The sequence below is a fragment of the Hydra viridissima genome, unplaced genomic scaffold, assembly GCF_058129835.1.
Source record: "Hydra viridissima isolate aposymbiotic clone 2 unplaced genomic scaffold, HvirCarnegie_v1 scaffold_17, whole genome shotgun sequence".
Lineage (NCBI taxonomy): Eukaryota > Metazoa > Cnidaria > Hydrozoa > Anthoathecata > Hydridae > Hydra > Hydra viridissima.
In genome coordinates, this window is record NW_028324316.1 from 1,801,310 (window position 1) to 1,945,488 (window position 144,179).

Sequence of the window (144,179 nt, forward strand, 5' to 3'; positions counted from 1 at the left end):
GATTGCAACAGTTGGTGTATTCTGTTTAGGAGTATTTTTAAATGTAAGCAAGGTTTTAACAGATTCTTTGAATAGCCGTGGAAATATAAAATTGCTCAATTCAATCTAGCATCTGATATAGTAAAAAAAATTACAACAGAAATATAAAAACAGAATTAAACAATAAAACATTACTCAACAGAAAAAAGCATAAAAATCTTTGGCAATAGTTTATTGGAAAACGGAAAGCTCTTGTAATAAACAAAATTTAATAGCTCTCTTGGTGCTTTCATTAATTTCACACTCGGTTTCAGTAAAAATTTTAGATATGAAATAATGTCTTTACACTTTATTTTAACTAAGCTTAAGACTTTATCTTCCATGCTCTTCATCCATTGATAAAGTTCTTTATCGAGATCATTACCAAATCTCATTTTCATTTCGCTAAAAAGCTTCAGCATCATTAAGATTTAACTTAAAAGTAATCATTTCATAAAGATTACTTTTAAGTTGGAAACACAAAAAAATGAGCATGGGTAATTTGCTTTTAGATCAACTGTGCAAAGACGTCCATCGAAATCATTTTCTCGCATAAACCAACTACGTTGCTGACGATCAATCAGCATTTTCATATCTTGACGAAGTTTACGGTATTCAATTATCACATCTTAATGATGTTTTGCTACAGTTGCATCATTCTTAGCAATAGGTAAAGAATGTTGCCAAAAAAAAATTATTTTTCAATAACTATTTCAAAGTTTTTAAAATTTTCTTATCCCAAAACTGATCATCTTAATTTTTACCAAGTCTCTATGTGTCCTACTACAAGCTTGGTCATTCTCAAAACAATCTTCTGTGCGCTTGCGTCCTCTTCCTGAATTCCCAAAATTACTTTTATAGATAGCAACAATCTCAACATTAATTAAAGCTCTTTCCTTCTTGAACTTATTTTCTAGACTTTCCAATAGCGTAGGCTACCAATATTTATTTGACATCAGCATTAAGATTATTATACATATATTATATACATTAAAAGTGTGCGAAATTCGAACTTTCAAATTTGATTTTGAATTCGAATTCAATTCGACTTAAACAGTTAACCTCGACACTTTCGAACTTTGAAGCATTTACACATAGGTCAGAATCGGCTTCCGTTTCTAAGCTATTGGAAAATTTTTCCTACGAGTGCCAAAATGGCAGAAAGTAAGCGAAAAAATTTAATTTGGGAAGGTTGCACAAAACAGAAAACAGGTGATGGGATAGTAGGAGTTTTTAAATTGGTAACCGTAAGCAGGCACTTAAGTCTCCAACGGGTGCTTGTCTACAACGGGTGCTAACGAACCAACGGAGTAGTTTGCATACATATTTACGAAGTGTGCACAGCAAGAACAACATATTTATGAAACGTAGTACCAGAGTTGTATCGAAACTTGAGGCAAAAAACCTTGCATGAAATTAACGGTGATCTCATTGATTGCCAATCATTTTTGTTTACTGCAGATCTATGGACTTCGCGTACTAATAATCCATTTAACTCTTTTTGCCTGTGTCACGTCAATGCTGATTTTTACTTGAAATGCATTGCTTTGGAAAATAAATATTTTCCAGGGGAACAAACTGATGAGGCTATTCTTGATGCGCTAGATAAAATTCCGTTCCCAATCCCTAAAAGAACTAAACTACGCAGTTTTTTAAAAGAGAAAAAATAAAAACAAACAAAGAGCTTACCTTTTTTAACGTTCCTTCGCCGCCATATAAATGTTGTAGGTTGAAAATTTAAGCATATAAATGTTGTAGGTTGAAAATTTAACTTCCGTGTCCTTTCTCAATTAGGGACTTTCAGCAACTGAAAGATTTTTCAATTATGCAGGTACTTATAACTAAATAGTTTCCAACCCCCAATAATGCTCATTTTAGAAGGAGGGCGAAAATAAGTGGAAAAATAAAACGAACAAGGAGCTTACCTTTTTAAGCATTCCTTCACCGCCATTTTAAAGGTTGTAGGTTGAAAATTTGGGTAGAGCTTCCGCCTGTAAAACGTGTGGCCTTCCCGGCCAAAATGACTGAGAAAGTGTGCATCGCTATTCATACCTTTTTAAAAATCGACGGCCTTTAAGTAAACAAAAGGGTGTATTTTGCAGAACAGATGAAAATGGATCATTCAGATTGCGGAGAAAAGTAAACAAAAAAAAAAACCGACCAATCAGATTGCGGAGAAAGGTAAACAAAAAATAAAAAAAAGAAATTGACCAATTAGAAACGAGCATGTGTAAACAAATGTTTTTAAAATAAGAAAAACCAGGGGTAAACACCCAAACATAAAGTTAATAGAATAAAAGTCCGCATTAAAAGACGGGGTGAAAAATAAAAAAAGACGTATTTCGAAATGAAAAAAGGAACGGTTTTATTATTGAAAATCGTGTAATGTTTTAATTCTTTTTCCATCGAGTATCATAGATAGAATTTTTCCATCGAATAATATAAGGACTCCTTTTTTCAGTTTTTAATCAGCAGTTTTAGATTTTGAAAATTTTTCCAACAACGTGTCGTATTTGTATTCCAAATATATATCCAAAGCGACTTTTTTTCTTCCGATGTAATCTTCGATTTCGAATATCTCGTTAATCATTTTAAAAGCACCAAAAACTTCATCCCGTTTCCACACATTTTTGCATTGTATCGATTTAAAAGAATCGTTTGATAGATCGGCAAATTCGCAGAAATGGTTTAACGAATGTTTCCTCAATTTACTTTCGTTTCTTCCAATGTAGGATGATTGGCATAAAATTCCTCAGGCGTCCTGCTGCCAAAATATACAGCACCAAATTATTGGTCAAAATTTTTTCTCTCAATACATCTTTTTCTAATTCCATTTGTACGTCAAATTCAGACGGAATAAAATTGTTACAGCAAAGGTCTTGATTTTTTGTCAGTTTTTTTTATTTAATCAAAAGAATTAGATTTTAAACAACCTAATTCTTTTGATTAAATAAAATATATAATCTTTGCGCAAGCAAAATTTCTTCATCAAAGCTTCCTCGGCTTGTCCAGCCATCATGTTGACAGGTGTGTTTTTGTTTACATTTTTTTAATATCCGCAGTTTAAAAGCCAAGCACATGACGCTCAACTTAATGTGCTCCACCACTTCCCATTCAAAACGCAACTTCATATCACGATTCGTGTCGCTGTTGGGAAAAATCACTCGCGTCGTCGCCTTAATCATTTATTCTTAAACTCCGCTCTTGTTAAATCTATACCATTTTTCACTCAATCTTTCCTGCCATTTTTTCGACAGGTTTCCCGATAAAGCTTGTTTCAACAAATCTCCTTTTTCTTTAGCGCTTACTAAACTCTCATTGAGGGTTGCAGGATTTTCATTGGGACTGTATCGATCCTCCAAGTTTCTCTTTCGCAACTTCTATCGCCTCATAAATAGGCTTATTTTTTTCGTTTTATATTATTCTAACAATTTGCATACTGTAAATCTGACAAATCTCGTCATGCTGAGAGGATCTTTTAAAAGGCGATTTGCAGTTCACTTTAAATCTGTTCGAATAAGCTTTGATGTGACTCATTTTTAACGTTTCGATCGCATTCGATGTTAAATACCGGATCGGGATTTTCGTCTTCGAAAAGTAACGGTTCGTTGAGCGAATTTAAAAAAGTGCTTTTAATTCTTTGGAACGATGTAATTTGATTAAAACCAAACCTTCTGATTGCTCCTTCGCTTTGCGGTTGAAAATTTAACAAACTCACGTGCAAGAGTCCGTTTCCTTCTCTCTCTTTTAACTCGTTCAAATCGAAAGAGCACACCAATCTTTCGACCGATTTGTTGTTCAAAAAAGCCATTCGACAGTAGCGTTTCCAAATTGAACATGAACCGCACACTCGTTTCCATTAGGAAAGTTTGAAACATTGCTTGTCATAAACAAAATCTCGTTAGTTATTCAAACATTCTTCAATTGATTCATCTTCCACTTTTACGGTAATCGGATTTTTTTTCGTTCGTTCCTTTCGTCCTATCTTTGTGCAAAACAAACGTGTTTTTAAAAAATACGGCGTCCAATGTAACATAAATATGGGATTTCTTTTTTCCAATGTCCCAAACGCACTAAAGCCAGCTTCACCGACGAAGAATAACTTTCTTTTACCTGATTAGAATACACCCACACTTCCTAAATCGTTTTCTTATTGTTCATGTAAGGTTTAAATTTCACTGCTTTAAAATTACAGTTCATGAACTCTGTAAACTCCTCACTATATTTCAAAATGTATTTGAAGTTTTTCTTGGGGTCTTTCAAAAAACCTAATACATTTAAAACTAAGCTTTTATCCACTGTTTCGTATGAAAAAATCATCATAGAGAGGTGGACTCCATATTAAAATATTTGTTGCAATCCAATTCGGAGTCCATTTGTCTTTGCAAACGATTTTTGATAAATTTTCTTCTTATAATCTTCAAAACTCAATCCAATATATTTTTCCCATCACTAACGCGCAGATTGGTGGTTTGGCAAACGTGGAATTCTACCTTGGTGGTGAAGAAAACGACGGTTTTTTTTCTACATCGAATGTGGACAATTTTGTGTCGGCATTTAACACTGAAAACTACACCCATCGGCATTTGACACTGAAAACGTGGATGATTAATTTGATTCCATAATCAATTACGACCAGCCTTTGGTGTTAGACAAGACGAGCAATTATAACACGGTTCAAAATGCTCCGCCACAAACCATGACAGGAAGCAGCGCGTTTAGAATCACGCTCAAATTTAAAGAAAACTTCAAGACAAGTACTTGCAGGACAAGTAGAAGTGGGTGTTTACGCGCCGACAGAATATATTCAAAACGGAAAGGGCGTAAACGAAGAAATAACATACTCGCCAAATTCGTTAAAAGCCAATTAAAAACTTTATCATTTTGCTTATATAAACGGAAGAAAAAAATTGTTTTTTATAAAAAATTGTTTATCGAAAAAGACATAAAAAATATCGTAGAAGAAAAAGCAAAAAGTCAAAAGGATCATCGCAGCCATTGCAGCCATTGCAGCCATTGCAGCCATTGCAGCCATTGCAGCCATTGCAGCCATTGCAGCCATTGCAGCCATTGCAGCCATTGCAGCGGTTACTAGAAAAGCGGCAGCAGCTGCTGCTGTTGCAACAAAGCAGCGTTAGCAGCAAAAGCAGTAGCGATCGCTGCAGGTACTGCAAAAGCAGCACCATCGGGTGCCATTAGCGCAGGTGTTGTACAAGGAGTCATAACTTTGATCGAAAGAAAAACATGAAAAAAATCTTCGAAAGTAATTCTAAAAAAATAATCGTGAAATTAAAAAATATATAAAGACTGTTTTTTTTCTTTTTTGCTTTCTTCTTGAACTCGATTCCGATACGGACGATAGCACCTCATCATTTTTTATGGAAAAAAAATATGAATGAAAATTGAAAAACGTTTGTTGATCTTTTGAAAAATTTCTATTTCTTAGCAACCGATGAATAAAATCGAGATAGTGGCGTTCCTTTTCCAAAGTTTGATTAGGGTTTTGTTCTCATCTTTCCAAAAGCATTTCTATAAACCTTTTGCCTTTTAGATTTGATTCAATAACTTTTCAAGTTATGGCTCTCGTTGTAAGCGCAAAGCTCTTTTCCATTCTTTCGGTTTTTATCTCCGAATTTAACTTTATCGTGATAAAATTGTTTAGAATAGGCATCTCGTGTTCGATTTCGTGATTCGATTATTTCCAGAAGAGAGGTGTAACACAAAAGAGTCTTTTTTTTTTCGAATGGCGAATGAAAAAATGAAGTTTAAAGTTTTAATTTATCACTTTCAAAACAATAAAGCAGGTGAGTAAATAGATCGTTGATGTTAAAAAGGGAATAACAAAAAGCATGTAAAAGTAATGAAACAGGTGGTTCAATAAAGCAAGTGTTATTGACGAGGAACAAACAAAATGTGTGCAAAACAAAAAGCAGGTGATTCGATGTCAATGATAAAAAGCACACAAAAACAAAAGAAGCAGATGAATCAATATAACGAGTGCTGATTACAAAAACTAAAGCACGCAATAACAAAAAGCAGCTGAACCAATCGAAAAAGTGCTAATTACGTGGAACAAAAAAAATCGTGTAAAACAAAAAATAAAACAGGTGAACAAATCAAAGTGGTGTTAATGACGAGTAACAAATAAAAAGCGTGAAAAACAAAAAACAGGTGGTTAGTTTAAAGTGGTGTTATTGACAAAGAACAAATAAAAAACGCGCAAATCAAAGCACTTGAATAAATCAAAGGAGTGTTACTGACAAGGAGCAAACAAAAAGCGTGCAAAGCAAAAACCAGGTGATCAAACAAAAGTGTTGTTATTGCCAAGGAACAAACAAAAAACATGCAAAAATCGTTTTACCTGCGCAATGATAAAGAAACCGAAAAACAAAAGACGACAGCTGATAAAACTCATGAAAAGATATAAAAACAATGGCGAAAGCGGTGTTGGGGTATTGATAAGGCAAATACTTATAAGAAACAGTAAAGTTTTACACGTTGTTTTTGCGTGAAGTAATAAAATTGCGTGTTTCGTTTCAAGTTTTTTTTCAAATCTTGCATGGGGGTATAGATTTTTTTCTAATTGAGCAACGAAGTATCAAGTAACGAGTTTGTGCTGATCAGACTAGCTTTTTTAAAAAATGACGTTGCAAATCAAAAACCAAATAGGGATTTGTTCGTCGAAGCTTTGTTTGCCAAAACTGTCAAAACAAAACAACTGATCTTTATCGATTCTCATCAGCAAACGCCAATGTTCACCCTGTTTGTATGACAGATCGCTGTTTTAAACAAAGAAGCATCCTTTTTCTTTGAATTGCTCTGTCAAGCATGAATTATCGAATACGTTTTCGATTCGATCGAAGGGAAAAACGCCCAAGTAATAACCTTGGAAAACAGATTCTGAAAAGAAAAACAAAGGTCTTTTCACGATCAACCGATCGATGAGTTGGAAAAATTTTTTTGTTCGACGACGGGTGTGTTTAAAACTCGCGAAGTTTTTGACGCAAAAGTTTATCGAAAAAATGTGATGACCTTTTTCGAAATCAAGGAAGAAGTACAAACGCAAGCGTTAAGAATATGGTGAAGAAATATCAGAAACAATCGACGATTCGTTAACCTTTCTCAAATTTGGAAAAGTAAGATATTCCGCGAAAAAAAGCAGTTGTTAAAATCTTTTTATTATTATTCACAAGAAAAAATTTTCTTTTTTTTTTACATTTTGGACTAGTTTTTTTTGTAAATGTACCTTCCAAATAACGCTCCACCGACCAGAGGTATAACTGGTAATCCGCCTCGCCGTATTTTTTTTTTTTTTTGCATTTTTTCAATTCGTCGTTAATGACACGATGAATGATTTGTCAAATCTTTTTCTTTTTTCCTATTCCTCGATATTCTCTCAAACAGCTTCTGATGCCGTTTCCACCGCGATAAGAACGAAACAAGTCTCCATCACCTTTGTAAGTCAACACTCTTCCGCTAATTTTTTTTTTTGCGTGAAAGCGTGATGTGATTTAATTAGCTTTTTTGATAATCGTTGTAATTGTCAAAAAAATGGTCTTTGTCGTTCAATGTAACAGGATACAAATCTTTTCTGCGAGCGTGGAATACTTTTTTGTTGATAGTATGCTCAACAAAAAAGCAAACAAAGTATAAGGCTTATCAGGATTAGCCATCATCAGAAAAGTTTTTTCTACAACCTACGTAGGATTTATTTTATGATTTAACATAAACAAACACGGATCTTCCATTTTTAATCCAACGTTAGCCAAACTTCCAATTTGTGCATCAGTAATGGGAAAAATATGTTCTAACAATTTATCATATTTATTTTCAAAATATAACTCCAAAGCAAATTTCTTTCTCCCAAAATAATCTTCTATTTCAAATATTTCATTAAACAACTTTAAAGGAATAAGAAAGTTTAAACCATTCCCACAAGCTTTCTTATTATATCTATTACTCAAAATAGTTTGATAATTAAGAGCAACACCAGTAATCACACGTATATTAGCACCTGTTGCGGTACTTTCTTCCAAAGTCGGATGTTTTGCATAAAAATCTTTAGGCGACTTATCACCAAAACTTTTACTTCCCATTTGTTGATCTAAATTCCTTTCTCAATACGTTTTCTTACAATTTTTCTTATACGTCAGTGCTCTCATACGTGATAAAAATTCGGACGGAACAAAGTTATTACTGCAGTGTTCTTGATTTTTCGCTAAAAACAATTTAATTCTTTTTATCCAATAAAATATAAAATCTTCTCGCACGCAAAACTTTTTCATTAACGCATCATCAGGATGACCATCTGCCATATTAAAAAAGAGCTATCATTCATATTTTTTAATATTCGCAATTTAAAAGCAAGACATATTTCACTCAATTTTATATGATCAACAGCTTCCCATTCAAAACGAAGTTTTATATCTCGAGTAGTATTGTTATTGGGATACACCACTTGCGTAGTAGACTTAATTATCTCTTCTTGCACTCCTGTTGTATTAAAACCAGTCCGTTTTTCACTTAACCTTTCTTGCCACTCTTTAGATAATTTTCCCGAGAGAGCTTGTTTCAATAAATCTCATTCTTCTTTCGTGTTAATTAAACTCTCTTCAAGTGTGGCAGGATTATCGTGAGGACTATAACGATCTTCTAAATTCTTTTTTCGTAACTTACTTTCCGTAGGTTCATAAGCAGGCATTTTTTTTTTTAACATCAATACAACATTTTAAGTCTTTATATATTAATTCACAACAATATATACATCAATTAGAATCGCTTTCAGATTCACTTTTAAACTCGTCTTTTTTTTGTTTTTTATCGTCTTTCAACGCTTTCTTATACCCTTTTTGTAACCATTCTTTTTTTCGATTTTTATTTTCAGGTCTTTTACATACAACAGTTCTTAAAGCACACGCTCGACACATACCTTCAACGTTCACCGCTTCGACATTTTCTAAACACACATTACGCAATATATTTTTTCGATTTCTCTTTCTTTCTTTTCGCACTTCTTCCTCACTTTCTTCTTCATTCTCTTCTTCACTTATAACTGCATTTTTTCGTTTTTCGTTTCGTGACTTCGTTTTTCTTTTTTTTATTTTCATATTTTCTTCTTCTTCGTTTACAAACTTCTCTTTCTCTTTCTTTAACAGTTCAAGTTTCTCATTCATTTCTTCCATTTCTTTTATTCTTTCATTCGTTTCTTTTTTACTTTTTTCTTTAATTTGTTGTAAATAAACATTTATTTGTTTCAATTTTTGATTATTTATCTCACCTAACATATGTCGAACCTCATCATAAGATTTCTTTGATTTATTTATATTAAATCTATTTGCATACGCTTTAATATGACTCATTCTTGTTAACGTTTCACTTGAACTTCAACAATAAACAGCGGATTAAATTTATCATCTTAAAAAACTAACGGTTCCTTATTCGAATTTAAAAACGTACATTTCATTTTCTCTAACAATGTTATTCGATTTAAAACAAACGTTCTCACCACTCCATAAATTTGAAGTTCTCTATTATTTACTGCTACATGAATATAACCATCTCTTCCACTTCGTTCATAATCATTCATATCAAAAGAACAAACAACATTTTCCACAAACTTATTATTTAGAAATACTATTTGGGCTAACGCATTTTCAAGCTGAACATGCACCATTTTATCATCTTCGTGAGGAAAATTCAAAACATTAGTCGACATAAAGAATATTTGTCTGACAACACATTTTACATTATTCTCACCATATCTTCGTAAACATTCATCTATAGATTCCGTTTCCACTTCTAATAATAGAGGATTATTTTCTTCTACTCTATTTTCATTTACTTTTTTCCATTTCCAATTTTTATGTAAAATAAAAATATCTTTTAAAACACCGGCATCCCTTGTAAAACAAATATTGGATCGATGACGTAGTTAAATAATTTTTCATTTTTCGAATTCAATAGCGTACAACTAAATATAGAAAAATCAACCGTATCTTTAACCTGAAAGTAACGCATTTGTCCTTCTAAAAGAGGTTGATGATTATTTAATAACGAAATGTTTGTTCTTTTATCTTCTTTAATCGAATAACGATTTAAATCAAACGAAGCCACCACATGTTCAACTTTTATATTGTTTAAATATACATCACATTTCTCCGCCATATTAAATGCGATATGCACCCATCGATCTTCTTCAGAAGGAAAATTAAGAGCTTCCTTTGGAAAGAAATAAATATTAGTTAATACACAACGATAATATTTTTTATTTATGTTTCTTTGTTGAATTTCATTGACTACTGAATTCGATAATCTTAATGTAAAAGGGTTACTTTCATATTTTAAACTATTATCATCGCGATGAATAATCATGGTTTCAAACATATTCGTCAGTTTTTTATTCTTATTTCTGTCATCTCTAGGCTGATATAATATTAAGTGAACCCCTCTAATAGGATAACTTTCTTTCCAATTATCAATAATAGTGCCATCATACCTTCTTCGAACAAGCGGTTGTTGATATATATCTGTACAATAAAATGTGAGCTGTTGAATTGCATCATCAGTTAATAAATTTTTTTGTCCTTGACACCAACAAAAATAGTTCGTTTTATTTTTACTAGGAATTTCTTTTCTCCACAAACCTAAACACACCAAAGGCAATTTTACAGAGGAAGAATAACTTTCTTTCACTTGTTCGCATTATAACCACACTTCCAAATTATTCTTTCTATCATTCATATACGGTTTAAATTTAACTGATATAAAATCTCCATTTAATAACGAAACATATTCATCATTATATTTTAGTGAATATTTAAAATTTCCCACAGGATTTTGAATAAATTGGATAACATTATACACAACACTTTTATCAATCACTTCCAAAGAAATATTATCATCTAACGGAGGACACCATTTTAAATTATCTTTTTCACTCTATTGCGGATTCCATAGTTCTTTACACATCACTTTCAAATATATATTATTCTTATAATTTTCAAAACTTAAACCATTTAACACCATATTCGTTTTTCCACCCATTGTTAAACCTTGTTTAAAATAATCTAATGTTTGAGGAGATCGAATACAAAATATATTCTGTTCTGTTTGAAACCATGGAATAGTTAAATGAGATACAATAGTATCTTTATTCGCCGACACTTCTAAATACGAATAATCAGCTTTGTTCACAACTCTATTATTCTTCAATCTTATACACGACATTCCAAATAAAAAAATCTTGTATACGAGGAGGAAAGCAAGGCATATATTTCCTATACTTCTTATCCGGATACAACAAATGTTGCCACTCTTGTATTAATGACTCTGTTTCAACATGTTTATCTTTAATTCGATCGTTATCTTCATCGTATAAATATTCATACATCGTTTCAATAGACAAACATTCGTTAGGTGTTCCGCTGTTATGTCCTTCTCGAATAATATTATTTCCATACCAATACGTCATCTCGGTTAAATGTTTATTTTTGTTAAACTTATAATAATATTTTACACCAGTCGGATATATAGATCTTTGAATAATTTCTTCAAAAAAACTCGCAAACGGCGTCGGAACAAATATTGGATATGAATATCCAAACACATGACCAATATTAGAAACACAAACAGTGATTTTAATTTTATTTACATCACCGCTTTTATTATATTTATCAGAATCTCGAGGTTCAAATCTTATCGAAAACAGATAAGTAAATTTCCTTCGCGCAGGATCAATCGTATCTAAAACGTTATTGTCTTTCGGATTTTTATCATGTTCCACAAAAAACAAAAATGGTAAATTGTGATATTCAGATGGATCTCTTAAAACATATTCCCCATTCACATACTTTTCATAACCTTGTCGAGCGAAATTATGAAGATTATCATACATACTTAGTTTATCATTATATTGAAAATCAACATATTGCTGAAACGGAAATACTTTATAAATAGCAGCCTGAGAATGAGTGGGAATAAAACCAAAATTCATCACGCTTTTTACAACTTCAGGTGTCGTAGTCAGCAAAGGAATCGGAAGAGGAAAATAATATTGATTATGAATATATGTTTGCTTCACATCATATTTATCACTTTCCGGTTCGCTAACTATTTGCACATCTTTCGCCTTTGGTATTAGATCATACCAAAAGAAATTTTGAGGTCTTAATCCTCGCATTTTAAAATTAATCTCTGCTCGGTTTTTATCCGTCACCATCTCGCAAAAATTTCTTTCTCTCGAAATGTAACTTTCATTTCTCAACGGACTGGCAGATATTCCACTACAAAACGAACCATTCCAAAATTGAAACGGTAAATACGGATTCGGAATCAACGGAAAGTTCATGTTCCACCAATTATTATCAATATCACTTCGTAAATCATTCCACTTCAGCCACTTCGTGCCATCATTCATAAATGTTCTTTTCATAAACACATAATCATCATCATTCCTTTTCAAATATTCGTCATTTACCAACTGCACAATACTATGATATATATTAGGTTTTCTCCGCAAATCTTCTCGAAAATCGATAACTTTTAAATCCCATCCATGCACAATACACACTTTTTCTGTAATCCAATATAATATAACCGGTTCTTCATTTAATCCAATTCGTGAAAAAAATTCACAATTATTATTATTATAATATTCTTTAACCTTTTGAATCCACGAATCATTGGTTCTATCTTCTTCCTTTTCCATCAAAGACAAATTAGAGGAAATCGACAATAGAATCTCTCTTCAACATATTTCGACTAACACTTTTTCTGAAATCAACAAAAGGTAAAGTAAACTCATTTGTCACATTAAAAAGATTTTTCGTCGACGAAGGATCGCCACGAATTTCGGAATAATAATAATGCGTGGCTTCATATAACGAATCATCCAACACTTCTTCCCACAACATAATTAAATATTATTTCAAAACACTTTTTTTTTAAAAAAAAAAAGTCTTTTATAACAATAAACGTTATATTTAATAACTTCTTTTTATAATATTTCCCACTGTATTTTAGTTAGTTACACCCGTCTTATTTATATTTTACCTCTGTTTATTGGTGAGTTTATTCATAGTTGTGTCATATCTGATTGGTCGATTGGCTTTTTTGTTTTCTTTTCTCTGCAATCTGATTGGTCGGTTGGTTTACCCCCCCCCCCCGCAAGGGTTTGTTTACTTAAGGGTCGTCGTTTGTTTACTTAAGGGTCGTCGTTTGTTTACTTAAGGGCCGTCAAAGCTATATATACCTGTGCACTGTTGAAACCTTCATTTGGGCAAAAGCCCCAATGGAGAACGGACGCGGAAGCCCTGCTCAAATTTTTAACATACAACATTCAAAATGGCGGCGAAGGAAGGTAACCTTCTTGTTTGCTTTATTATTTTTATATTTCTAAATTGCGCGACTTAGTTCGTTTAGGACTGGAAACTAGTTACATAATTTGTTCATTTTATTACGGTGTTTTCTACGGTTTTTTTACGTTTTAAAACGGTGCTTTTTTTCGTTTTTGTACTAACGCGTCCGCATATATATTTTATATATAACGTTGTCTAATATTTATTTTATTTGTTTAATGGATGCTGTTTCAGATGCACATTTTTTTTATTTCAGCATTTGCTTCGATGTTTGCAGAGTACCACAAAAGTTGTTCCGCTGTCCGGTTAGTTTAAATCACGTGACGACGTTAGATAATTTTTCGTTCCAATCGCGTTATCGATGACGTTCTTCTGATGTCATGATCACGTTTTGAAGCTGTGATTGCACAGCGAAACAGCGTGATCATGACATATCATCAGGTTACAGCACACAGTCAGAATTTCGTTGAGAAGTGCCATTTTGCAGCGGACAAAACAAGTGCAACTTTTTTGGTTTGTTTCATTTTCTTAAGTCTGGTCCGTGTCAACGTCACGGAAGTTTTTTAATAGTTAAAGGAAATATCCAGAAGTTTCCAGAAGCATGCAGAAGCTTCCAGAAATTTCCAGAAGAAACATCTGGAAGCATCCAGTAGCATCCAAAAATGTTTATTATTTTTATGACTTCAAGTGCAAAAATGGCTCCATGGATATCATCAGTCGAGATACAAAAGCAATTAGGGCTACCTGTATCGGACCGAACAATCAGACGATGTGCTATTGAAGCCGGATTGTTTTCTCGACGCCCTGCAAAGAAACCGCTGATTTCACTAAAAAACCAGAAGAAAAGACTCCTGTTTGCTACATCTCATATTGACTGGAATGTGCAGAAAAGGCGAACTGTCCTGTTCAGTGATGAATCGAAGTTCAACATCATTGGAAGCGATGGCATTTGCCGTATACGTCGACCGGCCGGAAAACGCCTCGATTTACGTTATTGCCATAAGACCGTGAAGCATGGTGGAGGCAATGTAATGGTCTGGGGGTGTTTTTCTGCTAACGATCTAGGTCCAATACATCGAAGCGATGGAATAATGGACCGTTTCATGTATAAAAATATCCTGAAAGATGTTATATTACCTCATGCTGAATGGAATATGCCAATAGACAACAATCCGAAACACACTGCAAAAGTAGTCAAGCAGTGGTTTCAAGACAACTACCTATCGGTGATGGATTGGCCGCCTCAATCTCCGGATCTCAACCCTATCGAGAACCTGTGGGAGATCGTCAACTGCAGAATTAATCGTGAAGGTGTTCGTAATAAGGATCAACTGTTTGAACAAATCCAAAAGGCCTGGGCAGCGATTCCATAAAGTTTCATTGATCACCTGATCGAATCTATGCCTCGAAGATGCAAGGCTGTGATCGACAACAAAGGACTCGCCACGAAATATTGCTAGCAAAATACAGCTTGGTCAACATTTTGTCGAGTTGCAATTGTTTTGTCCAAAACGAAATCAACCTTTTTTAATACTTTTGATTAATTTATTAATTTTCGTGTACAAATAATGATCTTTGTGATGAATAAAGCTTGAAGAACTTTGTCTCTAAACAGTTACATAGTAATTTCTCTAAATTGAAAAAATGCAGCACTTTTATATAAAGAAACTAAATTAGCATTATTTGGTTGCAAATGTTTTGTCCAATACTGTATATATATATATATATATATATATATAGTATTGTAGAAATTATGTTATTATTTCCTGTTACAGTGCTCAATACAGCGTAGAATAAGTAGAGCAAATATACTATTATTCTTATTACATAAAACTAAATAATTAGCTTGGTTTATTAAAGTTTTTTATTAAAAACTTATTTTCATGGCGGCACTTTAATGTTAGTTTGCTCTAACATCAAAGTGCCGCCATGAAAATAAATTTTTAATAAAAAACTTTATTTAGGGAGTTTAGGCAATTTTTATAGCCAATGTAAATCTTTCTTATTTAAAATCCGTGGGATTCCTTATTATATTTTATTTTCAAAATGGTTTTAACCACTTTTGTAACTTATTTAGTTCCAGAGATATTTGTGTTTTAATAATTTCAATTCATATACATTTTATGAAATATTTCCTTAAAGTATCTCGTTAAACTTTTGGCGCCGAAAAAAAAACTTTTTTATCTTTTTTTTTTCTTGCGTAAAAAGTTGCGTTAACAATAAAATATTTAAAGACGGGGTAAATTTATAAAATCTCCTCTTAGAAAACAAAAAACCCACCCTATTAGACTATCAAAAAAAAACAAAAAAAAACTGATTGACATAATAAATAAATAGTTGCAGAATCTTTTGTTTATATACAAGTAAATTAAGCTGATTCTTTCGTCCCTATTTTTATGTAGGGACGAAAGAATCAGCTTAATTTACTTGTATATAAACAAAACTGAAACATTTAAAGTTGAATAACTTTATCAATTCTAAAACAAAACGACGTCCCCAAAAATATTATTATAGTGCAACCTTTTCTTAAAAAAAAAACATCTATATATACGTATATATTATTTATTTTCATGGGTGGGTTTTTATTCTTTGACACCTACATAAAATCATTTGTTGCGTTTTTTGGACGAAATTTTTCAAAAACGTACGATTTATTTTTTCCGCAATAAAATGTCACGTGACAAAACTCTCTACTTTAATGCTATCATAGCAGACACTCCATAGCACTTTTTTCGTATTTTTTTTGTCGTTACGTATTTTTACGGTTTATAACATCTGACGATCGCTATTGCGTGAAACTTTAAGTAATGTAATATAAACAAAGCTAATTATTTAGTTTATATAATAACAATAATAGTATATATATATATATATATATATATATATATATATATATATATATATATATATATATATATATATATATATATATATATATATATATATATATATATGGGCAATTCCATTTTTAACTTACGTTACACGCGCAACAACTTTATCAAATATTCGCATATTTAAACTTTAAATTAAATTTTTAGCTGATTTTTATGAAAGCTGTCAGTCTAAAGAATAAAACAAGCTAAAAAGTTTTGAGTCTGGCTAAAAGAGGGCGAATTTATTACCGAAAATGCCACTCAACTTACGTTACGCAGAAAACAAGGTAAAAAAAGTGTTGCAACTTTTAGGTCGAATATTTGCGAACCATTAATCCGGATCGTGTTAGAAATTTTTACAAGATGTTGAGAATTCAATACTAATTACAATAGTAAAAAAAAATTATCAGAGGTAACCGGCTATGAAAGATATACTTGTTTTCTTGATACTAGGTTTTTAACTTACGTTACATCACTTACGTTACCTTGCGATTATTTTCGTGGAATTTTTATATCTATTATTTCGTGATAGATTTTTTAGAGCTATGTAACAAAAGAACGGCAGTTGTATTAAAACTCATTCATTCAAAGTAATTAACAAAAGTAATTTTTAAAATTTTTTGTTTTTTTCAAACCCCTTGGGAGTTGCGATGAAAAACGTTTTGTTTGTGTTAAAAAACTTTACGAAAAAAGCGCTAAAACTTTTGTAAATAAATGTAGTTTTAACTTACGTTACACAAATTCAAAATGAAAATGTGCCTTAACTAAGCATCGTTATTCAAAAATCTTAATGTATAAATATAAGATTTAATATTCTTTCACGTATAATATTACAAAATTTAAGTTTTCAAATTAAATTTTAGAAAAAACAGAACTTGATCATGTTTTTGTTAACTTACGTTACATGAAAATTGCAAAAGTTATTTTATTATTTTTTTGAACTATATTTATTTTTTAAAGAAAAAAATCTGACCAACAAGAAATTGAACATCTTAGCTCCAAGATCACTTTAAAAAATTTCGGAATATACAAAACAAATCATGGGTAAAATAACATTTTACAGTGGTACTTTTTTAACATGCATCAATGAGAAAAACCGTAACTTTCGGAACCAAAAAAATGACTTAAATACATTTATTTCAGAACTAAAGTTATATTCTAAATAAACTTTCATGTGTCTACATCAATATTCATTTGTTAAAAACTGACAAAAAAGAGTTTAAAATTTGACCACTTTTTCAGTTTCCGCCGTGGAATTGCCCATATATATATATATATATATATATATATATATTAGGGTGTCCCGTTTTCAGGATTACATTTTGTTTTGACTGCTCCTAGCATTTTTCTGCTGCGTATATGTGAGAAAATGAGATCTGTAAAGTTTTAGAGCTCTAACTTTATTTTTGTGACTACACAAGCCACCTTAAGTTTCAAAAATCATGGTTTTTGGGTGAAAAAAGCCTATTTTTGCAGTGCTTGTGTAGTCACAGTTTGAAAGATACAGGCTAATCTTATGTTGAACCATGTACTATTAACCCTCATTAGTTAGAAGAAAATTGGGAGCAGTTTGAATAAAACCGTTTGTTAGGTTTGAAGTGAGTTCAAAGATACGCAGTAGACACAATTTACCCATTTTTATGCGGTTTGACGCGGTTGACAAAATCAAAGAAAATACTGATCTAATCATTGTCAAATGGGTTTAAATCGACTTCCGAACCCTTTTCACACCTAATTAGACCAACAAAAATCCAAAATCGGTTGAAAAGTACTAATTATATGTTAAATATTATATATATACTATACAAGACATTTTAACCACTAATTCTACAACATATTAACATTTTCTTTTCTTTCAACCACTCCCTTGGGGTCTTCCAGCATTGGTCCACTGCTAGGAGAAGATCTTGCCTCAGCTCTTCATCATAGCTTCCATTAACAAGGTCCTGTATTAGCTAAACATTTCTCTCTGCAGCATCATTAGTTACAGGAACGTTGGAGATAAAATCTTTGAACTTTGTGTAGCCAAACAATCTGTTCCACATACTAGGTGATATCTTCATCCATTCAACCTGCTGGCTATCCATTTTTAAGATGTTAAATATCAAAATGGATTCTGAATCAACAAACTCAGACAACCTGGGCCTCTCTCCTTCTTTGTCAATGAAACCTGATACATTAACCTTCTTATACATAAATGACAGAGGATCCTTTTCCTTTGAATCACTTATCATCAGGATTCTTTCAGCAATTTCAGTCTTTTCCTCATCTGACACTCCAGGATCCAGTAAACTAAATGGGATCAAAGTTGGATGAAGATACCATTTATGGTGTGCAATGCTATTGAGACATTTGGCTGCAACATTAGGTCTGCTCTTCATGTATGACTTCATCTCCCAAATTGCTTCTATGTCATGTCTTAGAGAAATTACAGTCTGAGACGAGGTTAAGAACCACTTTGCATAGTACAATGCTACATACTCAGAGATGGCCTCAACTTCTCTTTTTGTAGAAGCTGTGGAAACAATACTGTCATTTGGCTCAGAATTTGTAGCTTCATGTAATATATTGCCTGTGCCATAAACCTTGCATGATGAATTGCTCCAGGTTGTCGAACTGTCAGTTGACCAATCTCTGGGGATAAATAGAATTGAACAATTACTGCAAGCTCCCAATAATCACCTCTGGGTATTTTGTCTTCATCCAACAACTTTGTGATGACTACTAGGGATACTCTAGCAGCATTGTCAAGTTGTTGACTTACTCCATATTTGAATTTTCAAAGTTTATTTTGATCAATCTAAATAAGAGAAAACTCATCCAACAATTTCTTGAAGAGTTGATTATCTGGACCTGAGTTTGTCCTGAAGTGCTTTGCAACATTCTTAATATGACACTCATAGACATGATGTCTGCAAGCAAGATGCATAACAGGTCTTCCAAGATAGATGTTTAACCTGTATTTGACGCAGTGGTGTCAAATACTAGACCTTTAAACTCTTTCAGTGAGTTTTTTTCTAAAATCTCAATATTCTTCTCAGTATGACAAGCTTCAGTAGAATCAGTGACAGGAGGTACTCCAAGCAAAAAATGTTTTCCATCACAAGTTACACTCAATGCTAAGCGCTCTCTTTTGAGTTTCTTTCCATCAGTATACTCTTTGATTAGCTTTCCATCATAATGAAGAATCATGTTTGATCCAGCTTTTGCTCTTAAAGCTTCCCTTGCTTCCTCTGCTGTTTCCTGTATGACCTTTCTACCAATTCTGTGTATATTGAATTTTGACATACCTTTACTGGAAAGTCCACTTGTATCAGCCACCTGCTTTAAAGTATCGGATTGAGCTCTGATGCTTACATACTTAACCTTCGAAATAAGAGCAGTATCTCCTACTATGCCAGCAGATGTAGATGGTTGTGGATCTATCTGATCTTTACTCAAGTCTGTAGAACTAGAGGTGTCTGTTTCCTCTGAAGATAATTCTGTTTTACTTGAAGATGAAACCTGCAGCTCAGACTGATAACTCTGGTCATGATCTGCTCCAGACATTCTTACTCTTGCCTGTTGAGATCTTTGAGCAGAATAAATGTATCTTATCTTTTTTCCCAATGTACATTTTCCTGCAATTTCTTTGATCATTTATGAAAATGATATCTTCTGCCTTGTCCACCTAAGATCTTTTCTTATCCTTCTCTAATATTTGTATCACATCACTGGGCAAAACATCAAAAAAAAAACAGGCAAAATATTGACTTTGAAAATTATTCTCTTTTCTACTTCTTTAGTGTTTTGTCTTTTTTGAAGAGAATTCAATTTTTTGTGTTTGGCTAGCAATTCACTCATTTTCTTCTGTACTTTGTCCACTCTGGATGTCGGAATTCCAGCTTTTCCATAAATAGCAGTGACCTTTTTAACCAAACACTGACAATTTTCCTCACAAACGAGGTTGAAATCATGAGAGAATCCACAGCAGAGAAGGGTGTTATCTTTGATCTTAGGATTTTCAGACTTTAAAAAATAATAATGCTCCAAAATGTCTTTGTTAGAAGGGAGTTGATTGTCATTCAACTTGTCACTTATACTCTTAAGAAGAAATATTTCTTTCTTTTTTCTGGTTTTAGCCATTTTGTTCAATTAAGTTTACCCTCTGCACTGGAGTCAAAAAACAACTATAATAGACAGAAGTTTATAAAAGTGTCCTATCACTTACAGAATTATAAAGTGTTCTTTCACTTAAAAAGATAAAGTTTCTCAAAGTTCCAATAATAGTGTTCTATCACTACTTTAAAGCACTTTTGGTAATCCTTCAGTTAAGCGGCATAAAATAAAGTAATTATTTTGCTTTTAAAATGTTTCAGACGTTTTTGAGACAATGCAAGAAAGCAAAATAACTTATAACTTTAACATTTTTCAACCTATTTTGGATTTTTGTTGGTCTAATTAGGTGTGAAAAGGGTTCGGAAGTCGATTTAAACCCATTTGACAATGATTAGATCAGTATTTTCTTTGATTTTGTCAACCGCGTCAAACCGCATAAAAATGGGTAAATTGTGTCTACTGCGTATCTTTGAACTCACTTCAAACCTAACAAACGGTTTTATTCAAACTGCTCCCAATTTTCTTCTAACTAATGAGGGTTAATAGTACATGGTTCAACATAAGATTAGCCTGTATCTTTCAAACTGTGACTACACAAGCACTGCAATAATAGGCTTTTTTCACCCAAAAACCATGATTTTTGAAACTTAAGGTGGCTTGTGTAGTCACAAAAATAAAGTTAGAGCTCTAAAACTTTACAGATCTCATTTTCTCACATATACGCAGCTGAAAAATGCTAGGAGCAGTCAAAACAAAATGTGACCCTGAAAACGGGATACCCTAATATATATATATATATATATATATATATATATATATATATATATATATATATATATATATATATATATATATATATATATATATATATATATATATACACACACACACATATATATTCGATATACCCGTATAGTACACATTAATACGCATAAGAAAAGTCAACTTTATGTAATTCGAAAATATCTCTAATTTGAACTTTTATTTTTCCCCATAAAATTTGAATTAGAGAGATTGTGCGGTATTTATATGAAAGTATTAATTAATCATTAATTACTTGAAAAATAATAATTGATGGATTTTTACACTTTTTCAAAAATGGGACACACCAAGAATGTTTACGAAAAAATGGGACAATCAATAAATACATAAAAAGGGAATCTCCTGGCAAAAACTGGACATAATGTCAGCTTGTGTCTGTGCTAATAGTATAGCGAGGTTTTAATTGAACTTCTGTAATTGAATTGCGCGGGAGTAATCATATAAAGCAGTGAAAAAAAATGACGTTACACCCAGCAGGCAAAAAGATATCTAAAATGCATCTAATATACATCTGAGAACTGGTCTAAAAGATGTCTGAAATCACGTCGTGAATGAACGCTAAATAGACGTCTATCTTATAGACGTCTTTTAGATGCATTTTATTCGATAAAAAATTAATAAAATAGACGTATATTGCACATCTTTTATGCATCTAAAAGACATCTATAAGATAGACATCTATTTAGCCTTCATTCACGACGTGAATTCAGACATCTTTTAGACTAGTTTCCAGATACATATTAGATGCAGTTTAGATATCTTTTTGCCGACTGAGTTAGGATAAAAAAGTCTTTAAAAAATAACAAAAGTAAATAAACAATTAGGTTTAAGTTGTTGAAATTTATTTACCAAGATTAGAAGTTGGAGATCAAAAGCGACGCACAGTGGGCCAGAATGGCCAATTTTGAGACAGAATTAATAACTAATTTAATATTAGTGCTACATTCACTATTTTTGGCATGAGTACCAATATATATGGTTTGAGCTTCTTTTGAAGGCGTTGTTTTTTATTTGGTTGCCTAGTTTTTGCATGGCAACGACCTACTTTTCGTAATTGCAGACTTGTTATGGTGGATATGCTGTTTTCTGATCTTATCAAACTATGTATGCCTTGTTACAAGCTGTTTATATTTCTTGCCACTTTCATTAATATGTCTTCGAGAGGGTCGCGAAGCTTTCGAGCGAGAAGGAAAATAGCAATAAATGTTGTTGGTAAAAATTAAACGAAAATTACAAGAAAGTGGTATGCTTCAAACAGTTTTCAAAGTCAAGTTGGTGAAGTTGACGGTATTTCTTTTTTTTAAAACCATACAAAAAGTTGAGTAAAAATAGGGTCATTAAAAAAGGATCTTTATAAATCTGCTTTAAAACTAAATCTTTTGAAGTCTTGTGGTAATGGCCTAAATCATATGATTTTAATCATTTTTTAGGAAAACAAGAAATTATTTACAAAACGCTTTCTCTCTATTTTTTTAAAAATACTTTGAAATGTTTTCTATTGAATTTTTTTTCAAGAAGTTCAGACAGTTTATCTTATACACTAGTCCCTTAGTTTTAAAGGATGTTGTTAGCAAAGAAATTTATAATCATTTTCTAATATTGCATGTTGCAATGGTGATTGTCTTAAATGAAGACAGTGAGTTTAGAAAACATTATTTTGCTTTTGCTAGAGAACTAATTAATTATTTTGTTATCAATTCAAAACATTTATATACAAATTCACTTTGTGTTTACAATTTTTGCTGCTTACTTCATATTTGTGATGATGTTATTAAAATTGACTGTTCACTATATGACATATCTTGTTTTCCCTTTAAAAATATATGCAGACATTAAAGAAAGCAGTAAAAAACTCAAAGAGTCCTGTTGTTCAAATAGCCAAGCATTATCAAAGTATAAAATCTTTGTTAAATACAAAATCTCGAATACTAAAAGTTTCAGTGAAGCTGAATAATTCATGTTTTTACATAGGGGAAAATAAGTTTTGTCTTGTTGAAGAGAAATTATCATCTGGATTTTTTAAATGTAGAATATGTAGACTTGATTTACAAAATGATTTATATGCAAAACCTATTCAGTCTAAAACCTTTCAAATTTTCTTCATACCAAGTATTGATGAAATTAGAGTAACAGTGGCTGAGTTAAAAATGGAAAGTCTTTGCCGAAAGGTTGTTGTTCTACCTTGGAAGAAAGGTCTTGCATGCTTTCCTTTATTGCATGAAATAGAACATTAATTGAAAGGTTTTTAATTAATTTGTCTGATTAATTATTAACCATATGGTTTTTTTTGTTCCTTTTGATTCCTTTATAAGTTTTTTAAATTAAAAGATAGCTGTCTTTTGTTATTGCTACTTATTTCTGTTATTAAAACTTAATATAAGGCTTTTGTTGGTATTTTAATTATTTTTTTTTCATGATTTAGTTTTACATCATGATTTGGGCAAGAGCTGTTTGGATAGAGAACTTTGAGGAAATAGAAGATTTGTGCCTAGAAGGTGGATAGATACAGATAAAAAAATATTATTCTGGTCTGCAGGTGTATCTTTTCATAGAGCTGTTAAAGATGAATTGGATGTGGATGAAACATGGGACAAATATAACTTGTTAAATGAGTGGTTTTGTAAATTAATATGTTTGTATAAATACTAAAAGAAAAATAAATAATAAAACTATTATGTTTTAGAGTTACCTGATTTTCCTTTGCCTCTGCCAGTTTTTAAATCTGTTTTGAAAAAACCATTAAAAAGAACTTTTGACTCTAATTTGTCTTCTGGATCTACTTTCAAACAATCTAATCTATGCTCTGGTACACTTTTTCTCTTAATTTTCAATTTTTTCAAAATTAAAATTTATATATTTTTAATCTACACTATTACCAAATTCTTATTTTTAGCTGACACTTTTTTACCTCTGCATTCAACTACAGAGGAACAATCACCTTCATATTCTTGTGCACTATGTATGTATTACTTTTGAATTTTCTACTATATTTTTTGTTCATTAAAGTTGCAATATTCTTTTATTGTTAACTTATTCTTTGCCTCACTTATTTTTACCTTCACAATCAACTGAAATGGAACAATCACTTTTTTTGTTTTATGGACTCTGAACTAAAAAATTGAAAGTTCCCCCCTCCTCTTACCCCTCAACTTTTGTGGTCTCGAGGAGCTAAAGCCTCAGCCTTGGAAAGGCATTCAAATAAGAAAAAAATGCATTAATAATAACAAAGAACCAAAAGTTTTTAAAACAGATTTGTTGCAGATTAAAAAAATAATTTTTTATTATTTATATAATTTTTTTTTTTGCTTTAGTTATACCTCATACATCAGAACCAAACAAAAAGCTTCAGAAAACAGGCATGCAAGAAAAGTGTGAAGAATGTTTGTACTCACATTTGGATTTTTTTTAGGTATAAGAATAATAGTTGTAGATAATTTTGAAAATGTATTAATTAATGTTTTGCATTCTATATATTTCTTTTTTCATCTTCTTCATATAATTTAGAAAACCAGCACATGATGTTCAAGATGGTTTCAAAGGTTCTTGAAAACCAGGAGCTCATTTAAGCTATAAACAAACAACCCCATAGTAATTTTGCAATCGAGAAATTAGACACTATTGCAGAGTATGAGGAATTTATCAAAAGTTTAGAGGATGACTTTGTTCGACTTGATTTGGTAAATCTTTATCCATATAAAAAACTTTATAATCCATATAAATTAAAAGCAAAAATAGTTATTTTTATGTAATTATTTTGCCAAACTTTTATTTAGGTTAAACAGCTTAGTTTTTTAGGTGCAGAAGATTTTAAACAACTGACAAGATTGGTCATGAAACAATATAAATTGTTTAATATTTTTCATAAATTTTATTATTTATTCGATATGTTTTTTAGATTATTTAAAAATAACCTGTTGACACAGTTCAACTTAAGGGGCAACTACCCTCAAAATTTTTCAAAAATTGGATTTTTTTTTCTCTAATAATTGTTGACCAAAATTTTATGTAGATTTTGAATCTGCAAAAAAAATTATAGATTTCTTAATAAGTTTTTGTTTAATTTATGTTTTTGTGAACTCAAGTGAAAAATATTTGCATAGCAACGCGTTGCTATGGGGGTGAATATTTTGTTGGTGAACTTATCCTGGAGAACTGTTTCAAATATATGTTTTGATTTAAATCATCTTTGCTAAATAATATTCTGTTCCTTATTATATTCAAACATAGGCTATTTACAATTACGATTTTATCAAGTTATTAAAGCTAATTTATCCAACAGCAGAAACACATAAAAATGAGTGATAGAGTAAAGCAGAGAACAAAATACCACAAAAAAAGAAGAGTATTTAATGTGCAGAAAAATAAAAATGCATGTAATGTAAGTGGATGTGAGTTAAATCACAGTAATATTTTAGGCGCATCTGCTAAGAAAGTTAAATTCATTACAAATGTACCAAGTAAAAACATTAAAAAAATTAGTGGTTACAGAATTATAGACACTGAAATTTTATCTAAAGTTCTTTCATTGTTAATGTGTCCTCAATGTGAAAACTGTGCACTGTACCTAGGTGATCACCATGAAAAAAAGAAAGGTCTAGCATCGTTTCTTTATTTGAAGTGTACTACACCATCTTGTGATTATAAACATGAATTTTACACATCAGATAATTGTGATAAAGGGTTTGATATTAACTACAGGACAATTTATGCAATGAGAGTATTAGGACATGGTCATACTGGAATTGAAAAATTTACTCAGCTCATGAATATGCCTAAACCCATGACACCCAAAAACTATACAAATATAACAACAAAAATAAAAAACGTTGTGAAAAGTGTTGCAAACGAGACAATGTCAGATACTGCAACTGAAATAAAAGGAAAAGCAACTGGTGAGGATATTGTTGATGTTGGTGTATCATGCAATGGATCGTGGCAGAAAAGAGGATATCAGTCAATGAATGGTGTTTTTACCGCAATTTTAATAGATAGTGGAAAAGTAATCGATGTTGAACCTATGAATAAGTCATGTAAAGCATGCTGTATGAAGGAAAAATTAAGAAAATCAAATCCTGATGCATATGCTAATTGGAAAAACAAACATATTTGCTTGTACAATTATCAAGGTACAGCTGGTGGTATGGAATCTGTTGGTGCAGTGAGAGTTTTTAAACGTTCCATTGAAAAGCACAAGTTAAGATATACCGAATTTCTTGGTGATGGGGATAGTAAATCCCATCTTTCTATCAAAGATATATACCCAAACATGGAGGTAAAAAAGTTGGAGTGTGTAGGACATTACCAAAAACGAGTTGGTACTCGCTTACGCAAGTTAAAAAAAAGTGTTAAGGGTCTAGGTGGTCATGGTCGACTAACCAATGCAGTTATTGATCGCTTGCAAAATTTTTTTGGTGTAGCTATCCGGAGCAATATAAATGATTTAAATAAAATGAAAAAAGCAGTATTAGCTAGCCTTTTCCATGTAGCTTCTTCTAAGGAAAATAACTATCACATTTACTGCCCAACTGGAGGCGACAGTTGGTGCAAATTCAACATTGATAAAGCTAAGTCTTCTTCCGTATACAAACCTGGACCAGGAGTTCCTGTTGATATTATTCACAAAATCAAGCCAATATATGCTGATTTAAGTAAAGATTCTGAATTAGTAAAGTGTCTGCATGGAAAAACCCAGAATTGCAATGAGAGTTTTAATAATTTAATATGGAAAAGATTACCAAAAAGTAATTATGTTGGTTTAGCCAGTTTAGAGTTCGGAGTGTATGATGCTGTTGCAAATTATAACATTGGTATGAAGTCTGTTATTTTGATTTATGAAAAACTAAATATGAAACCAGGACATTTTACTTTAGCTGGTTGCAGACTCATAAACAAAAAACGAATAAATCTATCATCATTTAAATCGAGTGAAAGTTTTAAGATTAAACGAAAGTTGTTACGTTGTCAACGATTTTCAAAGAATGATTACCAAAATTCAATGGAAAAGTCCAGGGAATATTATGAATCTGGTAGTTTTTAAAATATTCTTTTAAAAAGTAAGTTTTTAAAAGGTAAATTTATGAAATGAACAATAATTTATGATTTTATTTTTTGTTTTGCGTTTTCTGAGAATTTGCTTTTTAAACACGCCGGTAAAAAAATCTTGAAAAGTATACATGCTATCATGATGAATTTTTCAGGAATTGTTCATTTTGCCAATATTTATGATATGATCGGAGTAGAATTTCTTATATGACTTAAGATTTTGAGTTATTAAGTTTTTTTCTTTGCATTTTGACCTTTTTTTGAAAAACCTAATTTGTCTGTAGCCTTTTATGGAAAAAAAAAATTTATTCAAAAATCTGCTTCGTTCATATCACAAATTTAGATATTTAGAACAGTTCTGCAAAACTTCATTGACACTCCTTTATTACAAGTCTTTATTTTCTTTACGGCGTAAACACAGTTTTTGTGGTATTTTCAGCTGTTTTTTTGGCTACCATAGCAACGAGCTACCATTTTATTTTATTTTTGGTATTTTTAATGTCAGTATAATATTTCCTATGTGACTAAAGAGAAAGTTACTTTATATGTGTAGTTTTGAAATTTGAGGGTAGTTGCCCCTTAAAAGGTTCTGGTGGAAAGATTGGTTTATTATCAATGAAACTGTATGACTTAATAGAAGGTAATCTAAAATAAGTTTAAATTATTCAGCTTTAAATTTAGTGAAAAAAATCTATGTTAAGTTAAATTTATTTCCAATATGTTTGATAAATATATCCTACATGATGCTTTATTTGATAAATATATCCTACATGATGCTTTATTTGATGAATATATCCTACATGATGCTTTATTTGATTTTTAGAAGTTGTATAAAGAAGATTTGAAAAGGTTTCAAATGTTGACATTAAAAAAAATTGGACGGTATTGTAAAAATGCTTCTTCACGGAAAAAAACAAACTAAAAAGAAATATTCTTTTTTATTGTGTATATTGTATATATAACTATATGTTGTATAAATTGTTTAATAAAAAGATACTTGGTCAATACTTGCTTAATGGTCTTTTTAATGTTGTCAATCCATTATAATTGGTAGTAGCAACTTAAATATACCATTAATACTACACAGTTTTCTTAAAATATAATGAAATAAATCTTTAGGCCGTCTTCAGTAAGGCGTCTGTAAACAATGTTGTGTAAGACGTCTTTTCGACGGACAACGGAGACCTTTTTAAGACATCTTTAAGACGTCTTTTTCCATCTTGAAAAGACTTCTTTAAGACGACTTAAAGACGTCTTCTTGTTTGCTGGGTTAAGTCAATTTAATATTTGGGAGATAATAGTCTATTTTAGTAAGAGCCATGAGCAGCATTTTCATTTACTCATTTTTATTGCCGAAATGCAGAACAAAAAAAAAAATATTAAAACATTATTTGACAGATATTTTTAAAACGTTTTAATTAACTTGCATAGTTTTGGAGTCGCTTAATATAAATAGTCTGCCTTACAAAAAAACAACTAGCGATATCAATACTTTATACAATAAAGATGTAAAAGTGATTAGATAAACCCAAATGATTAGCTGTTTATACTGTAAATCCGTCTTAACAGTGTGGATCATTATGATCGGAAAAAGATCATTTTATGCTATTAAATGATCTTTTTCCGTTCAGAAAAAACATTCTGACATCTTTCCATCATGACTTCTTTGTTCTAACTTCTTTTCATCCTAAGAATATTTAATTACTTCCTGACTTGTTTCTCATTCCAACATTTCTCCATTCTAACATTTTACGATCATGATTTTTTGTTGTAGCAATCCGACCTCAGAATTAAATCTTCAAATGAGTAGCTTTTTTAAAAGGGGTAGAAGAAAAAAAAAAAGAAAAGGGAGTATTATTAAATACTTGAGAACCCAAAAGTGAAAACTATGCGTTAATTTAAAAGTGATCAGAAGCTCCTTTGGAAGTTCTTATTGTTCATTTTTAGTTACATTTTTGTTTAGCATGTTTATTTTGTGAATCAATAACTATTCAGTCTTATTTAGAATAACATATATCATTTTAAAAGATCTTACCTGTGTTTTGTATGCTTGATTGACAGAGTAAATTAAACTTAAGGCATGAAGTGATGATTGTTAGCAACTAGTGATGTATGTTACGGCAAGAAGAGTTAAAGACACATATTAAAACTTGCAAAATAATGCACATAAAAGTAACCAAGTATTAAATATAATTACTCAACTTTACTTGTTGGCTGATCTTGCAAATCCAAATGTGACAAAAAAAATAAAAGTTTTAAAGGAACAAAAGATTTAACATTAGTTTTTCCGTTTCACATAACCAGAAAATGAAGAAATTAAAACTTCTATACCTGCATTGTAACAAACTGAATTTACAATAAAATATATGTGTAGACAGCTTTATTACATTACTTCAAAAATTTTGCTATAGCACCTATGCATATCTTCTGTAAGATTGGTCAGCGAAACGTTTTTGCTTCCTGGTTTCTTTTAATTTTCTTTACATTTTTTTACACCAATTTTAATTATGTATTTTTAGCGAGGTTATTGAGAATTTTATAATATTTTCTTCTTTTGCATTTCCAAAGAATTACAATTGTCATTCTTAATACGTTCAAAAATACATTTAAATTCTAAATATATTTAGAATTTAAATGTATTTTTACCATAATATTTATTTGCTACAAACTTAATGAATTAAAGTTTACACCTCAAAGACTTTCATCTTAAACCTTTGACAATATTTGCCAATTTACCAAAAATGGCGTAGTAGGTTCAGATACCGGAGCAATGTTGTTGTTGAAACCTCCTCTGAAAAGGTATAAATTATTTAAGTTTGTAGAGGTTTTGTAAGAAAAAATCTTTGAAAAAAGTTCCAGAAAATTTGGCGTCTTAAAAGACTTCTGATCATGCTCCTTTAAAGCAAATCTTCATAAATGCCATTAATTTACTTAGAGAACGCCGGTCATTAAAGAATGCTTTCTCTGTTGCAAAGATGCACAAAATAGAAGCCAAAGATGTATTAAAACGTGCTGCACATTATACCACGCTAACATAAACAGCTTTTTAAGTCACTAAGGAAGTCTAAAATATAAGGCAGTCTAAGTTTTAATAAAAATGACTGTTGCAACTTGTTTTTTTGAAGAAGTCGTTTTTATTTATGATATGTTTATTTGAGCTTTCGGCTTCCAAACAAAAGCGAAATAATTCAAAGTTGTAGCAATTTTACTAAAAACAATTCTAACGTATGTTGGAATGGAAAAGAAAAAGAGTTTGAAATTGAAATTTAAAGTATTGTAACAAAATTTTACGTGATATTATCAAACGTTTTGTCAATACCTTCTTAAAAACTTTGAAAACGTTCTCAAATATAGATTGTACACAAAGTGAAAAGTACTAACCCTTAAACAATGTCTTAACCCTAATGTTAAAAAAAGTAATATGTTTAGGTTGTTAAACTGGTCGTTACTTAAAGGAAGTTACTTTAAAATGTCAAGTAAGCTATCAGCTGCACTCTTAAACACGTCGTCACGGTAATGAAGCGAATCGTATGCCCCCCCTGGATATGATCCAGCCATCCAAAATACATCCAACACAGGCATGTTTACTTGACAGGACTTTTGAATACAATAACTGTTCCAGTGAAGAACCCTCTAAATAATAAAGATTCTGTGTATAACAATTCTCTGTTAAAAATTTCATTTAAAGCATAAGTTTTTTTAAGTAGTGGGACGAAGATGAAATGGCTATCAACTTTTACATTTTGAAAAGTGAAAAAGAAAGTTTTTATTTAACACTGTCTAAGAATCAACCACATTTAAAAACATATTAAAGATAACGGTTTTAATTAAAATGATAAGTAAAAAAAATCCTGCAGTTAAATTAAGAAAAAGGTTTTAGTAAGCTGCTGAAACTTAACAATTTGTTTTGATTTCAAGAAAGCATGAGTTTGCAAAATATCTAGTCCCGCTTATTTCACAAAACAGTCCTCGTATTTTGTTTTGTTTTTATAATTTCAAGAAATTAAAATAACTCAGCCTTTTAATTTTTTACAACTAAGACAACAAAAGCAAATTCATATTAAAATAAAATACACAATCGAGTCATTAACCAAAGAAATTGCAATTACTTCGATCTATTTATTAGGCATGGCATGGATTCCAAACGTTGTTTTTAAAAGTGAAAGAAAACATTCGGTCAAAAAAAAACACCCAAGCCAAGTATAATCTTTGGTTTTTTAACTTCAAACAGTCGAAATGTTAAAAGTAACAAGAAATTTTTCTTCAATTGTATGTTGTTCGCTGCAAGTAAGATCTTTTTAGAGAAAACTTTGTTCTAATGAAGGATTGGGCACCTTGTATGTAGCGAACTTGGTCCAAAACTAACTTCGTTAGTTTTGGACCAAGTTCGCTTTATACAAGTTGCCCAATACCTTGTTTTATCGGTAAGACGATATATTCCGTCAAGCACCTAGAAAAAAAGACTATTGCTGAAATAGAAAAGTGCCTAGAAATACCTATGCCAGATAATTCTAGGCACTAGGTAGGCACTTTTGTAATTCAGATAATATCAACGTTCACCATAAAATGGAATAATCTCAAAAAAACTTAAGCCATTTATCCATTTAACATTAACGATGTTTGTAAAACAATTAATACTTAATAATTCTCATTTTAAACTAATCTGACATCTCCTATTAGTCCTCTTCTCCATCAGCAATCCCAAAAAGGAATTTATTAATACGGCATTTTCTGTCGTCTAGCTGAATTTTTAAAAAGTTTGCCAAGGAATTAAAAATTGTGTCAAGATCAAACAAGTTAAAATTTACATCTAAAGTGCAAAGCTTAAAGTTAAGTTTTAAAGCAAATCTTTTAGTTGTTCAATAATTAGCTTTTTTAAAGCAATTTAAAAAAACTTCCAGTACCTGCCTGCTTTTGGATGCGACTTTTGGTGCTCACTTTTCATATTTACTAAATCATTATTCAACTTTTTACTTAGTTTTTTAAAGTTAGATTAATTTTTACGGTCCTTAACACACCGATGTGTTTTGGCAACGAAGCACATGAGATTTTTACCAGTGTTAAATGTCGCCTGACAAAAGTGAATATACCATGTACCGCCGGTACCTGGGTGTACGATTATTCATATCTCATCTGTTCCACTAACAACTCCTGTTTTGTTTTTGACTGTTGCTTCACCCTTTCCAATCGGGGGCATGTCATTCTCTATTTCAACAGCTGCAACAAGTCAAAGTGTCCATCAGCACTGTTAGATTATTAGCTCAACAGCGCCTTAAAATTGATTTCGGGTAAAATTTTTATCCTCCTTACCCTTTGAGTCCCAAGATACATTGGCCTTAGTTGCCTTAGTTACTAGTTGCGCCACGTAGAGGCTGTTTAATAAAGATTTACTTTAGTAAATTCGAGAAGCGAAATACTACCTTTCACAAAACCGTAGCAACCGAAACCAGTGTTACTGACCCCATGTTTCAATTTTGCAATTAAGCAATATTTTTTTAAGTATTAATGAATCATTAGTTACTAAAAAAAACAATAATTGATGGGATTTTATACTTTTTAAAAAAAGGGACAAACCTAGAATATTTGCGAAAAAAATAGTACAATCATTATATACAAAAAAACTGGTGTTGTTACGACTTTGAAATTATTCGACTGTCGACTATACTGATTAATGTATTTTTAAGCTAACCAAAATCGACTAATACATTATTAAAATCAACAAAGTCGACCAAAAGTTGATTTAGTCGAAATATTTGAATAAATATTTTCATTCAAATATTTCGACTAAAAATTGTCAAGCAACATTAAAGTATATGATTATAATATTTGAATATTATAACCATATACTTTAATGTTGCTTGACAATTTATTTTTTAGATGCTATGAAACAAATAGAACTTTAAGAGAGTTGACAAAAAAATTAGGTGGTATACAATACTGTTATAATAGCACATGCTGTTGTTTTATCAAGAGCATTTCCTTTGTTCAATTTTAATTCATCTAATTAATAGATGAACTAAAATTGAATAAACAAACAAAGTAAAACGGAAATTACTACCACTAAGTAAAGAAAAAAAAACATGAATGGGCATTTTATATCATTTTTTACAACAGTTAAAGCATAAAATTAACAAAAAATTTAATAAAAAGCGGTCGCGTAGATAGGTTGGGGCAGATAAGGTGGCTAAACTTTTTCTAGGGTAGCAGATTTGTAAAATTTTTTCGCATCCTTAACTAAGTACCATTAAAAATTACTTAACATCTTGTTTTAAAAAGCATCAACTGGTAACTAAAACGAGAGAAAGGAAACAGATTAATGAAGTGGTGGTACATACAGTAAGCTAAGAGTTAAGTTAATGTGATACAGCAAATTAGGTTCAGTCATTAGATATTTTGGTTGAATTAAAAAAACAGCTACAAATGATATTCTTACGCATGGCTCAGTCTTTACAAATAACTTATCTTTACAAGATAAACTACTTACAAAGATATCTCTTTACTAATTGATCAGTATCATAACAATATTAGAGATTGATAAAATTAAATCAAGTGAAAAAATTGATATAAGGATTTTAGGATGATTACCCGACTAAATTGACTTTCAGTCGATTAGTAGGAAACCCACAGTCGATTAAATCGACTATTCAAATTTTCAAATTCGACTAATTTCGACTTTCGACTAGTAGACTTTTAGTCGATTTATTCGAAGACAATAATAACACTAAAAAAAACAGGATTGTCCTGGCAAAGACGGGTCATACGGTTAGAATACTGCTAAACCTCGCTATACTGTTAGCACATGTCTGTGCTAACAGTTTAGTGAGTTATAGCAGTATTCTGTAAATCAGTAAATCTAATTGAAACAACTGTTTTCTTTTCAAATAATTAGAATATTAAAAAAGGATAAAATTTTTTTTACAACCTCTTTTAATATTCTAATTGTTTGAACACTCTCACATTGAAATATTTCATTATTTTATTAGATTTAAATTTCTATAAACCATTACAGTTAGATATCATATCAAATTGAAATTGATAAATATTTGACATTTAAGTCGAATCGGCCATCTAGTTCTATGAACCACAGGGATATATCAAACCAGCCTGATAGTGAAATGAGCAAAAAAAGTGAAGTGAAGATGATAATGCTTGACATCTCAAGCTAGGGTGATGTCAAGCATTATCATCTCCTACGCAAGTTTTCCTATAATAGCAATGTAAGACCTAAAACTCCCAGCCAGAAAAGCAGCCAGCAGGCTTACCGCAGGTAACATAGTCAACCTGTCCATCATGCCACCACCCTGAATCTGTGAGTATATTTCATTTTACTTTGCTTCAACCCAAAAAAAGATGGCTTGGAGGTGCTTAGGAAAGTTGGGTAGTAAGGATTGTGACAAGGAGATCAAGTGCTCTGCAACTTCACTTAGTCACCATTAGGTCCACAACAAAGTCCAGCACGATCTGAAGGTTCCTGATTTCGTAACTGCTCTATATACCCAGCAAGCACACAACGTTGATACAACATTGAAATAACGTTGATTAACGTTGATCAAAGTTATTTCAACGTTGTTTCAACGTTGTGTGCTTGCAGGGTACTGGCTCTAAGCGTGGCAGACAATCATCTGGTATCAGGTAATTACTAATTCTAACTACTTAGTCAACCAGCCTTTCAACTCATATTCTGCATGGATCGTTGAAAATTTTGTATCTTGTAGTATTCTATATCCATAAGTTTTTGGCTTCCAGTATCTTCCCTTTTTTATGACAAAATAGCAAAATCTAAGTAACTTTTTCTGAAAAATGAGCTGAATTTGACCTTTAATGAAATTTTTTTTTTTGCTGTGAGACATCAGAAGTTTACCCCTACAAGAAACAGAGCAGCATCGAGTCTGTCTTAAGAGAAAAATTTGACGAGAAGAAGATGTTAGGCTATACTATACCTTCATCATCATAAAGATGAAGGATAGTATAGCCTAACATGTTCTACTCTCCTGCCATAAAGAAATTCCTGAAACCCTTGAATCCAAACTTTAAGGTCTCCTCGAGAGGAAAGTTGTCCATAAACATTGACCAGCTGAAAGACGAGGCCAAAGCTATCCTCATCAGCAGCATAGACATAGTCAACCATGTGGCCATCACTGCAGACAGCTGGTCCGCACACAACAGAAGCTTTCTCGGCATGACTATTGACTAATGTGATTGCAAAACCCTCAAAAGGGAAAAAGCTGTACCCGGATAAAAGAGATTCTTATCCAGCAGACAGGTGGTTATCTAGTCAAAGCCATGCTGGATCTGCTCAATAGGTTTGCCCTCTCCAACAAAACTGTGTTCATAACAATGGAAAATGGTGCAAACTGCGTTGGTGTCTTCAAGATCAAATTTTCTAGTGTTTTGGAGGATGAGCAGGTAGGTTAGTTGGTTAATCCTGAAAGCTCAATTTGTCTTCTTGTTTAGTTTAAAATGATATGCTTCTTGAATAATGTTATTGAAAAATTGAAATAACTCTGATACCCTTTGATTAGAATAAAAAAAGTTGACTAAAACATGATTTTAGAGTCGTATGGATGTCAGAGAATAATAACAATATCTATTCAAATAAAACAAGTTAGAACTTACGAAATACAGCAAAACTCAAAAATAAAACTCAAAAATATGAATTACAATGCAGTAGTAAAAAGTGAAATTTTAATCACTTTAAAAATTTATTTTTTAACATTAATTTTTTGTTCTATTTAGTATTGTGTGCTTTCTTATACAAAAATAAGAATTATCAGAACCCTAGTTTAAATTAGAAGTTTAGGTTTTTAAGTGTTAAATTTTGAATAGTTAAATAGCAGGAAAATGCCAGAAAAGAAAAAGGGGATGGAGAAGAATATATTTTCTTTTCTTTTAAAATGCTAAATCATTAGTAACAAATCAATAAGTAGTTAAATTATTTTTTTTTAAGTTAGAGAATATGTTTAAAGTTAAAAGGATTGTTTTCTACTAATAGATAATGAATTTATCTGAACGCAATTTTTATATTTCCTTTTATTTTGTTAGACTTTAAATAGTAAAAAATTTTTTTTATTGCCGAGGTACCTAACCTGTACTAAATTTCTTTTCTTGTATTATAATATTTTTAGGATTCTGATAGTGAAACTGACAATCGTGTTGAGGAGATTAGCGGGATCGAAGTTATAACAATGATGTAAGAAACGATGATATAATGGCCATTCAGGACCGCTTGAAAGAGGACATAGAAAAAACCTTTGATGGATGGAACAGGGTTAGAGGCAGCACCTGGACTTACGTCACATTTGACCAGCTCCCGCTACTCCACAGAGGTGTCTGTTTGGACATGTTCATAAAATACAATACCCGTTTGCCCTCTCTTGCAGCCGTGGAGAGGCTTTTTAGTATGGGATCTGACATTTTAAACCCAAAAAGATCCTTCTTGATGGCTGATAACTTTGAGAAACTAGTGTTCCTCAAAGGAAGCCTCCACCTGCTGGATAAGAGGTGGTTTGGAGGGCGGACGGTTGATTGTATAGCTTACTTTTTTTTTTATGTCAAAAAAAGAAATTCTACTAAAGTCATTCTTTCAATTTTGAAAAACTAAGCAAAAAGTGCATTTTTTTCAAAATGGGTGAAAAAAATCAAAAGAAGCTATTAAATTTATTTAAGATACCGAACTAATGAAATAGCGATTATCAGACGGGCAAATTAGGAAAATTATCGGACTATCGGTAGCGGATTAGGAACACAAACTATTGGACTATCGAATATCGGCCTTAAGAAATATTAGCGGTTGCCTAGCTCTGGATATATTACAATAGTGCAACGTTGAAAATTTGTCACCTACTAAAATTCATTAATAATTAGGAAATTAGGATTACAATAGGCCATGCGCTGGAGCATTCATATTCATAATGAATTGAAATGCAATCAAGATAAAAAACAAAGGTTAGTGAAAAAGAAGAAAAAAAAAAAAATACTGGACACGAGTTTTAAGAAAGGAAAATAAATTTTAAAGACATTTTGTTAAGATTTTTATTGAGATTGTATATTTTTTAATTCTAAAAATAGTATATCATTTTTATTTGCATTTTTTTTATTGTTAAAGCTTTGCATTAATCTTAAGTTAAGTCAACGAGCTCACTATTACATAAAACATGCACGAACTATTTTCAAATCATACACTAGCAATTCACAAACTGTACGCAAACATCTTTCAACAAAACTTTTCCAACATTCTTTCTATTTCAACATTTGTGTAATCACAAGTATTGGAATAGAAAGAGAAATTCATTATTTAATTGAAGAAAGGTTTGAGCATGTTTTAAAATTGAAGACCTTAGTGCTAAAAGTACTTAGGTGACATTTTGCCAAAATTGAGTTAATTAGTAATTTTTTCTAACACGGTTAAGCTCTTTGTACTGGATAAATTGCCACATTTAAAAATGCACCTATGCCCCTCTTTCACACATACCAAAAATAAGAATTATACAATTTTATGGACAAAACATGGTGATCTTTCGTATTTAGATTTTCCTAATATCCGTGGATCTGGAAATTACCAAATAGTGAAACAACTCCATGTAACCTATTTAAAATGTTTTATACAATGCGAATTCACCTAACTTAGTAAACAAAAACTTGTGCATTTTACAGTCAGAACGTTGTTCTTTTGTTTTCAAAAAAAAAAATGTTGTTTTGAGTAAGCCATGCAAATAAATTCACTTTTAAGATTATCGACGTTCGGGGGTAGATTACCGACGTTCGGGGGCATTTAAAAAAACACCCATTGGAACAAAGGAACTTTGATTTTTTTTTTGACAATTAGGAAAAATAAGACCTGTTTTATTAAGAAAAGTAAAGAGAGAAAGGTTTGTTATTTTTGTTATGTAGAATTTACTATTTAAAAAATCAGTCTTTTTTTAGAACTTTTAACCGAATACGTCACGAGATTCCAGGTATGCAAAATTATTTAACTTTTAAGAAATAATTGCGTGTCTGTATTTTGTTCAAATAAATAAAGAAATAATTTCTTTCTGTATTTTGTTTCGCTATAAAAAACTTAGTGTTTTTACTATGAACCAGTACCTAAGTTTTCAATATATATAACTTTAGAAGATTCTGGAGATATTTATTTTCTTTTTTAAACAAAGGAATTATTAAATATTATTCTCAACTGGAGAATGCTGTTAGTTATGTTATTAATAATGAAACAGATTCTAAGCGAGCAAGTTATATCAGGCATCAAGTCACCAAAACCAATCGAACGACAAAATTATGGATTAGTTCTCAAAGTTTTTTGTGATGAAACAGTTGCAGCATTACGTGTAAAAATTCCGGAAGCTAAAGATACTACACTTTTTATTGAAACAGTTGTCAAGTGATGGCTTATTGTCAGCAGTAAAGCAAAAGGTCTATATATTAGATTAAATGATATTCGAAGAAAGCCTATTACTTCAGTCAATGATTAGCAAATAGATTTCTTAGAGAACTATATTTCTAATTTTGCTGAAAATTTGAAATGCGTAAATTCAAAATTAAGAGAGAAAGAGTTAACAAAGGATACTGTGAGTACTTTGTAAAAAATTTTTAAAAGATTAGCAAGCTGTGCAAAGTGTTTGTTGAACTGCGGTGTATCTTATGTATTGCTAGGACAAATGCAATCAGATGCACTAGAAGAACAGTTTAGGAAATATCAGCAAGGGTTAGGTGGCACATATCTGATTACTGTGCAAAAATGTTATTCAAAAATTTAGAATCAATAAAACTTGTAATTTGATATAGATGAGCAAGCAGATTTTACAATATTTCCTCCTGCTCACCACCACTGTGATAACTGTGAACTTGATGTGTAGTTTGATATGTCAGTATGTGAAAATTGTGAGGTTCAATTGCCAAATGACTGCAAACAAGGGCTTTTATATATTTCAGATTTTATTGCTCACAAACTTCTGGAAATACATTCAATTTTAGAAGAAATAGACACCTTTGATATGTTTTAAGAATATGGAACTTTGATTAGTTCTTTGAATAGAGGAAGACTAAGAGAACCTTCTGACAATTTAGTGTACTTTGTTATTTATTGTTTTTTTATATTTGAAGAGACACTTGTGAATAAAGTTTCACCATTGCTGTGCAAGAGAGGAATAATTGACATTTTTATTAACTGCAATAGTAATTTTTAATTGCTTGTTTGAAGTGTTAAAAAAGATTGCTGCATTTTAGCAAACATTTCTTTAAACAATTATTGTAAAAACACTCTGAAGATTTTGGGAAGGAATGTTTAATAAAACAAGCAAAACTTTCAACTTCAAAATAAAGTACTTTGAGTTAAAAAAAGTCAAAATAATTTTAATAAAATAAAGTTAAAATATTTGTTTGTTTTTATCAAAAAATTTATTATTTGTATTACAAGTGTTAAACAGCTAAAATAAACATATAGTTATAAAAATGAGATTTAGTCATTTTTAGCTTAACTCTTAAAATTTTTATTGTAATTAACTTATTTATAAACGAAAAAAAAATTTCTACAATATTTGTTTCCGAAATTTAATCAAAATGTTTTGTCCTAATAAAGCTCTTTATTTGTTTCTGAAGTTTGTTTACAAAAGCAAGGATAAAAAATAATTTTAACCGTAAAAAAGTCGGCTTTCGCTAATTTTACGGAAAATGAGCTATTGTGGCCTGTTTGAGAAGGCCTTGAAATTAAGGAATGAAGAGTCTTATAAAAATAAGACCGAATGATAAAACACGGACGATTTCGAAAAATTTACTTAACATGTCAAATAAAACATCGCCGTGAAAAGAACTCTTAAGTCCTAAATTTCGGTGCTAAAGGTTCTTAACTTAGCTTTTCCCGCCAAGCGGCTGGTAGAAATTAGTTCATAACCTTAAAAAAATGGCGGAGGACGAGGCAAACGCTATCTTACCCAATATAAAATCCAAAGCCAAAAAAAGAAGACTAACACCATCCAAATGGAAAAGAAATGGTGTTAAGCTGGCTTAAGTCAGAGGTAACAGTATATATATATATATATATATATATATATATATATATATATATATATATATATATATATATATATATATATATATATATTATATTGATATTTAAACTTGTTTAGTACTAGTTATGTTATATATATAATACAAATATATGTTAGGCGCAACTGCAGTTTCTCGCGCCCCCCCCCCCCCTTTTTTTATGATTGATTCTGATAGAGAATTTTATGCTGATTCAGAAAAATATAAAAACATAGACCTGAAAATTAACGGAAAGTGCTCTAATTCGAAGTCAAAATTGTAAAAAATCCCACTAAAAACCCATATATTCGCCATTTTTTTTCAAAACGCTTTGATTTTTAACAAAAACTAATTACCGTTACATTGCGCAATGAACAGACCTGGTTTCCATCAGCCTTTGAATTACTGTTTTAAATTATTATAACGAAATTGTTACAAAGAAATGAAATTAATGGAAGATTTTAAATAAAGGTTGAACGTAGAATTTGAGAATGCAGACAAACTGATAAATAATTATCATTGTATCCTACGCTGGTTTTTTTATTAAAAAAAAATGGTTTGAAAGTTACTATTTCTAAATTTTACATGTGATAAACAACAATGAACTAAGTTTCTAAAGTTCTTCTTTTAGGAAACAAAACTGTTAAACTCTTTTTTAAAATTTATTACAAAAGTACATTACTTACATTATAGTTTATTCTATAATAAATCAAAAAACGACTATTTTCATTGCCACAAAAAATTGCGCTAGATAAACATACTTTTACGACTTTTTTAACGTAAAAACCATGCTATTAATGTATTGCTTTTGTCAGCAAAAAGATCATTAATTTATTATTTTCAAAATGGCGAATATTAGGGTTTTTAGTGGGATTTTTTACAACTTTGACTTCGAAATAGAGCACTTTCCGTTGATTTTCAGGTCCATGTTTTTATATTTTTCTGAATCAGCATAAAATTCTCTATCATATTCAAAAATAAAAAAAGGGGGGGGGGGGGAGAAACTGCAGTAGCGCCTATATGTTATATGCACTTGTTATTATTTCTAATGTTATTTTTAAAGGCAAGCCCAGATCTTATACCTAATGATTGTAAATACTGGCTTTACCTTGACATATTTAACTTTGAATTTAATATTAAATTTAGATTTCCAAGGAGTGACATATGCAATAAATGTGAAAAATTCCAGGCACAAATAAAAGCAGCTGAGTCTATTAATGATGCCATTTTTGTAAACAAACTGAAATTTCAACATGAGCTTCACATAAAGAAAGCTGATGTGTTTAATGTGCGAATCAACAAAGCCACAAAAGCTGCAAAACTAAGCAAAGGCGCTGCAATGATCTGTTTGGACTTTGAAAAAAATTTACCGCTTCCTCTAACTGGCATTGGAGAAGAATATTATATGCGTCAACTTTGGATTCACAACCTGTGTTTTCATGACAATGTAAATGATTCTGCTCACATGTATCTGTATGCTGAGCATTTTGCAGCTAAGAGCCCAAATGAAGCCATTTCATGTTTGGATCATTACATTTCTGGTCTTACATCTACAACTACAAAGATTGAGATTTTCATGGATAACTGTTTTTCACAGAATAAAAACCGTTACATCTTTGCTTATCTACAAAGATTGGTTAACAAGAATGTCTCTATAACACAAGCTTATGTAAAGTATCCCCTTCCAGGACATAGCCGAATGCCTTGTGATTGTTATTTTGGGCGCATTGAAAAAAGGAGTAGAAAGAAGGACAGGGTAATTCTACCTTCACAGTGGGTATCGCTTGTAAAGAATACAGATACCAGAAAACCATTTAATGTTGTTTACGTGGAACATCCTCTTACAGACAACATGATCCAAGATGGAACCCCAGTTGTTAAAGTACTGGACTTTAAAAGGGCTTATGATCCTTTTATAAAACCAGTAACTGGAATTAGCAAGTTTAGAGGGGCAAAATTTGAACGAGGCAATGTACCACTAACTAGAATTTCAATGACCGGAGAATGTCTTAAAAACTTTTAAATGTGGTAAAAAACTTTCAACTCTCCTTTCACTCAAACCTAATAGAGCATAAGTAATTTTTTTGTCTGTTAAAACTGCAAAATTTCATGACATTTGTCATCTCCTAACCCATGTCAATCTTCCCGAAGGAGTTACTTTTTATAGCAATATTCATGGCATAGATGGAGACACGAGTGACATTTAAGATATAAAATAGACTTATTTCTTTATTGTAATAATATGTTGAAAAATTACATTAGTTCTGTGTGTTTTTTTTGGTGCAAAAAGTACCTAACTCTCCTAATAGGACAAAAAGTACTTTAGTCCAAAAAATAAATTAAACATATCTTCTAAAAGATTAGGGCGTAAGGCTTTAAAATAAGCAGGTTTATTCATTATAATAATGCAAATGTATAGGAGTTATTAGAAATTCATTAGCATGTCTTGTCTGATTTCAGGGTCAGTTTAAATATTCAAACTCCATTTTCTCAGAATGACTAAAGTCTTCAATTTAGTTTAACCTCCTGTATCCAAATCAAAAACCGTTTAAACATATTGTAAATAATTTGAATGTAAAACAAGATATAACAAGTTTGTTGAACCTATTTCCAAGCATTTACTTCTTGACCTAAAGCATTTTGATAATACTCAAGTAATACTGTAATTGAAATAAGCATTGAAAGTTTTAAGTTAGATAACTTACCTGTTTTACGATCATTCTTTTAATTATAGTACCAATGATATAGGGCGGTGTAGTTGTTTTCCATATAACTTTTGGAAATCCATTTGCTGAATAAAGCATTTTCAAGCTGCTAACCAAATCAATAAATCCATCAAATAAACTCTCTGCTTCACTCATATTTAAATTTTTCATAGTGTGAATCCCGAAGTTTATTAAAAAAACGCTGTCTTTATTTCTCATTGATTTTGATAAGAGGATATTTTTAATAAAGTTTAGAAACTCGGTATGGTTAAAGTCTTTATTATTAAAAACAAAATTTTCTTTTGCATTTACATCATTTCTCGGAAACGGATACATCCAAGAGTAGGTGTTTTCACAGATATAGAGTGAACATAATAGAGAGCTTCTTACTAAGTATTGAAAAAAATACCGTTGAAAGGAATCACCCATAACCCAAAGTGTCGGTTTTTCTTGATTTAACGTAAGATTATCTTTCATTAAACTTTCCAGAACATTTCTATGTTTGACGTCGCTGTCAATCATACCCTGTACTGTTACATAGCTGTTATTAATCCAATAACCATGAGGATTATTAATTATACAAAATGGTTGATCATACCAGCTTTTATTAAAGTTTAGAGCAAGATTACTATCACAACTACGGGTTGATACTTCAAATTGGAATTTTTTTTCAGCCATTACGTAATCATTTTTAAAAGGAAACTGAGATGAATTTTGATTTACACCTTGGTAGTTACCTAAATAAAAAAGATTAGGTTAATATTAACTTCACTATAACAATTATTTTGTTAAAAATACTAAAGTTTGAAGCTGTTCGTTATGGAAAGTAGTTTGCAATAACTAATGTAATAAAAAAAGTTATTAAAGTAAAAAAATATGTAATTGGTTTTACAAAACTAAATTTTGAAAATAGAGTAAAGTTTGCTCTTGGAAATAAAAAAAGTGTTCATTCTCAACTAAAAAAAGCGCACTTACCAAGTTCGGCGGTTTATTTTTCCGTTAATAACAATTAACAACAAGAAAAAGTACAAATTTTTATAAGTCTTTTGAAAGATTTTTAATTTTATATAATTTTATACTTCGTCATGTAAAGTTTTAACATTTCGGTAAAAAATTAACGATACCTAACATTATTTTCTTTGCACCTTTTTCCACCACATATTTTTATTCAAATAAACCCTTTTAATTGATTTCAAAAACAAAAAAATTTATATATAAATACAAATTTATCAGTCCAAAGACGCATAAAAAGTTACATTTATTAACTAATTATCTGGCAAACTTTTATTTGTAATTCCTTGCGTAATTTTTTATTAAAAATGAAATACTTTAATATTCCGTTTACTTTAACTTTATGCTACTTAACTATACATCAATGAATGAGTAACTAGTAAGCGTCTGCTTCTCGTTTTTTTTTTTATTCGAGACGTGACGATCCTAATAGCTTTGTCCCGATTAGCGATAAATATCGAGACAATTTTCAATTTTCACTCGAAATCCGGGACGATACCGAGACGAGATGTCCCGGAATATATAGGCAAAAGGCGGTTCTGGGACATGAGCATGAACACCGATGCAAAACGCAAAATAAACGCTTCAATTTTTTATGTAAATAATGTCTCAAACGCCGATTTTTCAGTATTCAAGGATGATATTGATTGTTTTCACTTTTAAAAAGCGTGTATCCTTTTAAAAAATGGTTTCTTTAAAATTTAAAGCCTTGTTCTTCTGTGTCTTTTATCATCTTTTGAGCTGAGTGTTATCACAAGCTTGTTTTGTAGTGACCGATGGCAAGTGTGTGAATTCCGTCATCTAAGATAATTCTTTTGTCATCGTTAGCGCTGAGTGCGACTTTGTTAATTTCTTCAGTGCACTGTTAAAAATTTCCGTTAAAAAACGGAAAAATATTCTGTTACCTGCACGGAAAGTATCCGTATATCCATGTATGGGATGTACAGATACATTATGTACGGAAATTTTCCGTATCTGCGGCTAAATTTTCAAATACGGAAGTTTCCGTTGTGTTAATAACTGCAGTTATAATTAACATGTTAAACCGCCATAAGTGATGATTTTTCAAACTTATATTTGGGTACACATTTAGCTTCAAAAAGAAATAGAAATATTTATAAAAGTTGACAATTGCATCTTCTTCTTCTTCGATTATTTACTGAAAAATTTGTAATGCTTTTATCAAAAGTTGGATTTCACTATAGATATATTTATAACATAATTTTTTATAAAATATAATAATATTATATATTAATTTATATAAATATTATAATATATATATATATATGTATATATATATATATATATATATATATATATATATATATATATATACATATATATATATATATATATATATATATATATATATATATATATATATATATATATATATATATATATATATATATATATATATATATATATATATATATACTAATGTATTATCAACTCCAGGGATATTAAATTAATTATTTTTAATTATTTTGTGTTTAGCAAAAATATTAGTAATAAAGAGAGATATAGTGATTTTGTAACAATTTTTAGCTTAAGCAAGAAAAAGTTAATTTTCAAACATTCTTAGAATAATGAAATGTTATTTCATAAATTTAGTTTTTTTTTTAGCGATGATTAAGGACCAGATGGGTTAAAGTTATTAATTTTCTATTATAAAATATTCATTTTTCACTATATTATAATATATAACAATGGTATATAAAATTAGTAAAATAACTTAGTATAAAAAATTTAAAATTTTATTTTTTAAATGGTTTTATAATAAATCAAAATAAATTTTTATTAAAGATTAGAAAAGAAAATTTAGATTGTTAAAATGTTTATTAGAATGAATATTTGTTTTTAGAGTTAAAATAGAGTTTTAAACTTTTTCTTAATTTATCTGCTGCTCAAAAAATCATTGTATTATTTGGTAGGTAAATTTAGTAATTGATTATTAGAATTTGATTTCAAAGGAGTTCTAAAGATTTTTATTTACTTAATAATATAAAAAAATCTAATTTTCTAATTTTAATTTAAATCTAATTTAGTACTGGCACCAACAATGGTAAAAAATTGGCCTTCGCTAAATCAGTCATATAGAGTAACAACTTTAAAGTAATCAATCATTGCACACAATGAGTTTTTTTTTAAATTTATTACTTTATTAAATATTAAAATGTTTCCTTACTCAAAAACTTATGCATTTTTATTTTTAGTTGATTCGAAATGGATAAGAAAGGAAATACTATATTTTTTTGCATTTGAGTTGATTTATTTATATTTTACGAAACTAATATATATATATTAGATAAAAATAAATTTTTATGTACTGTGGGGTGCAAAAAAAAGCCACGCTGATATTTTTTCTTGATTTCAAGTATAAATTGTATAATCAAGCAAAACAAAAAAAATTGGATGTGGCAGTGAAAAATTCAGGAAAGAAGAGGTATGCATATATATAAACTAATATTTATATAACAAAAATCATTAAAGATACAGAATAATATGGGCACATTTATTATTTTAGAAAACAGCGAACGGATATAGAAATTGGACGAATTATTGAAGCTGCTGACCGAGGAGAGTCTCATAGAAGCTATGTAGAGCGTTTTAAACTCCACTATTAGCAGATTGGTGAAGAAATATAAACAAAATGGTACAACTGAAAGCTCTATTGGATCAGGGATAAAACCTAAAACTTCAAAAAAGGAAGATCGCTACATTCTTAATGTTGTCAAAAAAGATTGTAAAATCACATGTAGTGAGATAAAACTAGATTTGAACCTTACTAATATGTCAAAGTGGATAATATCTCATCGAATAAAAGTATCAGGTGAATTTTTTTCTGGAAAGCAAATAAAAAAACCATTTGTTAGTGAAATCAATCGCAAAGAAAGATTAAAGTGGTGCATTGAGCACAAAGATTGGACATGTGAACAATAGGCTAAAGTTATTTGGAGCGACGGGTCTCCTTTCATCTTGTTTTATAATGGTCGACCTCACTGTTGGAAATTAATTGGGGAAAAATTCAACCCCCAAACATGAAACGCAACCATTAAACATGACAAAAAGGTCAATGTGTGGGGTTGTTTTAGTGCACACAAAGTTGGACAACTTTACCGGGTGAAAGACACCATGGACCAGCATTTGTATCACAAAATCTTAGTTAATCAACTTGGACCAAGTATAAAAGAATTTTTTCCTAATGGTGACTACATCTTTCAACAGGATAACGATCCCAAACATACAGCACGGTTGAATAAGAGATATCTAGAATCTAAATTGATACCAGTTATGTCTTGGCCAGCACAGTCTCCTGATTTAAATCCAATTGAAAACCTATGGTCTATATTGGATAAAAAGTTGAAAGATCCTAGGGCAACAAATGTAGATGAACTGTTCCAAACTCTTCTTGTTGGTTGGAATGCTTTGCCAAATGACTTATTAAAAAGGCATGTAGATAGTATGCTTTCTAGATGCGCAGAAGTCATAAAAAACAAAGTGTGGCCAATTAAGTACTTATACAACTTAAACTTGAAAAATACTTCACAAATCCTAATTTCTTTTTATTATATGTAATATAGAATAATATCAAAAGCATTTCTATCAAAATTGTCTTATATCACTTTTATTATATGAGTTTAAGACATTTTTTATTGCTTTTTTTTTATTAAAAAATTGAGTGTGGCTTTTTTTTTGCACCATACTGTAAATTTATATAGGATTATGTAATATAATTATATTATTATGTGCTAATACTTTATTAAAATTTTTTTTTTTTTTATTTGAAGTTGTTTATTTACAAATTGATTATTTAATCACGGAAAATTTAATATTTTATTGTAAATCAAAAATGATTTGTTTTAGATAATATTTTCGATAACATTCAATCTATTTTACATTTAAAATGTTCACTTTTTAAATTTTCATATGAACAACATTCCTTTCATTTACGAAAACTATACAGCAGTTGAGTTGCCACAACCTTTCTGTTGTTTAACGGGGAGAACGCATTGATTTTCAACGGAAATTTCAGTTTATATGCGGAAAATTTCCGGCAGCTACGATGACAAAACCTCCCGTTATTTAACGGAAATAAACGGAAAAAACCCATTGTATTTAAACGGAAATATCCGTTTATTTAAAGAAACTTCCGTTTACATGTGATGGGTTTTTCCGTAAAATAACGGGAAGTTTTGTCATCGTAGCTGCCGGAAATTTTTCGTAGAAAACGCGATATTTTTTTAACAGTGTGTAGATGTCGTGAAGATGAGATCGGAAAACGTTCATGGTTGCAAGCTTTTCATTCTTATACTTCAAGCAATGGTAGTAGTCTTGGTGAGTGAGATGATTTTTAACCACGTTTTTTTTCATCCCTTTGCATTTTTTGTGTTCTTGATCTTCTTTTCTTTGTAGTGTCCAATGGCTAAGATGCCTGCCTGCCTGCCTGCCTGCCTGCTTTCATGTTTATCCATTTTTGCTTGGGTTTAGGCGTGGTTTAGGCGTGGTTTTTGTTGTTAGTTTGTTGTTATTTTGTTGGTTTGTTATTCTTAAAACTTTATTTTTAAGAATGTTACCACAAGGTGTTAATAATGCTTTGAAAGTCAAGGCCTTCATTCAATTTTTTCAAGACGTAAAGACACAAGTGACCGCAATAAGAGGTATTACCAAACTGCACTCTTTCGCTGTTGTAATAAACAGGGCTCTTCAAGTATTGAGCCAATTCAAAAAGAGGAGGTTGAGCATAAGAATCAAAGCTGTATTTTTTATTACCGTCTTTGTACCAGCACACCCAATGAAACCCTCCAGTGCTTGAATCACCTGTGTTTGCAATACCGCATTCTTTTCTCGGTTTTTTTGGTAACTCGTCTCTTACAAGAACCCCTCTAAAGTTCTCTAATTCTAACTGTTCAGCAGCCTTTATCAGTTGAAAGTTGGTTAAAGCCTCGTTGGGTAAAACAATTCCTTCTACGTCGATCATTTTTTTAAAAATTTATTAAAAAGTTTAAATTAGAGAATGAAGCCTAAAATGGGTATGCTATTGAAGGGTGAATTAGGACCGAGAAGTAAACCAGAACCAGAAATAAGAGTGCTTGCAAGCGTACCGAGCAAGGGGAGTAGAGCACCGATGAAACCTCCTGTTATTTCATGTCCTTTTCCAGTTTTAGCAAAGAGTCCTTTTCCAGTTTTAACAAAGAGCCCATCACCTTGAGTATTTCCAGTCCAAGGTTTTAAGAATAAGCCAGAGCCAAATTTGGTTATTTTTATTCCTTTTCCATCTTTGCTCAAGTAAAATGTTTTGGGTTTATTATGATGAACACCTCGTCCAGCGATAGAATCAACCATGGCAGAACTGGCAGATGAAGCAAGTCCACCTAATAAGCCTTTTGCAAGTACTGGAGCTGCACGGGATGCAAGCGTTCCTAGTAAAGGTAAAAGAGCACCGATGAATCCTCCTTCGACTTTTGCGTTGTGCATGAGTTGTTTTTTGCTGAGTTTAAGGGTGACACCTTTTCCACTGATGTATGCTTTTCTAATTTGGTCAAGTTGCGCGTTAGTGACAGCAAGAACATGTTCACCGTTCAAGTCTTGATGAGTGAGTTTTATGCTGGTTGCAGTTTTATCATGCATCGCTTTTTTAATTTTGTCGGATTGACCTTGCGAGATGTTGAGTTTAATGTTTTGATACATTTTATAGAGTTAAGAAATTTATTTATTTCACTTCTCGAATATGATATCGTATTGTAACATCCTCTCCACGAAAATCAACCAAATCTCCATTGTTATCAATGATGTGAGTAACCATTGTTGAAATTTCAGGCACTTGAACAGGAGATAAATCAAATGCATAGATCTTTCGATGATTTTATAACCGGGGTCAACTTGCGGGTAAAAGGAGTAGATGCAGTTTAGTTGCTTACCATTAACGTAGGATGATTTGATGACGTTATTAACAATTCTAATGGTGTTGATGCTTAAAATTTTAAGTCAACAACCTGGTTCCTAATTTAAACCATAAAAAAAATTACGTCATTCATCATGAAAACCTAAAACTTTATGAACGACTTGGTCTTATCATCACCAAAATTCATCGTGGAATCACCTTTGAAGAAGAACCTTTCATGAAATCATACATCGATGGCAACACCCAAAAGAGAACAAAAGCTCAAAACGACTTTGAAAAAGAATTTTTTAAACTTATGAACAGCTCTGTCTTTGGAAAAACCATGGAAAACATTTTAAAGCATGTTGATATTAAACTTGTCACCACAAGAAAAGAAATCTTAAAATTATCCAAAAAACCAAGCTATAATCGATGCACCATTTTTGATGAAAACCTTACTGCGATTCACATGAAGAAAACACAAGTCACTTACGATAAACCTGTTTACTTAGGAATGAGCATCCTTGACATTAGCAAGACTCTCATGTTTGAACACCATTACGACTACATGAAACCCAAATACGGTGATCGAGCAAAACTTCTCATGACTGACACCGACTCGCTCATTTATGAAATCGAAACAGAAGATTTTTACAAAGACATTGCTGACGATGTTGAAACCAAATTTGACACGAGCGACTTTCCTAAAGACCATCCCGCCATTCAAAACGTTGGATTCAAAGTAGGAAAAAATAAAAAGATTATCGGAATGTTCAAAGACGAAACCGGTGGTAAACAAATCACACAATTTGTTGGGCTTCGACCTAAGCTCTACTCTTACTACATCCCTGAAGAAGTTGAAAAAGAAGATCAAGAACATAAAAAATGTAAAGGAGTCAAAAAGAGCGTGGTTAAAAATCATCTCACTCACCAAGACTACTACCATTGCTTGAAGTATAAGAATGAAAAGCTTGCAACCATGAACGTTTTCCGATCTCATCTTCACGACATCTACACTGAAGAAATTAACAAAGTCGCACTCAGCGCTAACGATGACAAAAGAATTATCTTAGATGACGGAATTCACACACTTGCCATCGGTCACTACAAAACAAGCTTGTGATAACACTCAGCTCAAAAGATGATAAAAGACACAGAAGAACAAGGCTTTAAATTTTAAAGAAACCATTTTTTAAAAGGATACACGCTTTTTAAAAGTGAAAACAATCAATATCATCCTTGAATACTGAAAAATCGGCGTTTGAGACATTATTTACATAAAAAATTGAAGCGTTTATTTTGCGTTTTGCATCGGTGTTCATGCTCATGTCCCAGAACCGCCTTTTGCCTATATATCCCGGACAAAATAGGAGCTTTACGATTTCCTGGAATTTACATCTTTTTAAAGGGACATAACGAGACATAACGAGACATACTAGTTAATCCTTAATGTGAAATTTAAATAATGAATTTCTGGCACAATTACCATTACTTATTTCAGCTGTTATTATTGATATTGTTATACCATCTATATAAACACAGCTTTATAAAAATTAATGGTAGCAACTGAAATCAGGGGATAAAAAATGTTTTTGGGATTGTATTTAACTCTTTCCACTAAAATATAATGGAAGAAGGGGATAAATATGTGTCCAAGGGCTAATCTTCGGATCATTTAATATTTTTTACCGCTGAGGTCAGTATTCACTTCTAATGCAAGAGTTTGTTTTAAACTCATATTTAAGGGAAAGGTTTTATCCAAAGTGTCTTTAACTTTTTTGATCTATAACACATTTGACTTTTTTTAAAAAGAGTAATTCTTGCAGAGATTAACAATAGAGCATGATGTTCAATACCTAGTTCCTTTATTTTTTTCTCTTTTCCTTTGCTCTCCAAGGACCATCCATTGTTTATGGGGTTCTACAGAACCAAAATGGCTACTTTTATTGATCATAAGATTTTCTTGAAGCCATAGGTATTCTTTTTCTATAAAAGAATCATAATTTCTACCACATTGTTTTAGTTTTTTTCTTCACTTTTGAAATAAATTTATCTAAAGTCGAATTAATTTATGTTCAATTTGCTAATTTCTTCAGTTTTATTTGATTTCGTTAAGTAAATCCTTCCAAAATCGTAATTTATCCACTCCTAATTCACGTATATTCGGGATAAGATATAATCTTTTTGTTGTTGTTGTTTTTAAAATCATAAATATATATCAGAAACATTTTTGAGTACTTAATATCATTTTTCACTTTACACTGTTTAACATTTTATGTTATAACTTCTTTGACAATTATCACATTACGTTCCCTATAATGTTTAAGTAAATAATGTTACTTGTATATTACAGGAAATTCTGAAGTTGTTAAGTAATGCTATTTCAAGTATCTAGCACTTCTTGAAGGGTAAATCATTATTCAAATAAAAACATTTAAAAAAATTTCAAAGTAGCATATGATGACAAAAATATGTTTCTTGAAACTATATTTGATATGTTGAAACAACTCATACAATTAAAAAACTCAAATTCAAGAGATACAAATGTCAATAAGTCCATAAAAAACTTGTTTTCCGCCATTTTCATTTATTTTGATGTAATAAACCACTGTTAATTTCTTCAAAAAATATATAAAGTTAAAAGATTATCTTAAAAGTAAATATAGACTTTAATTTAGATTAAAAGTTCTCCATTTTTCCTAAATAAAAATCTCTCATTTTTTAGATTTCTTTGAAAATAATATTGAAATTTTTATTTTCTTTTAACCATAAAATGTAAAATAAAAGTTTTATGAAAAAACTGTTTTTACTTTTTGAATAAATGATCTTTCTAATTTAATATTGTTTAAAAAAGGACACTATATTTGCCAAAAAATTGTGAGGGGTTTAGTGCCATTTTTCTTGTTGTTTTGAGTCACTGTGCGTCATTTCTGGCTGGCAAAACAAACTTGGTTGGCAAAAATTTTTCTTAGTGCGAAAGCGCGAGCTAGATATCTAGTTAATATAATTGATTTGTCTCGTAACGTTTCGTAATTATCTGGGACACAGTTTTTAAATTCCGAGAAAAAATCTATGTCTGATTTATAACTTTATTCCGGGACAATAGTTTCCTTTGTCTCGTTATTTTTTTCCGGAAAATTTCTCGTCTTGTTTCGCTTTTCCCGGTTCATTTCGAGAATACGATTCCGAAACGCAGACCCTTGTTAACTAGATATTGTTTTGTCGTTAACTACAGATTGTTCAATTATTTTTTGACCACCCTATCTTGTTTGGTTAATTACGAGAAGCGAGGCATATGGTTACAAGTTAAAACTAATAAGTCAGAGTAAAATTATGTTGAAAAACTTTTATCATAAACGTCTTCCTTTTTTATTTGTAAGGAAATGCGGGGCGAGGTGGGTTACAAAGGGAAATAACGTACATTGTAAATCTGCAGATTGAATCTAATACATCGATGGTATTATATTTATGAATTATATCTGAGAGTCTATAATAAAAATTTTGAACCAAAATATTGATTATTTGTTACATAGCAAAAAAGTAGTCATCATTAAGCATTTAATTTCTTTTAATAGTTACTTAAAGGTACACATTTCACTGATATGGATCTTTATGAGCTTTTATTGAAACTAAGTTTTTAATTCTCAAAATTTTAATATTAACCTTATGAAATTTATTTAATATTTAGATACAGAATTCAATAAAGATGGTAGCTTATACAGTATAATTAGTATTATTTTGTATATTAGGGTAAAAGGAAAAGTACCGCAATATTTACTAAAGAGCAGTAGCTACAATTAAGAGAGTATATTAATGCAAAGGATTATTATAGTGATTGATAGTTTTCATTCAATGAATCAAAAGGTCATTATATCAAAACTACTATCAAACTCGTGGAGAATTTTTAAAACTTTTAAGAAGCAGAATTACTATGAGTAAATAAACTTTTGTCGCTTTTCCTATTAAATAAGTTTCAATGCAAATCTTTTTGATGAGAAAAAATAAATTCGTATATTTAACAACAACTTACAAATTTCTAGTTTTATTAGAGCAATTGAAAAAAGTTTTAAAAATTACATAAGAAAATATCTCTCACTATAAAATGCTTTAAAAAAAAGTTATTTCAGAAAGTAAAACATCATCACAATTTACCATAGAGCGCTCAATTTAATAGTAAGCTTTTTAATACTTGCATAAGTTATTAGCAACAAAAACATTACCTTTTTTGTAAAAGTCTTTTGGAGGATCTTTCATTCCATCGTTGTTAGTAAACTCTAACATTAAACTGATTGTATAATTCCCTTCTAAAGGCACTTGAAACTCTCTGTGATAAACTCCTTCATCTTCTAATAACGTTAATGCAAATGATGCTGGTCCAAATATTCTTACCCACCAAAAGTCTCCTCCAACTTTTTTAAATTGATTACATTCGTTAATTGACCTAAAGCGAATGTAGCTAGGCAAACAGGGTCCTTGCATAGTGATATTGAAGCTGATTTTGTTAAAAGCTGTGTCAGGTTTAAAGCATTCATAAACTTTATACTTTAAACTAGATGTTTCATATTGGTTATGGGTATAAATGTGAAGTAAGTAATTGCCAACTAAAGCAGTTATTATTATACACGAAGCAAGAGAGCCAATATTTATCAATATTTTCATATTTTAACAATCATTGGATTGATATTTAAGATGCTATTGAAAGTGTAATTGCTAAATAACTGTTACTTAATGTATTATTCTGAAAAAAACAAAAAAAGTATGCGTTAAAAAAAGAAGTATAGAAAAAGAATGCCACTATTCAGGAATATATATATGTATATATATATATATATATATATATATATATATATATATATATATATATATATATATATATATATATATATATATATATATATATATATATATATATATATATATATATATATATATATATATATATATATACACTCCTCTCAACATTTCGTTTGTTTTGCATTTAAGAAAGACTTTTTTCGAATTACTCTACCTCTATAATTTTTTTCGCAGATACTTTTTTTATTTGTTTGAGTTGCCATTTTGATGTTGTGGTCATTTTGAACTTTAAAAGCTAATTTAGCTTATAAAACAAATAGATTTTTCTTCAAGTTGTTGATGGTATTATGATAAATTGTAATGGAAGTTTTGCGTTTTCATCCTCTGCAACCACATTCTCAACAGTTCTAATTAGATATTACTTAACGATTGAGAACACCGAGGTAAAAGAAGTTCAAGTTTCTTTTTTGGATCTGACGGCTTCGTTATTGGAAAGACAAAAGTTGTTTTCTTGATGCCATTTTGCTGAATTTAATTTTACTTCAAAATTTTATTTTACTTCTAGGACAAAAATGTATTAAGTAGTTTTTAATTCTACTAACCAATTGGTTGTTTAATTCGCTCGATTTATTCAAAAAAAAAAGAACTTTGTTAGGTGCGATTATCTTTTTGCAGTCAATTTCATGCCTCTTAAGAACAATTGTCTAAAATTCAAAGGGTTTGTTGAGCACCATATTTATCAATACACAATAGATTCTTAAAACAATATTTAAAGAGATTTAAAAAAAAAGGAAATGGCCCCAGCGGACATCTTTAAGTTCTCTACCGGCATTTGCTGATTTAAAATGGAATTAGATCGCGTTTAAATAACATTTTAATCAATCTGAACGTTTAGGAATCAATTCTAAACGGATTCGGAATATTTAGAAAGCGTTTAAACACTAAATCAAGACCTCATCGGGCATTATAACATTTAATCGACATTTAGTTGATGTTTAACCTAAATTTTGAAATTTACTTTAAATTAATCGAGTTCGGTTTCATTAAAAAAAAAAAAAGAGGATTTTTTTTGCTAGAAAACAAATTAAATAAAAGAGATTATTGTTTTTTTAAAGAAATGTGTTAAAAATGCCTTAAGCCACAAAACAACACATTTAGAAGACACTCACAATTACTATTTTTTTTGCAATAAAAAAAAAATTTCTTTCAAATAAATGTGTTGATAACGTGGAGTTTTAGACAGCACATTTTAATTAAACTATATTTTATAAACCCAGTGGGCACCAAGACGTCTATGACACATCTACTTAGTGACTCAGATGTCTTAAGACATCTGAGATAAAACTGAGACATTTAAAAGACGCCTTCAACATGATTGCATATTAGGTATGTGGAATTCCGAATTTTTCCGTCACCTACTTTTTCCGGAAGTTCTCAATACTTCGTTTTTGACATTTTTTAACGATACTCGAGTTATGATTGGGATTGTTTTACATCATTTAAATAAGTTTTCATGATAATAGTTTAAAACATGAAACATTAGTGCATGATCTCATATACTTTTAAACTTAATATTTAATCTCATACATCTTTTAACTTAATGCTTGATCTCATTAGTTTTTTAACTTAATCCTGATAGCTTAAAATGCTAGTTTTGTGTGTTTGTGTGTAACCATCGGATTTAACATTATTATTACACTTGAAGGTAAGAAACTTATGTTTTCAAATTTTTATTAATAATAAAGTATTCATAAAACTTCATTAAAAAACCAAGCTGAGTGAAATTTGATTTATCTTGATCAATATTTTGCTTCTCTTTGTTAGCTCACCCCATTCCACCATTGGACTTTATAATATTATTATATATAGTCAAGTGACTCTTTGGTCGTGAGCATATGACTATCGGATTAAATATTTCAATTATATCTCAGGGTATGAAAAATGCGTTTTAAAACTATAGCTTTCTCGCAGCGAACACAACGTTGAAATTCTACATTTTCTCTTCCACTAAATAACTCTCCTTTACATAAGTTTCGCGTTCAAATTATAATTACAAAATACCTCAAAAACGCTCATAAAAAATAGCGCTAAAACAATATTAACAATATTTCAAGGAAACGATGCCAATGTCCGCGTTACGAAATTTTCTTCTGCGCAATTCAAGTATAAAAACTTTTTCCTAACGATAGCTTACTCATTAATCTTCTTTAAAAACCTTGTTGTTTGTCTTTTATTATTAGATATGTTTTTTTTACATATATATTTAATATCTTTTACATAAAAAAGCAATGGAGGAAAAATATAAGAGAATATTGAACATGGGGCATTTACGTAAAACGAGAAACCTTCACATTATTTTCAAATATTATTCAGGGAAGTACTGTTTATTATGATATTTTTTCACCATTACTTAAATATTTTAAATAATTTAATAACAAAAATATTAAGTTTTTTTTTCTCAATCTGTTATATATATATATATATATATATATATATATATATATATATATATATATATATATATATATATATATATATATATATATATATATATAAATAAACAGATTGAGAAAAATACACACAGTGTTTTTAATATTTTCTAATCACCATCCCACCTATTATAAAATTATAGATTTCGTATTTTGTGTAGATTAAATAAAGGGATTATAAATCCCTAGAGTATCCCTATAGTAAAAAACCTATATTAAAAAAACAATTTAAGGTCCGTTATATTCTTAAGAGACTGTCACCGTAAAATATTGAGTTGAGTTTCACATCAAACGTCATTAAGAAATCAAAAAACAATTGTATATTTAAACAATTTATTTTTAAACAAGTCTAATTTTTTTTGTATTTACTAATTTTTGAATAATTGAAAAAAAATTCGGTCAGAATATCTTCCAAAATGTTTCACTTTCATTTATAGACTTTCATGCCGGCGCTTCACAATTCCTAAAATTCGCATCGCGATGTCCTTTCCCAAACCACTTTAATGACATAATCCTTTAGATCGAAATGCGTAATTGGTGGACCTACTAATGAAATGAACATTAAACTCGACACAGTTTTTATTAATAAAGAGTTTCGCAAGGAAGATAAGATTATATTCATAGTAGAAAAAGAACGCTCACATTCAGCTGTTGAAACAATCAAGGTATTTATAGCAGTTCTCAGAGGCTGAAGATCATTAGGGGTTTTATTACAGTCACCAGTGGAAATGTATTAGACATGGGGTTTTATTACAGTCACCAGTGGAAATGTATTAGACATGGGGTTTTATTACAGTCACCAGTGGAAATGTATTCACGAAACCCTTGGACTGCCGTAATTTCACAAATATTTAAAGTTTTTGCTAATTGTCTAATATCGTTATCTCCAAAGCATGGATCTTGGTCTGCAAACCATTGTGGCTAATCAAAAATTTGTAAATTTTTTATTAAATTATCGTATTTTTATTTGTTTGGATCATTTTCTTTGTCTTGTAAAGATTTATGCGCAGCTCTAGTTGTAAACATTCTAGAATCAAGATTTTCACTTAGTTTACTAAAAAATTCATTTTGATTATATTTAGAAACTTTTCCGATCTGTAGTTTGACGCCTTTAAATTCAAACTTTTCTGCTGCAAGCTGCGTTTGCGAATAATATTCACCTGAATTATTTCTCATTGATTGAAATATATGGTATTTTAAGGTGATAAGCCGATGTGCATCAGTTAAAGAATTTTGCCTATCTTGTAATTTTTTAGAAAGATGTTCTAGTTCTATTAAAGCATCTAGCATTAGTCCCATGTTGAGTATGAAATTGATATCACATAATTTATTTTTAAGACCTGCATATTGGGCTCAATCTCCTCCATTACGCTTTAAATCCAATGAAGATTCATGAAAGTGTTGATACAATGCTGCATAATTATTCCAAACAGCCATCACAGATCGAGCGCTAGACGACACCCATCTAGTGCCTAGAATTCGTCCAATGGAATTTAGTTTTACACTTAAAGCCATAGCAACAGTTTCCAGTTATTTTTTGTTTTTAGGAGATGCACTGTAAATGGAATATAATTTATCAAAAAAGCTTTTCATGTGACAAATTAGTAAGATATCGCGCACAACATCATTTACTGCTAACTCTAATCGGTGATTGCTTCAATGCTTTAAAATCAAATTAGGAAACTGATTCAAAAGTAACTGGGCCACGCCTGCCTTTTTGCCAAGCATATTAGAAGCACCGTCACATGCAAAAGACACCCAATTACGTAATAAAAAATTGTTGTCAAAACCAAAATCGTGTAAAGCACATATAAAAGAGTTTGCAATAGACGAGGCTTCTGTATTTGTTAATTCGATAAGATCAAAATAAATACTATTAACGATATTTATTTCTGGAATGTTCACTCTCAAGCAGATAAAAATAAAATAATAAAATAACTGATGCAGTTTTTGGGGTCCCAGGCATGTGGTTTTTGTAGCGCCTTAGGTACTTCCCTAAAATATAAGTTTGCAATCAAAGTACTATATGAAGGGGATTTTAATATAACAAGCTATTCCAAAAAATGGGAAAGCTACAACTAATTTCAAAAAAGTTATAAAAAACTTAAGCCATGCGGTTTTTGAGATCCCCTACTAAAATATAGCGAAACTTTGCTGAAAAAAAAAAGGAAAATAAAAATACCAAAAACAACTTCTAAACTCTAGGGAAGAACTTTTACCATACAAAATCATATAAGAAAGCAAAATAAAGTTAAATTATTTGTTTTGTACAAAAGATACGACAAAGGAAAAAATCATGAGGTTTTTGGGGCCCGTCTACCTGTAATTATTTCATTGTTGATTTAGAATAACTGAATCATTTTTCTTTTGTTTACTTATGAATCCAAAACTTTTTAGTTTTTACAAAAAAAGGTACTTATTATTACTTTTTTTAATTTTTAGTTATACAACGAAGATGAGCAATACGAGCAAGAGAAAGGAGGACATACACCTAAAGTCTTGGATAGAGGCATTAAAAAGAGGAAGTTGGTAGGACCATCAACACCTGAGAAAGCCAAAAACATTGACGCATACATGAAGTATAAGCCTCAGGACAAAGAGCACCTACAAGGAGACATAGAAATTTCCAATTTCTTGGCCAGATGCAACCTTCCCTTTCAATCTTGTAGAAACTGATGGATTCAAAGATTTCCTTGGGTATTTCTGCTCGAAGGTAAACATAAAGAAGGCAACAACTTATAGTAAAATTCAAGTTTGTTTAAAATGTTATGAAATAAATTTCTTTGGGAGGTGTTTTTTTACTGGAAATACATATTGTTGAAATAAATGTTTTGGGGTGATTGTTTTTTTTGGGAATTAAATACTTTTAAAGTATTCTCTCGGGTTGGGTCTTTGGTAATATAATTTATAAGATGATTAGAATCCCTTCTCTCTACGTCCTTAGCAACCCTTATTAGTATAATTAATTAATTCTAATTATAAATTTACTTACTTAATTCCCATCCCATCCCATATTTTGATTAATTTTTTTACAACAAATTCCGCCATTATTATTTACAACACAGTTGTGACAATTTCTTTTATTCTTAGAATCCCTTTGCTTCATGCGAATGTCAAAAATGCTGCTGATGGTGTGTTGAGGTCTGAATTGCCAAATTATCCTGGTTTTGCCATCTCATCAGACTTGTGGAGCAGCCGCAACAATGATTCCTACCAAGCTGTCACCTTGCACTACATTCGTGAGAATTTTCAGCTCAGAATGTTTGTGATTGGAACTAATCCATTTACCAAAAGACATTTAGCTGAAAGCATTGCTGGAAAACTTTACAAGTAAGATAAAATACCTTAACATTTAGTGAAATGTTTCTTAAGGTCTTTTCGATAAATCTTGTAATATCTTGTTACGTATCATCATTGTAAAATGAAATATTTATGTTTCCCATTCAAATCATATTGTTTTATAAAACGATACATTACGATACATAACGAGATATAACGAGAAAACTTAAAATGTAATGCATTTTTTTAGGTATGTTTCGGAAATTCATGGAAATGATGGGTTCAGTTCAGTCAAGTGTGTCCATGACTCTGCTGCAAACATGAAGGCTGCCATTCCAAAATGCAAGTTTGTGGACGACTCTCTTTTGTGTGCGGACCATCTTCTGAATCTTGTTGTGGAGCACAGCATTGATCAAACTAAGCCGCATGGAACTTTGGATTTAAAATCTGCCTTAACCAAAGCTACAGGCGTCAGTTCAAAAAGTCATTGATCAAACTTGGTTGAGCAAAGAAATGAAAAAGAGGTAAAATTGTTATCTTTAGATTGAATAATATATTAAACTTTGATGTATTTGACTATTTGTATCTGTATCTGACTATCTGTCAGTTACACAACCAATGATCAGTAAATATCACATTTAATCTTGTTACATTTTAATGAAAATCCTAATTTTTTAAAATCATTTTCAAAATGTATTAGATATAATGTAGTATGTACAATATTTTGATCCTTTTATTTAATACAAATCAATGATGGAGGACAGTAACATCAGTACTCAAGAAAAAGCATCACTCAAAATTTTCAAAATCATTGCACCTGTGCAGATTCTTTGGAATTCTGTTTATATGATGCTGGAAAGCATCATGAGAATGAGGCCATTTTTGAGTTCAATTTGTGACAATCAAGGAAATAACAGTGGAAGGAAGATTGCTAAGTCAGTCCCAAGTGAGGAGGAGTTCAACTTGTATGACGAAATCCATCCAATTCTCAAAAGAATCTATGAAAAATCTGAAAGCCTTTTAGCTGACAAACAAATTTGCATCCACAGAGGATTCCACACGTTTATGGCATTAATTTCCTTAAAAAAAGAAAAAATTGACGGAAAAGCTTTTTCTCCAAAAGCCGAAATGTTTCACCGAAAGTTACAAAAGAAATTGGAGAAATATTTTTCAAGTTGTTGTGCGGACAACATTTTCTATGCAGTTTCAAACCTTCTAAACCCCTTATATAACGGAAAACCACTGAAGAAACTTGGTTAATTTAATCAAGCGTATGATGCTCTGATTGTCCACTCCGATCAATCCAAGACATACCTACCAATGTGCAGCACAAGGATTTGTTGAGCCCCGAGGATGACCCTTACTTTGACTTAATAATAGATGAAGAAATGGCCATTGCCGCACCAGCTGCACCTCAAACACAGTCCTCCATAGTAATGATCGACCGGAACAGAGATTTTGCCGGAACCGGAACAAAACTGGTAATAGATTATAAATATACCTTACCGGAACCGGAACCGAAAATAAATCCTTGCCGAAACAGGAGCAAAAACCGGAACCGAAAATAAGTAATATATTTTTGAAAGGTTAGTTCTAGTTTAAACAAAAATTAATTTAGTAAAAATAATTAAAATTTTACATTTTTTTTTAGTTTTTCCGAAACCCAAGGCATAGAGAAGCATTTACACAATCCAAAAAATCATTTAACTATCCGAAAATAAAGTTTCGGAAAAAAATTCGTTAAAATTTTTTCGGATTATTTTTTCGGATTGCAATCCGATTCGATACTTTCGGATCAGATTGCAATTCGAAAGTTTTTTTTCGAATTGGAATCCAAACCGATATTATTTTTACGGATTTATACGGATTCAGAATAAGGAATGCTTTTGAAATAAGATTGATTTTTATTTATTTGTAATATTCAAATATACAATGAAACGAAATGATTTGCATGTTAAAGAATAAAAAAAGTCAAAATCACACTGAAAGTTAATCATTTTCCAAAATCATTTCTTGGCCATACAATGTCTTGAATTTTGCCTAGTTGCTTAGTGTTTTTTTTTTCATCTATACCAACATCTCAACCATTGAGATTGTAAATTGGTTCTTCTAGAGCTGCATATATTCCCTACTGTTGAGAAAACTCTTTCAGATGTTGATGGTGCAGTAGGTATACAGAGTTTTTTTCTGGCCAGCCTTGACATCATGGGGTGAATATACTGGTTTTGTTTCTATAATTCCAGTACATTTGTACTTGCAGGAACTGGTTTTGCAAATAAATGCCCCTCAATTTCAGCTGATATAGTTTTCTTGGTACTTGTTTCACCTCCAGGATTAATGTAATCTGCACTAAACTTTCTTCCTCAGTTATTCAGTGAAATCAAAGTTGTCATCATCTTCATCATCCAACATTGAAGGGGAAGGAGTGCTTTTGCTAGCCAAAATTTCATTTTTTGACAGTTTTTCCATAGCTTTCTTTACTGCAGTTTTGACTACAAATTTTTCCACCTCATCCACAAAGCACATGCCCTTGCTGTTTGAATCTAAAAAATGAGCAATATAGAATTCAATATTCATTAGCTCCCCTTCAAATCTTTTGTTTAGATTTTCATTGAATTTTTGAGCAAGCTCTAATGACACCTCGGTTTTTGGCTTGACACAGGCCTTACATTTTGCTTTGTTTTCCACCACCTTGTTGAAGAATTCTCAAATATTAGATAGCTTAGGCATCTAAAAAGAAGAAAAAAATGAAATAACATAAAAATGGAATAAATCAGATTATTTGATTTTTTGATTCTTTTAGATTAAGATTTCCAAATATGACTGATTCAAAGTAAAAGGAAATCCTTTAATTATATAAGGCGCACATAAAAATGTAATTTATTTGGATCGTACCATTTAATGGTGACGCGAACGGAACGCAACTCGTACAATTCGCTAAGCGAATTCAAGTTAAATTGATTCGTAAAAATTATAATCAGCTTCTTTTTAGACCCATATTAGACATAACACTATCCACAAATTTATTTTGGATATATATGCATATATACATACATACATACATACACACATACATACATACATACATACATACATACATACATACATACATACATACATACATACATACATACATACATACATACATACATACATACATACATACATACATACATACATACATACATACATACATACATACATACATACATACATACATACATACATACATACATACATACATACATACATACATACATACATACATACATACATGCATGCATGCATACATACATACATTTATATATATATATATATATATATATATATATATATATATATATATATATATATATATATATATATATATATATATATATATATATATATATATGTAAGTATGTATGTAAGTATGTATGTATATATATATGTATGTATGTTTGAATCTAAAAAATGAGCAATATAGGATTGGGTGCCGGTCCACAATTTTTTTGCTATTGATATCTTCCAGCAACTTCCCATCCCAGTGTATTGTTAGTGGAACTGTTGGCTTGAATTCTGCTTTCAAGTTCTCTGCCATTCTCTGCCTACATTTCATCCTTTCTCTTCGAATGGACGATCAATTGATATTAAACTCTGCTGGGTCATGACCGAGGTGCTGCAGTGCTGGAGTCAGGACTAGTGCAGCATTTCTATCACTGACCTTTGCCATATCCAGACATACTGCTAACTTGTCATTCAGTATTTTGTGTGTGCCACGTTTACGTTTAGTTCTCTTTGAAGTTGTGGTTGATGATGGCTCACCAAATGCTTCATTATCATAACGAGACTCCTGTTCGCTTTCGGAATTCTGAAGAATAGCTTTCTCCTCTCTGGCCACTCTGTCCTGTTCTTCTCTCTCTTTTCTTCTCTTGAAGTTTTCTTCTCTACTGTGAACATCTCTTTCTCTTTTGGCAATGGCTTTGTCAACACCTCCCATCTTACCACGTCGTCCCGCCTCACGCTGAGCTAACAGGAACTCCTTGTCCTCCTGCATGCTAATCATCTTCATGGCGTCCGCATGAGCAATGTCAAAAAGACTCTCTAAGCCATCCTTCCATTCTTCTTCCTTCTTCAGTAGACTTTCAGAGCGCTTTGCTTTACTTTTCTTATTTTTCTTCAGTTTGTCATATTCATGGAACAGACATTCAACTTTTTATTAACGTGTTTCTTCAACCGTGTCGGGATACGGGCTTTAGCCCACACTTCAAGAACGTCATAAGTTGTTGAATGTGATGCTTCACGAACGGTCTGTTTGGTGGCCTCTTTGTAATAGAAGAAAAGTGCCATGACTTCCTTCTTTGACGGTAACTTTGTAGAGCTGAGAATTTCAGACATTTGGCCTATCAGCCACAACTCAGTTTCTCGTCTTGTAGTTGGTTTCGAAGTCCTACAGCAAGCATAGGCCATCTCCCTTAAAATAATAAATTTTATTTGTTACCATCTAATTTAATTATTCAAATTATATGTAATTTCTAACAAAAACTTATAGAGCTCAGAAAACTAACTGACAAAATTTATGTTATGCAATATAAATAAACATCAACGACATATGAAAACTCTGACAAGGTCTAAAACCAATAAATAAAATACACAATTATGTGCATAAATGAAAAGTCAAGTTCGATACTATGGCACTCAGGCAATTGATATTAATTAACAATTTAAAATGGATTTAGCACAGCGGATCGGTCATTCTCTCTGTTTTTTAATAATTCATTGTTAAATCAATATAATTTGGCAAATTAATATTTAAGAAAAAATAAACAAAGAAAACACTCACTTTTGACCCAGTATCCACTAGGTCAGTTGTTACGGAAGTTTCCCTGAGAGAGTCAGTTGTCACTAATTCAGATTCATCAAATATTGTTGTTATATTGAGTGTCTGTCAGTGTCTGATTACAAATGGCTGACAGCTGGTGAAATGCATTCTGGATAATTTAACAATAAATAAGTAACATCATATTGATAAATTATGCAGGCGGTATAGTGTGCAGTGAAAGAGTTCACCAGCATAACAACTAGTGACATGCAGCCACGGAACCCCACATGATACTTAACTATTATATATGTGGTAGGGACCTCTAAGTGTTTTCAGATTTAGCTGATTTTTTTTGTGAATTTTTTATGCATGCATATAAACAAAATTCAAGGGTGCCCTGTACAAAAATCAAACTTTGAAAATTAAGGACCACCCTAATGTATGTATGTATGTATGTATGTATGTATGTATGTATGTATGTATGTATGTATGTATGTATGTATGTATGTATGTATGTATGTATGTATGTATGTATGTATGTATGTATGTATGTATGTATGTATGTATGTATGTATGTATGTATGTATGTATGTATGTATGTATGTATGTATGTATGTATGTATGTATGTATGTATGTATGTATGTATGTATGTATGTATGTATGTATGTATGTGTGCATGTATGCATGTATGCATGCGTGCATGTATGCATGCGTGCATGTATGCATGCGTGCATGTATGCATGTATGTATGTATGTATGTATGTATGTATGTATGTATGTATGTATGTATGTATGTATGTATGTATGTATGTATGTATGTATGTATGTATGTATGTATGTATGTATATATGTATGTATGTATGTGTGTATGTATGGATGTGTGCATGTATGCATGTATGCATGCGTGCATGTATGCATGTATGCATGTATGCATGTATGCATGTTTGCATGTATGCTTTTATGTATGTATGCAGGTATGTATGTATGCATGTATGTATGGATGTATATATGTTTAAATAGTTATTTAATATAAAACGATATAAAAGAAAAGAATATGCCACGCAAAATAACAGTAATTATAAATGCTTTATTTTACTAAAGATATATAATGATAAGTTAGTTAATATCATTTACTTTTACTAACAGTATTTTATTTATAAAGTATTTATCAAGTGTTTATCAGTACTTATCAGTAGTTATCAAATATTACTATCTTTTTATACCTTTCCTTATTTTTAAAAGAAAAGCTTTTTCAATATTTTTTATTTTTGCTAGGCATATATATTTGTGTATATATTCATGTGTGTATTTTATATATATATTATATATATTATATATTTATTATATATGTAAATTATATATATTATATGCACTATATGTGTTTATGTGCAATGGACAGTTTTCCATAACATTACTTTCTAATTTAAATATGACATTATTAAAGCTTAATGTCATATTTAAATAGGTTAACATGATAGTATGGAAGTTGGTGCAATTTATTACAATCGTATGCCCTTCCTGATGTTAACTTGTTTTGCTGATCAGAGTTTTTTTATTATGATACTACCTCTAGGGGGTTTACCATAAAAGACTTACCAGCTCCTCCTGACATAACCCACAATTAAGTTAGGAGTTTTATTGCAAGGTATTTTACTATTATAAAATCACACTTGTTGTTTGATGAAACTTTTGTATTCTTTATCTTTGACTTTTTAGCAAATTTACATTTTTTTTTAGTTTAATCATAGTCAATAGAAGTTATACCTGGTCGGGAAACAAAATATTTCGGCAAAACGGACTTAATGTTTAAAAATATCGTAATCACGTGATCAAAGTAAGTGCAAATGAAAGTCTTCAGTTTCATTCACTTCTCTTAACTCTAAAAGCTTGCCATTTAGTTTATTTTAATTTTTTAATATTAATTTCGTTCAAGCTGTTTAAATAATTAAGTTACATATATTTTATAGTTTTTTTGAATTAAAAATGCCTGGAGCAAATTGTGCTTTTCCTGAATGTGGAGTTACAAGAAACTCTAAACACCAAGGTATTGGAATATTTCAACTTCCAAATCGGCCAGACGATTTTCATCAACAATGGAAAAAAAAAAAAAATAAACATTTTGTCAAAATTTAGAAATTTGACAAGCATCTCAAAGAGCGCTTTGTAAATGGGAGTATCTTTCTTTGTGAACTTCATTTTGAGCCAACAGATATTGAGTTTACAAGTAAGTTATTTTCTGAGTTATTTTCTTTTTTTGTGTTAAAATGTTAAAATATTATTATTTAAAATACTATTATTTTATTTAAAATCTTTTTACTCCTCATTGAACTTATGCCTGTAAAAACTTATTTCAGATGTTTGTTAAATTTTTAAAAAACCAAGGTAAAATCTTTTTTTTGTAGCAGAAGAACAAGTGTGGTTTAAATGTCTAATTATGTTATTGTTTTTATATTATAGAAACTGGTCGAAAAACATTAAAGCTTGGTGCATTACCATTGCTCAAGATTCCTTCCTAAAAAATCTCATGAAACTGTTAAAGCTACTGAAAGAAGACATATATCTATTGTTAAAGACATTTTGACTACAGAAGAAAAATATATAGACAAATACAAAAACTTTAGTGAATTTACTAGCATAGTAAAGAAGCTTAAACTCAATTGGTTCATATCATATGATGAAAACTTTATTTCATTTAAATCTTTTCAAACTTTTACATTATTACCACATTTAGAAGTTGTTGTTGGATGTAATCTAGAATTTTTTGTTATTGTTTATGGATGGACATTGCCTGATGACCATCACTTGTATAAAGAGTTTTTACGATCAGTTCGTCATGTTACCATATCAAAATTTTATTTCTGTTTGAATAAATATTTACAGACACTCTTCCGTGAGTGAGATCAGTCCACCTCTGTTTTGAACATCAATAAGTCTTTGTCCATGTGACAAATTTTTTTCAAGAATACAGTGTTTTAAAATAGAAATAATTGCTTGGTTTTCTTCAGATTGATAATGTTTACTGTTTTTTGCTTTTTTTAAAAATTTTGACAAAACGTAGCCAGCTCAGTATTGCAGGCCATCTAATTCCTTTGCAGATATGGGTTTCAGTTTAATTGATTTATTGTCTGAAAAAGATGTTTTATAATAATACAGAATTTTATCAGTTAACGCTGTTGATAAAAGTGTACTGCAAGGTTTTTTAAGATCATTAAAATATTTATCAGACTCCATTACAAGTGAAGAATATGTTTCCATGTAAAAGTTTTCACCATTTCCTGTCTTCACTAACTTTTTGTAAATTTTGTTGCACTGTTGATATAATGGATCATTTATTACATTGTTATATTGAGATAATTTCTTTAATATTATGTCTGGATAGTATTTTTCACTTAGCAAAGTATTTATAGCTTCATTAACTAATGTTTTTATTGTCTCAACTGATAATAAATTTTCTGCTTCAACAGTATCAGGTTTTCCATTAGAATGTTTTGCACGGATACGTCTTGTTAACCCACCCTTTGACTTATAACACTTTTTGCACTTTTGACATGAGAATACTGCAGATGTAGTCACCTAAGAATAACCATTACATATAAATTTTAAAGAGTAAAAAATAAATTGGAATTAAAAAAAAATTAGCGCGCTAAGAAATGTAAATAACTCTTCTGGTTTATTCACACACATGTACAAGCTGCTGACTGGATCAGTCCAATCTGAATAAACGATTACTACTCTAAAATATTAATGTACAATGATTAATATAACAAATGAAGTTTTACTTGCCTCGTCTAATGCTTCATTTAGATCGACTTCTATTTCATTATCCAAAAGATCCTGATCTATGTCCAAAAACATGAAATCTAAATCTTCACAACAAAAATATATATCACTTTCAGCCATTTTAAAATAAAGTTATCACTTACTTTGATCACGTGACTGTTATTTATTAACCGTTTTGCATTAATATAAGCTTCAATTACGCGAGATTTCCCGACCAGGTATAACTTCTATTGACTATGGTTTAATGCTCTTAAAATTTATTACAAGTAGTTTTTTAAAACAAATGATAAATATATATATATTTTTTTAGATTAATAGCAGTTTTTAAACATTTTAATTTACATGTTTATTGCTGCAGCTAAGTTTCTTCACTTTAGTTAACAGTGATCGTTTTTGGAGTCTTACCTTGCAACTTTGTGGTTTTCATGTTTATCTTTTGCAAATGAAAATGTTTGAACTCCTACAAACAAACTGATAATCTGCCAAGCACTTTTGTTTTGATTTTGTTTGTAACAGAAGTATCAGTTGATATACAAACATTGTTACAATTAGATATAACCGTTGTATTTGTAAGAATTTCTTTTACAAAATCATTCACAGAAAATACTGATAAGTTTTGAAGTTTTTTTCTAAATAATAGTTCATATTATACAAATATATCAATAATTTTAGAATTCAATTTCGATGAACCATCTCTATCATTAGCATTAATGAGTGTTTGTATAGTGTCAAAAATTCTACTTTACATGCTAGAAGTAAAGAACAGCATTGAATGCTATAAAAAGAATAAGAGTTTTATGAATAGTGTAACTTATTGAATAGTTTGTGAATAATATAACCAGCTAAATATTGCAAACTTTTCATTTCTGCATCCTTTATACTCATGGTTGATTTCTCGCATTTCTCACCATTGAATTTGTTGTTATCGGTAAGATAGTTTAAAATTATCTTTAAAATCTTTTTAATCTTTATAAAAAATATCATTTGCTACGTCCTGCAACAGAGTATTGGAAAAAGTACGTTCTTCAAAATGTTAAGGCAGGTTTTAGGCAGATTATCCGACAGGAGTCCAAAAAACGTTGAGTATTAATTCTCAGGGTTACCCTTAAACTTTTTAAAAAGACTCTTTAGCTTATGTCACAAATCATCTGCATTATTTTGGGGAAAATTGAAAATCTAAAAATTTTACAAAAATTAGGGGAAAATTGAAATTTTAAGAACTTTCGCTATGGAGTTTTTTTGTTTATTTGCGTTAATGTGCACCTTCGGAAGAATGAGAACTAGTAATTTCCTGAACAATAATATAAACAAAGCGCTTTTGTTTGTTTCCAGATTATATATTCTTGTGACTATGGTTGAACATCCATCTATTAACACGTCCTTGGTCCAATAGATGATTCCGGGTTTCGTAACGTATATTCACGCAGAGCTTCAATTAACTGTTCAAAGCCCCATTCCTGCCATTTTGGATCTGTTCGAGTAATATCAGCTTTACCAGGGCACAGGGTCGCCACTTTGTGTTGTGAATACTTCTTTGTGTTCAACTGACTAAGTAAGATCGACTTAACATCTTTTTTATAAATTGTTTATATATATTCTTATAAAGAAAACAGCGTTATTTATACCAAATCTGACATAATTGGCAATTATCCGTAACTAAAAATAAGGAAATAATTACCAACTTCATACCATATATTAATTACTGTAATAATACTAGACGCCATCGCGTGGTTAAATAAATGTTTATGACACTATTTTTTATACTATTATTGTTACTATTATCATTGTTACTACTAATATTATTATTATTATTATTATTATTATTATTATTATTATTATTATTATTATTATTATTATTATTATTATTATTATTATTATTATTATTATTATTATTATTATTATTATTATTATTATTATTATTATTATTATTATTATTATTATTATTATTATTATTATTATTATTATTATTATTATTATTATTATTATTATTATTATTGTTACTATTATTATCATTATTATCATTATTATTATTATTACTAATAATAACATCATCATCATCATCATCATCATCATCATCATCATCATCATCATCATCATCATCATCATCATCATCATCATCATTACTATTTTTTCGGGCAGAAGTAAAACAGTTTTTTTTAGTTTTCACAAGCCTTTAGGGTTTGGATAAGTAGATATATTGCTCTGCTATTAAGTCCGATTCAAAAACATATTTTCCGATTTTGCTTCGCAATACAAATATGAAGATCCAGTACTAAAAACACTTTTAAAATTTGAGAATAAAAAATGTTATTAAAAGTGTAATTCAACCATTAATCATATCAAAATAACTCAAAGCATGTTTTGTTATCTTAAGCATATTCAGAAGCTTCATTTTCCCTAACAGTTTCAGAAGCTTATTAAAGAACTTTATTTAAAAAGTCAAATGCCTTCTGGAAAACCCAATCGTAGTAATGCACTCCATCAGATGGTTCTTTGGGATGAGCGGCTGCCATCCAAAAAACATCTAGAATTGGTATTTTACATTCACAAAATTTTGAAATGCAGTAGTTGTTCCACTGAATTATTCTCTAAATTAATGAAAGCATGCATTACAGCTACATATATGTATGTATGTATGTATGTATGTATGTATGTATGTATGTATGTATGTATGTATGTATGTATGTATGTATGTATGTATGTATGTATGTATGTATGTATGTATGTATGTATGTATGTATGTATGTATGTATGTATGTATGTATGTATGTATGTATGTATGTATGTATGTATGTATGTATGTATGTATGTATGTATGTATGTATGTATGTATGTATGTATGTATGTATGTATGTATGTATGTATGTATGTATGTATGTATGTATGTATGTATGTATGTATGTATGTATGTATGTATGTATGTATGTATGTATGTATGTATGTATGTATGTATGTATGTATGTATGTATGTATGTATGTATGTATGTATGTATGTATCTATCTATCTATCTATCTATCTATCTATCTACCTATATATCTATGTATCTATGTATGTACGTAAATTGCTTTGTGTGAAAAAAATGTTTAACCCTTTCATGCGCTGGGTTATTGTATAGCGACAAATTAATCTAAGCTTCCTCACTTTAAATGGTGCATTCTAACCGATTGAAAACGATATTATTTCATAAATGAGAGTTTAAAAAGGCTGTAGAAAAAGTCTAATTTAACATTTCATAGCACCACTCTCATTTTGTGGATGATTTTTTATGAGTTATGTTAGTTACAGAAAAATAATTGGGGCATGAAAGGGTTAAGGATGTGCCTGTAAATGTATTTAATTTTTATTATCTTTTACTTTTACTTAATGTGTTTTCTGTATTTATATTAAAAGGTGCTATTTAAAATACCATGACTTTTTTCTATTCAACATATTTGAACATTGATAGTTTTCAGGAAAAAAGTGTTTTACCTTTTACTCGAATAAATAGGTAAATAATTTTCACCTAGAAAATGTGTAAGTTCAAACTTATTTATTTATCGTATTTTTAACATTATTCAAAATACTTTTTTTGATGGTTTGAGTGTTGAAGCTCTTGGTCATGAAATAATTTGCAATAAGCGCAAGAAAAGATGTAAAGTCACACCTGAAGCCAGTCTCAATAAAATTTTTTCCAAAAAATGCCACACTAATTTAGTCAATTTGTCAAGAATGGACGAAATGGGTCTAAAGAAGCCATAGTTGAAACCGTATCGCACTTAAACCAGACTATTTTTCATAAACATATATTTAATTTAGGTTTTTGAACTGTAAAAGTGTTTTTTACATGGTTATTGTAAGAGAACATTATAAAAAGACGTAACGCTAACTATAAATGAGATTGACTAAAATCTTCATATATGTCAGAAATGTAAGTTTACTTTATCTAAAAAGTTAAAGAACTTTATGAATTAAGTTGAAGTCATTCTTGACTGGAACAACTTTAGAATAATTAGTTTTGTATCGTAGACATGTTTTTTGCAGAAATAAGTAACATGCAATCAGAACTGAACAAGTAATAACTGAGGTATTAAAATTGTAATGGCTAACCTCCCTGCTCCTAAAGATAAGTTTCAAGGTTTTCTCTTTTTAGATCCTCTGTTCTCAAAACGCCGGCAAAATTTATTTTACACCTCGAGCTTTGCCGTGATTAAAATGTGCTTCAAAGAGAGGAATGAGTTTCATAACTTTCTGAATCACAAAATGAGTTCAGTGATCAATAAATAAGTTTACAACCGTAAGATACAACTTTATAAAATTCCCGAAACGTGTGTGAAGGTAACTGAATAACAACATTTCAATAACAGAAATGGATTGAGCTAAAAACACAACAATTTTATACAAAAATAAGGGCAGCTGCAACGGAAACATTGGAAAAGGAATTCTTTAAACTAGCGAACACAGCACATTCTGAGAATGCGATGAAGAATTGTTGTAAAGCTTTTTTAAATCGATAATAGTAAGTTGGGTAAGTGTGGTGAGCAGTGGCTAATTGGACGTTAAAATCACAAAATGTTTAATGGTATTCTCGTTGTATCAAATAGAATAAAATGTTAACAGATTAAAAAATTTCATTTGATTTTTAAACTAGATATTGTTACTTACACTCTGCGAAAGCAGATTTTAGAATTATGGAAGTTTAAATTATATCCAAATTAAATCTTTTTTAATTCTACTAAATAAATAAAATATGTTACATTGATTAGTCAATTTCCCTTTAAATCTCCTCTAAACCAATGTGACAGGTGAGTGTTAAAAGATATGAAGAAGTCATTCCGAAAAAAGGATTTTATGTGCAGAATATATATCAAATTTTATATATTGCATTACATATAACATGTAATGTATTATATGATATTATATATCACATTAGTTTTTATAAACATTTTGTCGTCATCAGTGGAGCATACAGATTCTTGTAAACTTAACTAAAGCAATAAAAAATCATAATACTGCACGCACCATCAGCTGTTTCTATATTTTTATGCACGCATACATTCTTAACAAAGAAACAAACCTGTGTCGTCAAATATCTTCTTCTTCCATCTTGAACTTGAACAGGTGTAGTTGACCTCCAGAGAATATTTGTAAAGCCATCCGCTAACAACTCTTTTCTCGTCGTTTGAATCATTTTTATGAATTCATCCAACAGAGCTTCAGAGACGCTCATGTTCAAGTTTTTTATCTGATGTATTCCGAAGTTTATAAAGAGTATGCTATTATTATCTTTCATCGGACTAGAAATTAATACATTTTTAATATCATTTAAAAAATGTCTCTGATTGAAATCGTTATCATCAAATAAAGTATTCTCTTTTGCCTTAGCATCATTTTTTATAAAAGGGTAGGTCCATGTGTAAGTTAACTGACAACTATATTTTAAACGTATGGGTGAGTATTTTTTCATGTAAAGATAAATGTTTTTTTGTGTTGAATTTCCGTAAAACCAAAGAGTAGATTTGTTGGAAACCATTACGTGTTCAGAATTTTTCTTTGCCAATGTTTCTTTTATTGAATTGTTAGTAAATATTTTTGCTGTGACATATTTGTTATTTATCCAAACACCAAACCCATCATTAACTAAACAAACATGCTGATCGTACCAAGTTTGGAGAATATATCTTACAATAGATTTATTTGACTTTACCTCAAATTGAAACGTTTTAGTAAACATAGGATAATTATCTGCAATTCCAAAATACTCCAAATCTTGCATTTGGCCTTGGTAAGTCCCTAAAGCAATAATTTATAAAATATTGTAAAAAAAGTAAAAAAGTATAACAACTTAAAATTTGAATGTAAAATACCTGTATCTTATAAATCTATATATATCTTATAAATCTATATATATATATATATATATATATATATATATATATATATATATATATATATATATATATATATATATATATATATATATATATAAGATATATATAGATTTTATAAGATATATATAGATTTATAAGATATATATAGATTTATAAGGTAATCCAAATCCACTTCTAAAATGCACGGCAAAGACTTCCAATGGGAGAGCTCGTTCTCTATCATCCACTCAAACCCGTGCGTGGGAAGAGGGGAAGAGGTTTGCACATGCCCCATCCGTACAAGTTGTTTGCGTCCAAGTACTGAATGAATGTCGACTCTTTTCTTCGATCAAACGAATCTCCCATGTATCTATTATTCGAGGCTCAAAGTTGGTTTGGAATCATGCTAATTCCTCCTCGTATACCTTTTTCAACCATCAATACCATGTTGAAACCAATTTTATTTTTGTCATCTTAGAGCAGCATCCCACGCCAATCCGGTAGACGTGTAGTACCAGGCAGGATCGAGCTAATAACTTTTCATGCAAACGTCTCTAAAATTTTCAAAAACATCTGCCACCATCAGCACGTCAGACATATTGTACAATTCGTGGTAATCCCTAAATGTTTTGCAGTGAAACTCGTCCCATACCGTTTAGGCGTGCAAATAATTTTCATCGCTTATCCCCTCGTTGTTGAGTTTGAAGAAGAACGACTCTTTGGGTGGTAATTTTGTTTCAGAAAGCTTTTCAATCAAGTCCATCCAATCGTAAGGGTAAACGCCTTTTTTGAGCAACAAATCAATTTGCTCGGCGGAATAATATTTTAAAAATGTTTTTGCATTGGTCTTTTGTCAGATTTTTGGATAAGCTGTCCAAACTGGAAGCCATGATCTGAAGCTGTCGATAAATCTCAACTCTCGCTTAATTTAAATGACCTTTCCCTCTTTTTTAAACTCTCCCACTTTGATCTCTTTGGTGAAGCTAATGTACTTTTCCTCGTTGTTGGGTATGCAGCTTAATTTTCCACCATACAATTTCTTGATGAACAAGTGGCTATCGTACCCAGATAAGTTGTGAAAAACGACAGGGAAGATTTTTGGAATTTTATATTTTGCATTGCAAGTGTTGTGAGCTGCACCTCTATACTTTCCTGTAATATGACAGTGGTCTTGCACATTTTCATTCCCGAGATCTAAGCCGCAAATGTTGCACACTGTCGCGGAATTAAAATCATTTTTATCCTCATTGGTCATGACCTTCTTTTTTGGAAATTTAATCATTTCGTAAATCTCCTTAATGTCTTTTTCGAGCATTTCCACAAATATTTTGGCGACGTCGTCTGTTTCGCTTGATGCCATAATCGTCACCGGCTTTCTTTCATAAACTTTTTCGTCGAGGCATTTGACAAAATAACAGAACGAACTCGGAGTGTGCTTTTGGTACTACTTGGTGTAAGACTGGTTCGGATCAGGAACGCACGTGTCGATTGGAGTGATGAAACTTTCAAAATCGGCATAAACTACAAACGGAACTCTCATCGATCTTTCATTATGGTAAATTGCATAGACGAATTTTTTTCAGGAAGTTCAATTCTAACAGAACTGTGCTCTTTGCAATACGGTAAATGTTTGGAAAGAGCTTCCTCGCTGCTCATTCCCTGTAATCAATTTCTGAAATAATATAATTTGTGCTGATGCGAAGATGCTCGCGAGGAAATCAATCGGCTCAAACTCTTAATTAGGCAATACTGGAAAGTCTCCGAATCTGAAATGAGCAGCAAGTCGATTTGATGCTTTCGATCAAAACATTTCGATACTCTCAAAGGATAAATGGACTCATTTTCGCACCCAAAGGCATTCACGCTAATGTCTTAATTGTTTTTCTCAAACTTTTAAATTTGCGGCAACGAGACTGGAAAATTTATCCCTTCCCAATTCAACTCGTGACGTTTAACGCTCTCAATAGATCATCCTTTCGCATCCAGTAATAATATTTTACTTTTTGGACTTTGGCGATTTCTCGCAATTCTGTGACAGTTTTGTTTTCCATTTTTTATTGGGAAAGATTTTTTTTTAAGTCATTTCAATTTTTTAAATTTTCTTCATGAAAAATTTAAAAATCAGAAAGATTTTTTTTCACGCCATTGTTTTTTCGACGTCGGAGTTTTTTAGGTCGTTTTTAAGTTTTTCAGAATTTTTTAGATCCGTGGAAGAATCTGTAAAAATTTCGATTTTAAATCCTTTGTCCACCTTCCATCTCGATTTTCCAACTAATTCCATCCGTGTCTCATCTCTCTGATCGCTTTGTAAATAGAGTTGTACTCGATGACCTCGCCAGTTTCAACATTGGTTAATCTCACAGAGACAGGCTTTCTAATAAATTTTAATCTTTCATATTTGGGGTCAATCGGTTTTTCTTGTTTTACATTTTTTCATCTCTTTTTGATCGATCCACAGGTCGGTTTTCTTTCGAGTATTCCAAAAGTAAATCTTAACTATTCAGATTGTTCTCAACCACAATCATCATCAACGTCATTTAATTGTTTGACGTTTTAGAAACACCATTTTCTTTCAGCAATTTTTTAAAATACTTTTTCGTGTATCTCATTTTCATTATGTAAAGAAAAAAAATTATTTAATTCATTTTTTGTCAAAATTTAATAAAGAGCAACCATATTGGATCCATTTGATGTGAATTTCATAAGTCTGTCAGAAACGATCACTGCAAATATGACGACATTTTCAGGAGTTGGTGTTCGGAAATGGAGCTTGACCACCAAGTCAGCCGTTTCATTAATCACCCTCTCTTTTTGCTTCCTGATGTCGACAAAAAAATAATGGGTATAATTTTGCATAATCCAACAAAGACAATCCAGATTGGCAATCAAGCTCGTTTGTTCCATAATATTTTTCATCAAATAAGAATGCGTCTGAATGAGCCATTGTAATTTTCTTTTCTCCAAAATTCAAGTTCTAATTGTAGTTTGGATATTTACTTAACTGACCGTCGCGTTGAAATTGCTCACATCGCAATGGTCGAATATGGAAGTATTGACAGTTTGGTTTGAACTTTTGTTTTTTGCACTCCTTATATGATGAATCTTGGGATGCTTTTGTCTGAGATTCTTCCAAGTGTCTAATTGAATTTTGTTAATACAGATGGAATAATCTGCCTTTCACACCTGTTTGTCTTAAATGCAGCATCAACCGTCAACTTCTTACTCGTAAAATTTAAAAAATCGTTTCTCCTCAAAGCATACAATTCAACTCTCGGTATATAAAGTACAAATTTTTTAAGGTCAATCATTCCTGCAGCAACGCTCTCAGCTCTGTAGATGGGAGCATCATACTCTTTCTTTGTAAATCTGATGACGTGCCTAAGTCCATAAACAACTTTATCATAAGTTTCGCAAAACCCAAAAATGTGTTTTAATGGTATTCTAAATGAAAAAGCTCCAATGGACGCGAGGTCTGCAAACAAGTGATCTCGCCTAACGTTGAATCTAGAATTTCCAACAGCATTTGACGTGTCCTTGAACCACATCTGTTTTAATCCTTCTATAAGCTGAAATCCAATTGGTATTTTAACAGTCCAAGCATCGTTGTCCCTTGACTTGGATAATTAAATCTCTCCACTTGTTCTCCAGATAAATCGTAAGTGATCTCACTGAAGAAATGCATGTTCTCACTGAGTGAGAGCGATCTCATATAAGTTCACTGAACAAGTGCGTTGTTCACCAAGGCGATATCATCTGTAGCTTGTGAATGCAGTTCCATCACTTTTTTTCAATACTCCTTCGAGAAGGACATATGCTTCAGATGGAACTGTAAGTATGGACTGAGCGTCAACCTCAAATGTAGTAAAGCTTGAAGAAACTAAATCAAGATTTGATGGATGATTCTCAAAAAAATCAACTTTTTCAATCCCAATGTCATATTCTGGATTTTCTGCAACTCTTTATCTGTCTGTGTTAATCATATTTTTATATACAAAATAAAAAAATTCAAACTGTTTTTTTGTTTATGCAATCATAAGTCCATTTCCCAATCTTACAAGATCTTGAATTTTAATATTCTTATTGGTCATTTTATTTTTTTTTTATTGACGACCCAAACAATTTTTTATGCGAATCATCCATTGGATTATCAGAAACTGTTTCATTCGCAATTAAATTAACAACTTCATTTTCAGGTTTGACTGTTCCAGTCACAGAATACATTTTTTCAATCGCTTTCTTTCCTTTATCAATGGCAACGTCTTTCACAGTGGATATGGCTGAAGAGGCCAATTCTTTACCAGCAAACTTAGCTGCCATTATCGCATCTCTCCCAACTTCGCTTTTTGCAGCCTTTTTAAGTAAATTAATGGTTAATTTTGACATGCTCGAAGCTGCTGTCCACCTCAAAAAATTTTTAATCGCATCCACAATTCCTCCTCCTCCAACGATGTGCTTTTTTATGTATCTTCGATTATTGATAATCAGCATTTTTTTAATATGCGAATACTTTTTTTATATTCTTTAAGAATCCCCGATGTATCTTTGAATCGATTTATATTCCTCTTTATTCATCTCTCCATGCCTCAACAACTCATTGCATATTGCAACAGCTTCGTTTCTTGAGGCGACATTTCCAGCATGCCAAGCAGCAATTCTCAAGTTAAGCTCTCCACGAAAGCATTCGGATCGCATGGGAGTATAATTACTCCAGATCCTTTTCTGCCTTGAGTGTTAATTTTTTTCCTCTTCCAAATGGGAGCAAATATGCTGACATATTTTTCGCTCCAAGAGGCTCTTGGCTTTTTTGGATTTGCTTCAGATCCAATTGCACCCGTGCCGATGAGTATTTTTTTGTAATTATTAAGATCCTCATACGTGTACTTGCTTTTGTCAGGCTTAAATTTGGTGAAGAGCTCCCAAAGACCTTTTGTACCAGCATATCTGTCTTCTCCAATAATAATGTCGTTGTCGTTGATGCTTTAATCGCTTCCCTTTTTGTAAGTAAAAGTATTTGTTTTTAAAAAGTACGTAACATAATATTAGTTTATAACACAAATAGATTTTCAAAAATGGAATGCTAAAAGCTTATGCTTGTTATATATAAATTTTTAATAATAATAAACCTAAGTTGAGGCAATTTGATCCTCCGATTAATGACCCCCACATCGTCAAGTACTAATATGCCCCAATAAGTAAAGTTAAAATATTGGCGACATCTCATATTAACATCTTTTATAGCCATATGTATGTATACACCATTATAGACCTAATACATACAAATTTAAAATATAATAGTTGTTACCTATACATATATCTAATTGAAAATGTATTTGAATTACTATACTATTTTTAAAAAAATCACTTTTGATGAATAAAGCGTATATTTTCTATTTTTTAATCCTGCTGAAAACCTTATGAAAATATATTACGAATAAACAATAATGGCAGCTTAATGGTTTACAAAGTTGCAAACTGACTCTTTTTAAGGAAATGAATGAGTAAAAGCTAAAAGATCATTCTGCCCTGGCGATCAATGCGACCTCATCTCCTCTTATATTTTGCTTTATCAAATATCTTTTCTACAAGCTCTCTTACTTTTCGTTTTTTTATTACATTTGCGAGCGTTTTAAATAATGTAAATTTTAAACTACTATGTTTTATAATTTTCTAACTTTTTTTTGGTTTTATGATTACCTTTTTTAAAAATTTCTTATTATATATTGAGATTTGAACTTTTTCTTTGTTTATTTTGCTTGCTTCTTAAAAAGACCAATATAAGTTTAGAAATAGGTCTAAAATACTTCATTTTATGAAGTATTTTGTGTGGGTGAGTTTTTTTTTTAATAATATTTTTACTTAAAGTTTCTCCTTTTTGAATTTAACTTTAATAATTTTTTACACATTTACGTGCACATTTTATTATTACGTGCATATTTTGTACATTTTATTCAATTAGTGATATATTAACGACCTTGTCGCTATTATTTAAAGTAGGACTTTCTCCTTATTAAATAAGAGATAACTTTTTTATTTTTTCTATTTTACTTATTACAATGGGAACAATAGCAGAACTTTATCAAAGAAAAACTTAAGTATTAATTGCTCATAGTGAAAAGTACTAATCGTAGCTTCTTGTAACTTGGTTTAGTTTTTAAATAGTTTATGGAAAATATAGAGGTAAGTTTTCTTATTCGTTTGTATACATATTATAATTTTATTGAATTAATTTAATATTTTTCCAAGAATAGAATACTATTAGTTGGTTTGATAATTTTGATATTGATTCTTCAAGGAATGCCCCTACTTTAGGATATTTACATAAGCTATTTCTCATACGAACTTTGTTTTATCATAGTTGGCTCTTAACTATTGATTTTGTATAATAAGAAGCTGTTTGTTTTTTGAAATTTTATTCTTGTATTTAATTTGATTGAGTGTAAGTGAAAAACTAATTACAACTTTCTATTTTTTAGACTAAAATTTTTAACTTTTTTAAAAACTCTGAAGAAAATAAATATCATTTTGAGAATATTAATCAAAATCATTCCAAAACAATAACTATATTAAGTACCGTATATACCTGTGTAACCCCAGCTTTTTTTATTAAAGTAACCTTCAAAAATTTACAAGTCGGGTTATCCAAAGGCCGATAATTATAAACTAAATTTTACTGAATCACTCGCAGGTATTGCAATTTACATAACCCGTACCACAAACTTTTGATGATTTTTTAAATTAAAAATGTCCTAGTTATACACAAATGTGAATGATACATTGGTAATATTATTAACTGTTTCAGCTTATTTTTTTCAATTGCTTATCGTCGTTGTCGCAACCAAAACGCTAAATCCAAAAAACTAAATTTTACAGAATATAAAAAAAACTGCTTATTTTGTCAATATCATGCAATCAGCTATAAATCTTTGTGAATTCAAAAATCTTGTAACAATAGTTGTAGTATAATAAGGCTGCTGTAATATTAACCACAAATGCTCTTTGTACTAAACAACAATTTTCAAGATTTTTTCAAAACAAATTACGAAATTTTTTAACAGACTTGCTTGCAACAACGACATTTTGTTTAAAGGTAACTTTTTATTCATGATTAATATTTTTAACTATATTTTGTTTTTGATGGAGAAGGAAAACTATGAAAACTATTTATAAATGTTGCTGGAAGCGTATGAATGAGTAAGCTTTGATAATATCCTACATTGTATTAGGCTTTAAGATTTAATTACTTGAATTCCTATGACGCATACCTTTGGCCATATCTTAAATGAAACAAAGAAAAACTCTCTACAGTAAAGCGTATTACTGCTTTGAATTATTCATGGCTAATGAGATATTGATCAATAAATAAATTCCCTCTATTTACCAGCAGACGCGATTATACTGAAATATTTTTTTTAAAAAAAAGGTTTAAGTTTTGAAGACTATATTTGTAAAATAATACCTTAGGGTTTAGTAGAATATGCAATAATTTTTGTTTATTTTGCAATTTAATGATAGATCTACAAATTTGAAAAAATAAGAAGTTTTCATTTTCAATTAATCTTTAAAAGACAATCTTTTTAAAAACTATTAGAGTATTATGACTTTTATAAAAAAAAAAAGTTCAATAATTAAAATTTTGTGAAATATTTAAAATAGAACTTTTTTGTAACTAAAAATATAATTTTTTAAAGAATAAATAGAAACATGAATACAAGTATTCTTCTCCATAATCACATTAGAGAGAATAAGCCGTGACATTGTGGGAGAAAGGGTGATTTTTTCTGTGAATTTTTATCTAAAAATAAATCAATTATTTCATATTCTTTAAGTTTTTGTTAGTTTGTCATATTTGATACGTATTTGTTGTTTAAACTCCATTCGTTCGCACTTTTATTGTCATCTTATATACTTTTTTCTTTGTTCTATTTTATTAATTTTAACACAGAATTTTGGTCTTTATTTGATTTGATTTAATCGGCGGTGCTGGTTGGTTCGAAATTTGACTTAGTTCGAAAGTGATTCAAACCATTTTAGTTCGAAGATATTTTAGTTCGAATGTTTCTTGTTCGAAAATAGAAAAAAAAAATTTTTTGTTCGAAAAATTTTTGGTTCGAGAAAAATTGACAGGATTGAAGCAGATACAGAAATGGCTAGACGGAGACAAGAAGAAGCTGCAGCCCTGTGTGACTCAGATTTCGATTGAAATATTAACAAACATGTCCACTACTTACAATTACCTGGCACAGTATGCGGCAAATTAAGTCTTAAATTTTTATTACCATGCCGTGTCCCAATATTTACAATGCCAAGGCTTAGAACAAAATTTTGTTGAATCATCTTTTATAATCATAATATTTTTAGAGTTACGTTCTTTTTTCAATCAATTTAAACAAGTTTTTGTTGTTTTTACCATGCAAAATTTTATCCTATGTGAAAATATCTAAAAAATTTAACTGTTGGAATAGTGAATCACAGTTTTTAACAATTTTTTCGAACTAAATCTCTCGAACAAAAATCTTGCCGCTTTTTGTCAGTTCGAACTTCCAAGTATCGCTCGATTTAACTAGGAACTTTAGTCATCTTGACTTTATTTATTATAAAAATGTTAGATGTAACAAAAATGAAAAAGAAAAACCTAAATGATATAATTTCTAAAACTTTAATACGTTTCTTAATGTTAATAAGTTATTTTTCTTTTAGTAAAAGTCTAATTGAAAATCATATTTATTTAGATACATAAACTTTTAATTAATGATTTATAATTATTTTCATAGTTTTTTAAGCTTTTATTGTAATAACTATACTAATTTTATCTTAATTAGTACTCTATTTACAATAGGAATTATAGGTGCCGGAGTTTGGCTTAAAATAATGGTTTTAGTCTTAAAAAAATTTTTGATCAAATTTTATAAAATGCATGAATATACTCTTAAATAATTTATTAATTTATTTAATTATTAGCCCACTAACAAATATTTTCATTTTTTCATTTTCACTTTTTTTAGCCTTCTAAATCTTCTACGAAAGAAATTATTTCAAAATATGAGGTTGGGTTTAATACCTTTCATTCTATCCGCGAGACTTTTTCAAATAGGTTTTTCTGTATTTCTATCTCATTTTCTGTTTAGAAATATTGTATTTATTGCCTTGATCAATTAATTCTCATTTTTTGAAACTATTTCTAACAATTTTAATAAGAGGAGAATTAAAGTTAAACAAATGAGCTTTTAATTTTTGCTTAATTTTTTTTAATAGTTTTTATAGAAATATTAATCAAATAGATTTAATTTTTTATTAATTCTAATTAGTGTAAAAATACTGCAGCTATCTGTATTTTTAAATATCTTTTTAACACTTTGAGTAATTCATTTAGGGATGGATAAATAGTCATAAAATATATTGCAGCAATAGCTGCAGTCGACTCTAAAAATAGAAAAGGTCATATTTTGGTCGAAATTTATGCTACTTTACAACCTTTATAAATGGACTAAAACTGTTTTAAAAGAAATAGTTATTCCTAATCGTGTGAACATAATTCTATGTGAATTTTTTCCTATACTAGCATTGTCACTATCTTTGTTTATATAAACCATAACCCTTTTTGGAAATAATCAAGCAATATCAGGCATAAACGTTTGAAAAATACTTAATTTTCTTCAATTTATATTTATATCATTTTTCTATCAGGTTGATTTAGTGTTTCTAAATATGCATTTTTAGGTTCACTCAAAGGGTGTAACTAAGACTAAAAGTTATGAGGTTTGCTTAAGTTTAACATTATTCTCTTTCGTGCGATGTGTAACACCAAAAATATTTTTAAAAATTCTAACTTTTAAAAGCCTTAAACTTATATAGTCCTTGAGAACAATAAATTACACTTCGTGGAAGGGACTCCACTTTATTTTATAGCAATGTATAACTCTACGGTCTAAAAAAATAAAACTTATTTTAGTTGAAAAAATGTCATAAAAACACTACATTAGCATTAAAATAATCAAATTTTATGTAGTAATTTATTCTCACCACTTCACTATAAAATTGAATAAATGAAAAGATCTGATTTGGTTTTCTTAGCCTTGAAATGCATGTTAAAGCATTTTTTTAAGCTATTTAAAGACCAGACAACGTTGCACGATTCTCTAGCTTTCGTATACACTGGCCTGCTAGCTTGGTACTTCTTGATCTGAATGCAGCTTTATTCGTACATCAAAAAATTAATGCTGTACTAATATTAAAACTATGATAAATTCAAAACACTGGCATAAATCCCATCTTGATGTTCCGGAGAAACCCTCTGGAGGGAGTATAAACATACCCCTGATATCAAAAATGCAAAAATTAAAATCAAACTATTTTGCCAGAGAAAAAAAATTCATTTGTAAAATTCTCAGTTTTTAACACATATTGTTTGAATCATAGCTTCATATATTTTGGATTTATTACAGTATAAGTAATTCTTTCTATTGAGTTATGAAATTTTACCTTTGATTTGATAATAGAAATATGACTTATGAAGTTTTTTTTCTAAACTTCTTACTTTTGCATTTTTATTTCCATAAGAAATATCCATCAAATCTTTCAAAAAGAACTTTAATTTATATCAACCATAAGTATTTTTGTGGTGGTGGTTAGAAGAATTTTCAAAATTGTGTTTTTATCGAACTTCTGGGAAACCGCTGTAGCTCATTTAGTTTGCACATCATTTGACAACAAAACTCACTAGTTTGAAAATGCCAAATTCAATAAAATCACATGAAGACTGGAGGAAGACTGTGTGTATACCCTGTATGAAAAAGTATACTCGCAGTCTTACGCCATTTCTGATTGAAAGAATCAAAGAGTATTATTGGTGTCAAATTAACTTTCATGATGCAAGAGTGACAGTTGCATAATTTGTCTTCAAAGTAAGAACAACGGAGGGAATATCAGTCTTCCAACTCTTTTTCAGTTTTCCACAATAGTCATTGAACCCACTATAAGGTGTCAGATTTGTGATGTCCTTCTTGCTCAAAAACCCTTTTTGATGGTAAGCCAATGCTGAGAGCAGAGGATTTAGTGCAACTTCAGTCAAACACAGGGTTGTCACCACTCTGAATCAAATAAAAATTAACAATTGTTGAACCAGATTATAGAGCGAATTTATGCAACTTGGAAGTCAACTTACCAATTATTTTTTTCAGAGTGTGATTGGTATTTCCCTGAATCAAACAAAAACAAGGCAACAAATTGTTGTACACTGCAAGAATCTTAAAGAGATTCGAAGTGCGATCTTGACACAGAGACAAATATACTCAAAACATCTTGTCAAGCTGGGGTTAAATAATGTTGGTGGCTTTTTCATAATCAGTCTGGGCGTTCAAGACCTCAATAGAAATAGTTCCATTCCATACCCACCCAGCAAAAAGACCTTGACTTGCCAAACTGCGGCAGACAGTAGTGTAAAACGACAGCTTCTTGTTGCAGTTGTTGAAGATGTACCAGAAAATTATGATAATGTTAAAAAACTTTTGACCTTGATCTGTCCTGAAAATATTCCATTTGTTGTATTGTGTGACTTGAAATTGGCAAACATTCTCTGAGGTTTGCAGTCACATGCAGGTAGTCCTCCATGTATATGGTGTAACACTGGCTCGCGAAATTTGGAAAATTGTGGAAATTACTTTGAAGCTTTCAAAGCTGCTGGAAAAGACGTGAAAAAAGCGAAAGATTTCTAAAATGTAGTCCATGAGCCTCAGAAAAATATTGATGTGCTTCAAAGGCTTGCTGAACAGAATTGTGCTTTTCAAGTTTTTGGCATAATTGACACACTAAAATTAGGAAAAGTTGTTTCTTCCTGTTTTGGAACATCTCTTGATGAGAACTATGCCCAAAGATTTACTGAATTTAAGAGCTCATTTACAGACTTAGAAAGGATTAAAGTGACTCCCAAAGTTCATGCTGTGTTCTATCACATTACACAACTCATTGAAAAACGAAAAGAGCCTCTTGGTAAGTTCAGTGAACAAGCAAATGAATCTCTGCATCACAGCTTTCATTCTCACTGGGAGCGATGCAAAAGAGCAAACAGCCATCCTAAGTATGGAAAATGGCTACAACTCTGTGTTGTGGACTATAACAGTAAACATTTGTAAATTGCAATAGAAATAGCAGAAATATGCAACATAAATTTGATGTTTATTTGTGTTTGTCATTGATCTTTATCGCGAAAAATGTCCTCATTTATTAAGAAATGGTTTCTACTGCTACAAAAGGAACATTTGTTACATCTCATTCTTTTTATCACAAGCAATAAACAAAGCAGTGTTAAACAAATAATTTCCATGCCTCCAAGTTATCACCTGTCTATCGGCAGTAGCAAAAATTTTCTAACAAACTTTTTTATATATCCGATGAAAAGTTATAAACAAAGAATTGCTACATTAAGTTTAAAATACATCTTGTAGTTATTTTAACGACTACACATATTAAAAATTATTATTTACAATGATTCAATTAAGTAATGCTTTATTATTGTTTATATCTTATTTCTGTATCAACCTATCTTTAGTTTACAAACATTTTTATTTACATATATCATTTAGTAGATATATTTTAACAGACATAATTACTTTGTGTTAGGTTGAATTCAATTCAAACTATTATTATATTGCTTCGAGTTGATTCATTAAAGTTGGATTCATGACAGTTAACAATGCAAGTATATGTTAAAAAATTTTTGCTTCTTTGTATAAACATTTTTGCAATTATGCTGATCTTGTTATGTCTTTTTTCTAACACAATTATAAAATCATCGAAATACTTTAAAATAAATTATTACAATTTTTCAAATACAAGTACAAGGACAAACCGCTCCGGAATTGGCTCTGTTGAAACTTTAAATGCAGTTGAAGTAAAAGACGATTTTTTTAAATCACATGTTTTGTCTTTTTCTCTTTTTGGCAATAACTGGGAAAGATATGGTAAAGCTGTTGAGGAAGTGGCGAAAGAGGCGTCTGCGAATAAACTGTATCATAATTGGACGGTTCGAGTTTATCACGATAAACACACTACAAATGTGGAGTACATAAAAAACCTAACGAAGCTTTTCAAAAACCTTGAGCTGTTAAATGTCAGTAATTTGGTCAGTTTTGGTGATATGACTAATATTAACGGAATGGCTTGGCGTTTTTTGACGGTAGCGGATGCAACAGTAAATGTCACATGTGTTAGAGATTTAGACTCTAAAATTTTAGAAAGAGAATCGGACGCTGTAAAAATATGGTTGGATTCAGGAAAAATTGCCCATATCATGAGAGATCATCCACAACACGATATAGAGATCTTAGGAGGAACGTGGTGCTTCAGAAATGAATTAAACCGAACTTTGGGTATCCAAATTGCTAACATAAGTGTAACTAATAGTGCGCATCGTGACCCTGATAAGCAAATCGAAGCACCAAAAGGAAACGATCAGACTGTTTTGAGAAAACTAATTTGGCCTTTAATTCATGAGAATGCAGTAATACACGATGCATATCACTGTCAAAGTGGGTTTAAAGGCGAACCATTTCCTACAAAAAGAAACGAATCAGGAGCTTTTGTCGGGCAGTACAGAACAGATTCAAGTAGAAGCGTTGTTTGTCCAATCGCATGTCGTCCAAAGGATCATAAAGATTGGGAATACTGTTAAATTAAGCTCTTGCTGCATAATAACTATATTTAGAGCATTTTTTCTTAAATTTTATTCATTTTGAAAAATGTTAAACCATTTTTATTTTTCTGCTTCAAATATATTCAATTAAACACATTGCTTCTGTCTTTCTACTAATCGCTACTCTGCAGTAAAAAAAAACTTATTGCTGAAAAACTAAATTATTCCGTCATTCAGTAGGTTTTAAACTTAAATATGTTTTAATCATATTTAACAAATTATATTTTGTGATTTTGATTAGCTATCACTCGTGAATTTTTTAAACTTATTATATTTTATATTTGTTGTCTGAGCTTGGCATACAAGAAATAAGTAGATAGCTTATCTCCAAAACTAACTAAAGGAAAATCAATATCTTTTAACCACCATTTGGTAAAAATGAAAGTAAACCTATGATTCATGTCACTAGGAAACTCCTCTAGGTGTAAATAGTATATGGATACATGGTTCACCACAAAAAATTTCAAAATCAATGGTGTTTGTCCGAGCGAGATATAAGAGTTTGGAGTTTTACGCAAAATATCTGTTTAGACCATAAATAGGATAGCATAAGCATCTTCTTTTTGGTCTCTTTCAATGAAAATTATCATAAAGCCACCAAATTCCATTAAATTTTTATTCTTATTCTTAATTGAGACATTGAAATACAAAGAACTCTCATTTCGTTAAATAAATTCTTGTTAAATAATTCAGATCAGTCACTGAAATAAAATCACATATGTTTGCTGGTAAAATCCACAATGTATCGTAAAAGTTGAAGATCATAGTCAAAATGAGATAATTTCCTTTTGCATTGAACTTAATTACTGGAAAAGCTAGCAAACATGACCTGTTTTACTTGTCTACTGAAGCTTCCCAAGGAACATTTCTTTTTGGAAATAAACTCAGACACATAGTAGAAAACTTCATGCACGTTTGGTATCACAGTTTTTGGTAGGGGAAGTTAAGAAGACTTGAACGCAGTAATTTTATGCTAGTAGTTTTTTTCCAAAGTGTTTCCAGAACAAGCTGACACAAGAGCTTTAAATTTTTTAAGTGGTGGTAAACTTTAAAACTTCTTTAGACAGTTCTTTTGGTCTAAGGTTGATTAGCAGATTAATGTTTTCCAAATATTATGGTTACATTTTATTTGAAGGTTACTCCGTAGCTCATGGAATCTCTTTCTTCAGTCCCTATTACAGGTGGTTTACAATTCCCAATATCACGTGAAGCTCCGTTTTTGGAATTATGTCTAGAATGAATGAAGAATCATCCCATGTGATGATAGGTGTGTGTATAAAACCTTGACACTCTTCAGCCTTTTTGGGGTTGCTGCTTGTTCACACAAAATATTTTTAGTCTACCTTGATTTAGCCAGTGGTTTAAAGAGTGCTGATATTGGCAAAATCAGTAAATTGGCATGACACCAACAGCAAGGGTAGCTATTTGAATGAGATTGAGTTCCACAGATAATGATGGCAATCTTTAGATCACAAGAAACTACAAATGGAACGTTTCCAGCTTGAATAAGGTCTAGAATTTTTCTTATGCTTTCATAAGTTTCTTGTACTTCTTTAGCAGAAACTTATGAAAAGCAGCAACCAACTGTTTTTTCACTTCTGTATCTTTCACTGTTTATTTGGTGAGCAGTTTCATGCTCTTTTGAAGTTGATCTTTCTCATCATGATTTTTAGGCTTTAAGTCAATGATGCTATGGGTAAATTTGAAAAACGATGTCCTCCCCTTACCATCAATACCAATCTTAAGCAAATGGTTTTCCTCCAATCCTCTTGCCTCTAGAACTTCTTGAGCCAGTTTTTCAAGACTTTTGCAGTCGACAATTTTCTTTTTCAGTATATTGCTTTTGCCGTCAGCAAGAATACTTATTTGAGAGATGCAGAAAAAATCTTGCAAAGCCTGTTAATGAGCTGCAAATTTCTTTTCAAGTATGGTTCTGCTATTTTTTGGCAGAAGTTCTGTTAAGTGTTGCAGCCAAATTTAGCATTTTGTTGCTGGAAAGTCCTGAGCTAACCGAACTTGTACGAGTTGCTCTATTTTCAGCTGTCCCTAAACAATTGCCTCACTTAAGACGGCCATAAAGAAATTGGTGTTACAGATTTATTTGTTTCACAGATGAGCAGTTTAAAAAAAAGTATCAAAGTTATATTCTGCCTGGTGTGACTAATAAGGATCAGCCCCTATTTGCTTGTCCCACGTGGTGAATCTTCTTAGTTGTGTATTACGAGTTTCCTACAGTTTACTAGGATAGCTATATCATTTAGAAAAAGTATATCATCATCTTCTTTATTACAGTACTTTTTTCACTACTGATTTAAATTTGAGCAAACTTGACATTGCTAACGCCCCCACCTTGAATCAAATCTGCATCGTATTGATATGATATTCAAAAATACATACAACAATTAGCCTCGACTAAAAACGCAAAAGCGGAAGTTACGGTGGGTGTAAGCAATCTAGAACCCGTTTTATTAGGAAGCTCTAACCAGTAACCACAACTTCAATATTTGTACTTTAGTGTTTAAGAGACATTTCCTGAACACGGTTTCAAGCCTAATCGACCCCTTACCTTTTGGGTGTTATTTCAGGTAAAGAAGAAGCTGAAATCAAAAAGCTCAGAAGGATGGATGACTTCGACAAAATGAGTACTAACGCTACAAAAAAAATATCTACTCCGATATTAGTTCCTTTCCGGTTGATAATGCTTTTCTTTATTATTTAAAAAGTTATAGAATAAGGGAGGTATTGATACAAAGTATCTAGTAAAATGAATCAAGAAACATTTACCACGCTGCCTATTTCAACAGCCTGGTCTGTTTGCTTAACATAGCTTTTTAATAGTTTGCAAGGATTTTTTTAAAAAAAGTTTTCTACAAACAATAACCAGAAGCGGCCTGTGTAAGTTAGCCTTCAAATAAACAATTTAGCATCATTGAACAAAACAAATTGAAATGTCGGTCGAGCGACTTCGAGTAATTATTGATTAAAGCTTGTTGAATTCCATTGTATTTAACTGATATCAATAACATTGTTATTTAGAGCTATCAGCACTTTTCGTCTCTTTAAGTCTGTGTTTGTAATTTTAGTCACAAAAAATAATTTAAATGCCAAATATAACCATGCTGAAAACCTAATAAAGTGCAACTTGTTTGGAAAAATGCAATATAGGCCTTTGATAACTCAAGTTAAAATATATTTTTATATCAATAAATAAAATGTGGGACCAAAAGGGTTCAGTAAGTTTTTACAAAAATCATTTAGCTTTTTATTTACTATGTAAAAACTTCATATATTTCAATATTTTCAATATTTATTTTAGGTTTCATTGTTTATTTTTAAAAAAGTCTGAATAGAAATCACCTCGTTGAAACTTCGATAGGTACTTTGCAAGTCAACACTCTTCGTTATTAAAAATCAAAGTGAACAAATATTAGTTAAAATCAAAGATCAGTCTTTGTGGAGAAAAAAAATAGGAAATTTTTTTGAAAATAAAACTCAATTGGTGGCTTGTTTTGTCAAAATTATTAAACGGGTGGCATATGTAGAAGATATTAAAATAAATACTTTTTGATGATACCCTTAAAATTAGTGATAATGTTGATATACTGATTATGTTTGGAAATCAAACAGCATCAAAATAACGTTAACCCTGGTCAAGTAAGCCATCTATAAGAGACATTAAATTTTTGTTACAACATAGCGATAATCTAAATTTAGAGTATTAGATAGCGCAGGTCCTGTATATAAAATTAATTTCCATAAATACCCTGAATCTTACTCGCATAATGAAAATGTTTTTATACCAAATATGGCACTTGCTGGGAAAACAGTTTCCAAGAAATTCGACCTTTCCACAACAAAAGTGACTCATCAATAGATATATTTTGTGTAGGTTTACATACCTCTCAGCATTTATTTGTCAGATAACCCCACACTGTGCTTATTTTGGATAAAACAGGTATTTAATTAGTAATGTGGTAGAATCAACAAAATGATAAATTTGTCAATTAACTTGAACTTGTTATAACAGCCACTTGATATAAGCACTTGCAAATAATGGATTTGTGGTGTAATTCTTTTCATACGTGGGCTTCCAAGGTATTCCTTGGTTTAAAAAAATTAAAATATACTGCCTGATCTTTGGAACCGTTGGAGGCAACCGAGACTTTATTCTGAAATTCGCTGATAATTCTTTTTCATTTATAAATTGGTAAGCAAATCGATTGGTCACATTTACAAAAAATTTAACAAATTTCATCTGTAAAATAAAGTTCAATAAAATAAAGAAGATCATTTTTGACAATATCTTGGGTGTTCCCAGAAACACTGGTAAATGCAAAGGATTGAGCTCTTTTAATTGGAAGTTCAGATGTCCGTTTTGGTATGTATGAGGATTCGGTAAGTTTATTCTCTAAGGGATTATCACTGAAACTTAGAGCATCGACAAATGCAGGTATTTTACATGTTCCAGATCATTTACCCAACAACTAATTATCAGTTTATGTCTGGAGCTTTTTCAAAACATTTACACTTTTTTTTTAAGTTTTCATGGTTCTGAAGCATTTTCATTTAAATACTTCCATTATCAGGATATCTAAAACCCCCAAATTACATCTACTTTCCCCTAAGTAGATGTATTATGAGGGTTTTAGATACCCTGGCTCCCCTAAACCGCATTTTAAACCATATTCTCAACCTCACCTACAAACATCTCTGCCACTCCTACGCCAGTGGTGGCACTTAAAGTTAATTCACACTTTAGCAAGTGTGTTCTGTTCAAAACCCACCTTTTAGGGGCTGAGACCTGTGGCTCGAGAAACCTTTTGCTCTCGCTCACTGGTTCATTGGTCAACCCAGAGGGTCCTACAGCATTTGGCACACACGGTGCATAGATACATGCTCTAAGACCTGGCAACACATCCCCAGAAACTATTTTTTTTGATAATAATTAGAAAATATATCCTCATTCAAAAAATGTAAACGACAACATTTTTTAGTGGGGGCCTGGGGAGAAGTCACATATTTTAGGGGAGTGCCCAGGATTTTTATTGTTTAAGATAGGTAACTAAGAGGCATAGGGCATACTCAAATTTCTAGTATACTGTTACTGGTGCTGAATTAGGATGAATTGCAAAAAATTAGAGTAATTGGAGCTTAACCAAACCCGCCCCTTCCCCTAACTGCCACCTTCCAAGAATTGCGTCTCAATTAATTGTAAAACAATTGTGACAGATTTCATCAAAAAATATATTTTTAAAATTTATAACCATGCAAAGCTTAGAATTACCTCCACTTACCCTCTAAAATAAATTTAAATGGTCTTAACTTTTAAACAAAAATTTTTTTTTTGATGTAATATGAAATCTGTCGATGAATTTTGATATAGTTCAATGTAAAACTAGCAAAAAAATGTAAAGGATATTTAGGAACCATAGCCTAGGTGAGGGCTATTAGGGGTCGAGTAGGGTTTGCTACAACTATTTATTACAGTAAAAAAAAAAATTCTTGTCTTTATGGTTAGATTATGATTGATATTTTACATTTCAAAATACTAAACGTTTGTTCATATGAGGTTTAATATTTTACTTTTTACAAACTACACTCCTGCAAATTGAAAGCTACTTGAAAAGTGCTTGTAGTTGTAAGCAACAACCGCTTTTTTTAGCGCCTCTGTATAGTTTGGGCAATGCTCTCCAACATTTATCATTCGTCAAAAATGATTGAAATCATGATGAATGGATTTGAGAGCAAGTTCGGTCCAGTAACCTAAGCCTATAGAAATTAATAGTACAAAAAAAATGCATGTTTGTTTAATAAATAATCGTCGTAATTTATGCAAATTTTACATAACTGTTGAAATAGAGTGTTTAATTACTGAGATTATAAATTGTTTTTTTATCAAATTTAAAAGTTGTCATACCGAAACTCCACCTTTCATGCCAATAAATTCCATAATATGTTGCTTAACTATGGGTACCTTCAAAGGAATTGTAGTCCTTAGATTTCTATAGTTCGTAGAGAACTCCTCTAAATCTTTAGCATATATGGAGCTCAACGGTTTTCCGAAACAACCATGGACAATTTTTTTCAAAATCTTTAAGTACTTTATTGTATTTTGCAGTGGAAACTCCAAGACTAGACTCTTGAAAAAACAGTTCAAAGCTGGTGGTATAATCTACACAAAGAATCTAGAGTATAATGATCAGCTTTTTGAAACGAGTTGAGGTTATGCAATACGGACAAGGGTGCTTTGATGTTGAAGTTTGTTTTCCAACCATTTGAAGCTAAACCTTTAGATCTTCAGATACTGTATAATCTAAGGATAAAATATTTAACTTATACAAAATTAACCGCAAATTATGGTATTTATGATATTAACCGCAAGTCATGCTATTTCGTTTAACGTAGGAAAAATGGACTATATAAAAAATTTACAGACGCTTGAATCTTTAAAGTCTTTGCACACATATCGGTCACACTTGGTCAGTTTCTCTAGAACTTTATTATTTTTTAACTCTGGTTTTTGGGTTATTAATAGTGTAACTTTAAGGAATCCCTGCCCTCCATCTACACCTAATTTGATATCAAAATCATTTTTTCCTTGACTTCTATGATGAAGTACCATTGCTACAAGCTCTTCAATGTCATTGCAATACACAATAGAAGTATTTTTTCTACTTAACTACACATCCACAAAAAATCAAAATGAATGATGCATATTGCAATCTTGCTATCAAAAACTATTTTTTTCGGTAAAAGTTTACATACCTCTCCGCTTTCATTTAATTCTAGTAGTAATTGGAGTTTATCACAATTGAATAATTTTCCGATCATTTTGTAGTTTTTAATCAGTTTAATATTGAAACCAGATTCCACACTTTTCGTCCTGCCTCACTTCTCAGAAAATGTGCAACTTCAATCATGTCGTGATTACTTAGAAATCATAATGAAGTTGTTACAAAAATTCATAACAAAATTAAATTTAAAAGTATTTTTAAGCAACAAAACCTTACCTGGCATGTCGTTTTAATTGAAACTTGTTCAATTTATCAAATGAAAAAAAGGTTTCTTAACCTCAGTTTTTCCGAAAGAGACAGTGAGTTATTTCGGACTAAAATTTTTCAAAGCGAAGGTGTTCATTGGAGCTGAAATCTTTGATAGAACGGGATAGAAATTTTCCTTGCGTTGTCGGGGATGTTGATTTTATAATGGCATTCAAATTCTTTCGTCTATCTAATCTTGACAACTTAGTTTTTCTGCAGCTTTATTTAAAACATGTTCAGCGCCTTCATTAACAATTTTTGTCGACACACATTTAGCCAAAGTGGTCAATATTTTTCCATTTTTGATGCGCCCATTTTCATATATACAAAATTGCCTAGTTATTTTAGCTGTTTAGGCATTTTAAATAAATGCTTCAAATAAAAACATCTGATATGGATTGATAATATCGGCATGAAAGATCGGTCATATTTAATGGCTACAAACATGCTTTCAGTTCGTATGTCAACGCGTTTGGGTTATTATGCAACTGTTAACAATTAGCAACAGTTAGCTTTGACTAATTGTTTATAATTAAAGGTTGCTTTGGTTTGCTTTTATTTCAATAAAAATGTAAATAAAAAGTACAGAAAAATAGATATCCATCTGTAAGTTTTAATGTTAAAAAAATTTTGATCAAGTTTATTATAGAACAAAAAATTTTTTTACGATTAATGGAGACGAAGTTTTTGGAAGGAGGCAGTTAGAGGTGGGGGTGGGGTTGGTTTGGCCCCAATTACCCTAAATTATTGCAATTCATCCTCATTCAACATCAGTAACAATATACTAGAATTTTGAGCATGCCCTATGCGCCTTAGTTACTTATCTTAACAAAATTCCTGGGCACTCCCCTAAAATATGTGTCTTCTCCCCAGGCCCCCACTAAAAAAAGTAGTCGAAAACATTTTTTGAATGAGAGTATGTTTCCTAAAGAAAATCAAAAAAAAAAGTTTTTGGGAATGTGTTGCCAGGTCTAAGAGCATGTTTCTATGCCCCGTGCACAGCTTGCGACAGGGTTGACTGTTGGTTGGTGGTCAAGACTCAGAGCACGATATTTTTTTTTTCAATTTAGGGAAAGTATTTTTATAGGCATTATAGATATATACTTTAAATTTTAAAACACCCCAGATAACACATGGACCTCGGCCCGATGTCTTGCCGACATGTTTTATATCAGCTTTAGATCGGCATCGTTTTACTTAATCGCCCGGATGTTTTTCCGACAAATAAAATAAATTAACTTATGTACTATCGAAAAACATAATCGGCTTGATGTCTGCGGACACACAATAAAATGATTTGTTCTGTGAATGTTTACAATGCGCAAGCTAATTATACTTAGCGTGCGCAAATTAACGCCCTATTTAAGTAATGCGTTAACATGCGAAAATTGTTTGAGAGCAAGTTTACATGGAATTTCATTTCGGGCGAAACAAAACCTAAGTCGTAGCGGAATGAAAGTCGTAATCGTTCACATGAGCTTTCATTTCGGACGAAGTGAAAAATGTATTTATTTCGGGATGGTCATAGTAAAGTGGTCCGTAAAGATTTACCAAGCGCGCATTTCAAACTTTAATTCAAAATAGCACCTATAAACAATAATATATACAAGTACATTGCTTCGTTGACCAGCTGTCTTGTTTCAGGTAATATAGCTATGGTTACAACATTGGTGTTGCCTCATTTATTAAGTTTAAATATAAACTGTTATGAATAAAATAAAGTATTATGGTCGTACACAATCATATTAAGTATAATTGTTACTGTTTTATTGAACTTAAATTTTTTTGACAATATGACATTGAAAATAACCAATACCGCGTTAAAGAAAAACAACTATGTCAATCATGTAAATTTTAAGCATGCGCGTTTCGATTAAAAACTGTTTACATGATAAAGCGATAACCGAAACGAAATTTCATTTCGGTCTAAATGACAAAAATGAAATTCTCACCATAATGAATTTCATATCTCCTAGTGAATGTAAACAGATATGTGCGTTTTATTAAAAAAATGATTATCCTCGACATATGGTGAATTGTGAATAATCCGGGATTTTTACGCCATCATGCAGTTTTTACACCACACTTTGACATTGGAAGTAAGAAATACTTTCAAAGCATGCTCAATCCAGCCTATGAAAAGATTAAGCTTGCAACGAAAATTATGCTTAACGAAAAAAATGCTGAAACTGTTTCCATCGCTCTGAACGCTTCGTCATCCTTTCATAATGAATACTTGGGCGTGATGGCACACTTCTTTTCAGACAAATGGGAGAGGATCCAATTCTGCCTGACATGTTTCAAGTTTAATGAAAAACTTACTGCTTCAAATACTTTTCAAAAACTTGAGAATGTTGTGAAATAGTGGAAGCTAAAGGACAAAGTCACAGTCTGCTTAAGAGACAATGCTGCAAATACAAAAGCAGCTTTCAAAGAACCACAGTTTGTTTACAAGTCTGCTGGGTGTCTAAATCATTCACTTCAACTAGTGATTAAAAAAGAAATTTGTTCACTCCTAAGTGCTGTAAAGTTAATAGAAAAATGTCGAAAGCTTTGCACTCATGCTTCTTTTTCAAACTCCTTCTTTACTGAGCTTTACAAACAGCAAGAAGTTCAAATGGACAACTTTGACTTGCTTGAGCTCAAAAATGGTGTCCCAATACACTGGAATTCAACTTATTACTTGCTTGAAAGAATTCTGTACTTGAAATCAGCAATTGCTACCACACTGCTAATCCGTCCTTCCAGCGGCATTGAGTTCACTGTACAGGATTGGAAGCTGTGTAAAAAGCTGGTAAACATCTTAGCGATTTTCGAAAAAACCACCAAATTGTTCTCTGGAAAGGATACTTGCATCAGTGCATGTATTCCAATTGCGACAACTATCCTTAAGTCCTTTAAAGTTCCCTTTGATGACGAAGAAGTGATTGGCATGAAAAAATGCTTTAAAGAAAACAATGGAGGAACTTTTTTTTTTTTTGACTTAGAAACCAATGATCATTTTGCAATAGCAACACTTCTTGACCCCAGATTCAAGCACCACTTCTTTAGATCCCAAGAAGCCTTTCAAGCTGCTAAAAAACAAATTTTTTTGGAATTAAACAGTTCCATTTTGAGCCAAAATGAAACTAATCCTGAGATGAAACTACGTCTATTGAGAACACTGGGTTTTCTTCAATGATGTAAAATATAATTGCACACTCACAGAATACAAGGTCCAAAAACCCAACTTCCAAATGGCAAATGAAGTTTTAAACGAATACTTAGAAAGCCCAACATCTTCATGCTGTTTAGAGCTTTGGAAAGACCATGAAGGGAAAACAACATTAAAAGCAAAGTTTGGTTTCGCAAAAGTGGCAAACAGAATCCCTACACCTCCACCAACATCTACTGAAATTGAAAGGTTGTTTTCAACTGCTGTAGACATGGAAAAAGTTTTATTCAGCAGAGAAAACATTTCAATTGTTAACTTTAATTATTAAAATGTCTAGACATATTCTACTTTTTTTTTTTTTTTGACATATTATAGTTTTTATCAAATTGTGGTACATGGTGGTATATATAAAATAGTTTTTGCTTTAACTTGGTGATCATAAAAAGTTCAGGGATTACTGACATTTTTTTTCAAATTTTGGTACTCTTGGCTCAAATTTCGGTTTCGGTAGATCACTATTTGTTAATTAAGTGTTTAATTTTATGGAATTTATTTATGGTATTTATTGCCTGCAGTTTGCGTTTTAACCATTATTGATATAAAAGTTTTAGGATAATTGAAAGTGAAAAATATCCTCAGTATAAGTTTTATTGCAGTGGCATATGCAATTTCATATGCTGATTTGTGACAGGTTATTAATCTTTTACGTATTTTTTGAATTGTGTCATTAGTATTAATATAATATATTTCGATTGCTTTGCAAATACAAAGGGTTTACAGTATATTTATGTATTATACAGATTCTGTGCGTGCAAATTCCATGACAAAGGAAGCCAAAAACGCTGATATTTAATCAGCAATAAAAACATGGCTGGGTGTTTCATCTGATAGAGATGGAGGTCGTAAAAGGCGAGAGGAGACCAAGAACGAGTGGCCTGGGATAAATGCGGAAGACTTTTATTAGCAATATTTGTTAAGCTTCGATAAAATTCCCATTTTTTATGTTTCAGGTGCTATTTTTATTTATTCTTCCAGCAAAAAATGCATAATATGGAATATCTAAAAATAACACTATTTAATATACATATATATATATATATATATATATATATATATATATATATATATATATATATATATATATATATATATATATATATACACAGTGGTTTTCATAAATTTAGACGCACTCATGTTTGAGAATAGAACTTTTTCGTTTTTTTAACGATAAAACAATAACGAAAAAAGATTTCGGTTTAGTTTTTTTCTATTTACTAGATAAGTACATACAGAATACAAAATTTTAAAAAAATTTACAAAAAAAAAATACAAATACTAAGTAATAATTAGGTACAACTACATGATATTAAAAAAATAAGACAAAAAAAATTATTTATAAATTTAGATGCACGATGCATTAGGAGGCGTAATTTATGAACCAATCAATATTTTGTGTATCCGCCTTTTGCTTTAATACAACTAAGAAACCTTCTAGGCATAGACTCAACAAGATTTTTGCACATCGTTTCTGAGACCCTATACCAGGTCTCCTTAAGGACGTCCTTCAGCTGGCCAAGTGTGGAAATTTGAACCTTTGCCAATTCACGGTCAATCCAAGCTCAAATGTTTTCAATTGGGTTCAAATCAGGTGAGTATGGAGGCCACGGTATCAACATCTGCTTTTTTTAGATATTTTGTTTGAATTTATTTTTAAACTTTTGAAATAAATATAAATATAACTGTGAGTACTTTTACAATATTTTTGTATTTAGTTCTTTTAACGAAGGAATTAATATCGCAGAATTCTTTTCAGAAAGTTAGTGATCGCTTAAATAATATAATATAGCTTTTTTATTTAAATTTTATTAATTTTTACTTAAAGTTTACAGTATAAACTTTTTTTGCTATGTCAACAGCTTTAAAAAGTAAAATATAAATGACAAAAGTATAAGTAAATAATAATCCTACACTTTTGTCAACAAACAATACTTAATGGAACAAATAACCTTAATTAAATGTATTATATAGTTACAATTATTTATAATAGTAATATTGTTATTGTTTTCTTATTTGATTGATTTTATATCAAATATATCTTTATTGGTATACCTTACTATAGAATTTATTTTATACATGTCAAATATGGTTTAGTTGTATTTTTTCCGGGGAAGTTCTTGATCGCCTATTCATTAGCTTATCTTAATATCTTAATACAGCGGCGGCCAAAAATTAAAGACCACTCTCTTTTTTTTTTCAAAATTTATTTTTAACCTTAGTAAAATTTTATTTTTGGAAAAAGGTATCAAAAAAAGAAAAACATTTTTAGAAAGAATTTTTATTGTATTTTATATTTATTATAAAAGAATTTATAATTTTTTTACAAAATAATGTTAAAAAATTAAAAAACTGACTAGTAAAAAATATAAATGGGAAAAAAAATTGGACAAAATTTTAAGACCATTTTCAAAAATATTACAAAAAGCAGTAAAAAAATAATTTAGAAACGTGTTGTTCCTCCATTTGTTTTCAAGCACTCTTGTACTCGTTCTGGCATTGAATTCATTAAAGTTTTGATAACTTCATCAGGCACATTTTTCAAATGATGAGAGATAGAAGATTTCAAATCTTCCAAATTGTAAAGTTGTTCTTTACCAAGCTTTTGATCAAGCCATGACCATAAATTCTCTATTGGATTCAAGTCTGGACTATTGGCAGGCCATGGAAGCACTTGAATTTTATTAGAATTGAACCAATCGCTAACAACATGCGCTTTATGACACGACGCATTATCTTGCTGGAAAATAAATCCATCTTGCAACTGCCATAAATCAATGCTAGGAATAAGCGAGTTTTCCAAAATTTCGATGTACCTTTCTTTGTTGAGTCTGCCATCGAATAAATGAAAAACGCCAACTCCATAGGCACTCATACAGGCCCAAATGCCTATTGAACCACTGCCTTGTTTTGTTCGTTTCAAAATGCATGATTCATCGAACCGTTCGCTTGGAAGTCTACGCAACATCACGCGACCTTTTCTGTTGTCTACCTCAACGTTCATTTCATCACTAAAGACCACACGGCTCCACTGATCTGTTGACCAATTTTTATGTAGTTTGCACCACTCTTTCCTGGCAAATTTTTGTTTTTTATTTAAGCGTGGTTTTTTTGCAGCAGCACGCCATAAATAATTTAAATTGTGGAGGACCCTTCGCACAGTTCTAGGGCTTGCTTTCAGACCATTTGACAGTGTCCATTTCGTAGACAAGTCTGTAGATGATGCTCGTCTGTTTTCTTTCGTTAATCTCACTAACGAGCGAACATCACGGTCATTTGAAATTTTATTGCGTCCAGTCCTATGACGATCATTAATTGACTGGGTCTCTTTGTATCGTTGAATTATGTTAATAATGCAAGAGTGAGACCTTCCGAGCTTTTCTGCTATTTGTCTGATGCTATAGCCTTCTTCTTTTAATACAAGAGCCGCGTATCTGTCTTTTTCTTCGATCTTTGCACGCATTTTTGCATTATTTTTATATCCTTATTGCAATTCAAAAAATAAATGTTTATTTGATATCGAAACTCAGGTTTCGACACTTTATTTTATAGCCAACGTAGTAAGCAATTAAGACAGTTAAAAAAAAATAATGGATTATTATTTTTAATAAGTGCAAATTAAAGATTTGAAAGTGGTCGTTAAATTTTGTCCAACTTATTTAAAGAAGATTTATAAGTACTCATCAGTTTTTTAATAAGTTAAACGCTTTTTAATTAAAATTAGATTAAAAAAATTATACCACTTTAATCCGTATGTTTTAATTAACAAGATATTAAAAAAAAAAATTTAATATGTCAATTAGAATCTTCTTAATTTTAATTGAAAGATTAAGAAACCAACTAAAAAATGAGTGGTCTTTAACTTTTGGCCACTACTGTATAATTAGTACAGAAACGTTTAATGTTCAACGTCGTTTCGTCATTAGTTCATAGGCTTTGAAAGAGCGCGTTTTTTAAATGCACGCGGCCATTGGAGAAAGATCTTTTAAACGAGTTGAAACTTTTTTCCTTTTGGAATTTAATTATTATTTAGATTTAGAATTTAATTATTAGTTTAGATATATTACATAAAGAATCATATTAAGATAAATAATCATCGTTAAGATGATATTATAATTGAAGTAAGTATATAAAATAGTTATTTATACATTTTTATTAGATAAAGTAGAAAGGATTTAAATTTTTATTAGATAATAGGTTCGTGGACTGATTTTTTTAAATTGTTCAAATACTAGAATGTTATATATCATTAGAAAGCCCTCAAATACAGTTATTCAAAGGTGAAAAAATTACGAAAATTGGACAATTCTATAAAAAGCTATGACGTTTTTAGTAGCAAATTTTCGATATATGGGTTTCTTGATAAAACTGTGGTCAAAAAAATTTTTTTTTACATAATTTGTTATAACTTAATCAATTCTTATTCAAAAATCTATAACTTGGTATCAAAAAATAGGTGTAAGAATGGACTTTAATTTTAAACTTTTTTCTAGGTAAATGGCGCATTAAGGGCTCCAGAGGGGGTGCTAATCCATCACTAACACCTCACAAAAAAACACTTTTTCTCCATAAAAGAGTGTTTTTTTTATGAAACTGATAATATTTATGAATAACATGTTGGTATTACTTTATTCTACATCACTAGCGAGTATAACAGGTCAATCTTAAAGTTGGGTGTTAGGTTGTGGATAAGGTACACCCTATTAAAATTTCATTCTTTTAAATATTGTAATATTTACTAAAATGAGTAAATTATAAAAAATAAATATGATATTTTAATTCTTTGAAAAATAGTAACTAGTGGTGTATAAAATTGCCTTTTTTGGAGGGGGCGTATGCCGCCCCTCCCCCTGCCGCCATAAACCTGAAAAAAAAATTTAATTACAATTTTCACAAAAAATGTTAAAAAGCTGTCTTAAACAGAGAGAAATTAGAATAAAAAACTGTTTTACCACATTACAAGATGTGTTTGAATATCCATTTTGTCCTTTAAAGGGACCAACTACCCACTCCAACCTAAACAAAAAACACAAAAAAACAATAAGTATTTTGAAACAAAAAATGTAATTAAGTTTTGTCTTGGCTTTTAGTGAATGTTTTAATTTTTCAATTCCATTAATGAATAAAATTAAATCATTTTGAACAATAGACACCACGTGAAGGTAAGCCAGAGCCATCTATCAAAAAAAATTTGCAAGCCATAAAACTTGCTGTGCCATATTTGCAAGCTACAAAACCTGCGGTACTCATTTGCAAGCCATAAAACTTGCTGTACCATATTTGCAAGTTACAAAACTTGTGGTACCCATTTTGCATACCATAATTAATAATAAGCTACACATTTTTATGAAATGCATATAAGTTAATTTTATTTAAATTAAGAAAATATTAATTCTCCGGTTATAACATCAGCAACAAGCTGGATTTTTTTCATCTTATAATCAACAGCTTCAATATCAGTTTCATCTTGCTTCCAGTAAGAAATAGTGTAAATTATATCCTGTTGTCTCTTGTTTACTTTTTCTACTCTTCCATCATAAATAACTGTTTTTGAATCATTAGCAACATACCATTCATGACAAAATTTTCTTCCGACAATTCTTTCAGACATAGCATCATCTAAATTATCAAGTTGTTTGGCAAGTGTTTATACAAATTTATAATTTCGCTGGTAGTTAATACACGCAGCTCATGCTCCAACTTTCTTTTTTGTTTTTCAGCCATTTTATGTCGTTTAGATGCTTCTCTATCAGCAATCTTTGCCCGAATTTCACTGTGTAATAGTCGAGTTCTAATTCTATTTTTACGCGCCATGTAAATAGACCACTTAACTACTTTTTCTCTAGACAACTCCTCAAGATTATCAAAATAATCTATATTAACTCTATTATATAATCTATATTATATAACTCTATTAAATAATCTATATATAATCTATTATATAATCTATATTAACTCTTCACTATCAACATTGTGAAGCCTTGCACTAGCTGTCTCCTTCTTAAGTTCCTCTGTAATAGTAAGGGAGAAATATCTCTTATATTGACGTGTCAAAACATCCTTTACTGCATTAAGACAAGCAGATGTCATTTCAAGAACTTAGTCATCAATGGGGACTAAGGTTAAAATAGGTTTCAAAACATGCGGGTCAAGCATTGTCCCAAAAAAATCCATCTTTCTACAAAATAATGTACCTGGATCTGATATGCAACAAGTATTTTCCTTCAAAACATTTTCTACCACTTGGAATCGTACCAGATGAAGATGGTCCTAAGGTTAAAAAGTTGTAATTAAAAATTAATATAGCAAATGATGACAAATGGATACACATATTAAAAAGTAATATTATTTAGACATACCGCTTGATGCAGAGGACAATGAAACTAAGGTAAAAAAGTTGTAATTAAAAAAAAATATTGCAATTGATGAAAAATGATTACAGATATTAGATAGTAAAGTATTTAAAATATACCAATAGTAGCAGATGAGGATGTTTCTGAGGTTAATAAGTTTTAATAGAAAATAAGTATTGCAATTGTTGAGAAATGCATACACATATTAAAAAGTAATAGTTTTTAAAGTTACCACTTGTAGTTAAAGTTGGAACTAAGGTTAAAAGATTTTTATAAAAAAATAAATGTTGTATTTGATTAGGAATGCATAACAGGTTTTTAGAACTTACCAACTGTAACAGATGAAGATGGTTCTAAAGTTAAAAAAGGAGTAAGACACAGCATTAAAAAAAAACAGAAGTTTAGCATTAAATATATTCACAGAATAGAAATTACTGGTTTTCAAAATTACTAACTATAGCAAGTAATGAAAGGAGAATTAAACAAAATATGAGTTAAACCTAGACACACATGTTTAAACGTTTGTTATTATGATTCATAACAAAAGTTATAATATACAAACTTACCAATGGTAGACCTTGTCGATTCAACTAAAGTTAACAAAAAAATTGTGCAATAAAAAATAACACGATGTAATTGTCAATAGTAAGTTCAAAAAATAACAACTAAAAAATTAAAATATAAAGATTATATGTAAATAAACAAAAAGCTAACATTCAGAATGGGTATATACTTATGTAAACAATAAACATATATAAATTAATGTACATCAATAAAAAGGTATAGACAATAATAATTATATCTTATATTTAAAAAGAAACCTTAGAAACATTGAGTTAATGGAAAAATGTTATGGGAACTATACTTACAAAATCTCAAGAAATCGTTTATAATTGTGCTATGATCTAAACAAGAAGCAAATATTAGACATGTTTGTATAATTATTTAATTAATATTTAAAGGATGAAGTAGTATACAACAGAAAAATGATAAAAGAAGATGAATGTAATTTTTATATCATTTTTCAACTAAACACTAAAAAATATGTTTGTTAAGAATAAATCAATATAAATTTGATTTGTAGACTTCTATAGAAATAAGAAGGAAAGAAGCAAATTATACATCTCATAAAATAATTTATTCTTAACAAAGTATTTGTTATTACACAAATAAGTATTATTAATACTTATTTGCGTGTTAACAAACTTTTATACTTATATGGTGTTTTAATGAATCTGTGAAATGATACTTTTATCTATCAATAAAATCAAAGCAGTTTTAATCTAATATTATTACATTTATGTATTACTAATACATTTTTAATAATCCATATTTAATAATACAGTTTTAATCTAATAATATTGGATTAAAACTGCTTTGATTTTTAATTATTTAACTATTTTTAAAACAATAACATAAATGTAAAAACCATATTTTTTTTGTTTATCTTAGTAAGATAATCTGGCGCTACTCCACTTTCTCCCCCCCCCCCCCCTAATTTTATGATTGATTCTGATAGAGAATTTTATGCTGATTAAGAATCGTATAAAAACATGGGTCTCAAAATCAACGGAAAGTGCTCTAATCTGATGTTGAAAGTACAAAAATATACCACAAATCGCTAATATTCGCCATCTTGAATTCACTAACTTTACGGTTGATATTGTTTTTAACCGCAAAACATTGCCAGCCTGGTTTTTACTATAAGGAATTTTTTCTGGTTTAATATAGATAGCGATTCCACGGCTCAACGAAAAACATCTGACGTTTGACAAAAAACACGAAATTTTCTTTTTATTTTCTTTTCTCTTTTTATAACAAGTATTTATTTATGTTTTTTTGAAGAATAGATTCTAAGGATTTGTATACAGAAATTATGTATATATATATCTATATTCCTTCGCATATTTTATGACGTTTTTTATTTTTATTTTCGCGACGTAAGAATCATTGTATATGTTTATTTGAATTATAAAAAAATCGTCTGGAATGGCTAATATAGACGCGTAAGTTCTTTCCAGAGCTATCAGGCAGACGATCGAGTTATAAAGTTATAAAACGTGTCGCTCTTGCGAAATTGCGATTCCTTCTTATGAAATTTAGTTTTGTAACAGAATTTACGATTATTTTTTCGGTTATTTTTTTTTTTTTGTTATTAAAGAAAAAAATTAATTGGAAAGACAAACTTTCATGGAGTAATAAAAAAGGGCTTTCTTAATGTTCTTTGCAAAAAATGTTCTTAATAATTTTGTGTGGCTATGAAAATAGCCGTTTTTTGATTTACACAACCTTAGGCATGAATTATAATGTATGTTACGTTTGATGCACACAGGATGTCAAACAGGATATGCTGTTAAAACTTGATCCCAAAAGTGAAAAAACCGGTGTTCGGAAAATCTCTGCATCCACATAAACTCGGATAAATAATCAGCTACCATTTCGCGATTAGTTGGCCCCATCATTGAATTGAATTTTGCTTTTGCTCGACACCACATAGCTTCCACGTGATTTGTTGTTACACCTGTCTGTGGATCTACAAAGTTGAGGGTGTGGTTAACGGTACCATGTAAATATGCTGGAGCTTGCAAATCATTATATGCTCTCCACATGTCACTCCAGACAATAGAGCCAGGAAGTATCCATTGATGTATGATAGGAATTAATGTTGCAGCATCGCGGTTCTGGACAGGAATCAAAAAGCCTTTCTTCGTTGCAGGTTCATACCCACCAAATATCCACTGCTGCGGGATTATTCTACCAACTTGATATTTTCTTCGACAAAAAACAGATTCATCTATTTCAACAATGCACCCTGGACCGCCTATTGGATCAGGGTTATTGAGGAAATATGAGACGCAAATGTCTCTGCAAAATTGATTCCAATCAACAATGGTGCTGTCGTTTCCGATATTTAACTCTTGCCTTAAATCACTTATTGATAATCCCCGGCTCTTACCTGCACTTCTACTCCAAGCGTAAGTTAAGCCCAATATTTGCCACAATTGTAGGTGAGATTTCTCAAAGAAGCTGCCTTTTCTAATGTTAAAGGTTCTTTTGCAGCGCTTGACTGGACATCTCCAAATAACTTGATCAACTGACCCATTCTTTGTTTGCTGTGTGCAGGGCACGTTACATACACTACAATTCATGCTTTCAGCGAGTAAACCATAAGTTCTGCACCAGTGAATTGTAGCTTCGATATCGTATTTGAATTTTGCTCCTATTTCTGTCAAAGAAAGTGAGTCAAAAACGTCTATTGTTGGTCTTCGAAGAGCCATGATATGTAGATAAATGAAGAAGCAGAAAAACTATTCTGAAGCACTCCTTTTTATATGACAAACATAATGAAAATGAATTCACGGGGGGTTAACTTGAAGTTTTAAAAGAAAGTCAATAGTTTTAAAGAATTATTTTTATAATTAAAAAATTTTTATCTTGTTTTAAAGTGAATTGTAAAATATAATCAATGAAAGAATTTTTCAACTTATTTGACAAAAGTTTTAAAAGACACTCAAGCTAACAAACTAAGAATCCAGTTGAAGCAAATTGACGCGATAAGAGTAAATGCCATTGAATTTCATTACCTGGTAAGAGAAAAAAAATGCGGTCAATACACCTGATTATGAAACTTAACGCACCGGTTCTTTGTTCTTTTATTCGAAATCTTTTATATAAAAAATAAAAACCAGGCTGTTGATACTTTGAAAGGATAACTTTTAAACAAAAAAAAATCACTTTTCAAGATGGCGAATATTAGCGATTTGTGGTATATTTTTGTACTTTCGACATCAGATTAGAGCACTTTCCGTTGATTTTGAGACCCATGTTTTTATACGATTCTTAATCAGCATAAAATTCTCTATCAGAATCAATCATAAAATTAGGGGGGGGAGAAAGTGGAGTAGCGCCGATAATCTTAAGTATAAAGACTTTATATTTAAGATTATCTTACTAAGATAAACAAAAAAATATGGTTTTTACATTTATGTTGTTTTAAAAATAGTTAGCAATGATATAATAATGAAAAAAAAATTGCTTACTATCTGGTAAAGAATCTATATATTTTTAAATCTCTTTATTTTCCATTTTTACTGTTATCTAATAACAAAAATAATAATAAGAAAAAAATATTTTTCTAAGAACTTTTCTAAGAACCCGTATTTTTATAGTTCGCTGTTACCGAAAAAAAGTTCATAAAAACAGAAATAAGGTACCGAAAGTGCTGTTCTTAGTTATATATCTGCTCCCATTTTTTTTTGGCTGAAATATGGCAGGCAAAAAGATAATACATGTAGAAAATAGAATAAATAATAAAAAAAAGCGGGCTCAACATTTCTTCGATACGAAATTAATGTGAGAACATCGACTAAATTTTCATGGAAAATTGTAAGCAAAAAAATTCATAAAAAAATTGAGCAACCATATTTTAAAAAAATATAAGAATCAAGTTTGACCATTCTTCTTTCAAAAAATCTTCTATGCTTATATGTGTTTCTATAAAGAAATACCTTAAAAAAACGTTTGCCTAAGGCTACCTAAAAAAAGTGGTATTTATAGAATAACACATAGTAAACTATCTGCTCCCATTTTTTTTTCGTTGAAAATTGGCATGTGCTTAGAAAATACATATAGAAAGTTAAATCAATAATAAAAAAAGCGGGCTCGACATTTCTTCTACTATAAATTAACGTGAGAACATACACTATATTTTCAGGACCATAACAAACCATGAAAAATTAGTAACCATACATTAAAAGCATCATAAAAATCAAGATTAACCCTTCTTCTTTCAGAAAAATATCTAGGTTTATATACGTTTCTAAAAAAAAACACCACAAAAAGACGTTTGTCTGACGCTACCTAAAAAAAAGTGAAAAAAACGTGGAACAAAATTTTAGTACAAAAATCGGCTTCGTAAAACGCGATTTCCGCGTACCTATAGATAAATTAGAAAGGATTTTAATTTTTTAAATCGTATAAATTTTTTTTGTTTTAGTTTTTCTTTTAGCAGTTTCATTTTTATTATCTTATTTTTTAGAAGGAAAATAGGGGTATGGATGTTATTTAAAGTTATACTAATGCTATTTCCATAAAATGGTTATTACTACATTGAAATTTCTGTGATGCTATTAACTATTTTTGTTCTTTTTTAGAAAATTTAGAAAAATAAATTGAAATTTTGTGCCAACACTGACATAGCATGTCACATGTTGTTGTATGTAAAGGTTAAATTTTGTTATGAGAATTACAGTTCTTATGAAGAAAAAAAAAAGAAAGTAAAGAGTATTGTTTGTAAATATATATTTTGAATCTTTTTAAATTTTCTCACGTCATTTTTAAAATTTTTGTTTGCACACACTTATTGTTTGCATATATGCTTTTTTGATGTGTATGTGTATGTGGTAATAAGTGCTTTATAGTTGTTTTATCAATGTGTTTTTACAATAATATGAAGTAGTACAATAATGTAAAGTGTTTTTATTGTTTGTGTATGTGTTAATCAGTGTTATATAATTGTTTTAAAAATGTTTATAAATATGTATATAAAGTATATATTTAACCTTTATGTACATATTTAAACACATTCATTGCGTTTATAGTTGGTACATATGTTTATATTATGTTGTTTCTGTGTTTTCAAAGTGCTGTGACTTGGTAAACATCTACCTGAAAATCAATTATTTTATTTTAGAGAAGGAGCAGAACAAATGGCTTTAGATTGTGTAGCTCAACGTGATACGCACCTAACAGCATGGTTTAAGTTAAATACTGAAAATAAAAGAGCACATTGTTATTCGTATGTAGACATTCCTTATCACTTTATATTTGGTGATAAATATTGTAAATGGAAGGTTAGACAAAGGGGTGGTGATAAGGTGATAGTAAGAATGTATAAAGTTAATCCAACTGAAGAATTGTTTTTTCTTAAACTGTTACTTTTGCAAGCAAAAGGAGCAACATCTTGGGAGGATGTGCGTACTGTTAATTATATTGTCCTTGAAACGTTTTGTGAACCATATGTTTTGAAAGGTTTGTTGTAAGATGACACTGAATGGCAGAATACTCCTTCTGAGGCGGTTTTAACACGTATGCCAAAGCAAATTAGACAGTTGTTTTCAATTATTTTCACCTTTTGTGAATCTGACAATCCTTTACATCTCTGGAATACATGCAAAGCTTTTATGATGGTAGATTTCATTCACTGCTCGATCCCACTTCTAATAGCTGAATAAGCTACTCTTCATCGAATTGAAAAGATTACTAATCAAAGTGGTCAAACGCTGGCTGATTACAATCTGCCTGTTATTGTTGAGTTAATAGGCTTAAATCTAGAAAATTTTGATGAAAATGTTCAACAACTGAAATAGTAGAACTGTGTATAAAAACAACCAGCTAGTGCGTTATCTGGGACTGTATGTTTCGGACCACACGAGAGCTTAGGAGGGGATAGACACTGAGGTATCCTCAAGAGTACCCTTTGAGACACCTCTCAGGGACAACTACCCACAGGTTGGCTGACTGAGAGGGGTTACCCCACATAGATTGATTAAAGTTGACCCAAGGAGGTTTCTGCCCAGACACTAAGTCAACTTCCCTATCAACTCACAGGTGTACTCATTTGAATTACCCTAAAGAGGTCAATGAGATAGCGAGTGAGGTAGCAAATCAGTGAGCGTTGAGCGGTTGACGAACGGATGGCGAGCGGATGGCGAGCGGATGGCAAGTTGGTGGGTGTGTAAAATCAGGGGGAGGCCTAAGCTGCGCAAATAGACATAGAAAAGGCAGATGAAACTTGTCGCAGAGGTTGCCTCTTGGGATGGAAGCGAAAATCCCTCTCTTCCAAAAATCCTCAGCCCCACCAACAACATCGTTTCTGCCGCACCTATCCCAGTGGTCGCACCTATACTTTCTAAGCGTTTCCAATTCGAAGTCCACTGGTTAGGGGCTAAGACCAGTGCCTGGGCTAAACTTCTAGGTGCCAACAAGCCAGCCTTGTGGACACTCGGTGCGGCTATCGATCAACTTGTGAGCAGCGAGCGACAAGGTAGACGGTCGGTTGGTGGCTTAAGCGTGAAATATTTTTCTATTTAGAGAATATATTTTTATATATATTAGCAGCACAACTGTGCAAAATGGACTGCGTCGTAGCTTACAAACTCAAGAGTTTGTACAGAGAGAAAATAACAACTTTAGACGAGTACCTTAAAGCCTTCAAGAAACAAGTAGCTTCGTCAAGCCACCAAATATCCCCAAACCATTGTTAACTACACCATCTAGACCGGCCCTCACATCCAAACCAGCTACAATACCAAGGTAAACCCCACGCCCCGACCAACTCTCTCATCTCAACCAACTTCCGCACTGATATCTACGACTATGGCTACCCCTGAACAGATATCAGAATCTTCAGCTTACACGATTAGCGATGAAGATTTCATGAAGATATTCGGAGAGGGCTTGGATGAACTTGAAGATCTATAAGCCTTAACCATCTATAAGGACAAGAAGTTCTTCAAGGACTACAGAGCCATCATTTTATCAGGGTACAAGCTTAGGTCAAATGCGTCAACTCTTCTAACTGAAATGTCTTCCCGCACCCGTGAAGTGTTGGAAAAAGTTAGAGGGGGAGCGCAAAATGTCTCGCTCATTCTTGGTTCAGAACTGCAAAAGGACAGCTTTTTGTCGACACTCTTTATGGTGATGGAAAAGTAGAGACTTTTAGGAAAAGAGGTGTGACACGATACCAATTCTAAATAAAAGAAAATATCGATGATGTGCTCGTGAGATCGAGAGAAAAGATCATGGATTGCTAACTTTGAATCACTGGAATTAGGCGCTGTCGAGTATTACCCATTCCGTGATTCTAGCTACATCGAAACACCATCTTACGTCCCAAAGCGCTCCGTCATCAACGTGAAGAATAGGGATAACACATGCTTTTAGTGGGCCATGCTATTGGCGAAACCAAACACAGATAGTATAAGCAAGTACAGCCAACACCTAGGCAAGCTCAACTTTACAGGGGTTGATTTCTTGATGGAGGTTGCAAATGTCAAAAAATTCGAGCGTATGAATCCTGAGCTCTCGGTGAACACCTCCGCTTTGGAGAAGGGGATGCATCCGATTCATATCAGCTAGCGGAAAGTCGAAACTAACGTCCTACTGAGAGCGGATAAGGCTGACCCAGAAGCGATACATTCCGTCTGAATTATTGATCTAGCAACGATGCTCTTTTTTATCAGTAAAAATACGCCGTGGAAGCACCCTTGCGACCACAAATTCTTTTACTTTTTATGCAGTTTAATATTGATTTATTAGCTTAATTTACTTTATGAATATAAATACTACGTAATGCATGTGGCAAAGTTTGACGGTTATTCACAAAAACTATTCAAAAAGTTTTATTATTTTTAGATGAAAATCCGTAACAAATATGTGAATCTTATTTGCAGGATCTGTAGATATTTGGTTGTAAAAAAAAAGTATGCAATTGGAATAAACCAAAAAAAGAAAATTGAAAAGGTATTCCATGCCATGTTGTCAGGTTTAGTGCATGTTCACCCACCTAAAAAATGTCAAAACTTTATGATACCATTAACAATGTGATCAAAAGAAAGAAATCAACAACACTTCTTTTTAAATATGAAGAGGGAACGTAAATGTGATGAATGCTTTAGTTGTCAGCAGGTAGAAAAACTCAGTAAAAATTTAAATGTTACTAAATCACTAAAACAAAATAAAAAGCTTATTAATCGACCTAGTATTGGTAAAAAAGTGTAATTCTCCATCATTGCTACCATTAAAAATAGCATTGTGACAGCACATGACTCAGAAATACATATTAAAGAACTAAAAAAAGAATTCAATCCTCATTTAAAGCTTTGCCAATGTAATTTATGTGCTAAAATACCAAGACAATTGCAACTAAAAAAAAATGTGAATACTTATTTTGTTTTTTCTGACTCATGGAAAGTATAAAGGCTAACCAACTCAATGAAACATAATGTCCAATGTGTAAAGAGCTTATTTTATCTGAAGATTTGGTTTCCAGTATAAAAACAAATTTTCTTTGAATTATGTTGACTGTTGCATGAATATGTAAAAAAAAATGTTTAATGCAGTCAAAGAATAAGATTTATATACTAAACATAAGAGCATATGCCTTGCTAAATAATTATTAATAGCAAATCAACCCCATAATTATCATTATAAATATCCTCATTTCCACCTAATTTGGCTCCATCATCATCTTTTTCAGAATCATCATCATCATATTTATTTAACAACAATATTTCTAATTTTAATTTAGGCTTCTAATATGCATTTATTGTCAATAAAATAACTGCATAACCTAATTAGACGTAGTTATATTCTCGATAACTGTCTCTACATTACCAAACTAGAAACCAAGATTGCTGTGGCAAAGGCGTAACTATGACAACGGAAACACACACACAGTCTTGTCAAAATCAATAGATGAAAAAGTTAGTTTTTTGTTCCAGTTTGATATTATTTATCTTCTCAATACTACATACTTTGATGAATTGAAAATTTTTTTGCTTAAGCAGAGGCTTAAACCAATAGCAGAAAACTCCTTACTCTTCCGGGACTTTTTTGCAATCCCCCTTTTTTTTGCTTTATATTCTTGAACCAAACTCTATGTATTGATGCAATATTTCATCAGCTGTTTGGCAACTTTTCATTGCCCTTCTTTATATATATATATATATATATATATATATATATATATATATATATATATATATATATATATATATATATATATATATATATATATATATATATTATATAAATGGGTGATAGATAAAATTTTGGCTTACATTTATTGTGCTAAAAGTTAAACTTGTTAAAAGATAAACTTGTAATCATATTTATATATACAAATATACTTTGGAAATATTTGAAAAAATTTCTTGTATTTTAAAAATACAATGGAAGTTCTGGTATCATGTCAAACATTATAAAAAAAAGAAAGGCCAACCATGTAATTTAGTGAAAAATGTTTAATATGTTTTAGAGACAAAATTAACAACTCAGTTCAGAGAACATTTTTATCTAATTTGACCAAAACAGTAACTCAAGGAAATATAAAGCTAATTAAAAAAAATTAATTCTTTAAAGTGGTCAGGAAAAAGTTTCCAAACAGACGAAAAAACTAAATCAATATATGTCCTTGATCCTAAAATAGCATGCATACGTTTGTTGTAATAACAAGCTATAAAGAGGCTACTTATGAATACAAAGCGAAAGTAAACAAGGATTATGAAATAAACCTTGTTTACTTTCGCTTTGTATTCATAAGTAGTGAGAAGAGAAGTTATTAAATTAAAAAAAAAGAACACCTGAAAAACTAAACAATTCTTGCTATTGGTTTTCCTATGCAAAGCATGAGTAAACAAATAACAATTTCACCAATTAAACCCATTTCAGAAGGTAAAAAATATCAAGATGTAAATTAAAGTATATATGTATGTATGTGTGTATGTATATTGTATATATATATACATATATATATATATGTGTGTGTGTGTGTGTGTGTGTGTGTGTGTGTGTGTGTGTGTGTGTGTGTGTGTGTGTGTGTGTGTGTGTGTGTGTGTGTGTGTGTGTGTGTGTGTGTGTGTGTGTGTGTGTGTGTGTGTGTGTGTGTGTTACATGTGTATTTACAAGAAGAAAAAAATTGAATGCTAAGATCTGATAAAAGTGTTAAATACTATAAAAACTCATCTAAATTTGAAACGAACAAAAAATTATTTCCACTCTCAGATAATTAGATTACGTGTTTTTAATAGTATAAACAAATCAGTATATTTAAGAACGTTAATTTACTTAGTAAAGCGCAACCTTAAACTTTTTGATATAATTTTTATCATATTTGAATAAATTCTTTTATGCAACTAAGATATGCTTATTATGATTTTAGTTTTAGAAAGAGTTTAAAATGTTGATTTATGTGGAAACATACATAAATAATCACTCAACAAACTAAAAAATTTCGTTGATACGCACCGTAGCATTATTGGGATTTGAATTCTTTTAAGTTACCAATGTACTTGCGTATAATAAATTGTTGCTTATGAACGACCGTTTATGTATAGCTCTTCACGGAAGAAGCGTCCATCAGCAAGGCTATAAAGGGTGGGCTACCCCTCTCGTTTCAGAACTGAATCTATAGTGTGTGTAGTCATAGACCAGATTGCAATCGGTAGCGCAAAAACGCCCGTCTTTAAGCTTGCCTGGCACGTATAAATAACTCACAAGAGAAACCTTAACTGTCTTATTGACGTCTTTTGGTTTCACAAATATCAATCTGGTTGAATTGTCGTTGAGGAAAACTAGTAATGATGGTATTGATTTAAACCCTTCAGCTGATCTTTCCGAAGAACCATGTGGTGCCAAAGTTATCTTCTTAGCATGCTAGAGCCAAAAAGTCTCTCAGCAATATTGCGATTGAAACGCTCAACTAATCCTTGCTCGCGATGGCTTCCAGCAGCTGCTACCTGCACTTGAAGCACCGTGAAACTTGCGGGCTTGATCTAACAGAAGCAGATTTAGCTATGTCAGATAACCCCGCTTGCATATGCGAGTGATTGTATCTGCGGTTTGCCGTGATTTTTCTTGTAAGTGGCTCCGCTTATTTGTAACAGCTTGCCACTTTGATAACTTCCAGAGTATATTTGTATGTGCGCCGAATGGCTTTATCATGATCAGATTGAGCAAGCCCAATCGGTGGACCGCATTTGGCTTACTTTTACCAACCATAGGCCTAGTTATGTCGTGAAGGGCTGGCAAATAGATCTTCCAATCGGGCTGCTTTCTCAACCATTTATGAGCAGCATTATCTGAATCTTTCGCGGCTATCGCGAGTTTCTTGATGGTGGGCTCACCACGCCAAAACCCTTTTAGGCTATAATATATTGAAGATAGTCTCTTATCCATCGCATATGATGAATCTGGTGAGACTCTAACAAGAAGTTGGTAAATAAGCTTGCTTTTTTACATTGTGAAGCGGCACCCCATTCATTTCACAAATATTTTAGCAAATATATCTCATACTTCATATGTTCTAATAAATATTTCTCGATACGTCTTTAATGTCTATACCGGGACTTGGGTTTGAACCTCAGATTGCTAGCATGTGAGGCAAATGCATAAACCGTTAGACCACTATGCTTCCTAAAAACAAATCAGAATCTGTAGAGTTTGATGACGATGGAGACTCTGGAAAAAAGGAGCTGTGCGAGCCCACATAACAACAGCAAGCTCTGGCGACCTACCGAGAGACAACTAGTTGCTTTCGGTAAGGACCCTCTCAAATATTAATCTTATTCATTTGGTCTACCACGCCGGTAACTGTCTCACTCTCTTCATAGCAACAGTCTTTATTCAAAGCTATCACTAACACTATCGCAGCCTATACTATCAAGATCGACATCAAATTCAGTGCAGCTACAACCAACACACGGTTAGCCTTAACTAAATTTAGGTTTTCCGAATTGTGTCCAAATTAATTTCAACGTTTTCTGAAAGAGTATATTTTACTGATCACTATGTATATAGTCCACCAAATCAGAAAACTCTATTAAGTAATTATGGCATTTTAAAGATTTTTTCGCGCCTTTTTTTAGCGCCTTTTTTGTCTTTTACAACTATCTTTAATCCGCCATTTTTTCTGCCACAAATTTAACTGCAAAAGACAATCATAGAACAAAAATTGTTTCAAAAAATGTTAAGATTCGGTAAATCACATCCTCAGACTATTTTAGATCATCAAAAGAATAGAGAAAAAGTCTTTTTTGTGGTCGCAAATGTCATATGAAAATAAATAGCCGAAGCCATAAAATTTCTAAATTTCAGAGCTGTTTTTCGGATTATAACATTGCTGATGATCGATACCCTACTGGATTGTGTCCAAGGTTGGTATTCTTAATGATTTTTAACTAAATAAGTATATATAAAAAGTATATATGTCATAAACGTAAAACCATTTACATAACTGGAAAATTGGATACCTTGTTGAGCTCAAAGAAATATGATTTGATAAATGAATCAAATCTCATTTTGCTTGATACTAGCATATCTCTCTCTTTTTAAGGTGTAGGGGTATAGTTGAAAGAACAAATGTTGTTGATCTCAGGCAGAAAATTAATTTTGACATTGACTGGTCAAAGATGACTATCCCGGCTAAAACACGAAATGGGTAAAATATTATTTTTTTTGTATATCTGTTGTAAAGAAATATAAAATTATAATTTTTTATATAATTTCAGGAAACTAAAAACTTGCAGCTGTGAAATATGCAAAATCGCAAGAACGCAGGGAAGGATACCCAAGAAAAAATCTGGTATAAAGAGTTTTAAAACGTCAGCTATTAGTCCGCGGTGTAGTTCTTGTCTGACTAAAGTTAAAAGAGGATTGCATCATAAATACAATTCTACAACGCTCAGGTAGAAAACGTTTTTATAACTTTGATTATTTGACTGTGAAAGATTGTATACCATGTTCTATAGAAAACAAGTTCGTAAATGTAATTTTTTTTTTCAGAAATAACATATCAGCTGCATCCGGATATCAAGGTATTAGAAAAACCGTATTAATTTGCGTTACTAATAGAGAGATGAGTGAGAGAAATGTTATGAATAATAAATTAAAAATATAATTTTAATTTAAAAAAACCATTGTTAGCTTTTGAACCAATAACCTTTTTAACAATGTAAAGTTGTCAAAACCTTTTTCATTCAGTCTGCATAGTTTTGTAACTTATTTAGATGTCAAGGAGCAAATGGCTTCTCAAGTTATTAAAGAAAAGCTATGTATAGAAAGTGGCAACACCATTTCATTGAAGACAGGAGGTAGTAAACTGAAACTATCTATTGGATCTGAGAATACTCCAAAAATCTTCTTTATATTCAGAATTCTCTTTCCTTAAGTAACCATCAAATGATAAAACTTGCTAATATGATAAGGTAAGATAACAATACAAATGCAAATTTAACTCTGCTCAATAAAATGATGCAATATTTGGAGTAAAACTTATTATATAAAAAAATTAGTAATTACAGAGTTGTTGAAAAACGAAGAAACGCTGTAGAACCTGGACTGAAAGACTGTGTCTCTGATTTGGACAGTTATCTTCTCCCATTATTTACCGAAGAAAATATTTTATTTGAATTTAAAAACAAAGATAAAACTCTTACTCTTTTTGTTAAACTACTCCTGGATCTTAAATGTGTTGATTCTAAGAATCAGTTGCTAAAAATTGCTGTTGATGGGGAAGTGGTTTTATCAAATTTTTTTTAAATATAGTTAATCTCAATGAAACTTTTGAAAATTACGGCAAAGTTGAAATAGATTACCTGAAAACAAAATTGGGAGCAGCTTGCAGGTCTTTATATAAAGATGGTCTAAAAAAAATGTTTAAAGACTCGTCAGTAAATGCTTCATTTCTTCTTCTGGTAGCTCCAGAAATCCCAGAAAGATATTTAAACATTAAAATATTATTTCAAAAATTAAATCTTGAAAAGGTTGAGCACATTGTGGTATGGGACATAAAACTTAATCAAATTCTGACAGTTATATCTCCAAGTAGCAGTTCAATTCATCCCTATTATGTATGTGAGTGGGATAGAAGAGAAGCTTGGACAAATGCTCCATACAGAACTTTCGAGAGCTGTCAAAACAACTATACAAAATTCAAAGAATCTGGTTCAAAACCTAAGTGTGCACAACATTTTAAGAATTGTATAAACCCTGTATTAGTACATGGAAACCCCTCTGAATTTCTTGTAAATAGACTTGTTTTACCGGAGCTTCATTTAATGGAGGGAACTGTCAACCATGTAATGGATAATATGGAGCGGATTTGGTCGGAAATGAATATGAAGAAGATTTACGAACAGTTGCAAATTATTAAGACTGGTCAGCATAGAGGAAAATTTAATGGAAATTCCTCTCGAAAAATTTTTAAAAAGTGGGAAGTCTTTAATGATAAGTTGCCAATTAAACTTAAGGGGGCACAACCCCATAAATAAAAAAATCTTTAATTTTGATATTTAAATAATTTTTTCTATTTATTAAGTAAATTCATAATAAAATTAAGATTAAAAAAAAAAAAAAAAATTAAAAAAAAAGAAAGGGTTGCCCTGTGGGCCAATTTTTAGGGGGCAAAAACTTAAAAATTGACCATTTTGTGGCAAAAATATTTCAAAATGCAGAAGGTCAGATAGAATAAAATTTGGTATTTAACTAGCTTGATGTTAGAGGTATGCAATGAACCTCAAAAACTTAACAACTTACTTATTCCTTGGGGTCGTGCTTTATTTGTTTGAAGGATACAAAAAAAATGATATTTTTATCCCCCATAATGACCGAAAAATTGTTATATTTTATTTTTAACACATATATTCTTATAATTTTGAGGTTTATTGCACAACCTTGTACATAATAAACAATCTGTCAAAATATGAGAAGTTTTAATCAAACCGTTTTTGAAATATCTTTGTCACAGTCAGGTAAAGTTAGGAAAATGTGGAAATCTTAAAAAAAAAGGTTTAAAAAAAAAAATTATGTTAACTTTATTGTTAATAATAATTATATTTATCTGGAGCCTTTTTATCTATTAAGTATTGCACTGTAGACTATATTCAAAAAATAGATGTACTTTATTTATCAAAAGTCTTATATAATAACCCTTTTCTACTTGCGAATGAATAAAAAGCTAAAATGGTAAAAAAAATTTACTTTTCCCTGTTAAATGCCATGTTCATATAAACTGCAAGTATTACAAAACAAGTATGATAAAACTAATTTGATATAAACATTAAAAACTTCCTGCTCCATATGACAAACCCTCATTATTTTTATTTTCACTTCCCTTACTCTTTTTTGCTCCACGCAGAAACTTGCGACGCATGCTATACTTCTCACCATTCTTTCGACTTGCATTTTTTAATCGTGAACAATTTCTGTCTTTGCAACCAAGCTCAGTGTAGCTGCCTCTATCCATCTGCATTTTATCATATATTTTTAATGTGGCTAAATTTCCAATATTAAAATGAGCAACTGCATCATAAGCAGCAATATCCAACTGTACTAGTTTTACAAATGTATCTTTTGGAACACGATTCCATATTGTTGCATTGAAAGACTCATTTTGATTCTGAGTTTTGCCATGGAGGCATTTGCTGAGTAAATTTTCATCTTGTAAAACTATAAAGATTGGTTTAACAAACTTTATAACACTCATGGGTAGTCCTGGTCCTGGTTTATAATTTTGGGTATTATTCAACTTGTCAAGATGATATTGACACCATGTACCTGGCTCCTTTGGACAAAATGTGTGATAATTATGTTCTTTTGATGATGCCACATGAAAAAGTGCAGCCATCATAGCAATCTGCATTCCTTTTAGATTTCCTATATTTGAACGTATTGCAATACCATAATAGTTTTGCAGCTTATCAATAACAGCATCAGTTAACTTTCCTTCCCCTCCTAGTCCCTTCTCTCTCTTTTTTAATTCACGTAATCGTGTTCCAACGCGCTTCTGGACATGGCCAATACATTCTTGTTTAACCGCTTTTGTGCCATCATAAACATTTTCAATAGACAAAAAACTTTTTGAATCCCCATCCCCATAAAAGTCAGTGTATCGCATTTTATTTAATTCTATAGATCGATTAAAAATTTTTTCTGTGCCTACCAATTCCATTGATGGTGCAGATCCATGATGATTGTTTGTACAAGTATGGTCTGCTATAAAACTTACATATTTCTCTACGTTTAAATGTTTCCATATTCTGTCATTAATACAAGCCTGGCAATATTTACTCATTACCTCAATATCTAGTACTCGACCTGTGTCAATAAAAATTGCTGCAACAATACCGTTATTTGAACTAAATCCACGCCGCTGCCAAGTACCATCAACAGATACACCTGCATCACATAATATACCTGCTTGACTATCTAAATGAGGCAAAATAGATTGCTGCTGTCTGACGATTGGATCTAGTTTTTTCAATGTTCGTATTTCTTTAACAGCTTGATGCATTATATTTTTGGCAACTTTTTTGATTACAACTTGATAATTAGAAGCAATATTATTGTAACTTTTTTCTGTCATAGGGGGAGGATGATTTAGTAATGTAAGAAATAGTTTCAAAGATTGATAACCTTTTCCTATTCTACGCATACTGTAAAACATTCTACTATTAATGTCGAAACTTTTTGTTTTTGATCTTTTTATGGAAGTCCAGAACAATTTAAACCAACCACACATAGTACACTTCAATTCAAGTTCAAAAGCAATTCCTAATTTCTGCTTTTGATTAAGCTTTACTGAATCATGTGAACACTCTGGGCACAAAAGAATCTTAAAAGTTTCAGCTAACAATTCCATATCAACTATTCGGTTGCCTGTAATGTTTTTTGAACAGCAGTTATCAACAACTTTAACCATTGAACCGTTTAACTTTGTATAAGAAACTGTTGTTGCTATGTTTTCTTTATTTGAAACTTTAGAGTTTTCAGTAAAATTTTTAGAGTCTTGGTTACCATAAAACTTCCTACTTTTATGTCTTTTAGATCGAAACTTACAAGATGATTCCATTTCAATTTGCAAATATTTTTCAACTTTTTAGTTATACTAGTTACATAAGAGCCATTGTCTGAGAAATGTAGGCAAAATAAGCAAATTTTGGAAGTGATGCCTTCAAATTGTACTCATTTTTAGATATTTTGTAAAAGACAATCAAAGTAGGCCACTGGTAATTTTTTTTTCTAAAATTTTTATTGATTTCGGAGATATTGGGTCCCAAAATTTGGCCCGTTTTGAGAAAACTTTGCGCATTGAGTGCAATTGCTACTTTGAGTAGTTTTAGCAACATGAATATGGCAGAAACATTTCTTTTTAATTTTTTTACTAATCTGGGTAGGTTTCTACAGTAAAAGTAAAAATTCAACAAGATTACATTTTCAGTTGTCTAGAAATCGTAGTCCGAAACCACAACATTTGAAATTTTACCCTAACTTTGAGCTCTAATATCTCTTAAGGCCAATACTTGTACGTAGTTTTTTTTAGGTGTTTTTGAAAGACACTAAGACATACATTAACTTTTTGGAACAGAAACCATGTGCATGCAAGGACCTGGGAAGAAGTAACCTGCCAAAAATCACTTTTTGCGTTCAACGCGCTTTGATAGATTAACCATAACAACCGTGGCCTTAGGTCCACCATGAACAGTATAAGTTATTTATTTTCCTTAAATATGCATCTTCAAATATCTGAAAAAAAATCTATGTGCTCGAGTGATAAAAAGCCTATAGATGTCCTAGAAGTAGCCTTATTTTGCCAATTTTTTAACTAAAAAAATACCCTAGCAACGGTATAGATATACTTAGCAACGGATACTTTACAGCCTTATTAATTAGTACTGCTATTAAAAATTTTAACATGATACTTTTTTATAAAGGAACTGTACAAGAGAACTTGAAAAAAAAATGTTTTTTTAATTTTATCAATGAAAGAAAGAACCATTAAACTTCAAGATCGTTTTTTCCGTTTAAAACTGATGGGAAATACAGTTTTCTAAGAATTAAGAAAAATATATAATAAATTTATTAAAGGCCGATCTGAATTTCAACGTTGTCAATATCGTCTTTTTAGAGTGATTAATCACCTCTTTCATTAGTTGGTGTTGTTGCATCAATCTTACAAACAACGTCAAGAGACGAACATTGGAGAATATTTTCTTTGGTTGGCTACTTGAAGCAGTTCTTTTCAGGTGTAACAGACAATTCCATACAAGAAACATATATTCCATTATCATTGACCTAATGGTTGAGGTAAAGTAACGTCTAATCATTGCTGCTTCCTAAATATTCCTTGAAATTAGTTAATATGGTTAATAAACCAATAATTTTGTAATAGATCTCAATACACAAAAATACAATAGTATAGTGTTAAAACTTCTTACATTTTTAATTATTGCAGGATACCATTGCATAAAGTATGAAACAATAATCCAATCACCAATTTGAAAATCAGCTGCTAACTCCTTTGCAATCAACTGAATATCGTTGTTTAAATCATCTTCGTTTTCAGATGCATCTTTCATATCAACAGTTTCATCAATCATATCATCAGTTAAGTTGACCTCTTCACAAAAAGTGATTGCCAACCTTCCTGTTCTTTTTTGCTTACTCCATCTAAAAAATTACACTTGAAGGATAAAGGAAATTGCTAAATGTTTATCTCAAGTCCCAAAAAAAGAAAAAAATCACATTTTTTAGCATAATCACTTTGGGTATTTGTAAATATACAAGTTCATTTACTTGCCTACAGAATAATGATCGAGTTTGTTGAGTTGTCACATATTCACTTGGCTTTAAACTTGTACTCAGCTGCTGGTGAACTTGCTTTATCTAAAAGAACAGTGGACTTGCTCTAAATGCTTCACACAAAGAGCTAGCCGCTTTTTTTGATTCTTTGATAGTTTCATCTGAAATGATTGTTCTATCTGGAACATATATGTCATCAGCAGGAAAGCAAGACTTTATTGGTGTTGGAGCTGGTTCTAACATGTCAATATTGTTACCTGTAGAAATATTTTTTAGGTGGCTGAAGCAAAATACGGCTCCAACAGGAAGTGATAAATTCTTTTCACTATAAGCAGCAAGGGTGTTCAAAGGGACGGATCTAATTTTTGGTGCTTTTTTACCGATTTGAAATTCATGTATTGGGTGTTGACAACTGTTTGTCTGCTTCCAGCCAATACCAAAAGAAAAACAATGGTACGCACATAATGAGTAATAGCGTAAAAGATAAGCTTGTAGCCGGCTATCAATCAAGGTTTTTTCATTCACTGGTTTCTCGGTAGTAGCTATAAAACAGTAACGTTAGATTTTCCACCTATGGAGTTAGAAATCCTGTTTCTTTTAATAAAAAAGCAAATAATGCTCTAATATTATTCATACCTTTAAAGCTTGTAAATGATTAGTTATGTCAGCAGTTAATTCATTAACTTAAAAGATTCCATCTTTGTTCCAACACTTAAAAGGACCATAAGAAGTCTTCTCTTTATTAAAATATATGCATTTCTCATAAGGACTGACTTTATTCTTGCTCTCTGACATGTTTTGTTTATTGTTAATTATTTATTGACTAATATTAAAAAAATGCAGTTTTTGCTAACAAATTTTAATTCTTCTACTGAAAACTACTGAAAAAAATTTATGTCATGTAACTCAAGCAATGCTCTACCTGATATAATATATTATATTAGATAGAACATTGTATTTATTTATATATACTTTTTATTTGTTTTTTTTTTTAAGTGCGATATGTATTTATCTCAAGTTCTCTTGTACAGTTCTTTTATAAAAAAGTATCATGTTAAAATTTTTAATAGCAGTACTAATTAATAAGGCTGTAAAGTATCCGTTGCTAAGTATATCTATACCGTTGCTAGGGTATTTTTTTAGTTAAAAAATTGGCAAAATAAGGCTACTTCTAGGACATCTATAGGCTTTTTATCACTCGAGCACATAGATTTTTTTTCAGATATTTGAAGATGCATATTTAAGGAAAATAAATAACTTATACTGTTCATGGTGGACCTAAGGCCACGGTTGTTATGGTTAATCTATCAAAGCGCGTTGAACGCAAAAAGTGATTTTTGGCAGGTTACTTCTTCCCAGGTCCTTGCATGCACATGGTTTCTGTTCCAAAAAGTTAATGTATGTCTTAGTGTCTTTCAAAAACACCTAAAAAAAACTACGTACAAGTATTGGCCTTAAGAGATATTAGAGCTCAAAGTTAGGGTAAAATTTCAAATGTTGTGGTTTCGGACTACGATTTCTAGACAACTGAAAATGTAATCTTGTTGAATTTTTACTTTTACTGTAGAAACCTACCCAGATTAGTAAAAAAATTAAAAAGAAATGTTTCTGCCATATTCATGTTGCTAAAACTACTCAAAGTAGCAATTGCACTCAATGCGCAAAGTTTTCTCAAAACGGGCCAAATTTTGGGACCCAATATCTCCAAAATCAATAAAAATTTTAGAAAAAAAAATTACCAGTGGCCTACTTTGATTGTCTTTTACAAAATATCTAAAAATGAGTGCAATTTGAAGACATCACTTCCAGACTTTGCCTACATTTCTCAGACAATAGCTCATAAATATACAAAGCAATAAAAAGAATTACGTCGTTGTACAAACAAAAAGCCTTCTGTACAAACAAAAAGACATCTGTACAAACAAAAAGCCAAAATCAACTTTGAAAAAAGGGCTTATAAAGATGAAAAACAACATTTAAAAACGGTTGCTATGCGCGTTGCTAGGGTAATTTAAATAATGAACATCTAAATAAATGAAATTTTGACAAATATCAGCATAGATAGCAAAAATTTAAAAATCAGCAATAGTTTTTACGATAAATTTGAGTTAAAATAAGTGTATTTTTGAAAAATTAATTTTTTCAATAATTTACACTTTTTTAAATGGGTTGTGCCCCCTTAAGTCTTTTGGAGAATGCTTAAGGTTGTTAAATTTAGTTGTTGAGTCTTGCTTTGGATCCGGACTTGATGAAAACTTTCAAACTAATATCGAAAATTTAAAAGCTTGCTATAAAAATTTGATGTTGGAACATGGTATTACTTTAACACCAAAATTTCATATCCTGTTCAATCATGTATCTGAATTCTGTAAAACAAAAAAAATGGGCCTTGGAGTTTATTCGGAGCAGTCAGGAGAAAGTGTTCACTACCTCTTTAAAACTGCCTCGTGGAACCGGTACAAGGTGTCCGCAAATAATTCTAATTATGGACATAATTTAGTAAGGGCATTAAGTTCTTATAATGGAAAACATCTTGTTTCTCTTGGACATGTTGATCTAAATGTTGATATTTTTTAGTGATTCAATTCAAGAAGAAATAGTTTTTAATTTTACATTTGTAAATATTTTGATCAGTTAAAACATTCCGATTATATGATTATCCACTCTCATGGGCGCCGGCAGGCAAGGGCAAGGTGGGGCAGTTGCCCCCCCCCCCCCCCTGGAAAAGCAAAATAACAAATTTTGATATTCACAAAATTTCTTTTAACTGTTTATTTTGATATCTCATCAATTTAACTCATTTATAGTTTACTCACCGTAATGTAAATGACAGCAGTTTAAATGAAATATTACTATCAAATGCAATGACTTCCACGATGGCGGAAGCTTTTTTATAAAGGCATATTTTATATTTTTAAAAAAAGATGTTTGAATGAAAGTTTACAAAAAAATATGATAAAAATAGATCATAGAAAAATAAAAAAGGAATAAATAGAAAAAAACAATAGATAAAGGATAAGTATAGAAAACAAAAAGAAGAGAGGAAGAAAAAAAAGGAAAATAAAGGAAATAATAATAAAAAAAAAAGAAATCTAATTACAATAACAAAGTTCTTACGCAAACAAATAAACTTCGAACTAACGAAGAAAGAATTGGATGTAGTGATCAAATTTTTTAAATTATTTTTTAATCTGTCAGTTTCATTTACGCTTTTATGCTGTTGCTTTTTTTGTTTGTTGGCAAAATGTTTCTTGTTTGTATTGTATTTTTGTTTATTTTTTTCCTATTTATTGTGTTATATTCATTTTAATAATACTATTATCTTGTGTTTTTTGCTAGCTAAATGTTGATTATTATAATTATATATATTTAATTTGATTAACTTGAATTAATCTGCTGCATTTTAATTTTTGTTTTGTTTTTTGGAATATGTCTAATTTGTTTTTAATAAATCAATGTTTTTTAACTAATCCTTATATTATTATATAATTTAGAATTATTTGGTATAATTTAGCATTATTTGCATTATGAGCGTTTGTCTGGGCTTTGCATGCTGAGCGTGCATCGTGAAAAAATACGCTCCAGAAAATCTAAGTTTATGGAACAAATTGTAAATAAGTTTGGCAGTGAATGCAGACGAATACAATTTCTATTTACTGAATAACAATGATTTAAGGCCAATACTTGTACGTAGTTTTTTGACTCTTGTGTTTTTCTTTTTACATTTTCTTTAATTTTATGTTGTCACTGGTCTAATAAAGTGACTTGATTAATTGATGCGTTTTTGTAGTCTTTGAAATATCACTTTTGAATTTTATTTTGCCCCCCCCCCCCCCCTTGAAAAAAATCCTGCCGGCGCCCATGTCCACTCTTAAACTATGTAATAGCACACAATACCATCTATATTATTCATTTCCAACAAATTGTCTGTAACTTTTACAATAAAATTTTGAATGAAAACTTGGTGGACCAAAAAATGGCGCACAACACTTGCAAAAAAAGACGCAAAAATAAAAGGCGCGAAAAAATCTTTAAATTGCCATAATTACTTAATAGGAGTTTTCTGATTTGGTGGACTATATACATAGTGATCAGTAAAATATACTCTTTCAGAAAACGTTGAAATTAATTTGGACACAATTCAGAAAACCTAAATTAAGTTAAGTATAATATATGCGCAAGTTGGTCAATCTGGAAGATTTTATTTACTGCTAGGTCAGGTCTACTTTTACGCATAAATTAGGTGCTTCAGCGCACCCATAAGAATACTTATAAATTTACGCACAGATTGAAAAAAATTGAATCAAACTGAAAAAAAATACAAATAGTTTTAATGGTATTACAATAACCTCATTTTTTTGATTTTTTATGGTTGTGGATACCCTACACATCAACGTACTCAACGACAATTTTTATATGGAATGATGACACCCTAAAATTTTTAACTTAGAGCATATATTTCGTGGTTAGATATATGCTCAATTTGTCGTGTGATGACGCGTGTGCAAAAAGTAAAACTTAAAATTGATATGGTCAAACTATGGTTGAAAAAAAGTTAGCATGAAATCCTGCACGGAAAAAACATATGGTTGACTTATGGTTGAAATATGGAAATCGTCACGACGTTTACATTGACGATAAAAAGCCTATTCGGGAAATAATAGTTTATATGTTATATAAACAAAATTATTACTATAATAAATTAAAATAATTTTTGAGTTTGAATAAAAAAAAATATTGAAGGCTACAGTAGCAAAGAACTTTAAGTTAAAATTATATTTTATTAATTTAAATTAAATTTGTTTAATACTTTCACATAAATCACAAAGTTTCATGACAACATGCATAAAATGTATTCATCATACGCATATGCTGAAACAATTGGACTGTAATTAACAAAAGTTTAGAAAAGAAGACCTAATGTTTAACAAAATTCAATACTGAATTTAGAGGAATATATTTATTTGATAAACCCCTCTTGAATCAGGTTGAAGCTTGATGAAATTCGATTGGCTTGTTCTATACATTTATGATAAATAATTTTATTAATAACCTCTATTTGGGAAATCATCGTCAAAGCGTGTTCAGTAACAAAAAAGGAGAAACGATGATAATTAACACCAATCCTTGTCTTTGTAATTTTTTTTTTTTGAATAACTAATCTTTTTTTTAGATAAAAATATTAAATTTATAAGTGACGATGTTATTTAAACCGAAAAAAAAAGGAAATTGAAAGCGAAAAGATCAATAAGAAAATGACCGCGATCGATATCATGAAAATGAGTCATTAGAACATTAGAGTTTTGCTTGACAAAGCGAAAAATTCTCTGCAAAGAAAATTACGAAAAATTTTGTCAAATGGAGCTGATCAAGTTTAAAAAAAAAAGAAAAAATCGATCATAAGGGATATTGAAGAAACGTGATGATGACAATAGAAACAAACGAAGATATACTATTGGAAGCGTTGATCATTTGGCGCGGTTGTTACAAAAGTTGGTCAATTAAGCGTTTGTTCGATTGCTCCCCACTTATGGCAGAAATGATGAAATACAAAACAATTGAGATTTGTCCTGATCCTCATATTGAATGATTTGTCGTTTGGAAAATATTGTTGAGGATGAAACGTGATATTTTGGAATGTAGGAAATATTCGAGCATGTGGGAAATATTCGAGCATGTGGGAAAACCCAAGCAAGATTACGCTTGTCGTTTGTTGATGGAAACAATCGAGGATTTGTTTTCGATTCTTAAAACATTCAAGAATCAAATTGGATGTTGAAGGAAACTGGGAGAGATTGGCCATGGATATCACGCATTATGGCACTGACAAGTTTTTGAGTCTAATTGATTGTAAACCTTCAAAATACGCGTTGTGGCAACAATTATCGAGCTCATGCGGAAGTGTTGCCATAGTCCGAATACTCCGTCTTGTTTTTTGTGAACGTGGAGCACCGTCTGAGATATTAACTGACAATGAGCCAACATTTAAAACTAAAGAGATAAGGAGTTTCCTAGATATTTGGGGAGTGCAAATTAGATATAGAGCCGTTTATTATCCTGAAGGAAATGGAATTGTGGAAAGAAACCACCGTACGATCAAGAGAATAGCAGAACGATCAAAAATGTCGATACCGGAAGCACTATATTGGTACAATATCTCAGCCGACAAAAATGGTGCAAGCCCGATGGGCAAAATATACAGCTATCCCATTGGTGTGAAAGGATTGAAAAAAGAGAATCTTCCTGCACGAAATGTCATGAACGAGAGATTTCGAATTGGCGATAAAGTCTGGCTGGCTCATACAAAGTGGCAACCAGCTACGGTAATTCGGAATGCGTTAAACCAAACCGTAGAAATGAACGGCATTCCGCGTCATGTGAAACACATTAGACCTCGAAATGATACTCAGTCCTACATTATCCATGATGTGAAGTTTCATCTTACATTTGATAAATATTTTTTTCTTAATGAATAATCTTTTTTTTAAGAAAAAAAATATAAAAAAATGAACAGAAAAAAAGTATTTGGTTCGCTTTTCCAGTCAATTGCTACTCGAATAGGAAAAGTTGAAAAGAGAATTGGGAATAAGCAAAAGCGAATTGGAAGCCATCGATTACGATAACGAACCTGAAAAATCTTACGAAAAATATTTTAAAGTTTTGTCGCATTGGTTAAAAAAAAAAAGGAAAACACGAACGAGATTGGTTTGACAAAAATGAAAATTGCCTTGTTGAATGGCGTCGATATTTTGAAAAAATATCAAGAAACGATGTAAGTCTTATCTCATTAGAATTTGACTATTAATTTTTTTTTTATTTTGATAATTGATTTTTTTTTAGCAAAAAATAACAATAATGGATACTTTAATAAACATTATTGACAATGAAAGTAAAGTAATCAAAGTTTCGCTGAAGAACATGATAAATATGACACACATTTATTCGGTAACACTATTGAATGTTTCAAAGAACATAACGAACATATTTTGAAATTGGAAACAAACATTTTGTGCGATGGAATAGATTGTGGAAAGGAGTTTTTTTCCATATTTTAATGGTTACAATGAATGTCAACAAAAATGTTTTTTGTGAAAATTTTTATGTAAAATCAAGATCTTTGAAAGCTGCAAAGTTAGGAATTTTGTGTGAGCCTTTGTAAAACAAACTCCATTCTTTTTTTTTTCTCCAGTATTTACTTTTAAAATGGATTAAATTGTGACATTTAAGTAAAATTAGGTTGGTTACAGCTGGATATCATTAAAAAATTTGCTAAAAACGGCCAATATTTATTGATAAAAATGAGCCTATTTGAAGTAACTTTTATCACTTATATAAATTTAGTTACCAAAAGCTCAAAAACTGTTATAAACTCCAATCATTTTCCAACTATACTGAGCAATTTTTTTTTTTATCAATACATCATGCATATTGTTGAGAAAATAGACGAAAATTTAGTGAAAATCTGAGTTTTTTTCAATTTTATAAATAATCTTGATATTAAAAATATTTGGGTTTTGCAAATGTGTATCTATCCTTAAAAACTTAATGATAAAATGGTCAATTTACAAAGATTAAGCATAATCGAGTAAAATATTTAAAAGATTCAGCAATTTTTTATCAGATTGGTTGTATTTTTATAAAAATTCATCTTTTTTTCGCTATTCTGAGGTACGTGCGTCTGACTTCCAGTAATTAATGATTTAATGAATCTTAGGTTCTTGAAACTATCTTTGTTTTTTTTTTTTCGCTTATCCTCTAAGTAGAGAACATTTATGTAATTTGATTTTAATTGAACAAGGTTTTTTTTATTTTATTAGGTTTGAGATTTGCTAATAAAAGACTTTTTTTTAAAAAAAACTTTTGATTAGGAGAAGAAACTCCTGAGACACAAAGACAAGAAACTCACAAAGTGCATTTCAAAATGTTCTTAAGTTGAGCCTTAAAAAAAGTAAAAAACACTAAAGATTAATAAATTTATAATTAAGTTGTTAAAATTTTTTTTACAAAAATAACAACATTCCGCAAAAAATAAAACATTTTGAGTCGATCAAGTTTAAAATTGGAACTGTAGGAAAAGTTTGAGAGTTAATCGCATGCCTGTGTTTTTTTTTGTATACGAAAAAATATTAAAAAGCACTTTTTTATCAATATAGATTGGATAAACTATCGAAAGTTACGAGCAACTGTTTAAAAAAAAAAAATTATGTTAAGCGAGTGTAAAGTTATGTAAAGTTAAACAAGTTAATGCCTGTATTCATTCAAAATGTGAAATACTTATATAATTGATCTTTACAACCGACAATAAAAAACAAACGAAACACACTAAGATGAGGAAAACTCTGAATGAAAACAATTCTCAATACTTAAAACTAAAAAAAGCCTAAATCCAAAATCTTAAAAGAATAGTCATTGTGCCACCAGATGTCCTACCAAAATTTATGGATTTATATATCTTGAATAAATTGAAAGTAGTAATTTTGCAATACAAAAATTCCTTATTTCAATTATCACCAAATACTTCATCAGGCTAAATTAAATAACACTGATAAACCGTTAACCTGCCTACAATTGTTTTGCTGACTTCGTGGTGTAATGCATGTCAAAATGAACTAAATTGTAGCACTTCAATTGAGATAAAAGCCAGAACTCTGCCTTTCTCTCGATCTTAAGAATTTAAAACACAAGATCCAAAACATTCTCTTTTATTTAAATCTTCCGTGGACTGATCTTCACTTTCGTGCTTTCGCTTCAACAATCCTACAGTTAAGCTTTTAAAATCAATTTAAGCCCTGGTAAAATTTTCCCTCAATCTTGATTAAATTGAAGATCTATGAGCTCAGTTGGATAAAAAAATTCGAGAAAAAAAAAATTGAAAGTTTATTATTTCCGTTGACATTTTTAATTTTGGGCTCACTGCAAAATACTCGTTCAAAAGTAAGATCAAAAAAAAAAAATTAAAATACTGTTTACCAGTAAAACAGGTGAAAAATTTTTTTTTTTAAAAAAAAAAACATGATAAAAAGAGTTTACTGGCATTGCTTGATAAGTTTTTCAGTAAATCAAATAATATTATATCTCACAGAAAATATTTATTGCAATACATATATGATAAAAACAGATTGCAAACAAAATAGAAAGACAGTTTAACAAAAAACAAGTTGCTAGAATGTATAAAATCCACCGAAATTCTTTACATTTTCTAAACTAAAAACCATCACTAAAAGCGATAAAATGACTTACCACTTGAATGTGTTTCATTCAGTTGCTGGTATCTAGCCAAATATATAGGTTCATATTCCTAGATAGAAGAACAGTTAAATGTCACTAAAAATTGATGTTTCTTATTACATTATACTGGCAAATATAAGTTATGTACTATACTAATGAAGATTATATTTACAACAACACTATTTCAATACCTGGAGTTGTCTTACAAACCCTTCATTAGGATTTATGCAATAGCGTTTTTGTTGAACATACATAAATGATCTTTGGTAAGTTAACCCGTAAGTCTCCATGACATAGGCTATGATGAGTGATGCACTTAAAAACAAACTTCAGCTATAGGATTGTATTAAAATTTAGCAATACTACTTAAGCAAATAAAGTAAAAATAACATTGATGAAAAAGAGGAAAACGGTATTTAATATATTGCCGGCCAAAAGTTTGAGACCGTTTAAAAAAAAAAGGTATTGATAAACTAACATGGTTGGATATTTGTAAAATCAGTCAAATGTTTGTTAAAATAAAAGTTGACTTTAGTAATTACAAAAAAAAAAAAACAACAACAAAAGATCAAAAAGTGAGAATTGATATTACAAGAGTAAATACCGATAACTATACGTATTTTTTAAGTCTTAATAATAATAAAAACGGATATGCCCGCATATCCGTTATATACCCGTTTTTAAAATTAAGACCTCAGGTGGTGTTTTATCATTGACTTTTACATTGAATTTTACATTGAATTTATTGTGTTCCTATATCCTAATTTTTTTCTTTTTATATAAAACAATACCTAAGGGATGCGTGCGTGCGTGCGTGGGGAGGTAGAAATTCAAAGAAGCACTAAGGTAGCTAACAAGTTTTTCCTTTTATTTGTCTGCAGGATGTGTTGTTGATCTAACAATGGACTCTACATCTCACAGAAGACAATGCTCAAAAGATTGAATATATTTTGTTAAATCTGTGATAGCTTTACTTTGAAGACTCAGAGGTGCAACATTTATGACTTTGTTAAGAACATGTATTTTCGTGTACTTCAAAATACCACTTGGAACAAGACAAGCATTGGGCTCCTCACAAGGTATGCAAAAACTGCATTGAGACTTCAGTTTAGGGTGCCTATGGTTTGGAGAGAACCAAGCAATCATTTAAATGACTGCCTAATCAATATAAAAGGTTTCAATAAGAAAAACAAGCAATGTTTGCAATACCCAAGTATCCCTTCAGACCAGTCATCCACAGTGAAGAAATACCTGTACCAATATTTAATTCCAAAAAGTGATGACACAGATCTCTGCTCACCTTCCTCTAATGATGAAGAAGACACTACAGATATTTTTCAGCCATGTGATGAAGATTGTGACAAACCAACTTTGTTTACTCAGTCTGCTTTAAATAATTTGGTTAGAAATCTTTATCTATCAAAAAAATTTGCTGAACTGTTGGCGTCAATACTACAAGAGAATCGAAAATTTTGAAATCCAGTAATTACTTCCATTAATATGGTCAGTTTGTCTATTGTACAGATTTAGAAGGGCTACTTCTCTTTATGGAACTTCCAGCATATAATTCAAGGGATTGGAGGCTTTTTATTGATAGTTCCAAAAGAAGTTTGAAATGTATTCTGCTACACAATGGAAATAAGTATGGCTCTGTACCAATAGGCCATTCTGTAAGACTTAAAGAATACAACAACATTAAGATCGTTCTAGAGAGGTTTCAGTATCACGCTCATGGGTGGTTAAGTTGTGTCAATTTGACTTAACTTTCTTATGGGTAAAAATGAAAGGCCTAAGCAACAGACTATGGCATCTTGCATCAAAGCTCTTGATCACAGTGGACAGTGCTTCAGTTATTTTTGTTCAACTTTTCCTGTTCCTAGTAAAGAGAAGAAAAAAGCTGGGATATTTGAAGGACCTCAAATAAAAACTTATGAGAGATCCAAATTTTACCACATCAATGAATGAGACAAAAAAAAGAGCTTGGAATGCATTTTCTAATGTGGTGCAGAATTTTCTAGGGAGTAAGAAAGCAGACAACTATAAAGAGCCTAAAAGATCTTAAATTTAGAATGAGTATCAAGATTCACAATTTACAAAGTCATTTGGATAATTTTCCTAAGAAAATTGGGGATATGTGTGAGGAACAAGGGGAGCGTTTTCATCAAGATATTAAAACAATAAAAGAATGGTATCAAGGTCGGTGGGACACACATTTGATGGCAGATTTTTGCTGCAACTTGATGAGAGATAACTTAGAAGCTGTACATCATAGATTAGCAAAGAAAAAAAAGTTCATATAACTGCCATTTGCCATTAATCTGTGTAAGCTTTGTTATTCCTTGATTTAAGAATATACAAAATGTCATTAAACCTTCGTTATATACGCCCATGAGAAATTTTCTTTAAAAATTGATGAATGATATAGCTTGAAGTCCTGATGTGACAGACAAAATCTGAGTTCATATTCATATTAGCAGCCAAATGATGAAAAACTTTTGTCAGATATAAATTGCTGCTGACATAACGATTTTCTTCACATTTTAATTTTATTTCCCAAAATACAATTCTAGTTACACAGCAAAAACCTTTTGTTCAATGAATAATGAACATACTGTTTTTGTTCTATACTTGATCTAGATCAATACATTCATAGCAGTCTGTTTCCAAAACAGCTTTTCAGAACCAAATAAAACTTCCTCAGAACATCAATGATCCCAAAAACTTGAAAAGCTGATTTGAATTTTGATAGTTTTTGAAGAAAGTCAACATTTTTGAGTAGTTCCTGACATTTGGTTCCTTTGAACTGAAATCCATGGTATGGAGTCTGTTTGATGCCACAGACAGGTCTAAAGTGTTTCAAACAAATGGTTGACAACACCCAGCAGAAGATCCAGTTCTGGGGAGGAATGATGTCAAGGATCAGTGTGTCATCCAGATCCACTGATAATTAACTACATTTCCAGATATCATAATCTTTAGGATTTGCAATCCTTTAAGAATTTTAGAAGTACTTTGTCCAAAATACTTCTAGAATTCTTAAAAGATTGAATTTGTCTTATAAATTTGTCTTGCTGTCCAACAATAAGGATGAAAAGACACAAGTGTGTCTCTTACTGGCTATTTCCTGTGATTAAAAATATTGGCATTTTTTAGGTTACAGGAAACATAAATTTTTACAGCATCAGCATCAATGAGTGATCAAGTCTGTTGGATAGGGGCACACATCACAGGAAGATCTTCAGAAATAGCCATTATCAGTTAGAATTTAACACTTATGTCTTTGGCAATTCTCTGTGTCTAAAGCCTTCCCTGGCCTTGCAATGGTGACTTATCAACAACACCAAGAAAACCTTTAAAAACCCTTACCACCATCAATCCCCACATTTAAAATCAACTTAAAAAAACTTTCCAAGCAGAAATAACTGTTAAAAAAGGTCTGGCAAGCTGAAGTAGTGGACAACAATATGATCTATTGATGAATCACTCTTTGAAGAAGGGTGAATGAAGAAGCTTAGTTGCTGACCAGCAGCTTAAAAACTCAAAGAAAAATTGGGCTCGATCAACTTTGTACCTGCTGTTTGGTTAACTAATTTAGGTTATTTCTTAATGCTAATATTTGAAAGACCACTGGGACTTTAAAAAAGACCTTATCTCAAAGAATATGTAGGTGGGGCTTTTAGGTCAGCTACTTCATCACTAAAAAAAAAAAAAGCAACAGTATTTATTCAGCCAGCATCTATGAACATTTACAAAATCAGTTCTAGCTTTTCAATTCTTTGGAGAAATGAAAAGCTTTCTCGCTGTTATGAGGCTCAGAAGTTGTGAAAGTTGTAACTGTCTGTGAACTGTATTTTTAGACACTGAAAGTTTTAGTTTTTGAATGGTATGATTGGCACTTTCAAAAAGGATTCTTTTTGATATGATAAATAATTTTTTCTGTTAGTGAAAGATGTTATGCATGGTCTTCTTCCCTTATGTTCTGTTACTAAAGGACTGCCTTCATTTAATTTTTTGATTATTCAACATACAATAGAGTTGTTCTTAGAATACTTGGTTGCAAATTCTTTTTATTTGACTTGCTTCTTATGAGCTTTTATAATGTGTTCTAGGAAAGCTAAATTACACTACCTCCATTCCACAATAGTTGTCACATTTGATACATAAACTTTGTTCCATGATACTTGTCCCATTTAATCAAACTTTTATAGCTATAGCTTAATAGCTATTACTCAAGGCTTTCTAACAAGCTTGAGCACTTAAAAATAGGTGATCAATAGGTGAACAAAAAATTGCAAGACAAAAATAAGTTCTTTATTAATTGTGTAGTAGTAACATTTATTTCAGTTATTCAATATTTAAAAAACATTTCTTATTCTCCACAGCTTTGGCATTACATTTTAAATTTATGGAGAGTCGACTTTCTCTTCAAAATTTTTCTTTAATTACATGAGTAATCCTTTAAAATTTGCTTCCATCTGATATCATGATATTTTCCATACAAGTTTGTAGTCTTAAGAATACACTTTCAAGTGTGTCTTGATCCAATTGTGCTGTGAGTATTATTAATTTTTTTCTTAAATTTGCACTTTTAGAAAATAATTAGAACAGTACAAATTTAGCAAATCTTTAAAAAAATTACTCAGATACCATACATTTTCAATATTTGGACCAAAAGTATCCAAATGTGACACCTATTGTGGAACGGAGATAGTAATTGTTATTTTTTTGTTTATAATTCTCCCATCAAAAAAGATCTATATTCAAAAAAATCAATTATAATTATATTTGAAGTTGAAAAAATAGAATTTTTTATTTGGTTGGTTATGTTTTGGAGGATAGTGTAAGCATGAACAAACTGAAAGCCTTTTGTTAAAAAAGATAACTTTCATAGTTTATTCAATATTTTGTAAATTAAAGTTAATGCTTTTTTTGTGTGTGTAATCTCAAGTATATTTAAAACAAAAACCTGGGACTAGCAACTGGACATACTGTAATAAACATTTGAAAAATGCCAACTTTCTCAACAGATATTTTTTCAAAATTTTATTTCATGTTAAGATCTGTTAAGAAGGTTTTTAATCACGTTAAATTAATTCACATGTTGGTAATTAAGTATAATCTTTTGAATTGGAATCAGGGAAAACTAGATTAGATAATAAATGGATATGACTGATATCTTTATTGCAAAGATAAAGATCAACCAAAATTTATGTAAAACTCATGTTAGGTGCAAGCAAAAAAGATATGATAATGAAAACTTTGTACCTTCTGGAAATTCCACCATTTCCATGAACTAAAACTTTACCTAGAAAATAAACAAACAACATTGTACAAGTACTGTACAAATATTGACAAAAAATAAATTTATCAGAAAAAAGAACTTGATATACCATTAAGTTGCAAACATTCTCCAATGAACTGCTTAACCTTGAGTTGATGAAAAACATAAGAGGAACAAAATCTTTTTATAAAGCATGAACTTTTAGAATGCAAAAAAACATTTTAGAAATTTGTTTAAAAGGACTGAAATAATAATAATAAAAAAGCTTTCACCATAGGAAAAAACTTCATAATAGGTTCTGTAGGTTTATCAATGATGTCAAGAGTTAGATATCTATATTTATAGAAAAAAATTTTAAAAAATGTTCACAATTATTCACATTTAAGCAAAAGATAACTTTATTCCAAAAAAAATAACCAGAAGTGGTATTCTTTGACTAAAAAATTTCCAGTTACTTTACAACTTTTTTTACAAATATAAGTTGAATAAATAGAGTATTGGTCAAATGTTTTTTAAAGTGCAAGAAAAAAGATTGATGTAGGTGAATAGTTCTTAAACATACTTTTATATAAGGTTGCTCTTATTCCTAAAGGCAAACAAATATAATTTCTGAAATCTGAAAAATGTTTCTTTTGTATCCAAAAAAACAGCAGAAAAATCAAAAGATTTATAACTATTTATAGAATATATATATATATATATATATATATATATATATATATATATATATATATATATATATATATATATATATATATATATATATATATATATATATATATACACAGTACTGTGAATATGTTTTAGACCACTTGCATAATTAGACGTATTTACAATTTTTTTCCTATATCATTTTTTTAAAGCGTACTTAAGTTTAATAATATACAAGAAAAGTTGAAAGAGTATATTATTTTGAATAAATAAACAAAATTGATGAGAGAACATGAGGGATTTGTTTGTTTATTTATTAAAGCGATGTGTCATAATAACTACCAACCAAGCGTTCATCTAAATCAGAAATAAAAATAAACTGGTTTATAGTGATTCGGGTTCATACTCCTTCATTTTTTGTTTTTGACATTATAAAGTGCAGTGATAGAATGAATTTAGTACAATAATTATGGGTTTTGGCACATTTTTAAAAAATTGTTATTTTTTATGAACACAGTTAGACAAATCGTTAAAAATAATTAAACAAAGTTACTAATTTGCATTTTTAGATAAATTATATATTAGTTTTCATTTTTCAATGTTTTGTTTTGCATTTTTAGATTAATTAAATGGGTAAAGTATCTTTAATAGAGAGACAAAAAGTTATTGTGCTTCACGAAGAAGGTTATTCGCAGCGCCAAATTTCGTCCAAAACAGGATACTCAAAGACTGCTGTTACAAAAATCATTAAAAAGTTTAGAGAAACTGGCTCCCTTGAAGATAGAAAGAAAAGTGGTAGACCTCCTAAGCTAACAAAAGATGACAATAAATATTTAAAAACACTTTCTTTAAAAAATAGGAAAAAAACATCAACCGAGCTGGCAAAGGACATTAACACAGCAACTGGGAAAAATGTCAGCTCTTCTTGTATTCGACGACACCTACTCAAATCGCGATTAAGAGGGTGTGTTGCAATTCGAAAACCATTATTACGGCTTGGTAATAAAGAAAAACGACTTAAATATGCGAAACAACACAAAGATTGGGCCCAAGAAAAGTTTAATTGGGTCTGTACACCGATGAGTCCAAATTCGAAATTTTTGGAACAAAAAGACGCCAATATGTTCGAAGAAGAATTGGAGAAGCCTATAAGCCCGAGTGTTTAAACCCTACCATTAAACACGGAGGAGGCTCTTTACAAGTTTGGGGCTGTTTATCTTCATCTGGAGTAGGTGATTTGATCAAAATAGAGGGGCGACTCACCGGGGAACGTTATGTGGATATCCTAAGGCACCATGCTGTATCATCCGGAATGAGACTAATAGGTCATAATTTTATTCTGCAGCAGGACAATGACCCAAAAAATTGTTCCTGAGTGGCAAAAAATTATTTAAGTAAAATGGCAGAGGAAGGAGTACTACAATTGATGACCTGGCCTCCCCAGAGTCCAGATTTGAATATAATTGAGCATATATGGGATTACCTGGACAGAAAGAAGGTCGAACATGCTCCCTGAAATGCTGAAGAATGTTTTGAAGTACTTCAAAGAGAATGGCACAACATACCCCAGGAATTTATAACTAATTTGTATGAATCTATTCCCCGGCGAATATCGGCTGTGATTAAGGCAAAAGGAGGACATAGTAGATATTAAGAGTTTTTTATGAAGTTTGACATTAAATAGTTTGTTATTGTTCCATATTTTTGTGTGAAATACATGTGTTTTAATAAGTTTATAATATAGAACTACAAACTTAAATATTAGAGAAGAATTCTCCGGGATTTTTTGAAAAAATGTAAGTGGTCTAAAACATATTCACAGTACTGTGTATATATATATATATATATATATATATATATATATATATATATATATATATATATATATATATATATATATATATATGTGACAAGTAGATTCAAAAATCACTGTAGAAGAATTCATTAAAATCTTTTAACAAAGAAAAGAAACAACTTTAAAATTTTTATAAAATACTCTATTTACATACCTGAAAATTTGGGGAAAATTGGGCTTTATGATATTAGCTTCAATAGGGTGGCGAATGCAAACTATGTGAGTGATACCATGTTCTCTTAACAGTTCTAACTAAAGTAAAATTTTCAAGAAAGAAAATATTTGGTTAAAGAAGGTTAGAAATTGTTTTTTTTTTTTCATATAATTTCATAAAATACAAACAAACAAAATATGCCTTATTTTTAGTTACAGCAGCATATGGTCCTAAGTAAATACCAGGCAATATTTCCTTAAAGAAAAAGAAAATGTAAATTATATCAATAAAATAACAATAGTTGGAGCAAATCAAACAACAAAAAGAATATTTACTTGCATGCTCCTTCTCATATGATACTCCCAATCCTAAAGTAAATTATTTTAAAGAGAGAGAGGCCATGTGAAGGGTTTTTGTTTATTTGAACTTAATAATGATGAAAATCTTTTTCCTTATCATTTCATGATTTGGAAAACTGTATAAAAACCTCTTTGTAAAACATTTTATTAAGACAACTTATTTTTTGAAAACTTAGTAAAATTTCATGTTAGATCTTGTATAGTGTTATCACATGAATTAATCCAATAAAATTGGTAGGTTTAAGGAGAGAATGGAATTGAAACTTTGTTGTTGATATTTTTTAAAGTCTTTTATGTAGTATTACCTTTTTTCATTTATTGGCTTGTTGAACTAATGTTAATGGTATTTTTTTCTGTAGCATATGAAAAAAAAATTAATCAGAGCATTTAACAATGCTTAGAACAACTGACTTGTATAAATCTTTAGGTTATGACTAAAAAATCTTCTTTCCATTCTAACTAGCAAGAAAATTTATGCAAGTAGTATTTTGAAGAGCCAAATTAGTTTGAGTCTTTGCTCTTCAAAAGTCACTAGCTTTTCATAAATAGCTTTTAATTAACTTTGAGGTATTCATATATTAATTCTAAGTCCTTTCAACTTTTTTCTTGATCAGTAGCTATTTGTTTTTAAACAGCAAACTTTCTGAAATATAGTGGCTCCTTAAATCAACTATCTTTTATTAGAAGAAAAACAGCAGACAGCAATTTGTAAGTATACCAAATGTAAAGAGATTAAAAATTTAAGGTGGCTCAACAAAAGGTCTTTAAATATGCTACTCAACATTATATGGCTCATTTCTTGAAATTAGGTTTAGTACTCATAACAGGGTCAATGTTAGGGTTAAAGCATTTTATTTAGGAAAAACGTTGCTGGTATGCAACTGTTACGAAACTGATAATGGGAGCCAGAGATACACCCACAAGATTATGAAGGTATAAGAAAAGAAATACTTGGTCTTTCAAAAAATAGAAGCAACTGATTTTCAGTGATGAAAGTAACTTTGAAAGAATATAAAGGAAAAGCAAAATTCTTATAAATTATGGGGAAGGGGATGAGTGTGTTGGTATTTAGAGCTGCTTTAATTTTAATCGAGTAGGTTTGTGTAATATCTATACAGACAAAATCAACCAACACATATATAGAAATGCAAGAGAACTGAATGGTACCATCAACAGACATGCTGATTGATCAAAAAGAGTAGTGATAGTTTCATCAATAGTTTCAATCAAATGGAAGAAAATGAAAGAAAATTAATGCACTGATTAGCTCATCACTAAATTTAAATTCAATCAAATATATTTAGGCTTGGATGGACAAATAATTAGTCAAAATCCAAATAAGTTCCATAAGTAGCATTAAACAAGAGTTAGATATAAAAAAAGTTTTAACTAAAAGTTTCACCATTTCTGTTAAATCAAAACAGAAAGCAAAAGAGATGCATGGCTTACCAAATGAGAAAATGGGGATTTTAAAGATATTATTATAAATATATACTAACTTTGATGTTTATTGTTGCCAACCTTTATCTATTACTGTTTTTTTTTATTGAATTAACTTTTTATTATATGCCTTTTTTTGGGTAACATTCTGATGCAAGATTTAATTTATAACAATTTCTTGAAAATAAAAAAATTAAAATTAATTCAATATCTTCTTTAATACTTGTTTTATGTAATCTTAATGCATGTACTTTTTTTGAAACCACTGTATATGTGAATATATGATAAGCATAGAGAAAAGAAATGTTCACCATTTACTCATTTATTTGATAAAAACAGCATACTTTTGTAAACTTTGATTGCCTCTGCCCCTGTTTTCCCTATTATTGTAAAATTAAAGTTAATGTTTTTATTACACAAAAGATTAATCAACTATTTTTTAAAGGTTGTTGATATACAAAGTAATTGCTGATCTAATGCAAAAAACATTTAAAAATATTAAAACATACTTAAAAGCAGTTAACAATCTTATTGTAAACAAAATTGCATTAGAAAAGCTTTCAGTCAATTTGGATAAAAACATGCAGAACTGTATTGAAAATGCAGAGACAACATGGCAAAACATAAAGATTGTCGGAAAAAAACAAAGAAATAAATAACTCAATTTTTCATTTTCACTTTTCTTTATATGAACATCCTAAATTTTTTACCTATTTCTATGAGAACATGCAATCTAAGTATTATG

General features: G+C 30.6%; 9 protein-coding genes and 3 pseudogenes across 30 annotated transcripts in view; 5 read left to right on the top strand and 7 right to left on the bottom strand.

Annotated features, from left to right (window-relative positions):
• Window positions 1–21,600: 21,600 nt before the first annotated feature.
• Window positions 21,601–28,224, top strand: LOC149877008 (uncharacterized). Of its 6 annotated transcripts, none has more exons than XR_016448408.1 (8): window positions 21,601–22,453; window positions 23,589–23,972; window positions 24,060–24,125; window positions 24,478–24,575; window positions 24,671–24,843; window positions 25,394–27,219; window positions 27,762–27,848; window positions 28,032–28,224. XR_016448408.1 is itself a non-coding variant. In XM_090074698.1 (6 exons), exon 6 carries the CDS (start codon window positions 25,461–25,463, stop codon window positions 27,201–27,203), a length of 1,743 nt encoding a protein of 580 aa, XP_089930824.1. In that variant the 5' UTR covers window positions 21,601–22,453; window positions 23,589–23,972; window positions 24,060–24,125; window positions 24,478–24,575; window positions 24,671–24,843; window positions 25,062–25,460; the 3' UTR covers window positions 27,204–27,384. The 6 variants fall into 6 exon arrangements, 3 of the variants coding, with proteins under 3 accessions (XP_089930824.1, XP_089930825.1, XP_089930826.1); XR_016448409.1 differs by having other exon boundaries at window positions 25,735–27,219; XM_090074698.1 differs by lacking the exons at window positions 27,762–27,848; window positions 28,032–28,224 and having other exon boundaries at window positions 25,062–27,384.
• A 2,243-nt stretch (window positions 28,225–30,467) lies between these two features.
• LOC149877009 (uncharacterized) lies at window positions 30,468–55,251 on the bottom strand. The gene is made up of 4 exons (XM_090074866.1): window positions 54,837–55,251; window positions 54,049–54,566; window positions 42,934–43,670; window positions 30,468–30,841 (listed from the first exon to the last, which is right to left on the bottom strand). Exons 2-4 carry the CDS (start codon window positions 54,485–54,487, stop codon window positions 30,668–30,670), a joined length of 1,350 nt encoding a protein of 449 aa, XP_089930992.1. The 5' UTR covers window positions 54,488–54,566; window positions 54,837–55,251; the 3' UTR covers window positions 30,468–30,667.
• LOC149877010 (uncharacterized) lies at window positions 36,417–42,251 on the top strand. The gene is made up of 5 exons (XM_090074766.1): window positions 36,417–36,476; window positions 38,422–38,585; window positions 38,802–38,944; window positions 38,990–39,056; window positions 41,375–42,251. The coding sequence occupies exons 1-5, from the start codon at window positions 36,417–36,419 to the stop codon at window positions 42,249–42,251; spliced, it is 1,311 nt and encodes a 436-aa protein (XP_089930892.1).
• Window positions 55,252–55,901: 650 nt separating the features above from the next.
• LOC149877011 (uncharacterized) lies at window positions 55,902–68,655 on the top strand. 9 transcript variants are annotated; one of them, XM_090074754.1, is made up of 10 exons: window positions 56,146–56,327; window positions 57,549–58,046; window positions 59,554–59,824; window positions 60,202–60,441; window positions 60,641–61,976; window positions 66,658–66,837; window positions 66,930–67,026; window positions 67,160–67,236; window positions 67,326–67,416; window positions 67,650–68,655. In XM_090074754.1, exons 3-5 carry the CDS (start codon window positions 59,787–59,789, stop codon window positions 60,879–60,881), a joined length of 519 nt encoding a protein of 172 aa, XP_089930880.1. In that variant the 5' UTR covers window positions 56,146–56,327; window positions 57,549–58,046; window positions 59,554–59,786; the 3' UTR covers window positions 60,882–61,976; window positions 66,658–66,837; window positions 66,930–67,026; window positions 67,160–67,236; window positions 67,326–67,416; window positions 67,650–68,655. The 9 variants fall into 9 exon arrangements, 8 of the variants coding, with proteins under 8 accessions (XP_089930876.1, XP_089930875.1, XP_089930878.1 ...); XM_090074753.1 differs by having other exon boundaries at window positions 66,766–66,837; XM_090074749.1 differs by lacking the exon at window positions 56,146–56,327 and adding an exon at window positions 55,942–56,008 and having other exon boundaries at window positions 66,766–66,837; window positions 67,160–67,416.
• On the bottom strand, window positions 57,511–59,343 carry LOC149877012 (E3 SUMO-protein ligase KIAA1586-like; annotated as a pseudogene).
• On the bottom strand, window positions 68,256–69,118 carry LOC149877013 (uncharacterized). The gene is made up of 2 exons (XM_090074746.1): window positions 68,976–69,118; window positions 68,256–68,765 (listed from the first exon to the last, which is right to left on the bottom strand). The coding sequence occupies exons 1-2, from the start codon at window positions 69,090–69,092 to the stop codon at window positions 68,256–68,258; spliced, it is 627 nt and encodes a 208-aa protein (XP_089930872.1). The 5' UTR covers window positions 69,093–69,118.
• An 11,761-nt stretch (window positions 69,119–80,879) lies between these two features.
• LOC149877014 (uncharacterized) lies at window positions 80,880–88,603 on the top strand. Of its 7 annotated transcripts, XM_090074622.1 has the most exons (4): window positions 80,921–80,996; window positions 83,822–83,863; window positions 87,435–87,513; window positions 87,755–88,603. In XM_090074622.1, the coding sequence occupies exons 3-4, from the start codon at window positions 87,495–87,497 to the stop codon at window positions 88,483–88,485; spliced, it is 750 nt and encodes a 249-aa protein (XP_089930748.1). In that variant the 5' UTR covers window positions 80,921–80,996; window positions 83,822–83,863; window positions 87,435–87,494; the 3' UTR covers window positions 88,486–88,603. The 7 variants fall into 7 exon arrangements, with proteins under 7 accessions (XP_089930747.1, XP_089930743.1, XP_089930748.1 ...); XM_090074621.1 differs by lacking the exon at window positions 83,822–83,863 and having other exon boundaries at window positions 80,880–80,996; XM_090074618.1 differs by having other exon boundaries at window positions 80,942–80,996; window positions 87,435–88,603.
• Window positions 88,604–103,760: 15,157 nt separating this feature from the next.
• On the bottom strand, window positions 103,761–104,703 carry LOC149877015 (uncharacterized; annotated as a pseudogene).
• Window positions 104,704–107,443: 2,740 nt separating this feature from the next.
• Window positions 107,444–108,385, bottom strand: LOC149877016 (uncharacterized). Its single transcript, XM_090074500.1, has one exon. It carries the CDS (start codon window positions 108,383–108,385, stop codon window positions 107,444–107,446), a length of 942 nt encoding a protein of 313 aa, XP_089930626.1.
• Window positions 108,386–118,242: 9,857 nt separating this feature from the next.
• On the top strand, window positions 118,243–120,157 carry LOC149877017 (uncharacterized; annotated as a pseudogene).
• A 663-nt stretch (window positions 120,158–120,820) lies between these two features.
• On the bottom strand, window positions 120,821–122,736 carry LOC145186935 (uncharacterized). Its single transcript, XM_080063239.2, has one exon. It carries the CDS (start codon window positions 122,734–122,736, stop codon window positions 120,946–120,948), a length of 1,791 nt encoding a protein of 596 aa, XP_079919365.2. The 3' UTR covers window positions 120,821–120,945.
• Window positions 122,737–132,644: 9,908 nt separating this feature from the next.
• The window catches only part of LOC149877018 (serine/threonine/tyrosine-interacting protein-like), an 11,898-nt gene continuing 363 nt past the window's right edge, over window positions 132,645–144,179 (bottom strand). Inside the window, exons 2-10 of one of the 3 annotated variants that reach the window (XM_090074606.1) lie at window positions 141,971–142,003; window positions 141,837–141,890; window positions 141,636–141,733; window positions 139,248–139,308; window positions 139,085–139,121; window positions 138,960–138,999; window positions 133,886–134,009; window positions 133,707–133,764; window positions 132,649–133,223 (exon numbers count right to left, since the gene is read on the bottom strand). In XM_090074606.1, the coding sequence (XP_089930732.1) occupies window positions 133,132–133,223; window positions 133,707–133,764; window positions 133,886–134,009; window positions 138,960–138,999; window positions 139,085–139,121; window positions 139,248–139,308; window positions 141,636–141,733; window positions 141,837–141,890; window positions 141,971–142,003 (597 nt within the window). In that variant the 3' untranslated portion in view covers window positions 132,649–133,131. Of the gene's footprint in view, window positions 133,224–133,706; window positions 133,765–133,885; window positions 134,010–138,959; window positions 139,000–139,084; window positions 139,122–139,247; window positions 139,309–141,635; window positions 141,734–141,836; window positions 141,891–141,970; window positions 142,004–144,179 lie in introns of all 3 variants that reach the window. The other 2 variants (XM_090074608.1, XM_090074609.1) reach the window with 2 other exon arrangements.

What these genes read in the sequence shown, in the direction of transcription:
- LOC149877008 (XM_090074698.1), top strand. Translation starts at nt 25,461, where the DNA reads ATGAGTGATAGAGTAAAGCAGAGAACAAAATACCACAAAAAAAGAAGA.
- LOC149877010 (XM_090074766.1), top strand. Translation starts at nt 36,417, where the DNA reads ATGGCCATTCAGGACCGCTTGAAAGAGGACATAGAAAAAACCTTTGAT. An exon ending in CCTTTGATGGATGGAACAGG is followed by an intron (nt 36,477 to 38,421) that starts GTTAGAGGCAGC and finishes ATAATGAAACAG; the next exon opens with ATTCTAAGCGAGCAAGTTAT. An exon ending in TTTATTGAAACAGTTGTCAA is followed by an intron (nt 38,586 to 38,801) that starts GTGATGGCTTAT and finishes AATTTTTAAAAG; the next exon opens with ATTAGCAAGCTGTGCAAAGT.
- LOC149877009 (XM_090074866.1), bottom strand. Translation starts at nt 54,487, where the DNA reads ATGAAAATATTGATAAATATTGGCTCTCTTGCTTCGTGTATAATAATA. An exon ending in AAAAGACTTTTACAAAAAAG is followed by an intron (nt 43,671 to 54,048) that starts GTAATGTTTTTG and finishes TTTTTTATTTAG; the next exon opens with GTAACTACCAAGGTGTAAAT. An exon ending in AAAGAATGATCGTAAAACAG is followed by an intron (nt 30,842 to 42,933) that starts GTAAGTTATCTA and finishes TTTATTATTTAG; the next exon opens with AGGGTTCTTCACTGGAACAG.
- LOC149877011 (XM_090074750.1), top strand. Translation starts at nt 59,787, where the DNA reads ATGGATTCAAAGATTTCCTTGGGTATTTCTGCTCGAAG. An exon ending in TTGGGTATTTCTGCTCGAAG is followed by an intron (nt 59,825 to 60,201) that starts GTAAACATAAAG and finishes TTTTATTCTTAG; the next exon opens with AATCCCTTTGCTTCATGCGA. An exon ending in ATTGCTGGAAAACTTTACAA is followed by an intron (nt 60,442 to 60,640) that starts GTAAGATAAAAT and finishes GCATTTTTTTAG; the next exon opens with GTATGTTTCGGAAATTCATG.
- LOC149877013 (XM_090074746.1), bottom strand. Translation starts at nt 69,092, where the DNA reads ATGGCTGAAAGTGATATATATTTTTGTTGTGAAGATTTAGATTTCATG. An exon ending in TAAATGAAGCATTAGACGAG is followed by an intron (nt 68,766 to 68,975) that starts GCAAGTAAAACT and finishes GGTTATTCTTAG; the next exon opens with GTGACTACATCTGCAGTATT.
- LOC149877014 (XM_090074617.1), top strand. Translation starts at nt 87,508, where the DNA reads ATGCAAGTATATGTTAAAAAATTTTTGCTTCTTTGTATAAACATTTTT.
- LOC149877016 (XM_090074500.1), bottom strand. Translation starts at nt 108,385, where the DNA reads ATGGCTCTTCGAAGACCAACAATAGACGTTTTTGACTCACTTTCTTTG.
- LOC145186935 (XM_080063239.2), bottom strand. Translation starts at nt 122,736, where the DNA reads ATGGAATCATCTTGTAAGTTTCGATCTAAAAGACATAAAAGTAGGAAG.